Source organism: the organism of the source record quoted next, unplaced genomic scaffold (genome assembly GCF_019419815.1).
Source record: "Pyrus x bretschneideri cultivar Hongxiangsu unplaced genomic scaffold, Pyrus_bretschneideri_v1 Contig33, whole genome shotgun sequence".
Taxonomy (NCBI): domain Eukaryota; kingdom Viridiplantae; phylum Streptophyta; class Magnoliopsida; order Rosales; family Rosaceae; genus Pyrus; species Pyrus x bretschneideri.
Window position 1 is genome coordinate 1,279,068 of NW_025999646.1, and position 121,896 is coordinate 1,400,963.

Below are 121,896 nucleotides of genomic sequence, written 5' to 3' on the forward strand. Positions count from 1 at the left end.
ATAATCACTTAAAATTCTGATTGAATACCCTTAGATTCATTAAAAGAATTAAAATCTCTCAAAATCTCAATTGAATACACCCTCTTTAATGTGGATGATGTCACCTTGACGTCACACGCCTTCTGACGCTAGGTTGGGCGATTATGGCATGAGTGAACAGGCCGGGGCGGAGCTCCTTTTGTTGGTTTTGGTGGATTGAATCATCCAATCCCCCTTGCAATTGGGAGGGGGTGAAATTGTTCTAGAACATATAAGAATGTTATAAATTGAACAAGTAATGTTGAATAAAAAGCTTAAAACATATAACATCGTACTATTATCCTGAGCTACAACAGTGGTATTCGAAATGTGTGTAAATGAGTCATTGTCGTAGTTTAATTTTCCAATACAAAAATCAAGAGCTCTTGTATATGGCCCCCTCCACTCCATAGCTCACATGTTACCCACTTTAATGGACGGGGCTTGTTGCGGATGGGACATAATTAACTGGCAATTATCAAGCATTTTCAACAGTTTTAACTATAGCTTGCATTATTTTCTCATCAAATCTAAAGGTCGGTTCCAACGAGACGTTCTAATTCTAAAGGACAATCCACGATAAATTTATACAATCAAATCAATCTTGAAAAAATCTTTTTCGAATAGATTAGGTTGAATAATTTGTTATGGTGTCACGATCTTATCTTTACACTTTTTGATTTACTTCCAACAGTATCTCTAAAGTCATCTTAACTAAGATAAGAGAGAAAGAACTCTCACCTCTCTCATGACATCTACCTAATTTTATAATAAAAAATTAACTCAATTTATAGTGATTTCGAATCATAAACTTATTTACGTTTGTTTTAAAAAGTTAATATAAAAGTACAAACCATTTGCTTTCCACATCAAGCATATGTGAGATTAGACCAGAAATCAATTTTATCAATCAAAAGTTCGTGATCAATTGGTACACATTAAGAATGTAGAAACGGAGTTATAAACAATTAGTATCTAGTATGAACAATACGAATAATTATGAACTGTTGATTAATGTGAATTCACATACGGTCGACCTACGATGTCAAGATGATGCAAGCAAAATCCTTTTGCAAAATAGGCAAATACATCCACATTGAGTCAAATCACTTTGCAATCCTAAAACCACAAAGAGATAAAGTTTAAAAGAAGTGATGTATCACACCTCACTTTCCAATGAAAACCACAACCCACATAATGTTGCTTGGGATATTGAAACTTTGAGAGATCACAAATCCCCTCTCTCAAAAGAAGATTTTCCCTATGCCCCATTTTCCACGCGATCAAATCTTCTGCATTCAAAATGAGTATGGTTTCTATGTGACCTCAATGACACATACTAAATTTTCAACAACACAATTAAAAAGATTAAATTTTTAAAGACGTGTCAATCAATAATTTGAGTAACAAAGATGCCACACGCATTTTAAATGCAAAAGATTTGATCCCATTTCCCACCCCTTCTATTCCCAATTCACTCCCGAGTCCCAACAAAGCCGATCGATTTCACTCCCTCTCAATCAACCCACACCTACATACAAGTAACCTCCACACACTAAATTAGAAAATAGCAAAGTAGTTAATCAATCTTATTATGACACGTGTCGGTCCTCAACTGAAACATTTGAGCAAGGGCACCCCTTTGCTGGCAGTCCCAATCGTGCACAAACATGTGCCCCCCGCCATAAGGACCCCCAATCCTTTAAAACCAACCCCAAATTATTGAACTTGGTGAAGGAGAAGGAAAGAAAGAGAGGGATGGGTTGGGGTGGGCCCTAAATGGTGATCCCAAAAGGGCAAAGTACAGAGGGAGGTGCAATTATTCATGCCATGGATTTCATCCTAAGCAAGTCATAAGCAGAAAATTTCCTCATCATCTGGCTATCTCATCCCACAATCAAAAGGTTTAAAAAAAAAAATGAAAGTATTTTACACATAGATTTAACACATTTTATAATAGAAATATGTAAATTTCACTTCATTATATTAAAAATGTTAGAACAAATGTATTAATTTTGTGTGACTAATTATATTAAATAAATCGTCTAAAAGAAAACACTGATAGTATATAATAGAGATATGCATTTTCTACTTATATTAAAAATTGTGAGAATAAATATATTAATTTTGTATGTCAAAATAAATCGTCAAAAAAATTGGTATTATATTATAAAACCATCATTTGTTACAATCATAAAAAATAGAAAAGGGTTTTTAATTAAAGAAACTTCTGTATTCTCTCTTTCATATTCTCTTTCATTCACTGCTTCCCTCACTTCCTCTCTCTGTCCTCTCTCAATCTATGAGAGAGACCATTGGAGGGAGAGAAAAAACATAGCTAGAAAGCAGGAGCAGCAGGAGGCAGCAGCTAGCCATGAAAAACACCATCAGGTGCTGCATCTCTTGCATTCTTCCATGTGGAGCTTTGGACGTGATTCGAGTCGTACACTCTAACGGCAGAGTCGAGGAAATCAGCGGCACAATCCGGGCCAGCGAGATCATGAAGGCGTACCCTAAGCACGTCCTCAAGAAGCCCTCCTCGTCGGCGTCCGATCACGATGGGGTCGTTCCCAAGATCGTGATCGTTCCGCCTGACGCGGAACTCCAACGAGGAAAGATTTACTTCCTCATGCCGATGCCTGCCTCTTCGAAGACGTCCGAAAAGACGGGGAGGACAAGATCGTCGTCGGCGAAGAAGAAGCGAATCAAAGACGCCGAAAACAACAACGTCACCAACAACAACAACGTTGTTTTGAACAGCATCGCCATGACCAACCTGTTGATAAATGATCGGTACTTGAGCGAAATACTGTCGGAAAAGCATTCGTCGCAGCGGGATCGGCGGCGAGGACGTGTTGGGGTTTGGAGGCCGCACTTAGAGAGCATTTGTGAGTCACCAAGTGATGTGTAATATTGGCGGATTTTCATTCTTTTGATCTTCTTCTTCTTAGTTTTATCATTTGTCTTGAAGGTTCATATATTTTAGTAGGGTTTGCAAAAAAAAAGAGGAAAAAGTACTACTGCCAATTCTTTCTTTTTTCTACCTCTTTCAATTTCCTTAATTTTCTGCCATTTTCTTAGTTTTTTGTTTCTTGTTTTGTATATATAGAAAAAAATAGGGAAAGAAGAAATAATAGGCAAACAAGTTCTATGAGAGGGTCTCAATCATTGGCTCATGGTAATTAATCCGTATGTCTGTCTGTGGTTTTTGTTTAATTATTTCATGCAATGGATATTATGAAATCTATTTAATCTTGTAATTTTTGGAGAGGGGTGAAGATCAAGAAACTAAATTGTTCTGGTTTTGCTTAACTCTGTTTTCTTTCGTGTGGAAGGAGTAGTTTTTTCTTCTTCTTTTTTTCTTTATCAATGTGGAAGGAGAAGTTTATCTGAGGAGAGAGACTACTGTGCTGCATATCATACATATGGAAATGAATTAAAGTCGCAAGGTGTGATTGCGATATGATTATAGAAGTGGCCTTGGAATATTTGATTTACTTTAAATCTTTATCTAAAATTATCTCTAAAGTTGGCATAACTTCTCACTTTGATCTTTGATATTGTCCAACGTCAACTATTTTGGTCATTCTATGAGAAATCTCCGTTAAATTGAGGTTATATTTGTTAAATCAATCTCTCTCCTTAAACTGATGGTTTTTTTAATTTAACAGATATTTTTCATAGAATGAACCAAAATGATTGACGGTGGATAATCTCAATGATAATTTCTATCCATTTAAGACTATTTTGACTAAAAAAATCAAACGGAAATGATCATACAGCACACAAGGTTGTCATCTGTGTCGGTAATCCTTTTATGTTGGATATTGATGTAATGATTACTACATATGTACATCAGTAGCTAGCTAGTTCTCATATTTTGTGCGAACACAACCACAAATATATTGTAATCGATCCATGCATTATCATATGCGTGGACAACAAATTTATATTGTAGGTGTCGTATCTACGTCGTTATAATGAACATGAGTACGTTTTATTGTACTACATCATGTTTGGTGTTCCAATTACACTAATAATTCCCATACGTATGTCAAATATAAAGATATGGATCGAAATTTAGTATGATAGTAAATGAGATAAATAAAAATTTTTGCATCGTTTTTTTTTTTTATGAATTATATTACCGATTACACCTCCGTATTAATAGTAAAGTTGGATTATAGCATCAATTGTTATTATGATGATGATGATGATGATGATGATCAAGGTCATCCTGAGGATGGAAATGATAGTCCCCACATATTCACCACACTTAGGATAATGCAAATGTAAGCTTTGCACTAGCTTTCAAGTTTCAAGTGGGTATATGGCATGTCTTTAAGCATGTTGTTCTCTTTGAGAATGATTAATTAGATATAGAGATGGTGCGAATGGAATCCTGTAAAGGTAATCACAGTAGGGTTTGACCTTTTTTCTTGACATTGGCCTGTGGCAGAGGCAGATGGTTGAGCCTTTGATGAGCAACCCCATGTTCCGATCCCCATATCTGAATTTTTTTTCCTGCACCTGGCAGTCCCACCATCTGGGGCCAACCAAAAAAGGCATCGCAGAGTTCAGATATATGATTGAAATTGTATTATCTCATTCACTTGATCCTTTTGGCACATGTCAGACAGCTATGGGTTAATCTTCTTGCACCTATATGCAATAGGGGATGCAGAATTTAAACTTTGAAGGTTCCAGTGGTAAATACAAATTTTTTTAGCCAGGAATTGAGCGCGAAGCGTGCAAAAAAAATCAATTTATTCACTTGAAACAATTTGATGAATGATATAGAGAGAATTTATTGAGTGCTGTCAACGCAACTTGTCGATATATCCTAGGATGCATTACATCAAACATTTAATAGGCACAAAAGAAACTTGTTCCAAACATTCGTAGAGTCCTCGAAAAACCTTCGCACATATATTTTATGGACTCGGGTGGTCCTGGGACCTTGGTTCCTACTTCCATTGGCCCTTGCCTATATATACACGACATATAAATCATGCTTACAATGCATGATATATAGGGTTAGGGTTAGGATAGTGCGACACTCATTTGTTTGACACAATTTGGCAGAGTCTACATTATAATGTATGTCAATGAACGAACTATTTAAATTTAACTTTATCATTTATAGAATCATAGATCATTGTTGCATATAGTTTAGACAAATCCAAAACCATTAAAATATTCATGTAGTATAGAAGATGAACAAATACGGTTTGGCAAAGAAACACTAAAATGATAATAATTCAATACAAATGTCATATGGTTTTGGATTTGGACGATTTTTGATAGACATGATATTTGAAATAAGAACTAAAAGATAAATGGTTGGATCGTTGTAATACATGATGACGTAGAATTCTACAAAATATGTGTCAAAATGTGTATCGATACCCCGTTCCTAACCCATACATATGTATTTTTGATAATTTAGAGCAGAATTATTGAAGGAAAGGTACGTGACTTAAATGTGAAGATATGTATAACTAAAAAAAATCTTATGATACTGTGGTTGAAACAGTAGAATAATAGATTAGACAAGTATCAGCTCCCACTGAAAGCAATATTCAACCCATCATTTGTAGTTGAACATAACAAATTTATTAACAATTCACAAAAGTAAATAAATAATGAAAATGCCTTGCTACCAACTTTCTAAAACTACTCTTCAATTAAAGTGGACCATGCAGCAATTGACCCATACCCATAATCAGAAGATCATAAAGATTAAAAAGGGCAACCTCAAAATAATAAGGTTCTTTGCTTTGTGATGATTACGAAGAAACGTTTATCGTACGCAGTTTTATTATTATTTTGTAAATAAACTATTTTTACGACTCGAACTTGTAACTTTTCAGTCATAAAAACTATTTCAAAAAAATTGAAAATAAGCAAGATCACATGAGAGTAGAGAGGATGATATATTTAGGGCCAACTATATATAAATCTCCTAAACTATTGTATTGCCCATGTTTCAATAGTTGTAATACTTTTACAAACTTATATAAAAATGACAAACTCTACATAAACCATTGACACCGTCCACGTAAATTTGTCCTCGTCAACACAAAACATGCACTTGTTAGGCTGAAAATTAACATTTGTACGCACAGACGGATTGATGAAATTGTGACATCCCACATCGTTCAGGGAAGTGATCCTTATATGTATATTCGCATCCCTACCTAGCACGAGGCCTTTTGAGAGCTCACTGGCTTCGAGTTCCATCGGAACTCCGAAGCTAAGCGAGTAGCGCGCGATAACATTCCAGGATGGGTGATCTATTGGGAAGTTCTCGTGTGAGTTCCCAGAAACAAAACCGTGAGGGTGTGCTGGGGGCCCAAAGCGAACAATATCGTACTACGGTGGAGTCGGACCCGAGAGGTGATCCTGCTCGGGCCGGGATGTGACAGAAATAGTTTAATTGTTCGTTTGAAAGTGCTTCTAAAAATGCTTGAAAGTGTTTTTGGTGTAATTAATTTTGAGTTCTAAAAGCATTTAAATGTTTTTTAAAAGAAACACCATATATGTGTTTTTTGCATAAAGCGCTTAAATGCTTTTCCAAAATACGTACACTTGAATTTTTAATAAAGATGGGTTTAAAAAAATTTCACCAAATATATTTTCAATTATTTTAAAATCACTTCTAAACGAGTTATAAATTTAGGGTTTACGGTGGATGAGTTTGTAAACCGTATTACTATAGGCAATAATTTAGGGGTTGTATATGTTATTTGATCCCATATTTCACTTTTGCATAAATAAACAAAAACAAATGGGAAAAGAACAAATTGCAGCTCTTCCTGTTTCTCTTTCATATTCGAAACGGCGCCTCACAATTTTCATCGATTACAAGAACCACAGAAGGGCTGGTCGCTTTCTCCACCTTTGGCTTTCATTTCTTTGTGACATATAATTTTAGTTTCTTTGCATTTTAATTGTTGTTTATTTATTTTGTCTGCTAACTGTGCCCACTATTAGACATGAGAAACTGGTCATTGTGTTTGTATTATTTTCATGTTATATTGGTTATTTTAACGGATCTTATTGTGTTAAATTTTTTATCCTAATGATTTTTTACAGGTAATATGATAACAATCCAACTCGTTCACGGGTCATGTCATGTTAATAAATCTTACAATAAATTTTCATGCCTAATGTTTAGACTTTAAAAATCGTTTACATATCATAACTATTATCTTAACGGATTATTAACATGTGACCCGATAACGATCCGAATCGTTAATCGGTAATGCGAAGGATCAGAATCGTTAACAATTAACCCAAAACTAATAATTTTCGTATTATTTAATATCAGTTCACAGATCGTATAAAAAATTGTCTGACTTACCCACTATATACAAAGAAAGTAGTAAGACCCACCCCATACTTTTCTATGAAAGTGTGTTTTATTTTTGTTTCTAGTAATTTTATTTCATTATTGCCATGCGGACGCACACAGTTCTTTCACTTTCATTGTCTGCAAAACTCGGACTTTACACGTGGCAGATTCTACCAATTCTCGGCTCTCTGCCAAGGGACACTAATATGGCGTCCTTCAATGGAGCTCTGATAAATGCATGAGTTTATTTATTACGTTGAAAAATTACGTTGTCATTTTTTAATACGACTGATATTCCTATTCTAAATTAAATTAAAGAAAAAATAATAAAAAGGGTTTACATGATTAACTTTTTAGTGTAAAAGTGTAATTTTTTGTTAAAGTAAACTGTACTACGAGATTTTCATTAAAACTCTCTTAAATTAAATGAAAACGATGTTTAAATTCGAAAAGTAGTGTAAGTTTTCATTTAGGGTGAATAACATTTCTCCCACAAGTATGATAATTTGCTAATTAAAAACAATTTTATGTGTGTTTGGCATATTATAACAGACTCTTATAACGTGAGATAAATTTCTTTGTTCTTGTGTCAATGCCCTTCTCTTTCAATCTCCCTTGTTGTCATTGTGTATTTGAAGTATGTTTCTACTTTGTACATGATTTGTGTACGCATATGCTAGAAAAATTTTCGAAGAAAGACAAATTGATCGACATAAAATAACGTGATGAATATCTCCCACACTAGTCCAAGATATACGCGATATGCATGGCTTTTTTTTGGTAAAGCTTATTTCAACAACTAGAAAGTTGGTAGAAAGTTGGCATAACTTGTCCCGTACGAACAAAGACTTGTAAGTTGTAGCAAATTTTCCTACTACAATCGTGCAGCAATTAGCTAGTGTTTGAACTTGTTAGCTGAAGTTCGGCACGCAATCAGCCAAGTTTGATAGTTTAAGACACGAAGTTTGTTCCTTGAAAAGTTAAATAGAGATTTCAAAAGAGAAGGCCTTACGGGGAAGAGATTCTCTCCTTTTTCCTTTTTTATTTTTTTTAAAACAAGAAACAGTTAGGGGTTCCCGCCACATTGAACTTCAACGATTTGAATCATCTGTTTTTCAAGTTGCACCTCTTAGATCATCTTTGCATTAGCCAAATCGGATATATTTGATGAACAATTTGTTCTATAAGAAATAATAAAATTTTATTGTGATAATTAAATAGGCAAATGGTTTCAGGTTGAATTAGATTTTTGCAATAATGTCCATGAATCGAGACTTCTAAAATAGACGATTCAAATCGTTGAAGTTCGATTAGAATGGATCACACAACTAATCCTTATTTTTTCGATTAGAATGGATCACACAACAAATTAAGTGGACTAATTGATCATATTTCAAATTTTCTTGCCGATTCATAACTTCCTTTTCTGCAAATAAACAAGTATATGTCATGAAAAATATAAAAAGAAGAAAAATGAAACAAAATTAAAAAAAAAAAGAGAAAATTATAGTTTGAGGCAAAAAGAGTAAGAGAGAGATGGGGTTAAGTGGGTGGGACGGTAAAAAAAATAATCCGATAAGGCGGACAGTAATGCGACGGGGAACGGACCGAGCCGAGCCGGTAAATCCATCGAAGCCACTAAAGCCTTAATGACATCGACAACAAACCCTCACGCGCTCATCCCGGCGACCTCCCTCCTACACTCGCGCCTCATGCGGCCGGCGCTCTGCTCCCACCGACGTGACCCCTTTACTCACTAACAACACCCATCCTCTCTCTATTCCCACCCGCTCCCCAATTTTCCCACGCCCAAAATCCACCCTTCCCGATGGGCGACCTAACCGACCTCCAAATAACGCCGTTCAATGCCGGCACCACCGCCTCCACCCCGCCCTCCTCCAAACCTCGCCCCATGCCCGTCCGCGAAGACTGCTGGAGCGAGGACGCCACGTCCACTCTCGTCGACGCCTGGGGCCGCCGCTACATCGAGCTTAACCGCGGGAACCTCCGTCAGAAGGACTGGCAGGAGGTCGCTGACGCCGTCAACGCCCTCCACGGCCACACCAAGAAGACCCACCGGACGGACGTCCAGTGCAAGAACCGAATCGATACTATCAAGAAGAAGTACAAGGTAGAGAAGGTTAGGGTTTCGTCCTCCAACGGAACCCTAACCTCGTCGTGGCCTTTCTTCGAGAGGCTCGACGCTCTCATCGGATCTAATGTCAAGAAGGCGTCTCCTTCGCCTCACTCGCCTTCGCTGCCGGTCGCCGTTCCGTTGCCTTTGGGGTACCGGAAGACGCCGTCCTCGGCTCCGGTGGTGACGGCTGTGGCGCTTCCGCAGAAGCGGTCGGCATCGACTGCGGCGCTCGACGAGGGTTTCTTCAGGATGAATTACTCGGCTGTGGCTGCGGCTGCAGCCGCAGCCGCAGGGGCTGACGATGAGGACGATGAGGACGAGGATGAGGACGATGACGATAACGATGAGGCCGATGAGGAGGTTGAGATGGCGAGGGAGAGCGGAGGAGAGGTTGGAAGCGGTGGAGGAGGAGGAGAAGGGTTGAAGAGATTGGCGAGAGCGATTGAGAGGTTCGGGGAGGTGTATCAGAGAGTAGAGGCCGAGAAGTTGAGGCAGATGGTGGAGTTGGAGAAGCAGAGGATCCAATTCGCCAATGAATTGGAGGTAGAGAGGATGAGGATGATCATGGACACGCAGGTCCAGCTCGAACGGATTAAGCACGGCAAGCGGTCCGGCTCTAATGGTGAGGCAAATCTCTCATATTTCTTGTGTGTAAATTGTAGGATTGTTTTTCGCTTGTGTTTTTATTGTTAAATTGATTGGATTGTTTGATGTTTTATGTCTTTGTGTCAACATGGTCGAGCTTAATTTTATATAACTTGTGAGATTTCATGGTAGTGGCCTGAAAGGGCCTTCCTTGAGTTTGAAGCATCTGTCAATTTTGAAGATCCAAACTTTACCCTGATTGGGAATTTTAGTTAGGGTTCTTGCTCGGAAGTTTGAACTGCACCTTGGCAATGTAGTAAAACAATGATCGATTGTTGCGTTGCATATGTAATTGGAAACTGTTTGCTTGTGTGCTGCCCCCAAAGTCTCAGTTCCTCCTCTGTATATTAACACGAATGTTGTTGCGGTTGTTTGATTCCTAGACTTTTATGCACTATCTGGCTAGTATTCTTAATGTGATTAGGAGGGGATACATTTTGTTGTGTATGAGAGCGATGTTTCAGAGATATGGAGAAGTTTGAATTATATGGAGGAATTTCAATACTCTGTCGTAGGCTTAACTTAACTTGAACTAAGTTGTGTTGATATTGCTTTTAATTTTAGGAGCAATGGGAGTTAGATGGCGACGATAAGTATTCTGTGGATGCAAAATTCGTCTGTCTAGGGGTGGGAGTAGGTTGAGCATCTGCCTGTTGGTTACCCCTAATTTTTGACCCACTGGTATGATAACCGTGTCTCCCTGGGATTCTCATGCATTAAGCGCTCTGGTCGTCATCATTCTCTGCATGAAATTTCATTAGTTCTAGGAACTTGTTGGTTAATGTTGTATCAAATATCTTGATAATAATATGAAATGTGCGAAATGTCTAGTAATTTACAGGATTTGTTTCATAAGGGAAAAATCTTCTAAATTATTCAAGTGAAGAAACATGCGTGGTTACCTTAATGCCCACCTTACATTGCATTCTTCTCTTACATCCTCTTATTTTTACATTATAATTCCACTAAGTTGATTTCACGAACACAACTTATCTTGGCCTTGATGTTGTCTATAATGTTTCCTCGTGGATGTAAAAGTTTGTAAAGTTGAGCTCTGAGATTTTATTTATTTATATTCATTTATTTATTTATTTTATTTTTTAGATTTCTATCAATCTGTATTATAAAAGAACATAAAACATGTAACTGGAGTCTTTTAATTCATTAATGTCTCAGCCCGCTCGCTCGCTCCTCCATCAGTGTGCCGTCTAAGATTTATATCTCATTTCTGTGTTAGTAACTTAATGACTGCTCTCAATGTTTAGATTTAGAGAATGTTAACAGCATCAGTTTCCGATTGCATAGAATGACCTTTCCAGGAGGGCAACATACGGAATGTTTTTAACATGCCATTTATCCATAGCCTCATTAAGGTTCTGAATCACATGGTGTCTGATCTTTCTTGCATAACTTGATTGGCTAACGTTGATGTAGCTAGTGCATGTTTCTGCCCCATACTTCCCTACGACATACAAGAATACGTTGCCTTGTTTGAAAATATGTGCTTTTATATTTCTTATAACATCTGAGTGATTTCGATGGAAAACTTGATAAAGTGATACAGAAAAGTAGATCTCCCTGAACCCCCAGATCATACGGCATTTTTTCTACTTGTTCTGGTCAACACAAGTTTGACGTTTAAACTATTTTACCGCACAGTTTTATCGTGTGATGTTTAGAGGGTCGTTGATATTCAAGTTGAAATACATGATCTCTCAGTTAGGCGCTTCTGCACATGGTACTCTTGAATTATGATATAATCATGTGTAATCTGGGTTAGCTCTTGTGCTCTTGATTTTGTTTTTTGTTGCAAATTTGATTTCTAACAACGGTTTTACGGTTCTCTCTTTTACAGATGTTTACAGCTAGCTAGCCTAGTGCCGGAGAAGCTTTAACGGTAAACTTACGCAGGGGAAGCGTTATGTAGCATCTTCTTGATTATCCTAGGAAGTACATATTGTTGCAGCTGATGATACTGGACCTGAGAGAAACTACTGGCACCAACAGTCCCGGGTTTTATTTTCGGCTCCTTTCATCTCCTTTTTTTTTTTTTTTGCCAAAATTTACTATTATTCTCAACTGTTCGGGAACTATATAATTGTCTTGTTTGTTGTACTCGTCCTTAGATCTGGTCCAGTGAATTTGCTTAATATTAGTTAGCATTTTTTTTTGGTTTGAACTCCACAAATCTAGTTGCCTTGCAATATAAAAAATTAGTAGTTAACTTGTCTTTGAATGTGTTTTCTTTTGCTTCTCTGGCTTACTGTCCCTTCATCCCTTTGTTTGTTTACTCTGTTTTGGTTCTTGGGCTTCTTTATACAATCCGTTCTGGACCCCAAGATTCACTGACAAATACTACCAATGTAAATAAAATCAAACAATCAAATTTTATATATTCGAGTTTTTAGTGTATGGGATGATGATGATATTCAATCTCGAAAGAAGGCTGTTACTGGCAATCCAAAAAGGTCGTCAAGCACTCATATACAGTGAGAAAAAGAAAAAAAAAAAAAACCGAGAAATGAGACTTGAGTGGGTCCCATCCAACGGATCAACTTAATTGTCTCAATTCAAATGACAATACTTGCATTCAGCCAGAGAGCGCACTTTTATCTTACATAAACCAACTTTTTTGTACATAATCAATAGAAGATAGTGTTTAGTTTCTTAAACATCACTTAAAGATCATATTTGTAAAAAAGTCAACCAAATTAGAGACTATTTAGTCATCTTTAACTATCAAACAAATTGACGTTTTTGTTAAATATTAAGATCATCAGGATGAATCGTGCATTTATTTTATACATATTTGTGTGGGTCATTGTAATCTTTTTCCTTCCGTAATTTTGGGTCCAAGTCAGAAAATCAGTGCAGGCAGGTAAAAGGGCAGGTCACCATCTAGCAGACTAGCACTGTAATAAAATGGCCAATATATTCCTCTGCTAAGCCTTTCTTTTAACTTTGGCCAAAGCATTTTCCCGCCAACTTCATGAAGACCAAACCATGCTGAAAAGGCACGAAAACTGGATAGCTCGAGTAAACGTGTTCACAAGGATGCAGAAGAGGAGGAGAAGGAGAAGCGACGCATGATATATTCAAAGATGACGTCGAATTCATTCGGGATTTTACATTAACAAACGCTTGCACCAGAACTACACACTAAGCATAAATGAATTTGCAGACCTGACCAATGAGGAATTTCGAGAACATTCGTGTATTACTGGTTACAAGAAACAATCCTCCAAAGTGTTTGTGTCCATAGGTGCTGCAGCTGGTTTTAAACATGGAAGTGTGACTGAAATGCCACCTTCTGTGGATTGGGGAGAAGAAGGCATCGTGACACCTATCAAGGACCAAGAAAATGTGGTGAAAATAACATGGTATTGATGACTTATGTTGTTTCAATTGTACATGAATTCAGCAGCGGCAGAAGGGGCTAATCAGCACAAACCGGAAACTTAATCTGTGGATTGTGACACAACAGGTGAAGACCATGGCTGTGAAGGTGGTCTAATTGGACATTGTTTTCCAATTCATCCAACAAAATGGGGAGTAGATATGTAGATGGAAAAATAGATGCAACACTTAGAAGCCTGCATCCCCAAGAGACTCCGTAAACATATACTACAACTGACCGAGTATGTGCCTAAACAAACGAAATGCTTTGTTGCAGGCTGTCGCCAGTTTTTGTTGCCATTGATGCAAGTCGATCTGCTTTCCACCTTTATTCGAGCCGTGTGCTCACTGGCACTGGAACATGTAACTTGGACTATGTTTTTACCGCGGTTGGATACGAAACCAGTGGTGATGGGACTAAGTGTTGGGTTGTAAAGTGTTCTCAGAAAATGGGGAGAGTGGATTCTATGGCAGCCATGCCAAAGGACGGACTCAGCGTCATTGGTATATATAATGGCATGATTAAAAATGGAAAATCATGAAGTCGCAAGGGTTAGCCCCGTGGTGAGGGTGGGTAAAGTGATAGGTAGGAGTGTGCTACTTACTGAAATCTGAAACCCTCTAATGTAACAACAAAATGAAGAAAAGAAAATGATAATGTTGTCATATAGTATGTGATAAATAATTGATTTGTATCATCTATATATATGTTCTCGGCAATTTTCAGCAATTGATTTGTACCAAATATCAATATGTAGAAGAATTTGGTTTGTCCTCTTCTTCTTCAAATTTCAGATTCATAGACAACAACTTTTTTTTTAACAAATGATACTATTTACACTAAGGGGGTGAGGGGGTGAGGGAGTGAGATAAACTTTGTAATGGGTTTGCCACGATAATGTGGTTTAACTTCGTTTTTGTGAGAATCAAACCGAAGACCTTACTCTTCAAATTTCAGATTCAGAGACAATAACTTTCTCCAACTTTCTTTTTTTTTTAAACAAACGATACTATTTATACTAAGAGGGCGAGAGAGTGGGATAAGCTTTGTAATGAGTTTACCATAATAATGTGATTTAACTTCGCTTTTGGTGAGAACCAAAGATCTTATTTACAAGTGAAGAAGGATATCATTAGACCATAATACTAAGTGGCCATAGATAGCCACTTTAGTACCTCACCAACCATATTCATGACACCAACTCTAGGACCCACTCTATTCCCATATCAAACGATATTGCACCGAAAGACCACAATTTTCTTAAAACTGCAATTAGGCTCCCTCCGTCGGGACCCTCATAGGGTGGCCGCCTGGCCGGTTTTGGGGTGGGTGTGTGTGGGTGTGGTGGTGTCACTTGTATAGAGAAAACAAGTCCTCTCCACATCTTTGCATGTAATGAGGTTTTAACACCTCACTAACAAATTCAACATCGTAACCTTAAACCTTTTGCATGCATCGTTATTCACGCAGTTGTGAATAACAAACTTTTACTGTCACAAATTTTATAATTGAAATGTTTATTATTTTAATTATTTAAAGATCATATCAATAATATGTTTATAATCAACAAGTAAAAATTACAGTTCATGATGAAAATCTATTTATTTGATATATATAGATGACTAAAATAATCTCTAATGATCTTTTGTTGAGATGATCTTTAAAATAAATAATAAATGATCCCAATTATGAAAGTGCAAGATAAAAATTTGTTAATCACAATTGAATAAACAATGCATTACACCTTTGAGATAGACCAAGTATTATGGATAGATGGTGTGGCTCATTGTCATCTTTCTCCTTCCGCAAATCTGGGTTTAAGTCGGAAAATCACTGTAGGCACGTAGAAAGGCAGGTCTTCATCAAGCACTATCATGAAAAGGACAAGCTTAAAACAAGCTTTTTGTCTATAAAATCCCAGATGCACATTGAAGTTTTGCACCCAAATATCAAAAGATAAACATACCTTTAATTATTCGTGCTTAATGATATTCCATGGCTCTCACAAACCTACAAGGGCCAACACCTCTTCTCAGCCTTTCTTTAACTTCGCCATGCCATGCCATTTGCTCCACCCAAGCATTTTCCCCCCAACTTGAAGACCAAACATTTGCACCCAAATATCAAAAGATAAACATACCTTTAATTATTCGTGCTTAATGATATTCCAAGGCTCTCACAAACCTACAAAGGCCAACACCTCTTCTCAGCCTTTCTTTAACTTCGCCATGCCATGCCATGCCATTTGCTCCACCCAAGCATTTTCCCCCCAACTTGAAGACCAAAAATTTGCACCCAAATATCAAAAGATAAACATACCTTTAATTATTCGTGCTTAATGATATTCCATGGCTCTCACAAACCTACAAAGGCCAACACCTCTTCTCAGCCTCTCTTTAACTTCGCCATGCCATGCCATGCCATTTGCTCCACCCAAGTATTTTCCCCCCAACTTGAAGACCAAACCATGCTGAAGAGGCACCAGAACGGGACGGCCCGATTCCAGCAGGTACGTATATTAGGATGCAGAAAAGAAGGAGAGGCGATACATGATATTCAAAGATAAAGTGGACTTCAATGAGGTGAAAATCATGGCCGTCAAGGTGGTCTAATTGGACAGTGCTTTCCAATTGATCCAACGCAATGGATCAACACTCAGAAGTCTGCATTCCAAACAGTTTCCTAAACGGGTACGTATGTGCCATTGCGGACCAGCCAGTTTCTGTAGTCAATGCTAGTAGTGTGTTCATCATTATTGCCTTAGACCATGGTGTTACCTCAGCTGGATACAAGATTAGTAGTGATGGACTAAGTATTGGCTTGTGAAGAATTCTTGGCCCTTGGGGCACAAAATGGAGAGAGTGGATTATGGGGCATTCATGCCAAAGGAAGGACTCTATGGCTTGCTATATACAGAGGCTTCTTATCTAATGGAGGAGAGATTTTTTAGTGTGACCTGTACACGAGATGGTATATCACGTGTCACTATACAAATGGTGGGATATGTATGCTAAAAAGTTAATAACTTAAAAAATAAAATTTCCCATCATTCCTATTAAAATACGTAATATACCACTTGTGTTCCCGTCACAACTAAAAATTTCTACTAATGGAGTGATGAAAGATGGAAATGATAAAGCCACGTGGATTAGCCCCAGTGCCAAGGGTGGGTAAAGTGATGGGTAGGAGTATGCTCGGTACAAAAATCCTCTAATGTAACAAAAAAAGGGAAGAAAAAAAAATGATAATGTATAGAGTGGGTAAATTAAGACTAGATAGTTAACTTAAGGCTAATTAATAAAGCAATCGATAATGTGATATTTGCCAACCAGAAGATAAGCAACGTTGCTCTTGTACCTGTTTAATTTATGGGAGCTGTAACAGATCAGAACCAGCCATGCATACTTGATATATGAAAAAGTCTAAGGATATATATATGGAACTAGAACTTAGAAAATACGGTGTTGGTTGCTACAACTTCAAATACAAACCGTATAGCTAGCTTTCTGTACGTACGTACACAGTAAACATTATTTAGAACAAACTAGCTAGCTAGAGCTATATTTTTCAGAGAGGGAGAATAAATACATTATATATGATGAAGAGATGTGTCTTTTCCATTGATAATGCTCCATTTCTACATCCATCGCCCACATATGCATCCCGTTGAGCTCTTGTAGTGGTCCTGCAATGAACATGCATAGAAAACTAATGAAACAACGTCGTTAAATTTCATAACGAATTAGTTACTAGTTAAACATGATCAATGCCTTCAAATTTAGTTACAGAATTTCACTACATCATAACTTAAAATAATTCACGATATCATATATTAGATATGTAGTCTTTCTCTCTATCACTCTTCTTAAATTATTTTTGTAGAATTTCTTCTTTGTCACGGTGAGCATCTCCGGCCCCCCTCTATCTCTTTTCTTGCATGACTAACACTGTGATAGGAAAGGTATTTGACTGTTTTTGGTCTACTGCATTTTTTCTTGTTGACAAGAAATTGCGTTTAACATGTTCAACAAGAAAGTGTAATAAACCTCTTCAACTTGCAGCCCTAATATACCGCGTGGCTTGAGCCAAAGTTGTTTGTGTAACTTATATTGGGTGATGTGAAAGCACGTATTATGTGATTTTGTTGAGCCTAATATGTGGAATGCTTGCTCTACTACTACGAATTACAACATCCAACCGAAAACCAATACCAATTGGTGGAGAATTAGGCTTAACATTATATAATACTGTGCAAGACTTTAAAGGTCCTGATATGATACTCTCTCAACATCAACTGGATCTAAGAAAAGAGTTCATGGCTAGCTAACAGAAGGAACTTTCTTATTAGTGAACACCAAGTGATCAATGTTTAACTTTTCAAAGGTAGAAACTTATAAATTTCGATGTGTAAAGATCAATGTATTAAAAGTGTGAGGTGTGGGCGAGGCGTCCGAGGGACATCCCAGCCTAGGCGTGAGATGTGAGGCTTGAGGCAAAGTCTCACGGGACCTAAATTTTTTAATATATACACTAAGCGTACACATATATTATATTAAAAAAAGAAAGATTATTAATCAATAATCACATTGAGCACACACATATATTATAAATACATATACACACATATATATACATATATTATATTATACATATAAAATAGAGGATGAAAAGCACAATGAGCACACATATAACAATGCACACAGGCAACACACACATTCATTATATAAAAAAATAAAAATCAGAAAAAAAAAAAAAAGGCAGAGAGATGATAGTGCAAGGAAGAGGTATGAGGCAGTTAAAACCCTACCCAAAATTTGGGTTTGGGAGTAGAAAAAATCAAAATAATCCTCTGAGGCGAGCCTTTTAAAACATTGGTAAAGATAAAGACCATGGTTTTGGTCTCTCAATGGATCCTTGGGATTTCATGCAGAAAAGAGTTGGTATTTGTGGGGCAAATACAATTGCCTCACGAGAAATTTTTAATTGTGACGGGAATATAAGTGGTACACCACGTGTTTTAATAGAAGTGGTGAGAAATTTTATTTTTTAAGTTATTAACTTTTTAGCACACATATCCCACTATTTGCATGATAACACATGATGTACTATCCCGTGTACCGATCACTCTGAAAAATCTCTCATTGCCTCAAGGGAAATAAGTTATCATCTAACCTTGAGAATATATATTAATTAACTGACTACCTAGCATATTGGCCTAATAACGATTACTTCCCCATGTCTCCTCCAAATAAAAAAGTTAACAATTTGGATGTAAACAATACCAATCTTAACTTTGAATCTCAGTGCATTGTTACTAATGACTCGTACATAAACTTATTGGGCATGTTTGAGACTGTTTATCAAAGAGTTAAAAGTCTTTTTCAACAACAAAAATACTTCTGAACACGTTTGGAAGAAAGGGTAAAAGCGTTTTTGAGATGCAGTAGTACTTTGTGAATTAAAGCACATGTTTTTCCATGAAGCATAAAAAAATCTAGAAGTACTTTATATAGAAGTAGTCTCAAACAAGCCCTTAGTCTCGTAATTGAACACTTTTTGCCACTTAATGAATGTGTAATTTTAGCTACTAGCAAGCTATAGCCTAATCTTGCTGATTGATGTCAATTAGCTTTTCATATCAACTTCAATGGCCATACAACAAGCTTGGAAAATTGAATCCGGTCATTTTTTGTGGACTCCAAATTCCAATATTTTCCAGTGCACATTGTCTCAAGATGGACACACACACACACACACACACATATATATATTAAAACAAATTAGGAAGTACTGAAGCCATGTATAGAGTCAATCATAGGAAGAAAAAAGAATTGCTTGGAACATTCTTAAGATATGATGCATAAGCAACAAAGCTAATTAATCATTTGAGTTTATAATTAATGGAACATATAATCCTAATTGTGTGGAATACAATAAGATTAAGATAACTAACAAAATACGCGAAGATCTCATATATGCATACGATTGAATCATTGATGCATACCTCAACCAAGATTTTAGGACGCAGTAGTGATTATATTTAAGCAATGTAGCTAAGAAAGGCAACGAATTCTTTAATAATTTACAACTAAACAAATCATATGTCAACTAACACACACACACACACACACACATATATGGTTTTTGATTCATCACAAGAATGATATATTGTTGCATGCATCCATACAATACATATAAATACAAAAAAGGGATTTGATTGGGGAGAATCATACTATTTTGTATAATGAGAATACACACACATCAGTTTCAGCAATATACGTACGGTAGTACTTACGTCCAGAGTATGAGACTCATGCAAGGATGTACGTTTGTATGATATAATCACAATGTATGGTGCACCCATGGGGAGCACTAAATCGCACAGAATCACAAAAGACCCCAAAACTAATTAAAAAAAAAAAAAAAAGAAAGAGAGTATATATAAACACAAACACACAAGCAAGATAGACATTTAATATTAAGGACAAAAGAGAAACAGAGTTTTGTCTGATTGATTGTGAGGAAGAGAGAGAAAGTAGTCTTGCCATCAAATATAGAGAGTGGTCATAGATGTAATCAAGTAAAAGGTACCCACCTCTACCAAATTAAATAAGTTCTTCATCGATATCACCCAGTGCACTATTAAGCTATAGGCTGTAGCCTGCAGTAACTAAAGTTCGATCTTGCAAATTAGGGTTGTTTGGGATTAGGGTTTTATGATGAAATTGAGATCTCAGTCTCAGATTTTAGTCAGAATTTTGAATCATATAAATTTCAAATTAATTAACCTACCTCCTCCATCTATCCTTTCAGTTTGAATTCCCTTTTTCAAGAATTGTTTAAAACTTATTTAACATGAAGCTGATCATGAATTACTATGACCAGGTATATATCTACAGCAGCAGATTGAGAGTAGCTACCATATGTATATAGTACTTGACGATCGGGTAACAAATTAAAAAGAAAAAGAAAATTTACCATTTAATAATCTTCAGAAGGCCAAAGTAACTATTTAAGAAGTGATCTGCTTCAGAGTACCCTCATCGTTAATTGCCTTAAGCTGACCGTTCCTCTTCTTCTTCTTCTTCTTCTTGTACGGAATCCCTCTTGCTTTAGCCTGACACTCCTTCACTTCACGTAAGTAAACCCGAATAGCTCCATTCCCAAAAGGGTTTGTCTCCGGAGACCCTCCATGCTCCTCGTAGGCAGCACGGAGGCGTCCGATCAGCGCGTCCAGACTGCCCCATGCCTGCCTGAGGGGGCAGGTGCACGGGGCAGGCGGGTCAGGCTGCCCAAAGAAGACGCAACCGTGTAAGTGAACCTTAGTCTTTCCGAACTGATCCAAGTAGCGGAGGAAATCGAGGACGTGGTTGCAGTTGCAATGAGAGAGTGAGACTGGAGGTGATTGGTTCTTCAAGTACTGGCCGAAAGTGTTCCAGTCGCGGCGTTTCTGAGACTCGTATCGGCTGAGGGGTTGAGGTGCTTTCTGCTGCTGCGAAGTGGATCGTGATGAGGAGGAGGAGGAGCCCTCGATGGGAGTGGAATCTTTTCTTCGATGACTGTGATCATGATGGGGTGCAGACATGATATTATTGTGGTGGTGGTTGTGGAGGAATTCCTGTGTATTTTTGGCAAGAAATAGAGAAATGACAAGGGGTAAAAAAAGGAAGCAAATGGAGAAAAAGAAGGAAGCAAATGGAAGAAAGAATGAATGGCGTATGGGTTATAGTGCAATGAAAGAAAGATGAAAATCACATCTTGATGAAGTCTATTGAGAGGACTTGACATGGGCCCTATGAAGGTGCTTTATGTTCCTCTTTTTCTCCCCCCTTCTCCACGACTCTCTCTCTCTCTCTCTCTGAGGTTGATTTTGACACTATTAGCACTAACTATATTTTATTTATGCTAATGTAGTATACAGTGATATAAAGTACTACTCATCCAAAATAAAACAAAATATTAGCTACAGATCACTATATAGTAATGCTAATATGATATGCCATCATCCATGCAATGATTACCATTTTCATATTGAATTCACATTGTAATCACTAATCACATATCATATTTATGGACCCAGGTTAATTACACACAAATATATCTACATACATATGTGAACAAAAATGAGAATTTACTCTTTTTATTTTATTTTATATAATCTAGCACAAGGAAAAATAAATAAAAATTAATTACCGTTCCTCGGATGCCTTACTATATATCAACTGTAGTTAGTACTAATTAGAATTGACTAATATTCGACACAAACACGACATAACATGATTCAGACACGATATGACATGACTAGATTTACCATCTTTAATGAGCAGTAAATGCACTTAGCAAACACAAATAAAAGGTTATAGAATTATTAAAGAGCTAGAGATAGTTTAGTATTGTGAAAAATTATTACCAGCATGATTCATGATTTATATATTCACCCCACTAATAAAGTTATATCCTGTAGTGACCAATAATGTACATACGTATCCTTATTTTATTTTGGATACTGTTTTTTTTACCCAGAAATTTGTGTTTTCACATTCGTTTTTATTTTGGATACTGTTTTTTTTTTTTTTACCCAGAAATTTATGTTTTCACATTCGTTGCTTGGCAATGTTAGCTTCAGTTTCTTTATCTTGCTTCTTTTTCCAAGATTTTACTCGAATGGGCATAAAATGGCCATGGGAAGATTAGAGATATGCTCAAATCCTGCGTTGCAAAATTAGAGATATGCTCTAATGTCAGCTGGTGTTTGCGTAATGACAAATTTTCCTGATGATCATGCAGGTACGCTCGGAAAGTAAATTAAGGTAACTTTTTTTTTTAACTGGTTCTATTTGAAAAATGACTGTCTGAAAGACTGAATCCTCTCATCAAGACTCGAGGTAAATTCAAGAGAACATTACGACTTTCTGCTTTTGCTGCAGCAGTTAAGAACATTACGACTTTCCAAAGTTTTACTCACAAACTCCTAAACCTAGTACTAAATAGGGGTACTTTTTATATTACAAATCATGAGTCTTGTACCCATAATTTTGAAATTAACCCAGAAAGAATAGGGTGTATAAAGAGTGAGTTATCAGTGAACTGTTTAGCTGAGTACTTGCTCCTTGATAATTGGGCATTCGAAAAGTCGTGCGTTAGCTTCAGTGACTAACTACTAAATAAGTAAGTCTTCGAAAAATCGTGTGTTGGTTACAGTGAATAACTACTAAATAAGTAACCCTTCGAAAAATCATGCATTGGCTCTTGTAACAAATTATTGAATATCGATCAAGCTCTCAAAAAGTCGTCCGTTAGTTTTCGATGCAGAAATTGGTTTTCCTTGTGATCCTATGTGGGGCCACTTGTGGGGGGTGTGTTGGAGATGGAATCTCACATGTATCATATGACAAACAATCAATACTTAGGAGTTTTCACTTCTAAATCACTGCTGAGATATTTTGAGATAAAATCAAACATCTAGTAATAAGTGGTTAACTTAGAACAATATTGGTGATGTTGGTAGTGGATCATGTTAGGCCTGAAAGGTTTAAGTTAAAATATGATTGCCTGGAACTTGCCCTGTGCTATGGGCCACAGGAGCTTATACATAGCTCAACTCTTGCGTCTAATTATCTAAAAGTGAATTATGTATGTTATCTATATATCAGAGTTGAGATAAGTGTTTTTTACTATGGAGAAGATGATTAATAAGAGAAGATGATTAATAAATCACAGTTCTGGATTACATCATATGAAGAATACACAAATTGGGTGTGGACTTAGTATTCTTATATCTAGGGTTTGAAACTCTAGATTTTGGAGACATCTTTGAGAGATGAGTAAGGGTCTATGACCAACATACTTTTATAGATCTTTGAGAGATGAGTGAGGTAACAGATTCGAACAAATTAGAGGATGACGATTCAACCTTCTATTAAACTACTCTAATTTACAGAGGGCAAATAAGTTCAAGAGTTAAGAACAAACACAGTGTTTTGACTAACTAATCTAAACTCAAGAACCGGCATGAATCAAAGACAGAAAATTAAAAAAAAAAAAGGTATACTTAAGTCTAAATTAATTCTTTCAGGAAAATTATGGGAAAGAAAAAAGAAATCTTTTGCGATGATTATATGCATATAAAGAGTAAAGATTACGAGACACTAAAAAAGATGGGATGACGCAAATTTTGGAGACATCTTTGAGAGATGGGTCCAACCCTAAGTTTATGTTCCAAATGCATAATGCTGCTTGGAGTGCGGACACAGGCTTTATGGGAACAACTTGTATGGCATTCTAGATTTTTTACAGGGGAGCTGCTATCGACATTTTAAAAATACTATTTTGATTTTGCAGCCCTAAATAACTGAAAAAAAATGAGAAAAAAAATGTAAAATGATTTTTTGTTGTGGAGTTTTAATAACAATTCTTTACATATATATGATGGCTCTTAATTTTGCTTATTCATATTATACTTACTATGAACATAACTTTGCATGATTTAGGTAGTAATTGAGGTGTGTGTATATACACACATATATATATACATATATATATATATATATATATATATTGAACAATATGAACTTCCTAGAGACAGAGAAACACACTCTCAAAGGTCTCATCATCGTCACGATCGATGATCAAATTTGTTAAATACTTCCGACACATTACGTTCTGGAATTAATATTACAATTATGTGAGGTTGATTGTATATGGATGGGTCTTATTATGTTTACCAACGTTGGATATAGTGTACACCTGTATAAAAGTACACAGATCAGCGACCCTAAACACAGGGTGGACCGAGTCATCTAGCTAGGCTAGGAGATGGTTTGGTGAAATAAGCTAGGGTTAAGTTGTTTCTTAGACGACTAGAGAACATACTTGACCCGAACACTCAAAAGCTATTTTGTTAAAACAAATCCAATTGAGTTATCTCCAAATTTTGAGTTGTATTATTAAACCCTAAATCTTAAAGGACAATCCTTAAAATTTCATCATATCAGCTACCCAGGGCACTTTTTGGTCTTCACATTCTGATGGAGGTTTCAAATTATGGCTCATTTGGGATTTAAATTTAGAGAGTTTTAACGAAAAGTTATCAGTACTGTTCACTTTAACGACAAATCATATTTTTACATTAAAAAGTTAATCATGGTACTATTTGTTTTATCAATTATTTTATCGTTATCGTTAAAATTTAAAATTTACAATTCATTTTCATTAATTTTTTTTTTTAAATTAATGAACTTTTCTTTTTGGCTCTGACATATATTAATCAAAACCTTTATGCTGCTTTCAGCTTTTTTTGGCCAAAGATGGTGGTTACTAAAGGCAAACAAAACTTTCTCAGCAACCAAAATTTTACATGGACATGCAAATACTGTTTACCCTTTGGATTATATCTTTAGGGATTTTGGTGTGCCTTTTGCAGGTCCCTTTGACAATTGACAGCTTACATACTCTACCTATATTTTTCAAACAAAACTATCGTGTGACTACTTCACCAGTGCGCTTTACAGAGATCCACTGAGACCATCATTCTACATACTGTCAAATAAAAGACTGATATATATATATATATAAAAGTTTTTAAGGAAAGAGATCTTCATTTTAAAAAAAAAATAGGAATATCTTTTTTATTATTAGATTTAACTTTAATGAAATTCAATAGTTAAGATTTTGTGGCCTGTGATTTAATCTCAACCATAGAATTTCATTAAATCCAAATTTAATAGTCAAAAGGGTGTCTCCATTTTTTTTTTTTAAATGGGGATCTCTTTCCTTAAAGGGTATATATATATATATGAATCCTTGATCCTCATTTTTCAAAAAAAATGAAGACACCCCATTGACCGTTAGATTTGATTTTAATGAAATTATGTGGCCTATGATTTAATCACAATCACAAAATTTCAATAAAGCCAATCCAACGGTCAAGAGTGTGCTCTTATTTTATTTTTTAAATAAAGATCCCTCTTGCTAAAGGGCATACATACTATATATATATATATATATATATATATTAAGAAGTCGCTGGTTGGTGCAGTTGGTAAAGTTTTTCTTTTAATCTGAGGAAGAAACTGGACGATCTACCATGTTCTTTGAGTGTCCAAAAGAACTTGATTTTAGATTATTTGCTGTAAAAACATAAAATTTTATTCTTTCATGCAAATAGATCTTCAGTCTCTTTCAACCTTCCTTTTTGTAATGAATAATTGGTTCACACTGTTGTCTTGTCTGGTCAAAGTAATAAGTTTTCTGAAGATGAAGATATTATTACATCTCTCTTGAGATTGTACCAAACGTAACAGGTTTTGTCATATATATCCTCACCAAATGACCAAACAGAATCACATGTACTCAAGGGCGGAGTTAGGAAAGTTTATAGGCGTGGATTAATTTTCTTTTTCGGTTCGACGTAGGCTAATTTTATCAAAAAAGGTTGTGCTAATTTCAAATTAGACAACTTTAGCTTATGAATTGACATGTTTTTTTGTACTTCCAAAATTTACCCTAGGCTATAGCCCACCCTCATCATACTCTGCATCTGCCCTTGCATGCAATTTCATCGGTAATACAAATAACAGACATTTAGATTACGTATATTAAGTGACGTGAAACACGTGTAATAGTTGGACTTCACACACATGAGTGAAGCTGCTCTATTACTATAAGTTCCGCTGTTATCTAAAGTTTTAATTTGTAAAAACCAATTAACATTTAATGTAGTGAGTAATCCAACTTCTTGTAAAATTAATTATTGAATTTTTTTAATTGGGACGATCCACATCCTCACTTGAACTATCATTTCAAAAGTAGCACATGAAAAATAAAAACACTTGATTAATATTAGTTGATTAGTGTATATGTGAACACACACTATATATATTGGAAATTTTAATATTTAATATTTATATTTCCGAATTGATGGAAATAAAAAGTTGTAACCCTTATTAATAAAGCAATTTGATTCTATTTTCCAACAAGATATTCCAAACATGTTATAATGATATTTTAAATTTGGGATGGATGTTCATGAAGAGTTATTAATTGATTTTTTGCTCCTTCGAAATAATTGAAGGGTTATTATCCAAAATGGTCCCTGAGATTTGCATGATCAATAGAAATAGATCATGAGATTAAAAATCGATAGAAATGGTCACTGAGATTGTCAACCATCCATGATTTTGGTCTTTCCGTTAAAAACTCTTTGGGCAATTTTCAAAGTTTCGTAACTCAATCGATTGTTAACCAAATTCGACCCATAATATATCAAAATGAAGATAAGAAAGTTTAGAACAAGATTATACATATTTGGAAGCCCAACAATTGCCGAAGATGGCCGGAAAATAGCTTGAAAGGTGACTAGACCGCAGGAAAACTGGAAAATTCACCTGAAACTGGGTAAACTTTAACGTTCATAACTTCTTCAATACTAAACGAAATCGAGTGATTCAAAAACGAAAATCATACTTCTCGATGAGACGAAGAGAATGGTATCTTTTTTTACTACTAACTCACCGTGGTTTAGCCGGAAAACTGCTCGAAAGTGGCTAACTCGAAAATAGTTAGCCATTTTTGAGCCGTTGTCCGACCAAACCACGGACAAGTTAGCCTTCAAAAAATGTACCATTCTCTTTGTCTCATCAAGAAGTATTATGTTCATTTTTGAATCACTCAATTTGGTTGAGTATTGAAGAAGTTATGAACGTTTAAAATTTACCCAGTTTCCGGCGAGTTTTCCAGTTTTCCCGCGAACCAGACACCTTTCAGGCTATTTTCCGGCCATCTCGGGCAACCATTGGGCCTTCATTTTCATATATTATGGGTCGAATTTGGTCAATAAACGATTGAGTTACAAAGCTTTGAAAATTGCCCAAAATCGTTTTTAACGGAAGGACCAAAATCATGGATGGTGGACAATCTTAGGGACCATTTCTATTGATTTTCAATCTCAGTGACCATTCTATTAATCATGCAAATCTCAATGACCATTTTAGATAATAACCCATAATTGAATGAAAAACATTACACAAACTATCTAGTCATGATTGGGAAAAAAAAAAAAAAAATGATATCTCAGATAATGAGACGATCTTGTGTGGGACAACTTAGTATATATCTTTGTGGTGTATTATTCTGTCATCCAACGTGGACACGGGGCCAAGTGTTTGCTTATGAATCAAGTAAATCACCACCACTGTAAATTTCAATAGTCACCACAAAAGAATTAATCTTCGGTAACTGTTTTGTTTTTAGTATTCAGTCTTTCAGCTAAGAATAGGAGAAAACTATATAGAGAAAAGAATAAAAGAGGAAAGGTAATGAAATAAAAAGAAATTGTAATGAAATGTTATATAAAATGAAAACTAAAAACTAAAAGCAACTTGAAATGATTTTGCTTTGAGTTTTTGTTTCATGCATTCTCCTTCATTTGTTTATCCTCCATTCTCTCTTCCTTAGTTGATTACAAAATTAACCCTAAGTTAACTTATGTTTGGTACAATACTTCTCCCTCTAATATGAAGGATTGGTTACAATAATTAAGGCCATGCTTCTGACCATTACAGTAAGTCTCTATCAGTTGAGAGTGAATCTTATGTCGAATAACTAAAGCCTTGCCTAATAGTTTAAATGAATTTGGACCTCTTCATCCACTGTCAATTAATTTTGAGTTGAATGCTCGTATTTAAACACACAGTCGAATCTCGATTTACCTCATACAAAGGAAATTTGACAAGCTTAATGAATAAGTTGAGGTTTCATCAGAAAACCAAATGACAATATGAGAGTAGCCCAATTATTTATAAGCATATGCAAAGTTCCTTTTTTCGATGTGGGGTTAATACTCTCAACACTTAATACTAAGTTTGGATAAAGAACTTCAAAGTACGAAGAAACTTTAAATTCAGTTGCTAAACATGCAGTACATGAACATTACCAATGAAGTACTCTAGCATTACAAAGCTACTACAATTGGTAGAATCAAACCTTTGTATGTTTGTTCTTTCCTTCTTAAAAATTAGTGGTAGCTAGAATCAAACTTGTGTGATGCATAGTGAATTGCAGGGTCACTTTAAAGGGGAATTATGCAGTGTTTAGTCATTCAAAATGGAAAGGAAGGCAAGTGGGTTATGCTTATGCGGATTGCATTTGCACTGAATCTCAGTTGCTTTATAATATCAGCTTAGAACTTGGGAGTAGAGTAGATGCTTGCAGCTTGCTTATATTACTGCTCATCAACAGTGGTTTTTGGTTCCAACCAAACCAAACGAATTATTACATTCTTTGCTTTTAATTTCCGTACAGCATGGACACGTGATTGGCCCCATTTTCTTGTCCAACTCCAATTCCTTGGTGATTGGAAAGATATTTCAGTGTTTTAGAATATGGCTAAAGACATGGTGTATTCGACCGTGTTTCCAGTACCTGAAAAATTTCTCATAAGATTGCATCTCCTGGTCAAAACCCTAAAAATTGGAGTTTGACTTTAACCTGCCAATTTATTTGCCCCATTGCTTGCCACTCGACCCAAGAGACTTTGGGCCAACCGTAAGATCGAGTGCAGGCTCGGTATTAGAAGCCCGATAATAACCTTATTTTTAAGTCATGCGTGCCATTGTTGGTCTCCCAAACCCAATGCATCATGAACCACAAACCTATGGCGGAACAAATGAGATGGCCTAGACAAGCAAAATTGGCAATTGGCAAAAAGAAGACTGATAATAGGTTTTGGGACCGAAAATATTATTGGGTAGGGTCGTCCGTGTCACGTTATCTATCTGCTCAAGGCACACACAAAAAGGCTCTCTGCATTAGAGCAACTCCACCGGGACCAATAGCCCGATGGACCAGCAATTTTTTTTACCCAATCGCCCCAGCTCCTTACTCCAGCTTATGCGGGCGATAGGGTTGAGGGGGGCCCGAGTGAGAGGCTCGGCTAGAATCGGTGGCTCGAGAGCCTGAGACTAAATGATGCATGGCTGATGTTAGCCAAGTTATAAAAAAATTTGCGTCAGGCGCATGTCGCACACGGGCGCGTGGGGGCCTGTCATTAACAACTTTTCAATCGGTGGGGCCCGCGGTGCAGATAGCTGAAATGTTACTGTTGGTGGGCCATATGGCACGTTCTCATCTGTTGGATTTCAATAGTTACTTTTTTTGAACCATTGGATTTTCAACGGTCAAAAAAATTTCAAACGTTCCGCAATATCAGCCGTTGGATTTGAGATCAATGGTCCACGTTATTCGCCTTTAAAAATTTTAAAAAAAATTCAGATATGTTACGTTGGGGCATGTGGCACAATCTGGAGGGTTGGATTTCAAATTTTTTTCAATCCAACGGTAGAAATTAATTAAGTTAATAAAAAATGTTAAAAATTAATAAAAAATCCAATTTTTTTTTAAAATTAATAAAAAAATCCAAATTTTTTTTAATTAATAAAAAAATAATTGATTTTACTTTTCTATAAATACCTTCTCATTATCTTCTACCTTACACCACAATTTCATATTTTCTCAAATACTTTCAACCACATTCCAATCTTTTTGTCAAAGTTTCAATCAAATTGGTTTCCAACAAAATGACTAATGATGCCGGTACGAATTGGACGCTTATCGAAGATGTTACGTTGTGTTCTTACTGGGTTGAAGTTACTCATGATCCGATTACGGGTATGAGATGCAGTTGCAAGAAATGTGGAGTTTTATTCATAACCTTTTGCTTGAGAAAATTGGTGGGAAAAGAACGAAAGAATCGATGTCCTAGTCGTTGGAGAGTACTCAGCCAATCGTTTAGTCTTTGGAGAGATGCCTTGGCACAAGCTAGTAGTAATCTTCGAAGTGGGGAAAATTTAGCGGATCAGGTAACAATATATTATTTACTATTTTGTACTATACCCAAATTTACATTAGCTACTTTGATTATAATTATTTATTCTCCCGCATTGTGTAGACACTTCAAGCACAAGCTTGGTATAATGCCAAAACCAAAACAAAAAACAATCATTCATCCGGTGGCAATGTTGGAATATTGTCAAAGATTGTCCTAAATTCAGAGTTGTGCCTATCGGTCCAGAAGTTGTCATGAACAGCACCCCTTTACACTTTACGCCCGATCATGCCTCGCATGTTCATGAAACCAACACAAAAGAAATGCTGGAAACGCCCCCTGAACAAGGGTCGGGGTCGACCCGTTATCCAATTAGCCCTCAAGGTAAAAAGGCTTTAAAGAGAAAAGGGAGTGCTTTTCCAATAATGATTATGCAAAATATATGGAAGAACTTGCTCGCCAAGGTGAATTGACTTTGGTGTGGGAAATGGCTAAATTTGAGGCTGATAAGGCTAGAGATGAGGCAAAAGTTGCAGCTGTTAAGAGATTATTTCAAGCTAATGAGAGAGAAAGAGAGCTACCTAGGCAAGAAAGGGAAGAGTTTAAAGAAGAAAGAAGGGCTCAACAAGATCGTGACATTATGAAGGAGCCTGTAGAAGCGATGTCTCCGAATTGTAAATACTTTTGGAATTCGGAGAAAGTGGACGTGGTGTGTATGAGGCGTGTAAGAGAAGTGAGAGTAAGAGGAGATGGTCCTAGCACCACAAGAGGAGATGATCATAGCACCACAAATTGGTTAGGCGATGATTTTCCATTCACAATGGATTAGGGAATTTGTTTTTAATCGGAGCCCATAATTTTCCAATCACTTTGGGTAGTAATTTCTTATTTATTGAATAGAGTACTTTATGTTGTTTCCAATTTATTGAATTTAGTACTTTATTTAAACTAAGAGTATATTTATTTAATTTGATAATTTATTTAAACTAAGAGAATCTTTATTCAAGGGATATAAACACACCAAATAAAATTACATAAACATACCATATAAAATTACAAACACACCAAATAAAAAAAAATTCACTAAATGAACTTAAAAAACACACCAAATAAAAACAAACACACTAAATGAACTTAAGTTTCTTGAGCTTGTTTCAATTCCCACTGGTGCTCTATCAAGTCAATTTGTTGGGAATTGTGCATATATGGGTCCTGAAGTGAAGTATATCGTTGAATGAGCTTTTCATTGTAACATCCATTCCTTTGGAATGACTCATGTTGCACAGGTTCTTCGGTGGTGTCATGCGCACAATATATTTATGTTCTGGAATTGTTCATCGTGTCTGGCTTGTATTCATCAACAACATCATAATCGTACTCATTTTCTACAATCATGTTGTGAAGAATGATGCACGTCATCATGATGGATCAAAGCGACTCTAAATCAAACATTCTGGCAGCACCCCTGACAATCACCCAAAGAGCTTGGAGGATACCAAAACAATGCTCCACATCATTTCTACACCCCTCTTGACAGCTTGTAAAGTGTTTTTCCTTTGCACTTCGCGGACGTGACACTGTTTTGACAAACGATGACCACCTTGGGTAAATGTCGTCTGCTAGGTAGTATGGCCTGTGGTACTTATGTTTGTTAACCCAGTATGTGACTCTTAGTACTTTTCCTTGCAAGACATCGTTGAACACTAAAGATTGGGTAAGGACAATGAGGTCATTTTGAGCTTCCAGAACACCCAAAAAAGCATGACAAATCCATGTATCAAATGATGCCACCGCCTCCAAAATGATAATTTTTGCTCATTTTTTATCTTCATAAGCTCATTGTCATGCACTTGGACATTTTTTCCAGGTCCAGTGCATATAGTTGATGCTTCCAATCATCTCAAGAAAACCTCGCATCTTGCCCTTCTTCAGAAGCCTTTGTAAGTCTATCTCAGTAGGTCTTCGGAGATATTTTATGGTGTAGATAGATTCGATTGCGGACCAAAACCTTATCAGGAACTCAAGAATGGTTGATTTCCCCATCCTCGCTGTTTCATCCACTTGGTTTGCAGATGCTCCATATGCAAACATCCGCAAGGCAGCAGTAATTTTTTGTTCAGGAAGGAGACCTATAACACCAAAAGCATTATTCTTTTGCACAAAGTAAGAATCATGGTTGCAAACAGCAATCATAATTTTGTTGAACAAATGTCGTTCTATTCTAAAACGATGTCTAAAGTACGTATCAGGGAATGCACTATTACGAACAAAATAATCGCCAAGAGATCCGTACCTCGTCATTGCCTACTTGCATCAATGTTTGTGGAATGGCTGGGCCTAGAGATCTGCGCCACAACTTGGATGACTCGACGGGAATGTAAGGCTCTTTGGCTTCTTGCATCGTCATTTCTCCTTCCACGCTCCTCATCCTCTTCTTATTCCATCTCATTTTCACCCATCTGGAGATTGAACATTTCTTCCCATTGCTTAAACAATTCTTTCTCTTGCTCATCGATTTCCCACAACATCCTTGAAGAAGACATTGTAAGAAGGAAGCATAAACTATGAATAATGATAGAGATTTTGATTTTGGTGTGTGATTTTTTAGGATGGATGGTGGGTTATAAGGAGGAAAAAGAAAGGATTATGTTGTAGATAATGCCACATGACATGCCGTCGTTCGTTAAAATTCTAATCGAAATCTATCCTCAACGATTTTGAAGAGGTGACGACATGTGGCACGACGACATTGGATACAAATCTTATCGAAATCTACCACCAAAAATTGTCTTTTCGGATAATGACACGTGGCACAACAAGAACGATTAAAAATCTTATCCGAAATTACAAATAAAATTATTTTGTATTATTTTATGAAATAAAAAATACTAATATTTTATTGCCTATTCCATGGCTATTCAGTTTAGAGGTGGAAATGCAAAATGCAGTTACTGTTCACTAGAGGGGATTGAATAAGAAGTTGCCTTAGGGGGCCTTTGTCACATTGGAGTTGCTCTTAGGATCTCACGCGAGCCCATTTTTGTGGACTTGAATTTAGGGGGTCTTCGTTTGACTTATACTATGTTTGGATAAGGAAAATAAACTTGAAATTTGGATAAAAGTTAGAATTTATAAATTGACATGCACCAATTCCCTTGTTTGGATTCATAAACATAGAAATTTAGAATTTCCTCGTGAAAAAAAAAACTTGGAATTTGGGACCTTCAATTCCCAAGTTTAAATTCCATATAAATAGACGTTATTTCCCAATTTCTATGATTGAGAGTTTAAAAATAACAAATTCCGTATTCAATTCCATTATTCTTTTAGGTTAACCAAACAAGAAAATTCACAAATTCTAAAAAGTAAAATCTCTTCGTTTCAATTTTCGTCATTTTAAAATTTCTTAGTAATGTTAAATTTATTTATCCAAACATAATGTTATGTATGTCTTGAGTAGATAGATAATGCGACATAGACTCGAATTTAATTATGTCGGTAATGATTTTGTCAAACCGGAAATTGGTTCTATTAAGACGGTTTGGTTTTGTTCAGTTTGAAAGACTTAAGTCTTCTCAATGAAGGAGGAACTGTATCCCCAATAAATGCAGGGGAACCAAACTTTCCTAAATTGGTCATAAGACAAGGAAGGAGAGCAATTGCTGGCCCAATCCTGCCATGTATAGCTAGCCAGCGTTGTGTACCCACATATATGTTCCAAAGTTAATTCTATTTGTATCCTATACATTTTTTCACACCCAGAATGGTCCAAAAAATTATAAGTTAAATCTTGCATATAGAAATTTAGAGCTTGTTTGAATGTACTTTTAAAATGACTGAAAACGCTTTTTATGAAAATATTTTTTGAACCAATCATTAGTAAAGATGCAAGCAGATTCTGGAAAAGCACTTAAACTACTTCTTGAAAGAAGCACATAACTGATACTTTTTGCAGAAAACACTTTAAGTGATTTTGAAACCCAAAATATGTTCTTTAAAAGCGCTTTCAGTCATTTTAAAAGCACATCCAAAGGAGCCCTAAATATTCTTTGCAACGCTTCTTTTTTTAAACAAAATTTATTATTATTAAGGCGAGAGAAAAGAGTTCAAAATTATTACAATAATTTAATAAATTAAGAGTTTTGAACTCGAGATATATGAGTAAAAACCTAACGTCTTATTTATTAAAATATTAGACCATATGCATTTTTTTTATAACGGCTAACTTGGTACGTAGCATTATAACCAAACTCAGTAAAAGTGAACAATTTGGGAACTTGAGTTTAGATGGAAAACCTTGTTCATTGGTGATCATGATTCATGCATGTGAGCATCTTCAGACTGGTGGTAAACGTGGACAGAGGAGGCCTAAAACTTTAATTGCAAATATTTAGCCCACCAACTCCGCAAATCTGCAGTACATGCATATCTGAATGCTGACAATTTCAATTCATTGAAATAAAGATGGGATTGGCAGCAGGCTGTCCCACGACAGACCTTTGCTCGCTAGCTTTATATATTACTAACGTCTTCGAGAGAAGTTTTAAATTTTTGTTAAACTAACTCAATGTATTATTGCCTATTTGGCATTGTTGATATATTTTTTGGAGATGCTATTGACACTATGCATAGAAACTTCAAACTTATCTAGGCTTCACGTATCCACAACTAGAAACCCTAATGAGCTTATGACTAGACTATTAAATCCCATGAAATTGTCGTTTTCCATGCAAAAACCCCTTAACGACTAGGAATTAATTCGAGTTTCACTCTTCCTTATGACACAAAGAATAGGAAGCTAATTAAAACTCTAACCCTAATTTATTCAAGATATAACTATGTAAACCAATTTGACTTGAACTTTATTATTTGACTTCAACGCTACTATTATCGCACTCTGATATAGTCGTTATGCACTCGAGTTAATACAAGTTTACTCTAGTAATTTAAAAAACGAGTACTAAATAATTTTTACAAAGCGTCAATAACAACATCATGTTCATGTTAGTAATCATATAAAAACAATTGGAAGCTAATTAATGCATGCATCGATTTATGGTGTGTTGGCTAATTTTGAACTATGGACCATACTTCATATGGGCCATCAAATATAAAATTTAATCTCTCCTTGGGCATGCAGCAGAAGATGCAGAACTAGAGAATTAAATAGCGTCACCTCCTACTTGTAGTGCCATACTGTCATTCAATGACAAAAAATAGTCCACTTCTGTTTGCCATGGCATACCTAGAATCTTAAGTCGAGAATTACTGTCATCGAAGATCAAACTTGAATTAGAAGTTAATCACAAGCACGCATGTATTAACTGAACCAACCCTCGTTAGCATTTTAACAACTTTAATCATGCATTGTATTGCGGCATTCTTTTGTTCCTAATTAATAATTATATGCAAATATTTGCCTAAAGTATTACATTGTAGCTGCATGTTTTGGAATCAATGATATAAAGTATTACTCGGTCTGCCACGCTGCTCATACTATAAGCATTGCACTGCAACAGTGACCGTCGACCGATATTGATGGTTGAATATTTCGGGCGGTAGCGTGGAAGACCCGCCACGAAGCCGCTACTATCTTTGGTGGCAGTGTAGTAATACGTATTTATTCCACCTCAAATATAATACAAGACTCGTGATCTCATTTATATTTTAGGTAGAATTGCAATGTACTAGGACTCGGTCTCATAACTTTCATACTAAAATACTCTCAAAAGAGTAATGCTATTTATACCATATTAGGTGGGATCTGATATGGACAACCATATTATTTGGAAAATTTGCAAAATCCAAGGAAATGAAGGAGAAAGACTTATCGTATATCACAATCATCATTTAATTAACTAGTTTTTCTTAATTACTAGTTTATTAAATAGGGAGTTTTAACGAAAAGCTTGCAGTACTATTCACTTTAACGAAAAATCACATTTTTACACTAAAAAGTCAAACTTGGTACTATTCATTTTACTTTTTATTTTGTTCTTATTGTTAAAACTCAAAGTTTTCAAGTTATTTTCATTAATTTTTCTTATTAAATAATGAACTAAATTTAAAAATCTGATTAAATCAAATGATGTGGCTGTCCACATCAAATGCCACTTGAAATAGTATGAAAATGTAGTACAAAAACATAATATGAATAACATTACTCCTCTAAAAAATGTAATATAAAATGGTTTTTGAATAATAAAATGTGCAGTTTGTTATATTTTTTTGGGGGGTTGGAGTGGAAGCTAACTAAGATTCTGGGATGCTGGTTGAAGGTCAATCCCGCACCAAATTTGAGATGGAGATGAGGTGAGTCAACCCCATTGACTGACAGAAGATGGGACCTTAATGTTTGTTAGGTCATCTCGGCTAAAGTCGCATTTAGCCCTAAATTGACAAAATCAATCCCCAACCAAAAGGTTGAAGGAAAGCGAATAAAAGAACATGCTAAATTTTGACCTACTGCATACTAAGTAAATAATGAGAAAAAGAAAAATCTAGTTGTGTAGCGTATTTGGACTTACTTAAGTTAACGAGATCAGTGTATTTTTTTCTTTGTATAGAAGTTCAAATACTACTTAATGTAATTTAGATTAGATTAAAATACCATCAAATAAAAAAACTACCTTGTGTTTTTCTAGCCATGTCTAAAGCTACAAAGAAAGTGCGTTTAGCAACAGATTGGCTCCCATCATGGTTAAAACTGCCTTAGTGCAATTGATGACCGTTGGTGCTAACAAAGTCAAAGACCCTTGAGAAAATTATAGAATACATCAATGCGCGACATACATTACCGAAATTAAAAACTAAATTTTCAATAATTATTTTAAGAATTTAATAAATGAAATTTTGTGGACAGTACAACTTTAAATTCATTTTTTTAAAAATAATAATCATATAATCATTTAATCCACATTTATAAATGTCACTTTCCTTTCCATCACGCAATTTTCTGTAGCCAGAATTGAAAAAGATACAAAACCAGAAGAACCTAACGAAATTCCACTTTTACCCTTCATATTTTTGAAATGCATCAGAGTTCTCAAAGTACACTTCACCATGTAATTATATCAACACGTAAGGGTATTTATGGTATTTCAACAATGATTTCTCTATTGCACCCAAAGAATGGCTTGCAGAGTTGGCAATGTCGCCTCTCCCTTTCTCATTCCAAACGACACAGAAACACTCGCACTCACAAATCAGTCTCTCTCTGTCTCTGTCTCTCTCTCTGTCTCTGTCTCTCTCCCTCTCTCTCGCCCTCGGCAGTTAACCTGCTTCAATTCAATCCCACCACCTACTCTCTCTCTCCTCTCTCTCTCTCTCTCTCTCTCTCCAATTCCATTCCTTCATTCATTGCAATTTGCGTGTTATTTGAAAAGCTTGAAGCCTGCTTGGTTGCTATGAAAACATATTCTCGGATTTTCTGAGAGCAAGAGAACATCAGCTGGAAGAGTAATTAAGCGAGAGATGCCGCTGGTGAGGTTTCAGGTGCGGAACGAGTACAGCTTGGGGCAGCCTCAGCTGTACAAGGAGGTGAACAGAGAAGATCCCAAAGCTGTGCTCGACGGCGTCGCCGTCTCCGGCCTCGTCGGGATCTTGCGCCAGTTGGGTGATCTTGCCGAGTAAGTTTGCCCCTTCCTTTGCTCCAATTTTACTCAGGCAGTTCATTTCTCACCACCCTTTTGCATTTTCTTCCATTTTCTGTGTATTTTTGTATCTGGGTTCAGCTCATTCAATCTAAAGTTTACTTCTTTTGGCGTTGAAGTTCTGTTGAAGTAATGCAATTTGGTAACTTTTATAATTTAGCAAATTGGGTTTTGCGTAATGGTTATTATTTTTTGAAAATAGCTGACAAATCATTGGTAATTACATGTTCTTTTGGATTAGTTGTGGGATTATATATTACAAGTCGTAAAGTTGGTTTTTTTTCTTCTTTCTGCGTTATATGGGGATTGGCATGAATTATCACCTTCGCAAGGCCATTAAGTGTTTTGAAAATGCTCTGGATCCTGAATCTTTACAGGTTTCTTTGATTTTGGTGTTTTTATCACTGCAAAATATGGTAGCCTTGTGTTACAGCTATTTTCAGCGTAATGTCAATTTGGGGTGCTACCTATGAAGCACGGATGCTTTAGTTTGGTCGCGTTTCCGTATACTTCATCGGATACGATACTCGTCCAATACTCCCGGATACTCGCCGCTTATGAGTTTTCGGCTTTTAAGATACCGTTACACTTTCAAATGAGAAATTAAGAGGAGAACATTAATAGGAAACAAAGATTTAGTTGAAAGTTGATGAATACAATGAGCTTGCCTCTAATGGAAACAAGGAATATAACTCTCACACTTGAATGAACTTGAATTTGGATGTTTTCAGGTTAAAAATATGTTCTAAATTATATATTTTTACTGTCGTCTCTATGACGTATCATATCCTAGTTTTAGAGATTTTACGTAACGCTGTCGTATCATAGGGTGCTAGTAGATTTCTCGCTAGCTCTTGTTAGTAAAATGGAATGATTTATCATGGTAATGGAAACTTAGTTACCTGTTACAATTGAACTTTACTTTGGCCTGTTTGGGTACATTTGGATGCTGTGAGATTGAGTTCCATATCATTTAGGGTAGTGGACCGGTATTTCGGTTCTTTTCAAGCGAAAATGGCACTAACTGCAATAAGATCCTTTCCTTCTTATGTTTTATTAACATTGGCAACAAGAGACTAAATAAGTTTAAACTTAATTTGCCCCCGGATATGAAATTGCTTGAAAGTTATTTGTTGGGTGGAGATTCCTATCTCCTGTGCTTAGTGGAAGTTCCTCAGGTTGGTGAAAGGCCAAAATGTGAATTTTGGATCTTCGGTATAGGCTATCAAGTCTGAAATGTATAACGCAATAGGTTGAAGCTAGTGATTATTCTATTATAATTTATAACAACTGTTTGTATACATATAATAGTAAATGGTACTAACTTAGAAAGTAACTTAAAACATGTAGGTTTGCAGCAGAGGTCTTTCATGGCTTGCAAGAGCAAGTGATGACTACAGCTTCTAGAAGCCATAAACTGATGGTTCGTGTGCAACACATTGAAGCTGCAGTTCCTCCCCTCGAGAAGGCTGTACTTGCTCAAACAAGCCACATACATTTTGCTTACACCAGTGGTATGGCTTTTGTTTCTCACCTTTATGTCTGTATATCATATGCCAGCTATTAACAACTATCAACAGGTGTCGTTCACTCTTGTGCAAACTGCTCGGAACTTTTGTTAAATAAGCTGCAGGTTCTCATAAAATTCAATACTGGTGATGTAATAACTTATTTTATGATGTAAAAAGGGAATTATCTATGGTTAGTTTTAGCTACCACTATCATTCATTACATATTTTTGTATAGGTTTGTTTTTGCTAACCATTTAAGAACTAGATATTGAAGCCGAAATCCTTAAAGGAAAGTCTAGGAAGATAGAATTATATTGTTTTGTAATGAATGATAGTGGTAGTATTCTTTTATTGTTTTGTAAACAAGAGAACTGCAATTTTCTTAGAAGTGGGTTATTTTTTCCATATACAATCTTACGTTTAAAATATCTTGGAAACCTTGGATAACACTACTTACTGACCATAGCGGCAAATCTACACATATTCTGGGACAGCATTATATATACTCTGAATTTTGAGGGGATTACTTCACTACAAACCTTTCATAATTGACCTTGTTTCATCTGTTCTTTATTGTGGGTATTATTTTGTTATATACTCTATAGTCCTTATCCCATGAGTGTGACATCATTATCCTGATAATTGAATCATTAATAGAAAGCAATTGCTTTGCAGGTATACAGTGGCATCCTCGTATTCGAAATGAGAAAAATCATTTCATCTACAATGACTTGCCTCGTTTTATTATGGATTCATATGAAGGATGTCGGGATCGTCCACGTTTGGATTTACTGGACAAGTATGATTGAAATCTTTACCTTAATTGGCTTACATTTTGTGGTTAAATTTTTTTATTCACCTTAATTGGTGTACAGGTAGTGTGGTTAAATTTTTTTTATTCACCTTAATTGGTGTACAAGTGGTTTAAAATTTTATAGTAACTGGTACATGATGGAATTATTTCCTTTACTGTTCAGATTTGATACTGGTGGCCCAGGATCTTGTTTGAAGAGATATTCAGATCCAACCTTTTTCAAAAAAGCATCTGCTATCCCTGATGAAGAAAATGTTGAAAAAGTCCGAAGGTCTAGGAAGGCTCAAAGAAGCAAGGTATGCACCAACCTTTTTCAACGGCTTCATGTGCATCCAAGTTATCACTGTCAGAAGTGGCTATTTAATAGGGTATCAAAGAATGCCCAAAGCATAAGTTGCAACCTATTGCCAACCCATCTTAACCGGTTTCTATTAGGTTTGGTTTTGGGTTTTGAAAAGTCACAACCTGGTAATCTCCGGTCGGTTCTGACTGGAGCCCAACCTAAACCATCCCAAATCTTGCCCACTCTTAGACATTAGTGCTTCATCCCAAGCAGAGAATCTGTATTTCTTATTTGAACGAACTTTGCTTATGCTTTCATATGCAATATTGTGGATGAGTATGGCTCCAAAGTTTTCTTAAGACAGATAGATGCAAGCATATTTTATCATTGTTAAGATAGTGAAGTGCAATGGCCTCTCACATCAATTTCTTCTTGATCAGAGTTTGATTTTCTGCTATCTGTAATCTGTATGTAATGTTTTGTTGGATTATTCTATCTTCTAAGTACCTCAATGGTTCTGTCACTTGGGATTTTTCTAATTAAAATGTTGAAATGGACAGAAGAAAAGAGGATCACAACGTAAAGGAGATGTATTGCGTGGTGCATCAGCATCTAATCGCAGTAGCAGGTATCCTATATGTTTACACACACATATGCATACATAGAGGAAGTCTCTAATTAATGCATAAATCTATAAGTAACAAGTGGCTCCCATCTTTGACTAAATGGAACTAAATACTTATGATGTCTGACCATGCAGAATGCAATATATTTCTCCTATTGTAAATGGGCAAAGCTCGTCTTCTCAAACTGCCTCCACAGCCGACGTGGCATTGAAATCTGACCTGGGGGACAATTCCACTTCTTTTGATTCAAGAACTGAGTCGGGATATATTGAGTATGCTGCCCATCCAAGTTCCTCCATGCAAGGCGAAGAACATGAATCCAAGGAATCACCTACTTCTAAATTGGTGCAACATGTTGATACTATTGATTCTGTCTCACCTGCGGATCCAACTGGATTTGTAGATGATAACTCTCCTGGAAGTTCATTACAGGACCAAGTTACCTCTGGTTCATCTTGTGTTAACTGGGATGAGAAAACAGAGATAGTGGATCGGAAATGTCAACAGAATGGTATAGATGAAACTACAGAGACGCATCCAACAACAGATAACTTGGATGCACATGAAGCAGGAGCTGGTAACTTTAGAATTATTGAGCGAATGGATGCCCTCTTTGATGATGAAAACATTGTGGAATCAATCTCGAGCGGGAACCAGACTGATGAAATTGAAAGTGAACCAGACAATTTCATGGATGCGCTTAACATCATTGAATCAGAATCTGAAACCGATCTTGATTGTCAAACAAAACGAGAAGTGGAACATATTGCCTCTGTTGTCAACAATGAAGGACCATACGGTGTGCATGAGACTACACGCGATTGTTCGGACGATCAAACTCCAATTTTTGAATCTCATACTTCAACGTCTTACATTTCCTCCGAAGTAGAAGTGCCGACAGATCTGCCAAACTCAGCCTTGTTAGAGAGTCCCATACATAAGCAGGTGCCTCAGATAGACATGGAACCTTCTAATCCAAACCACGCTGTAGGCACCAATAGAGCTGACATTTTTTATGGTTCAAGGTTAGAATCTGTTAGTGGTGATTCAGTATCCTCTGGCTCGGGAACTACTAACTTGCAGGATAAGACCATAAGCAGTATATATATTCCTCAAGAATCTCCTGCTGACGTTTCCAGGAGCAGTTCAACATCTCCTTCCTCTGGAACCGCTAACGATCAGGACAAGACCATAAGCAGTTTATGTGAGGCTCAAGAATCTCCTGCTGACGATTCCAGGAATAACTCAACACCCTCTGTCTCTGGCTCTGGAACTACTAGTGTGAAGGATAAGATCACAAGCAGTTTATGTGAGTCTCAAGAATCCCCTGCCGACATTTACAGGAATAATTCAATAAATTTCTGGACAAATGGTGGCCTATTAGGACTTCAGCCATCAAAACCTCCTGATTTCAGCATGTCAAGTCCTATAAGTCAAGATTCTGCTAACAGAAATCACACTGAGACAGTTGATCTCTCAAATCATGCTTACAAGCATATAGTCGATGAGCTTGAAAGCAAAGATAGTCCGTTGGTTGAGAATGCTGGCAGTAATGATAAGGATTTGAGTTCTAAATGCTCCATATCATGCTCTGAGAATCAAGATGATGGCATCTCTTTCAAGAAAATACCTAACGGATTTTCACCCACTGAGTTATATCCAAAACTTCGTAATATTGGTGATTCTCATACGATAGAACCTGGGACTGTGTTGCCAGTTGCTCCGTCCACTTCCAATGAAGCGAATCAGGAGAAAGAGGAAAACTCTTCTTGGGTTTTTGGGCTTGGCCGTAGGTTACTTGTGAATGATTTTGGTCGAAAAATTGCACTTGTCCATGATGACGGATCTGAGCCTACTCGTTATTCAGATGCTGGTGTACTGGACCAGAGAAATGAGCAGCAGAGAGTAGAGTACCAAGCATTTCCTGAGACATCCGTCAGAGAGCCATTTGAGGATGGAATTGGTGTTGATTCATCTCCTTCTTCACCACCACTTGAATATATGAAAATATCTTTTCATCCCGTAGATGGCATTGAAACTTCCATACTCAAACTGAAATTATCTGATGGAAATCAAAGCCATGAAAGTGCAAGAGACATGTTTCAGTCATTTCAGTTGATCCCAGAACCTGCTGTTCCTCTGCATGAATTTGTTTCTGATTCTGACGATGATACATTCTGTAGATCATCTGCATATATATCAGATGATTGTCATAGCCATCTCTCTGAATCGAATTCTGAACAATGGGAATCTGGTGAAACTCTAGAAAGAAATAACCATGAACTATATGATGGTTTATGTGGAATCTCATCAGAGGAGCTATACGATGGTTTTTGTGAAATCTCATCAGAGGAACATATATCCACCTCCCCAGTACTAGACGGAATATCCCATAATGCCACTTATGGTGATGGTGGAAGTAAAAGTGTGCACACTGAGAATGGTCTGGAACATTCTCTCTCTGATCCTCTACTTGATCTTCCAAGTTTCAATGCTTTAGAACCTGTACTTCAGCAAGAAGCAAAAGATGATTCAGGTCCAAAGGATCTCCCTGGTTTGAGATGTTCAGAGGATTATACACCAGGATCACCACCTCTCCCTCCAGTGGAATGGCGTGCTTCAAAACCATCCTTGAATGTTGCAGAAGAAAAATATGTATTCAAAGGTTTTAGACATGCATTAAATGCAGAACTTTTGGGGTCTGTCACCCTCCAGCAACCTAAGCCAGCACCAATACAGCAACAACAAATGAATGAGGATTCCATTAAACCGCAAGACAAGGTATCATGTATTTTAGTTCAATCCTATTATTTTAAGGCATGACAGGTATTCAAATAGGAATAGTGGCGACTGGCGAGTTGAAACTGAGTAAGGACATATTATCAAATTCTTCTTGCTGCAGCAGGACCACCACATGAATGGACAGAAAGATGCTGATCAGGATCTAAATGGCAAAGGGATAGACGAAAAAGAAGATTTCCTGCAACAAATTAGAATAAAGGTGAGTCACCATTTTTTCTTGTCATTTGCCTGCTTTCCAAGTAAAAGTTACTTTGTGTTTGTACTGGAGCGTTTCATGTTCGTATGTGAAATGTGCATCAACATGCCAAATCAAGATTTTTCTCATCTCTTCTGCTGCCGCAGATCCATAGCTCTATTTACTTAGAACATGCCTGGTTGTACTAAATCTTGATAGATTGACTTCATCTTGTAGTAAAGCTTTGCTTTCATCTGTTGCGACCTTGCAAACTAGACTAGAGTAGATTAAGTAACAAAGAAACTATTGCTAACTTCGTGCTCGTTTCTTGTTATGTCCTTCCAGTCATTCAACCTGAGACGCACAGTGCCAGCAAAGGCAGCCGCCACCCCAGCACCTGCCGCCAATGTCAAAGTCACCGCAATTTTGGAGAAAGCAAACGCCATTCGCCAGGTTCCCCATTGCCCTGTACCTCTTTTCTTTCCTTTGCCTTTTGTCCATTCTCATTATTTGCATCACAGCAACCAAGTTGACATTTTATCAAAACTTATCAGGCTGTTGGGAGCGATGACGATACCTGGAGTGACACTTGATTCAGCCGCGGTTTGTGCCATCCCAGGAGAAGCAATCCACAAACTTGGCCGAGGCTGTGTTAAATATGTGTGAATAATTTCAGTTTCTTTGTGTAATTAGGTGTAGGGGCCAACGCCAATCTTGTATCCATCCAGTGAAGTATTTTGATTGATTCCTTCAGGTGGAAAGATGAGATAAGTTGTTGTCCGGTTGAGAGTACATGATCATCTTTACATATTTGAGGCAATCGTTTATACAAAATGCCATAAATGCCTGATTACATACATCGATCTATTCTTCTTGTACTGATTTTATTTTGAGAAGGCTTTTTATCCAAAGCGGTTCGTAAGGTGGTATAATTTTTCACTCTGTCCTGAAATTAAAATCGATAGGAGTGGTTATTGAGTTTGTCCGTCGTCAAACTTTTTGGTTATTATGTAAAAAAATCTTGGTAACTTAGGATAAAATGACAAAATATTCTCAATTTTTGTCAAATCATTTTGGCTCGTTGTATATTAATTTATTAAATTAAGGGTATTTTTGTTATTTTGTTTTTTATTTGATAGAAATTTTTCGTTGCTGAATCAAAATGATTGATGGTAGACAAACTCATGGACCACTTTATTGATTTTAAATCTTATGAACTAAAATAAGGAGTTATGCTAATCTGAATTGACAGAATTTTCACAGAAACACCAGAATGATTTATTGTAGAAGAACTCATGATCATTTTTATCAATTTTTATTGTCAAGAATCAAAGTAACAAGTTATATTAATCTTACAAATCATTTTGGCTAAAAAGTTTATGTTATTGCCATTGGAACTTACATGGTTTGTGGACAATAAATACATTTTTTAAAGAAAAATCCTAATTTTCTAGCTGGCATTGCAGCCAACCGGCACACTGAATTCAATATTTAATATATAAATGAACAACGAACAGAAGACATTTTTTTTTATCATTGATTAAAGCAACTTGCTTACGGATTAAAAACGTGCTTACGAATTAAAAAACCCTAACAACAAAGCAACGAGCTATGCTTAATGCTAATCTTTCCAACTCACACTAGATTAGCTATATTTTAAAAGATATAACAAGAAGGGATATGTGATTAGACATTAGAGGACATCTCTCTTCCCTTAAAGAGTGACAGATGTGCGATGACGAATTAACTAAATTAAACGTTACTCAATGGGACATGTAAGAGAGGAACTCGAGTAGTGTTGTCTGACTAAGACATGATTTGACACAAAACACATAGAATATCTTGTATTTCTGTGAGAAGTGTTTTATGTATGACGTGGTTGGACAACCCTATTCAAAAAGGTAAAGAAGGTAAATTGGAACTAATTAATGGAAGGGTTCCTAATGCCAAACGTGGGGAGTAATTTTTGGCTTCCAAAGTAATTGCTTGTACGTGGAAATAAAAAATTACTCCCCATGTAATCAAGCCACAAAACGCCTAAACATGAGAAAGTGGGGTACTATAACCAAGCAACCTAATACCCACTACACAGAACATGGAGAAATAGGAGAGTGGGACTTGGAGTTTCAGACTTCAATGCTTATATAAAGGTCAATTATCTCACTACAAGGAGATGAAAAATGTATAAAGTTATTATGAAATTCTCCTGCAAATATCGACGCTCAATAACTTGAGCGTCGTAGTGTTTTCTTACAAGTACTCACTCGTTTCCTTGCTCTCTCGTTGATGGCAAGCGAAGATGGTGTCATGTTATTTCGCAACAGAATTACAAGGTTACTTGCTGGAGAATTTAAAGGATGAATTTTTCTGCTCCAACACTGTCAAATACAAATTACGTTGGACTAATTAATGGAAGGGATTTTATCATGAATGGTCTCTGAAATTGTATAACTCCTCATTTTAGTCATGAAGTTAAAAATCAATCAATTTAGTCCTTGAAATTAGTTGCCACAAATCAATTTGGTCCTTATGTTCAATTTCCGTCCATTTTAGCATTAAAAGTGGTCACGTGGACTGAAAATAATGAATTATGCCAATTTTAAAGACTATTTATAATAAAAACACTAAATGAAATAATACGAACATGCAACTTCTAAAATCGCTATAAGAAAAGAAAAGAAAAGAAATTCTAATATTACTCCGCTGATGCTTTTTTTATCTTTACATGCACACAAGAAAGGCAGTTTTACCCCTAAAAAAGAGGTACCCCAACCATAAAAATGATGCACCCAAATCACTTTGTTCTTTACATATCCCTTATTCTTTTGATTAAAAGGGACTTTGGAAAGCATCATAAAGAAAAATTTGCATGCATTTCATTCCAAGTAAAAAGTGTTGGAATTGTGCTACTTTGTCTGCATCATACAAGTTAGAAAAAGTGTTGGAAATGAGGTTCTTTTTTTTGCATAAACTAATTAAAGATTCCTTTATTAAAGAAATCCCATTTTCGCATTGCTTTTTATGATAATTCTCCGAGAAATGTTAATGAGACTTTCAAAAGTAAGACTTTGCATGTAGATCTGCCACCCTATCCTTTTGGCACAATATTTTATAATGTTACTACGAAAATTGACATTAAATTATAAAATGTCAGAGAGTCCCACTCTTGAAAGAATCCCCTTAACATAAAGCTGCCCTGGACCACAAAGCGTACAATGTCAAGTGTGATGAAAAGGAAGCAACAAAGTTAATCATCAAATCCATTGAAACCCGAAAAGATGGCTTTGAAACAAAGTGTTCAGCAATAACATTAGATTATTAGCACAAGTATCCCACTTTAATGACAATAACATGCCTTAAACATCGCCTAATTGATATAAAATTTCACAAGTGATCTCCATGGTTTGTTAAAGTAATATATATGTAAGACACTCACCCCTCCTAGGAGGCATATGTGCTAGCTCACTGCTGGCAGAATTTGGCAGGACAACAAAAATTATTCAAGGCATGTATATGTGCATAGTTTTTCTCTTTTCTTCCAAAGGCATGTGTGTATATAGTTCTATTCATTATTATTATCAGTAGTAGCACTTATTAGTATAGAGGGTAAAATAGAACTATCTTCCAACATTGAAAAAAGAAATATCATCACAAGTGAGAATAATCTCACCCAACAGACCAATAATTAGTTCATACGCAAAAAAATTGCATTTGCCTTGTAACATAAAACTATCATCAATTACTTAAAGTCTTTACCCTTTTTTTTTTTTTAAAGATTGAATGATCTTGCCTTGCTCAACTACAAGCAAATTTCGGTAACGTCGCCTGATTAGTAGCTTTCACACTGCATAAGATCACTGTTAGATAAAACATTAAAATAAGACTAAAAAATACAGATGATTTCATGCTTTTGTGAGAAATATATTACGTACGAATAACATGATTGGATAACCATGACAAGTTTTTTGCTCGTTTATTGGACCTTTACTATCGATTCAATATCCAACAGATAATCATTATAGATCTTAAAAGTGATTACTGATATACATATCCGGGTGAAATATACTGTAATTGGCACCTTTGATGTCATGTTAGCACCATACCGCAAGTGCCACTGAGAGCAAAAGGGCACAAATTACAAAAGCGGGGGAGCATGCATGCATGTTCAAGACCCCTTGTTCTCCACCCATGTTTGCAAGCTATAGCTTTTAGGACCACCTAACTAAAATCTCTCCTTTTCCTCTTTTCTTCGAAAGTTTGATTTATATTAGTTTTCCACTTATAGAGCTTCACCAGCACTGCTTACAGTTGCGAGCTAATTAGATGTCGCATTGATATTATTTATATGTTTTTAATCAGCCAAAAGCAAAAACCCTAATGCATGAAGATTTCTCAAAAGCAAAAACACGAAGCACTTTTACTTTATCGATTTTTTTCTCCATAAACTTTTTTAGGGTAGAATATGTACACAGCTACAACTTTCATTAGCGAGACATGCTTTAATCGATCTCTTTACGCTTCCCAACAACTTCTAACACTTTGTACGCGACCTAACTGGACGGAACCCACTTCTAGACTTCATGATGATGACGTGGAGTAATGATGTGGACAAAAAGCTCACCCTCAACTTTTGTCAAAACCACCTGCCCAAGCTCTTGGCGGCTGTCAAATGGATTTTTACATACAAATCCGGCTTTTAATTTAAGCACTTTTATCCACTCTCCTCGATCTATAAATACATAACCACTTGCAGTAGCACACCACCTTTCGTTAAACCATACAAAGTGTATGTCGCTCAAATCATAAATCATCTCTCTCTCTCTCTCTCTCTAGCTTTTGTATTGTTCTCTCTGTCAAAAAATTCCATGGCTCAGGTTCAAACCGGCCAAGATGTTCATGGAATTAAGCTTTTCGGGAGAACGATTACACTGCAGAACAGATCATCACAAGTAAAAGAAGAACCCAAAAAGGATGAACAAACGGTGGAGAAGCGGCCTGATAGGATCATACCATGCCCAAGATGCAAAAGCATGGAGACAAAATTTTGTTACTTTAATAACTACAATGTTAACCAGCCTAGGCACTTCTGTAAGGGCTGCCAGAGGTACTGGACTGCCGGCGGGGCCCTACGGAACGTCCCCGTGGGGGCTGGTCGACGAAAAACTAAGCCGCCTTGTCGGGGGCTGGCCGGGTTACCGGAGGGTTGTATATATGAGGGTTCAGATGTGGTGCACCAGTTTGAGTTAGATGGGGTGGTGGAAGAGTGGCATGTGGCGGCGGCACAAGGCAGTTTTCACCAAGTTTTCCCGGTGGTGAAGAGGCGGAGGAGCGGCTCAGGTGGTCAACCATGCAGCTGAATCATCATATTGTCCTAATAGAAATTTCAAGAAATCGAAAGAAAAAAAAAAGTGTATTGTGAATTAGCCTAATGGTATTTACTGACGTGTATATGTACAAATTGCGATCTATCAATCTCTATATACTAACAACAACAAAAATCTATTAATCCCTATATAATTAATATGTGCATGGAATTAAATATCGATCGGAAAAGAAAAAAAAATCACAAAAATATTGTGGAATCGAACATTCGAACAAAACCATGCGAATCTGCAACCATAAATAATATTTTATGTGGCATGGAACGGTTGACCATGTACCAAGTGGATGGATAAGGTTGGTTAAGTGAGCTCAAAACTTAAAACATGGACGAGGTATGAATTACAAGCTACCGACTTCTTGTTTGTCCTTGCTACTTGCTAAACTAAAGGAAAATCAGTCAGTTATTTGACCTAGGAAAAATGGAAGAAAACTCGGTCAGTATATAGACCATGAACCGTCCGATCCCGGCTCCTTACAAAGGTATGAGACTTCTTAAATTTTAGCCTCATTTGTTTCCTCCTAGTCTCACTTAATGTGAAAGCTAATCTAATTAGAAAACTTTACCGAAAATTCTCTCAAATGACAAGTGTGGAGTAGGGTGAGAAAAGTGATTGAGAGTAAAAAACTCGAGGAATATAAGCTTTTGATCAAAGTGATTTTTTTTTTTTTTTTAACAAATAATATATCTAAATTAAGGGGAAGGGGTGAGTTTAGCCTCACAATGGGCTAGTAATAATGTGATTCAAATTCGTCTTTGGTGAGAATCAAACTTATGACCTCTCACTTACAAATGAGGAGGAATATCATTAGACCGTAGTACTAGATTGCAGCTTTTGATCAAAGTGATTGAGCGTGTTGGAAATAGTAGTAATAGGGGAAAACATTATTTTTATTTCAAGGATTTCTCTGAATAAAAGATGGTCGCCAGATGTGAGTAGCTCCATCACTGAGGAACTTCTTTGTATGCAGGTACATTGTGGTTGATGGAAAAAAAAAAATATGTATATTCCTTTTTCTTTGGTAGGATTAGGTCAGATGTACATCTTACATCCATTTGGTTCAAGATTAAAATGATGGTGCTTATACGAGGTGCGCACAGAAAATAAAAGTTGGTAAAACATTCTGTAAGTCAATTAATTAAGAACATTTATCTATGCGTCCGAAGTTCTCAGTTTGAAAACCCTACCCCACCATCTCTTGTTTATAAAGCAACTTCTTATTCTTCTGTGGATGTGTCAGCACGTCTACGCCTGCAATAACTCAATAATAAAACACAATGGATTTGAATATGTACATACAAATGCCTCTTCCAAAATTTCTCAAACTTTGCGGGTCCTCTCTGACCCCCTCTCAAAAAACAAAATAAAATCGGTTCAAAACCAAAATTTACACCGTGCAGTGTAGGAATTTGCTTGCGCCACAAATGTGTGCACCGCGTATATCTTTTGTTATACTTTCGACGTTGCCATACATGGGGCAAACTCATCTGCAATCTGCACCAACTGCTTCACTGATGGACTTGTAACCATCCCTTTCTAAGCACTCGGACAATTCAGCCTAAGAGAGACAGAGAGGAAGAAAAGAAGATGACAAGAGTATTAGATGCACGTCTTTGACAATAGGCCAAAAATTAGGGTTTCCGCAGAATGAGAGCACCAGAAAATACCTTTATCTGGGGGATGAGAGCAGGTCCCCCGTAAGCAAATGCTGTATAAAGCTGAACAAGACTTGCACCGGCTCGTACTTTCTTGTAAGCATCCTCGCCACTAAATCAATGGCATGAACAAGTTCTGGTTTCAAAAAAATGAAGAATAATAGATGTCAACGAAAACAAGAGCGAAGGGCTATTCTGATCTTACCTGCTGATGCCCCCACACCCGATTAAGGGAATCTTTCCCTGAACAATATTAATATTAATGGTCACGCTCTGATACATAACATATAAATGCAACCAAAAGGGAAGAACATAGACTGTAAACAAATAGCACACATAAGATCCGAAAGAGGACTAAATGTTTCACGCCAAAGATTTCCTTCCATAGAAAGTAAATAAAAGAAAATCAGTTTGGTACCAGTTGAACTACAGTACATACAATTAGGATATGATCCAAAAAAACTGACAAGCTACTCTACATGAAATTAGGATACGATCCATCTTTAAGTCTTCTACTTTTATAATTCATTACTTTGTAATGTATGGGCATAGAAGAATTATGAATAGTCCAACTTTTCTTGTACTTAAGCTACATTAGGATGATGGATCCATACAACAATGGCATACCCGACCAAAAATTCTCCATGCATGTTCAAACATGTCAGTAATCAAACATTAAAATGTGAGCAATCTTTAAAGAACATGGTCTATATACTCTACCAGTGTAAATAATGTGAATACCAGGTTATATGAGTTACAGAGAGACAGCGTACCCTTGTCAAAATGTACATCTCCTTTATGACATTGGTAGACATATCGAAAAGTGGCTTCCCACTCAAGCCACCAGCTTCAGAAGCTAACGGGTGTTTACTAACAGATTCTGGTCTTGAAACAGTTGTATTTGATATAATCTAGAAGAAAAAGTAAATAAACATCGTAAAGAATAGAAGAAATTGCACTGAATTTAAGTATAGATCAATATACTGAGAGAGAGATATATGTTATGTGAGATCATAACCTCATCAACATATCAACATGCAGAACACCCAGCATGAATTGACTTAAGTTAATTTTCTATATTTTCTTTAGAAACGAAAGGGACTAATTAGATATTCTTATTAAGTATATAATATACTAATCTAGTATAATAGGTAAGTTTGTGACCGGAAGAAAACATACCAATCCATCCAAGCGAAGGGCAAGGGCAACCTATATCCATAAACAAAGAACCATGAGAAAACCATCTTAATGGGGGGAATAAGAAAATCAATTACGAGCATGGATGCATACTGCAGCAATATCTTCAAGGTCTTCTTTAGACAAATCTGGAGCAATTTTCACAAGCAATGGAGGAGGCCCCTCCTCACCCCATTGCATTTCATCACGAGCACCTTGAACCTTGATAGGAAGAAAGTGTTACAAGGGCTAACTTGTTCAGACGTTTTGGTTAATATATAGATAGAAAATTCATGCCTTGAGCAGTTGAGCTCCATACCTGCTTCACAAGGTCCTTTAACTGCTTTCTTCCCTGAAGCATACGTAACCCAGGGGTGTTGGGTGATGAAACATTGATCACCTGCAGACAGATAAAGCATAAGTATGGTCGAATTAATGCAACAGGAATTGAACTCAACACATATACACATAAACTAAAACTTCATTGCTTCTAGTTTGGGAATTATTACCGACAACTTAACTTCTGAGGAATAATATAAAGAGTCATGGAAGATTATGTATCATCACATGTAATTGGATGTTCAGCAATCACAAATTTCAACTGACTGTGATTTCAGCTTTACAGCTGAAGTTGAACAGCTTTTACTTTTTTGTAAAATTTAATCTGAGCCATTTCCAGATACAAGTTTGATTGTTTATATCCTATTCAAGGAAATAAAATTGGACTTCCTAAATATTGCTCCCCACCTGACCTTTAAAGCTATTATTTTTCAAAATCTCTAGTAAACAAAAAACATTGACTCGAAAATTCCTAAAAAATTTTAGGTCATTGTTGCCAGACAAGGAATACCTATAGCATAATTTGTGAGATCTGATAGAATAGCCTAAAGATGGTATGAAATTATGCAACTTTCAAATGAATCGATCAACTAAAAGACCGCAAGCAGGAAGCCTATTCAAATGCATCTCTCATTGCTTTTCTGCATGGAGAACCAACACAATAGCAACATATCTTATTAGATCTTGGCCACGAAAACAGCACACTAATATAGGCACCATGATGAAGTTGATGCATTGGTGAGTAGCAAACACAAAAGTGAATTCTTTTTAAAAGAACGAACAATTTAGATCTGGAAGACTTTTTTTCTTCTTTCATGAATAAAATTCCAATACTTAGCATAAAAACAGAACAATTACTAAACTAAAAAAAATCAGTAGAGAGAAACCTACCAAGTAATCAGCATACTGGGACAATGTATGAACCCCTTGTCTATAATCTGCAGAAGCATCTTCACTTGTCTTATTCTTCCCAAGATTCACGCCTAGTATGCCAGGGCCAGCTTTGCCTCCAGGTTTGACTTCTTCACCTGAAGAAGATGAGCTTGTAGTTTCATCCAACTTTCTCTTACCGTGCTGAGCACCCAATCGCTTTGCAACAGCTACAATTCCCTCGCTATTAAAGCCACATCGATTGATGATAGCTCTGAACACAAAATCAGGTATTTTGATAACACATAAGTTAGAAAATTAAATGTAACCAGCCCAACTTATCAGAAAGAAAACTTTCAGAAGTTAAAGAACCTACACCACCTTTAAAAGTGACTCAACACAACAAATTCGAGGAAATTCGGTCCTTATTAACATAATAAGATGAATATAAATTTATAAAATATACTCTTACACTTCCTCGCGCAATCTGAAGATTCGAGGCTTTGGATTGCCCTCTTGTGGAACAGGGGTTACAGAGCCAATCTCTACAAATCCAAAGCCTAAACCAAGCAAACCATCAACAGCTTCAGCATTCTTATCAAAGCCAGCAGCAAGACCTATAGGGTTGGAGAACTTCCTTCCCCAAACTTCTAGCCCTAAATTTGATGGATCTTGTCTCTTCTCTCTAGGTACCCAACCACGTGCTGCAGCTGAGACAGCCAATCTGTGAGCTGTCTCAGCATCCAGAAGAGCGAAGAATGGATTCACAATTTTTGTAGCAGAGAATAGCCAGCCACTTCAAAAAGTTGATATCCAAAAATTAGCATTATATGTAACTAAAATTCAAGCTCAATATTTCCCAAAAACTTAAGCCATTCAACAATGAGAAAAAATGGCAATTCAATTTCTCTCATATGGTTTCTGCTTCATGCACTGAAATAAGTACACACTAGAATAATGATAAAAAACCTTATGGCCATGCCAAGAATGATGCAGAACATAACAAAAGGGCAATTCATAATTTATATCCGATGGGTACCATCAAATTAGCAATGAGTTAAGAAATTCCAATTTCAGTCTTTTGTGCATCCACCAAGACCCATACATTATGACGAGGAGGAATACCATCTTGGCAAAAGAAAATACGAAGATAACTGAACTGAGAATTAAGTGCTGATCCTTTACGTGCCTAGTTAGACCCGTAAAGAAATAGATACAAGTATCTTGTACAGAAGCTTAAAGGCTTCACCCTTACACTCTGACCAATAAGTAATGTGCATTGCAGGATACAAAGGGTTTATTCTTTAATGCTTCAAGACGCCTATAAACTTAGCAAGAGAAACCTTGAGAGAATTCTAAATCTGTTATGACTATAATCTACTCATTCATAGAATGCTAGGTTAAGATAGTAGTCATTGTAAATAAACATAGATGCCGGAACACCATCCACTCGTAAACCAGAAGAAAGTTTAAATGCAACCAGAGCATAACTTCTACTTGAAAATTTAAATTCGATACCAGAAAGTTGCTTCATCCACAGTGCTCACATAAGCTCCGCCACCGATAACTAAGCCTAAGGTGGCTGCCGTCAACAACCTCCCCTACAGTTTAAAATAAGTACACACACCACTTCAGAAATCAAACAAAAATCGACCAATGACTAAACCGTGAGCAAGCAAAAGCGAAAAAACACCAATTTGGCGAGATGGGTTTGCAAATTTACTGGAAAAAAATAACACTTTACGTTTCTCTGCAACTATTTGCAACAAAAAGGAGAGAGAGAGAGAGCGTACTTTCTTCGAAAAATGTGGAATCTTTGGAGCAGTTTGAGCAGCAGAAGAACAATGTCTGGCACTTGCAGCAGGAGCTGCGCATGCCCTTTTGAACAAAAAGTCTCTCAGCAATTTTCTGGAAGCCCTTGCCGCCATTGCCTTCCATTGATACAATTAAAATTTTAAAAAATTGAAACTTTTTCAATAGTTTAATTTTTCGACGAACAAGAAAAATAAAGGAAAATTGAATGGTAGAAGAGGAACGTACTAGTTCGTAGTGAGTGAGCAGCCGAAGGGAAAGAGAGCTGCACGGACGGCGGGGTTGCGGCGGCAAATTGAAGGAGCGGGGCAATTGGGTAGTAAAATGGCACAGGTGGGTTTGCCTTCTTCTCTCGTATGCGGGTTATGTGATTTGGGCGGTGGGCACCCGGTTTTTTATATTAATCGGGTTAGTTTTCGGTTTATGGGTCATTCAGTGGACTACGGTCACGTCAGTATTAATTCGATATTAATTTCTCGAGAATTGTTAAGCAGATTTTTTCAAAAGTGTGATTTTTTATAAATTTTATGTTATCTGACAGTCATTTTACGATTTAAGGTTAATTTTTATATTAATATTATAAAATATTAAGCAAAAACATATGAAGTGACAGGGCCTAGTCTCACTTTTAAAAAAACTTAAATTTATAAAATATCAATTATATTGTTGAATAACTTGAATATACTCAAAAAACTGTAATGTATATTATTATTTCACTCAGATTATACCAGATGCGTTTCTTTTTAATGCTTTATTAATATATTGTAAAAGTAAGAAATATCAACATTATGGTTCATTTATATTATAACACGTGCAATAGTAACATCATATAGTTGTATTTTGAGAACACTAAAACATTTCTTTATATTATTCATTCATATTATAATACATGGATCGAGATGTTATGGTTTACACTTGACTTCTCAATTTTTTTTAGGATTTGTGACGTAATGATGAAAAGAATAATTATAGAAATGATTGTTTAGTTACTATATATTACCTTTATATTTTAGATGTATTATTCAGTTGAGTTTGAGGGAGAAATTAGAAGGGTGGTGTCATCCACACTTCTTATTTTATTTTCCACACAATCGTTTTAATTTTTAATCATTAAATAAAAAAATAAAAAAAAAATCCATGCGCAAAAATTTACCTTAGAAAAGTCTCTGGCAAATACTTATTTACTGATAACCATATTACCTTTATGTTTGATTAGCATGAGGATTGATTCTCTTTATGCATATCTGTTTTCCTATTCTTCATTTGTAATTTTAACTGACAAATTTTTTTGTTCAAATATAATAGATAACGAGTTCGAAACCAATTTATTATTCCATTTTAAGCTCGAATTTTATGACAAAATTGATGTAACTTGGGTAATATATAGATTATATGTGTAAAAAAAAGAGAGTAGTAGCTGATCACATGAGATTTGAAGAATATCGCAGGAAACCTTGAGAAAAATATTACCCTAAATTAAGTGCTACTACTGCAGATCGATAGATCGATGTATAATTTAAATTTCTCATACATATCACGTCTGGATTAGTAGGGGAAATTAATAAAAAACCCATTTATTGATTACACATGATCGAAAAATGAAGGCTGGGATATCAATTCCCTTCGGTTTTCTGCAGTACGTAAAATTATTGATGGCTTATTCAGCAGCGCCATCAGGAGCGGCATCAGGTGCGCCGTCAACAAGGTCGCCATCGGGGGTGAGTCCGAGCTCCTTGAGGACCTCAGCGCACCTAGGATCAACCTCCTTCTTCATGAAACCGAGAGGGTTCGCCATGCGATGAGGCCCGGTGATGCCATTGTGGTTCGTGAGGCTGATCCTCGCGCTGAGCTTCGCATGAAGCTCGTTGCTGATCTCGCTGCAGTCCTCCTTGGGACTCTTCACCAAGATCACCTCGCAAACCTCCTCTTCATGGTCTCCTTCCACCGGAATGGAGTAAGTTCCTAATTCCTCGGTGTCTGCCTCTTTGGTTAGAGTTACTTTTCCCCCTTCACTCTCTCTGCATTCCAGTCTCACCTTTGCACCTGCACGTACGTACCATTCCATGCATGCAATGCAATGTCAGGGAAGAGAAATAAAATTCTCATTTCGAGTATCAATCTAGTTTGTTTTATATTTAGTAACTTGTAATTATATATAGATACTGTGTCAGGTACTATAGGTTGAACATACGTACCTGTGAGGGGCTCACTGATTCTGGTAAAGAACTGCGTGCGGCAATTATCGCAATAAACAATGCCGTGCACATTGAGGGTCTCGGCGCAGTAGGCGACGCCGATGAGCGACAAGAAGCAAAGGGCAGAGACAAGAACAATACTATTAGAATTGGCCATCGTATTCGTGCTTGTTTTTTTTTCTTTCTTGCTTGGATATCAGAGGAGGACTTTATATGTGCAGATGAGAGGGGGATCGCTTTTTTATACGGAGAAGAGAAGGAATGTTTTGGGGGGATTTATTTGGTTTTCCAGTTGGCAGGTTATTTTTCTGGGGTTGTCATTTCTTACCCTGTTTACTTGTGGTTAAGGTAATTATTTTGACTCGCTCTTTGCTCCTTGAAATTCTCTCCGTCTTCAATTCTATTTTATTTTCAAAAAATATTGAAAGACCTAAGGGCATCTCAAATAGAAGATGCAAATCCCTTAAAATGAGTATTTTACATTTTTAGTGGCCGGAAAATTCTCTAATGGCGAGATGTAAAATATACATCTTGACTGAAAAATGTAACATAAAAGCCTAAATATGCATATTTTTGCTCATCACCGTATTTATTATCGTTAGATGAGTTTAAATTTCGAGACATGGGTAGTGTATATACATAAATCTCAAAAATTAAACTTATACAATGGTGACAAATATGATGGTGAGTATTACCACCACTTAAGGATGGTAAGCAAAAATGCACCCATATTTTTTACATCTTTTGGTGGTGAGTACCACGATCAAAGAGAGAAAATTAAATGGATTTCAAACTTATGTATCTACCATTGGAGTAGAACTCCCATCTATATCTCCCAAAAGTGTGAAACGAGACATAAATATAGTTTTGCATATCTCCATAGGAGATGCTCTAAATAACGGTGTTGGTGAATGCAATTAGTTACTAACCAGAGTGGAATCCGGTAGGCATTAACATTTTAAAAACATTTTACACAAATTTTCAGAAGCTTATGGTATGTCAAAAGTTTCACGAAAATAGATTTTACGATGATTTAACATATAGAATGTTTCTTAATTTTAGAAGCTATAACGCGGCAAAAATGTCACAAAAATAAGTTTTGATATATATATATATATATATATATTTTTTTTTTTTTTCTTTTTGTAGGATTTCGCACAACCGACGAAATCCGGTGAGTAATATCTCACAGTTGTGAAAAAATGTGTAGGTCATCTTTCCGAAAGAACGTTAAACCTAATTTTATGATTTATCGAGTCACATAAAACCCCCCACCAGTTAAAGGACGCAGACAGTCGAAGAAAACAAATTAAACATTCAGCAGACAAATCCCATTCTCAACAAACAGAGGATTGAAATTTGGATGTGTAGAAGAAAGCTTTTACATTAAGTCACAGTGATGAACTCGGCGTTTCGGAGTTGCAAATGCTACTAGCAGAACAACAACATTTAACTAGAATCTCACTGGCGAAAAATTAAAAACAAACACCATAAGAAAGAAGCGAGACCTTGCATCGACTTTCTCCATCCGTAAAATTACACAAGCCCTGGCCAGCCCTAGGCCGCTTCCATTCACTGCACAAAGAAAAAGGAAACTAAGGACGTTGAAGACCCAGAAACCAAATAACTATAACACAATGCTTGATAGATATGGCCGAAAAATGAAGGTACAAAATGATGGTAATTGGATGACCGAAATAAGCTATACCTCTGCATCTTCACCTCCAGGTTTAGCAGAGCCATCCCCCTTCTGTATATCGTCGCCTGTAGCAAGTATCAGATTAATATCCAATATCTCTCAGTATAATCGACCAAATTTCTAGGACACGTGAATACTATAAACCCAAGTACTCTGTATTGTTCAGAGCTAAATGTAATTCAAACAGAAAGGCGATTGAACATCTTACTAGACTCAAGCTGGTACACAAAAAGGGAAACATATTCACAATTCACATCCATGACACATAATAACACACAACGTTCACAAGACAAAACGTATGTTTTTAGATGTAACGTCTAATTGAATCATAAGAATATGAGAATCGCCTTCATAATTTATTGGAAACCAACCTGTCGAATTCACATTTTACTTGATCTTCAGTTTCCAGTGAAGAAATTGTTCAACTATTAATTTTTCTCATTGTGTTGATGATTGTAATATACTAAAAGTGGGACAAGCATCTCACAATCACAATTTCATATACTCATTTCTCAAACCATAATCCAAAAGTTAGTAATCAAGAACAAGCATCGCATGACTTGATGAAACTACACATAACAAGTCAGGAAAAATTCCACCACATAACATAACATTCTCCATAAGGCTATCTCATTACCTCCATCCTCCGGAATGTCAGAGGTCCACAATGTAAGGTTGTCCCTCAAGAGCTGCATGATCAAGGTGCTGTCTTTGTATGATTCCTCACTCAAAGTGTCCAATTCTGAGATAGCTTCATCAAAAGCTTGCTTTGCAAGGTGACATGCCCTGGAGCAAGTTACCAATACGCAACCAATAAGAATTCTTTTCTTCTAATTTTACTTTTGGCCAAAATGAAGAAAAAGAATGTGATATTGTGAATCTTGGTCACCATAAGCACGCATACCTTTCCGGAGAGTTCAAGATTTCATAATAAAAGACAGAAAAGTTCAAGGCCAAACCCAGTCTGATGGGATGTGTGGGGGGTAAATCAGTTTCTGCTTTACTAGAAGCTGCCTGCAAAATAGATAGACATAACAGACAGATGCAAAATCCAAATTATAACAGTCAGAAGTGAGATAAAGGGAGAAAAGGGACCTAGCCGCCTCATTTCAATAACAGGCTGCTTCAGAAAAAAGGGAGCAACTTCAAAGTGTGACCAAGGGCGATAAGTGTACATCTCAAATCAATGGTAATCTAACGAAAAAAATTAAGCTAATACTTAGATATAGCCAGCCACACCACTAAATCACGTAGTTCAATGCAAGAGCCAGCATCGCTACCATGTCTTGACACTAAATTTCAGCATAATGCAATGGAATGATTCCATTGGAATCATAGTGTTACTAGTCATTTTCAACACGAGATGATACCAGTTTAGTTAGCACTAACATTAACATCAGATATCAGTTTTATTTTTTGCTCGTTTGAGCAACAAATAGTTAATAAAGCTGATTTCTTTTCTCTTCGAGTCCCTCATACTTCTTAGCAAACAAACAGCGCATACGCCAAAAACTTTAATTGACTGATTAGAGTTGATAAATTAAAGACTATCTCGTATGATACCTGATAAGCTTTCATTGACTGATCAGCAACCTCTTTCCTGTCATCACCAGTCTTAAACTCCGCCAAGTAGCGATAATAATCTCCTTTCCTGCAATTACACAAAATAAACCATTCAAAAGACAAATACTTTAACCACTCCAAACACTCAATCGAAAGCATAAAAACCGCTCACATTTTGTAGAAAAACACAGTGGATTCAAAAGCAGTGCACGACGGAATGAGATGTTCATCAATAACCCTCATGATGTCGCTGCAAATGCTAGAGAGCTCGGACTCGACCTTTTTCCTGTACTCCTTGATACGGCTCACATTCTGATCGTTCCCTTTCCCCTCCTCCTTCTGCTCAATCGACGACAGAATTCTCCACGAAGCTCTGCGAGCTCCGATCACGTTCTTGTACCCGACCGAAAGCAGATTCCGCTCCTCCACAGTGAGCTCCACGTCAAGTTTCGCTACTTTCGTCATCGCCTCCACCATTTCTGCAAATAAAAGGTGCAGAAGGTAAAGTAAATGCAAGTCAAAACCCTTATTCCATGAAAAATTATGAAATTAACGCTCAGATCTCCTTTTTTTCTGGTTTCTTTGATTTTCTGAGTAGACAAACAGAGTATAAGTCTTTGGTTTCATGAATTTTGAAGCGAAAAAAATTATTAAAAAATAAAATAAGTGAGAGAGTGAAGGGATGAGATGCTACCATCGTAACGCTCAGCTTGCTCGGCGAGCTTCGCAGTGTAGACGTAGTTCTCTCTCTCTTTGGGGGAAGCCATGGCCGATCTCACTCTCTCACTACTTCCTCTCTTCCTCTCTCTAGTCTCCGTGCGCTCTGAAGGTTCCTCTCTCTCTCCTCCTTCTTTCTCTCTCTAGAATGACTGTTCTATGTAAAAGGCGTGGGACATCGTTTGGTGTGGTTGGGTGGGTGAGGACCGGTTTGGAGGGCCCCGGATTGGCCCCGCTCTCCCACTACGTATAGAAATTTTTAGACGGAACGTGGGGTACATAATTTATTTTTATAGAAATAACAGAAAATTTTATTTTTAAGTTATTAATTTTTAATTTACGTATTCTTATATAGTAAAATAAAGATATTATTTATGTACCGATCATATTAAAAAAAAAATTTATTACGTCTACGCCCGAACCGGTCCGGCTCAAAACCCCACATACAATACCCACGCGTGACTCGAAACTTTGGCTTCGTGAGAATATCAGTTGCGGCTTAGGCGGGGCGCGTGGAATAGACCTGTTCTTGATGGCGGCGGAAAACAGTTGAACGTGGAATTTAAGCTGAACGATGCACCTTTTTCCAATTTTCCATTTTTCTTTTGACGTCCTTTAAATTTGTAATTTTTCATTTTCTCTGTCTTAAATTTTTTTTTCTTTCGGAAGTAGTAATTTCTACCTAACCGTCAATCATAATTTAACACTCGTGCAGACAATTTTATTTTTTATTTAATAATTTATATTCGCATGTGTGATTTGCATACTCGTTGATTCAAAAGAATCGATGGTGTTGGTTATTTAGAAAGGCAAAATAAATAAATAAATAAATAATAATAATAATAATAATATCCAATCATGTAAATTGCAACTTGCAACTGAAGTTTCTGCGTTTAGTATGTTGCTAGTTTTCCCAACAAGTCTTTTTATATAGAGAATTTTAACGAAAAGTTTTCGGTACTGTTCAATTTAACGAAAAATCAAATTTTTACACTAAAAAATCAATCCTGATACAATTTACTTTACCTTTTATTTTATCTTTATCGTTAAAACTCAAAGTGACTTTTTTCATTAGTTTTCTTTTTATTATAAACCTCTCTTTCGCAAGATCGAAGCTAGCGAACTACATTTATCGATCACATTGCCTGCTACATGTACAAATGTGAAATGGTGAGGTTAACTTATTCTACATGTTTTCAGCTACACTGCACTTATATTACATACAGATTTGAAGCTATAAGCTGGCAGTGATGAATGAGGAGGAGGATTCCTGTTGCTTCAGGCTGTCGGCAACGTGAGCAACCACCCCGACGCCAGCATTGTGAAGCCATTCACTTTTCACCTGGATTCACAGACGGTAATCGATTTAGAAAACCAGGCAACAGAGAGAATGAAAACCTCCTCAAGAGAAAGATGAATTGATGCGGTACATGAATGTTGTTGTGGGCAAAGAAGGGCCAGAACGCCGAATGAAAGCTGACATCAACTTTTCTCCATCCTACTTGCTGCAAACCCCGTATCATTTCATCTGTTCACCGGTAAAGGTTAAGCTTCATCAGTAACCAATCCATCCTGGACTTCTGTTACCATTTATAGAGTTTTGGTACCTTCTACAATTTCGTGATATTCCAATGTCTTTTGTATGTTGGGTTCGCTTTGGGCGGCTTCCTTTGCTTTAGCTGCTTCAGGAGGAAAATGGGGACCTTCAGATGAAACTGGAGGACAGTACTCCACGTCTACAACATGCTTGTACCCGTCTAAAGACCGGCGAGGGGGCTGCCAATGAAATTCAGAAATATTCAGATTGACACATAAAACACAACGGTAAAAAAACTCATCATTTTAATAACTCCATTTACTGATCATAATTTCCTTGGCCCTGTCAACTAATCACTAATTGTCACCGTAGAAGTACCAAACAAATGCTCTGTTTTAGCTAGCAAGGAATAAAAACATTCATTTAACAAGAGTGGCTTCGCCGCGGGCCATTAAATAACTGGGTCATTTCAAGGAGAGAGTGATCTGTCACCTTAAAAATTCCGGTCTCCCTCCTAATGGACGATGTGCGCCAACCAACCATATCTGTTTGTTTTAAAGAAATTCATATACTGAAGAGAGGACTAAGGAGTTAAAAGCTAATAAATTCGTCAAGTACGGTAAGAAAAAATGGATTATATGCAGTAGGATACGATCATAAGATACATTTGCATAGATAATCCGAGATTTGAATGCCCCCATAGCAGATCTGCATAATGAAACGTATTATAAATTTAGAACCATTACACAAGTTTGGCGAAAAAGTGGGCTTGCCCAAAGTAATATAGAAGCTCTACTTACAAAAATTTCCCATCTTTGCAATCGGATGCCATTCTCAGAAGAAGTGGTGGTCTTTCAGGCTTACCATCGGTGAGAAACAATTGACTACCGGTTCGACCAACAACAATAGGAGCGATTGGTGCAGCCAGCTTTTCTAAGAAAGGTACTCCTAATAAAAATGGAAGCTGCAGAAAACGAAAATCAAAATAATTCGAATATATTTCAAGGTAAGGTTGAAGTATATCCATATACTGTATATCAGTCTGTTACAGCGATCTTAATTCATCATGCAACAGCAGAGTTGAAGACACGGTCAACAATTTACTTCGGTAATTGGTACAATTTACCATGCTCGCATTCAAAGTCTCAGTATTAGTACTATATTTACAGTAAACCTTGACCTTCTCAAGAAGTATGGCACATCGGTAGAGTCCAAACTGGTATCAATTAGTAGATATAATGAAATCAAGATGATATACAGACCTGCTTTTTCCCTCGCACCCCAAGATGTGGAGTTGCCAATGTTACAAAATTAATAGGCTCTAACCCAGCAATCTTTCCCCGTCTCAATGAGTATGCCGTTTGTGAATTTGCAGTAGTTGAACTGGCACTGTCGTTGAGTGTGTAAAGGACAGAAATTGCATATCTTGCAAATAAACCCCCTAGAGAATGGGCTAAAAATGAGATCTTCTTTAGGCTCTCTGTCTTTTGTACAAGTTGCATAACCTGTTTATCATGAATGCCAAGGTTATGCAACTATATTTCGCTATTTCCGACCAAACTTAAAGCACAAAACTTTTAAACAGTGGCTCATAAACTTCAAAACTCACTTCATCTGCTAATCGTTTCCCAGCTCCATCAATACCAGAAAAAGTTTTGGTGTACGTGTTACACGAACTTGCTGCAAATACATGAACCACGATGTTAACACTCACAGACTAACAGCCTACATCGAATTCATGCACTTCAGAAACAGGGAAATCAACTGCATTCTGATTTGTGAAGTATACTATCGTCATCAGTCACATCTTAGTGACCCCCAACCCTCATCGGTCTTCCTAGTCTGACAACTGTCAACAAACACCAAGCAACTATCTTTTGAGTGGTACTATACTACTCTGTTACTTATTGTTCTTGGAAATTCTAAAATTCACATATTTGAATTAAAGTAAATAAGATAAATTTACCATAGATTAAGAAGTTTCTTCCTAGACGCCTTTTTAACTCCGCTTCCACGTATGTCCAGTCACTCGGGCTGCATTACTAAGAATCAGTTAACTCGATATCAATTTGGTGAAATAAGTAGCCAAAGGAATGCATCAAGGAGACAAAATTTCAAAAGCAATGAACCGCTGAAAGAGCTATAGGAAGCGTCTAACATGTGGAATCCGAAAATTGTAGTAAGTAGCACGAAAATGAACTCAAAGATAACCAATGTATCTAATACAAAATTAAGCACATTACGTAACCCTCTACCTAACTTTCCTTTGTCATTGCCATTTGCTTGAAGAAAAGTAAAAAAAACTTAACTTTTCCGTAAAGGCGTAAACTTTATGGAAACAAGAAGCAATTACAATGACAAACAGAGATCAGGAGCAAGATATACCTCGCCAAGATGCCGTGAACAAGGACGAGAAGATGATCGGGTTTATTCTCCGCATTTGCAACACCCCTGGAGGATCCAAATTTCCCCTGACTAGTCATAGCTTGAGCCCTAAGGCCTTGGTTTCTCCAACTACCACATATGCCTGCAATATAATATCTACAAGAATTTGACGGACGTGGGTTAGGCCAGTTGGTCAACACGGTTCAAATTCTCTATGTTATAAACTAGATTAGTATAGAACATCGTCCTAAAAATCGAATAGGACGATTCTAATCACACTACAAATTAATTCTAATATTATCGAATGCCGTTAATTCGAGGATAATTAAGCAAATATTACACCTTTGAACGAAAAATCTCAAAATTTCCCAGGAAAATTGGTTGAGAGAGAGAGAGAGAGAGAGAGAGAATTGATTACCGGAACCGAAGCCGAACGACGAACAGGAGGAGGAGGTCCCTAAAGGTCCTTGGGTGTCGTTTCGCCGATTGCAGCTGAAACTCGGTAAGTGCCCAAAGCGCGGGTGAATCAGAGAAACGGACGCCATGTGTGTGTGTGTATATATATACAGAGAGAGAGGAGAGAGAGGGGAGGAGAGAGAGTGGGGGTCCTAATTTGTCGGTTGAATCAAAAGGGAGGGAAGTCAGCATCGACGCCATAACGTGGTTATCATTGCTGTGACAAGAGATACGGGTACGCAAACGCCCATGTCTCTTTCTTCCTCTCTGTCTCGTACGGCTCTTGATATGTTGTAGTTTTGTTTCTTGCATTTTCCTCATTGGAGTTTAATTCTATGAGTTTAATCCGTTAATTGACACAATAATATTTCTCTCACGAGAAGATATGTGTGCAAAAATAAACGAGACAATCAACTCATTAATTTATTATCATTGATTTTTTTCAATTCATTCGATTCAATGATCGAAAATTAAGAAGAATGTGTTTTGAGTAAAAGTAGGTGTGTGAATCATGCTAATCTTTCTCTAATCTTTTACGTGCAGGCGTTGGACCTCCTTGTTTACGATCATTGAAAACATCTTTATTTACACAATTCATGTGTAGTTGTTCATGTCATGAGCCTAAAGTATTTCTGAAGCTTCATTTGTCACTGTGTTTACAGGAGATTGGTGCATTTAGATTTTATCATTCAATTTGACACTTCTCTTAATCATAACTCACAAATAGAGTGCGTGAGGCTAAAAAGAAAGGTGCTAGAACCAATAGCCTTTTGATATTATAACATGTAAATCACACAAGGAAACCAGGAACCAAATATTACACAACTCTAATATGATATCCATGATTCTATCCTATTCACAAGGGCAGTGAAGAAAACTTTCAAACTAAAGTTATGATACAAACATCGTTGCCCACGACAACATGAACTGTAAATTGAGATGGGTCTCGTCATCAAATACGAGACCTGTGCAGTGATAACTCTGCATAGTATACACGCGCATAAGCTACGTACTGACATAAGCATATATATTCTTCAAACTGAAGGTGCCGCAAAAAAAAAAGGGTCGCGGAACAACCAGAATATAAGGGACACCACGGAATTAATTCACATTATGGAACAAGCATGAGGGTTTTCATCACTGAACACAGCAGTGGCCTGCTCATTAAACATGGTGGAATAAGGGGGAGGTTGATAGTAGCCGTGTTCCTGATTAGTGGAGCCATGCTTGTAGTAGTTGTATGAATAGGAGGAGGATTTAGGTACTGATTTGTAGGTAGTGATGGGAAGTTGGTAGGCAGTAATCCGACGGTCATGATGATGCTTATGACGATGATGATTGTGATGATGATCAAGCGGCTGATGTTGCTGGTAGTAGTCAAGACCAATGCTGTGGTATTGAGGGTTGTAAGGGTAAGGCCAAAGCTCAGCTCTCTTTCCAGTCTTCCTCACTGCCCTTAAAACCTTCTCTTGATCTGCCCATCCCATTACAGTCACCTTCTGCATGTTGAAGTCCACGTCAACAGCATCTACTCCTGCAGGCACATATATATAATTATATCAGAATCACAATAATAATTAATAATAATAATAATTAGTTTGAATACTAATCATGTTGTTAATTAATTATACATAATTAACCAACCTGCTACTGGGAGTGGTTATCTGGGACCTTAGTTGTAAGGAAAAAGTCTTGGTCTTGTTCTTTTGTTAATCTCTTTAATTAGTTTTAATTAATTTTATAACAGTACTACGGTTCATAACTGAGCCACAATTAGATATTTAAACTTTCGACGTGAGGCATTTCTTCACATCCTCACAATCTAGATATTTATGAGAAAAGGTTTCAACCAGACCTGATATTTAGAAAGCGAAAAAAGAAAAAAGGAATAACTTGCACAAAACTATACCTTTTATTTTTTTTAGAGCACTCCTAATCTTGTTCTCGCAGCCAGCACAGTCCATGGTCACAATCATCTCTACGATCTGCACAAAACTAATAAACTTTAAAATTACAGTTCATGCAAGGAAACAAGATCAGAGTGAAACACAGCACACATATATATTGATTTTTCTAATTAAAACGTGCGATCAATCGGTGGAGAAGAATATGTTGAGGCATTCACTTGAAGAAAATACATGTCGTGCATATTGGCAACCCAGATAATTAATATATGTGGATCCTGTTAACTGTAACCCGCTAGTCATGCATGCAGCCGTATGTGAAACTTGTAGAATTTTTTAGGTTGATGGGCCGAGGGCCCACTCCAACAACACTAATACTGTCCTATTTTACTACATGTCTAATCCATTAGATATGGGGTTATCACAAAAAGTCTTGGTATTAGTTAGAGTGTGATAATCCTATATAAATTGCTTTTTCTCATTCCCTCTGGCCAATGTGGGACAAAGGAATTCCAACAAGCCCCCGCATGTGAGACCCCATTTTGTGGGTCATACGTGGAGATCCACATATCGGCAACCACGTGGAGCCAAGTCGGGGCTCACTCATCACGCGGGGCCAACGAGGACCCACCCAATCATGTGGCATCTTTGGCCTACTTGGAGCCATGTCGGGACTCACCCATCACTCGGGGCCAAAGGGGGACCCAATCACGTGGTAGTATGAGCTTGTCCCCTGACTCTGATACCATGTAGAATTGTTCAGGTCGATGGGCCGAGGGTCCACCCCAACAACACCGATATTTTCCCCACTTTACCATATGCCCAATCCGTCAGGTATGAGGTTTTATCACAAAAAGTATCGGTATTAGTTAAAGTAGAGTAATCCTCTATAAATTGCTTTTTCTCATTCCCTCTGGCCAATGTGGGACAAAAGAATTCCAACAAAACTTTAAAAATAAGCACATGTACAACTATATATGTAGGCCAATGGTAGGACCCTTCACCTTTAGGTTTGACGGTAGACGTTTTACGTCCTACATCCTACTTTGAAGCAAGGTTCGAAAAAATGCTAATCGCTAGTCAGGCGATAGATTGGGGCCTAGTGTTTAGGCAGCTAAGCGGAGGCCTAAGCATACTAGGTGGATTTAAATAAACTTATTATATATCGTATAAATAAGTGCATGTTTATATTTAAAAATTAAATACATAATTGTATTGAGATACATAAATTGAAAAATAGAATGACACATAGATTAGAAAATATCATAACATATTATAAACAAGGGGAACCATAATATAATGAGTGTTCATCCAAGTATTCAACAAGTCTCTTACAATTTATTTTTAAAAAATGCAAAATGAAATTTTTATTTTCTGTCTAAGTGACAGTCATAAAATAAGCGGGTGCCTAGGCGGCTCTAGACATTATTTTTTAATTTTCAAACACCTAGTGATTAATCTGAACTGTGACCAGCCACCTAATGCCTAGGTGAAACCTAGCCAGTGCTAGACGGGAACTTTTAAAACAATGCTCAAAAGAGCTAAGATGGCATGGTCTTCTATTTCATTAAAAAAAAAAAGGTATAGCAGCATATGTCGCCATGCATGATGATAACTTAGACATGAAAACAGAATTGAAAGAGTGAGAAAAGGGTTAAGCCATGTGGTTTCCTCACCGTCATGTTGGAATATTGAGATATATAGATCTTTGATTTTCTTTGAGCCTCCCTTTCTCTGTCGAACTCTTTCGGAATGAGAAACTTAAATGCAATTGCACTCAATATATATAGCAAAGATTGCAGGGAAGACAGATATTATATTTATGAGTTCTTCAAGGTTGCTGCCAGGGCAAGATATATAAGTATCTTAAGAAAGCGAGTAGTCCCCACAACCTTTTTTTATTTTATTGAATGTTTCGTTTTCTTAATCTTGTTGGTTTGAGTGAAGTTGCAAAGCAAATGCTTAGAAGTTGAACTGCAGGCTGCCTTCGTCTGCTGATCTAATTAATTTATAAATTAATTAATCTCTTAATTATCTATTATTTATCAAGGACTAAACCGTGTTAGTCAAGTGTGTAAATGAAGTAACACGATTTTATTAATTTTTCGTTGCAATTATTAAGCCCTTTGGTCATCTGAATATAGTTGTCAAAGCCGGTTGCGATCGTCATCATCATGAAATCTTCTGGAATTGTCCGTTCGTCATCATCTATATATCTATATCTAGTGGTTAAATATATACATGCACATGACATATCAGCTTTGTGTAACGTTACATGTGCAAGTTGGTGAGTTGGTGTACTAATTAAGGTTCATCCAATTGCATTCGAGGGTAAATGATAGTGGATACTCAATTAGTATTGGATGCGGATATTCTCATGACCTCGATGTATGAAAAACATCAATAATTTACATCACTCAAGCATACATAAAAGAAACGATCATTTTTTTTTTCTTTGTAAATTAGGATGAGTAGATGAATAGAGATATTTTTCCTTGTAAATAAATCAGAATTTAACGTGTTTGTTTTTATTTACTTTTGTGATTTTGGTTAAACGCTATGAATCAATACTGTTATTTACAATTTAAAGATATAATTTTCTTATGAACGGAACACATAAAAGTATAACGTCACTTGCTTATTGCCGAAGAATAGAACTGACATCATATTAAATCATATCACGATGGGCATATTGATAGAACTGACATCATGAAAAAATGGGATTGGAATTGACTTGGTCTCCGGATTCATACATCAAGGTTTTTTCCCAGAAAAAGAGGCAGCGGGCGGAATTAATTAAACAAAAACTAATAAAAAAAAAAGTTAGAAAATTTTGAGTTTTAACAATAAAAATAAAATAAAGGGTAAGTGAATACTACATGATTAACTTTTTGGTGTAAAAATATGATTTTTCGTTAAAATGAACAATACTGGGAGCTTTTCGTTAAAGTTCATATTAATTAATTGTATTACTAAGTAATGTCATCTAAACCAATTTTTTACTGCAAACTATGTGATATGTCATCAATAGAAACTGAGCATGTTAATCAACACTAAGGAATAATTCAATTATTAATAATCACGTCATATAGTTTACAAAATTTGATCTAAATAGTTCCTTAGCATTACCTTTATGTTAGTAGGCCTAGTTGCTTCATAGGACCATGGAGGGTTGGTTGAGATAGGTTGTAACCAATTACAATGGACTTGAATCTAGTATTTTATTTGTTGTGTCAAAATATGAGGGACATAACAGGATATGATAGGTTATGAATCCACAATGGAATTGATTATCTAATATGTCCTTATACATGGATTACAAATCATGTCTCTGTCAATTCCATCCTAAAGACCAATCTCATCCAATTAACCAAACATACATTATTTATTACAAATTCGTGTGCACCTTGATGAACTATATATGATTCGGGGACTTTCAAGTGGACGACTTTTGTTACATTACAATTTAATTGGTGAAGCGACAATACGGCCTACGTGCGAAAGTTACACAATGATATTATCCTACGAAATTTTCAAAAATAAAATAAAATAAAAAAGATAGCAAGATTGATTTGAGCAAGGAAGGGAGATTTAAGGTGTTGTTTGGTGTTTAGTATTGGTTTGATTGAATGATGAAACGGATACTAACTCGTATATTGTCTAAGTAGAGCGTAGAAGATGAATTGATCTAAATAAAACTTATCATTTCCAATCCGATCATTATTTGTTAACCAATAATAAAAAATAAAAAAAACTAATGAGAAAGATTTGAAAACTTTGAATTTTAATCAGAAAGACAAAAATGTATTGTAAGTGAATAGTATTAAAAATGTTTCGTTAAGATTCTCTAAAAAAAAAAAAACTAGTATTTGTGAAAATAAGGAAGGAAAAATTTTATTCATGACTAATTCATCTTCTCGACATGCATTTCTTCATAAATATTCATTAAATTTAGTGAGTCGTGGATGCCAAATCAAGCATACACGTCAAACGAATCCCATGTCTCTAAAAGTTATGCCGATGTATTGGAAGCATGTGAATTTTTAGTGGGTAAACCGAAAATTAACTCTCTTACTAGTTGTGCGCGATTCTTTTCAAATCATATTAGCTCTGCGTTGGAATTCATTTCAAATATTATGCTTTAGTTGGTCACTGGAGAATGTTTACCCATATTTGGTCGCCGTGTTTGTTCTTTGTTACGATTTCTCTTACAATTGGGTTGAAGAACCTTTTGCTTTTCAAGTTGTATTGCTTGAGCATAATAATTCTGATCGTTTCAATAATTTTAGGGTAGTGCTATCCGCATACCATATTTTATCTTTTACATATTTTTCTCACTAATTTTAGGATGATGCTATTCTACTATATTTTTGTACTACATTTTCATATCATCTTAGGTGGTATTTGATGTGGTAACCACATTATTTGAATTAATCAGATTTTTAATTTTAGTTCATTATTTAATAAACTAATAATTAAGAAAAACTAGTTAATTAAATAATGATTGTGGTATACGAAAAGTCTTTCTCCTTCATTTCCTTAGGTTTTGCAAATTTTCAAATGATGTGATTGTACACATCAGATGCCACCTAAGATGATATAGAAATATGGTATAAAAACACGGTATGAATAACATTACTTTTGAAAAATACCAAAGGACAAAATTAAACAAAAATGTGAAAATCAGATAACACCGCTTTAATTTTATGTAACTTTAAAAATAAAAAAAAATATAAAAAAAAACTCAAAATTTTAACTATCATCAACTGAATTTTTATTTCTCTAGTAGGAGACCACAATCAGAAGCCACATCAAAATACAGCCACTGATTTAGACAAAAACGATGGGGAATGAAGAGTAGAAAACGGGCTTTCCCCAGACCGAAAAATGAAGTTGTGAACTGATGAAATGGAGGCACCTACTGAACGTTACTAGTCGACACACATTACTGCCCGGCTGCGAATGCCTCGACCGGGAAAGTCTTGGTGATACCGGCAAGGCTCTTGAAGTTGATTTTTCCGGCGGGCTGATCAACATTTATTTCACTGACCGGAGGCCATAGCATGAGCTCCTTAGCCTTCACACCCTTGAGCTTCTTAATCCTCTGCTTCTCAATATAGCCTTTGATTTCAGTGTCGTAACTCACAAGCTTACCGATCAACTTGAAGCTGTGCTCGACCTTCTTCTTCTGGACGATCCACATGTAGCCGGTGGCCCTCACAAAGCCAACTTCGATCACCTCAGCAAGTGGCAAAAGCCCTAGCGGAAGTTCAAACTCCTTGAGCAAGGCGGTCGCCAATGCCAGTCCCTCCTCGTGGCCCTTCTTCACGATTCCTCCTTCCTTCTCCGCCATGATCAAAAAATTATTTTCTTGAAGTATTGAATGAAGCAGTGAAGTTGTAAGTACTTTGGGTTAAAGAAGGTTGGTTTATACAAGCATGAAGGCCATTAGACTCCTAGTTTTAATCGACACAAATTTGAGATTACAAATATCGTAATCGTGTTTAAGTACAAAGCTTTAAGCATAAACAGGTGGAATTTTACTTTCCAAGCTGCACATAATACCCATTGACAGGTTGCAGTTGTCTTCAACGAACAAGAAAACTAGGAGACAACAAGAGCAGAAAATTTGGGAGATGACCACAACACACATAGTAGCTTCGGCAGTTCGCACCATGGATCGTGGAATGATGATAAATTTTATGCCGGACTAGAGAGATTTTGGTGACTACTACAAAGAAATCGCCTTGGTTTCTCCATTATGTTTGTCCTATGCATGTAGTAACTTGATATAAATAACCCATTTACCACAAAGTGCCTACAACTTCACACTACTTCTTGGAAACTTTAATAAAGATAGACAATAGTTTACCCATGGCCGAGAAGGAAGGAGGAATCGTGAAGAAGGGCCACGAGGTGGGACTGGCATTGGCGACCTCCTTGCTCCAAGAGTTTGAACTTCCGCTAGGGCTTTTGCCTCTTGCTGATGTGGTCGAAGTTGGCTTTGTGAGGACCACCGGCTACATGTGGATCCTCCAGAAGAAGAAGGTCGAACACAGCTTCAAGTTGATCAGTAAGCTTGTAAGCTATGACACTGAAGTCAAAGGCTATATTGAGAAGCAGAAGATTAGGAAGCTCAAGGGAGTGAAGGCTAAGGAGCTCATGCTATGGCCTCCAGTCAGTGAAATAAATGTGGATCAGTCCGCCGGAAAAATCAACTTCAAGAGCCTTGCCGGTATCACCAAGACTTTCCCCGTTGAGGCATTTGCTGCTGGCCAGTAAGCTCATGTTGACCACCAAGCAGGACAAGATCCCGTAGGTGCCTAGATTTCATCAGCTTACAACGTAGGTCCTATTTGCGGAAGCCGATCTTTCTCCTTTTTCTATCCATTGCTTTGTTTTGATAACCTTTCGGATTGTTGTATCTTGCTACAAGAATAAAAACTTAGATGATGATAGTTAACATTATATGAAGTGGGAAAAATTTCATGCTTTCTTCGAAATATTAAATTTCGAAACAGACAATTTCTTTTTCCTGTTCTATCTGGGAAGCAAGGACATGTAAGCAGTAAAATGGGCATCAATCATCAAACGAACCATAACAAACAGATTAAATCACCAGCGAAGAAGCAACAAATGAGGTTCCCGGAAGAAATACAAATTATACTGTATTTATCCAAGAGTTAAGACATTGAATTACTTAAACGATCAGCCTTACTTATACAGCGGAACCTGCATTCCACTGATTCCATGGTTTCGTTCGACCATCTTCAATTTTCTCAGCTATTTAGCCTACTGATACCAGAAAACAGAAACTATATGCATCAAGACTTCATTGCAGCAGAAAACAAAATATGCAGAAGCAAGCAAAGTTAAATTGTCAAGAAAAAGTAAACAGCTTTGTATCTATCACTCCAGAAAGTTCGGGCAAATCATATTTATGAATAGTAGAGGTGCTGGCATGGCAGCTAAAATTTTCTAAACCATGATTCTGAGAAAATAAATTGCAGCAAAGAATACCCACTACTGTCATACTTCTCTGAAGAATAGCCTATATGGTATCGATTCGATCCTTATGACCAAAAAATGCTCGTTTATGAGCCTTTGAGACAATTTCCTTTCTTCATAAATAACAATTGAGTACAAAGAATGAGGCCAAATTAAAGAACTAGTGTGTATATAAATATAGCCAACCTTCTGTTCAAAAAGAGGAAACAAAATTTTCACAACTTGTATGATTGTATCAGTTGTAAGATAAACAAAACTTAAGACAAAAATGTCGCTTCGATCATGGGGTTGCAAAGGCGAGCAGGCACATTCCAACCCGTTTCAGTTCCAACATGCAGAAGCTCTTGCGCAACCCCGGAGTTAAATAATAGAGCTCCAGTAATACATTGTACCACCCCTTCTCAATTTCCTCCTCTTTTACTCTGTGTAGGAGGAGGGTTTCAACAATTAAATCTTCCCAATCAATCCCACGTCCTCTCTTTCTTTTCTTCCTGGTATGTACCTCTTCAGAAGCGCAAATATCGCGGCTGTTACCTGAACGAGCATTTGATGGACGCATAATCCTATCATTTTGCTGCTTGGCAGCATTTATCTTTTCTCTCCTCTTAACTGCCGCACAACCATTGCCAAAAGACGGAGGCATAGCATCGGTCCAATCCTAAATCTTTCTACAACATCTCCTTCAGTAGAAGCCTCTTGCTCAATTCCGACAGTCCATTCCACCACTCAGTACAAGCAAGGAGCGCAAAACCTCGGCTCCATTTTGTTCCACGAACCTCTTCAAACCCCTTAGAGGACTTGACATTGTCAGCCTCATCCGAAAACTTTGAGTAAATCATTGGTAAGCATTCGTGTGAAAGCTTCAACGCATCCATATCCTCAACATCCAGTCCGCACCCACCATCTTCCTACCTCAAAGTACCGAGACTCGTGTGAAAGCTTTAACTTATCCGTTTCTGACTCAAAATCATCTTCAAAACAAACCATATCACTTCCATATCCACTATCATTCCTCATTCTCTAACATCTCCCAAATCCAACCAAATTCTTCTTCCCACTCCGCCATATTGGTTGATCGTCACGGATGAAGGTTTTTCAGGTCGGGGATTTGAGGCAGTGGTGGTGAAGGGTTCAGTAGTGGAGAGGATTGTTGCCCCTATACAACGACGTAAGTTCGAATCTCGTCAGCTTCCTAATCTACCATCTAAATCATTAGCCAATTATACAAAGATGTTTGAATTTAGAGACTGAATTTTCGTTGAGGTTATAATTTCAACAGGGCCCATTGCACAAAACGTACAAGTGGTTGAAATTTTCTTTTTCAAGCATCCAATCACTTACATTATAAATTTAGTATCCCGGACCCTAATCCTGTCATACTGAAAAATCTCTCAATTTTGAGATGGCAGACGCAATTAAAAAGTGTAAAACCCTAATACAGTGTTCGATAACCAAAGCCAGATGATGAAAGAGAAGAGAAACTCTTTAAGATTTAATTAAAATTTAATGTCATCTTTGTCTTATCACATAATTGCTTGCAGTAGTTCAAAATGTTACAAATAGATAATGACCTACAACATATAATGAAGATTACAATTCCAAGTTACTCCCACATAAACATTTGGGATTCCGGCAACATCTATCCCGATCCAAGCTTTCACGAGGATGCGTAAGCCAACTCCGAACTCATTTGTAAGCAGCCGAGAAACGCGTAAGCCTGCGTCATGGTATAGACAACACAAGAGCCAACAGAAACCACAAGGCAAGGCATAAAATGTATAATACATCAAAATGGTTTCTTCAAACATCAACCAGTCTCAAAGCACACAGAGGGAAAACAAACGTTTGCGTATGCAGGACACTGCAACATTACGACCTGGGGAGAATTTAACAACCCCCTCGTTTCCAATTGATGGCGGGTAATGAACACCCCAAAAAATGGAAGGAATACCATGTCAAGAATATTTCCTTTATGCTTCCTTTGAAATGAGGGTAAAGAGAAAGCACTCGACAAGATTTTTTTAAAGGAAGATAGAATGATACGTTCCCGTTAAAGCAGATGGTATCAACTCTTTTACACATAAACAAGTATGAAAAGACCACAACTTGCTCCGTCATGTATGATATACAATAAAGGGTGACCATAACCTAAAAAAGAAAGATGCTCATAACTAAATGCTGCCACCGGCTTCTTTAAGAACAGAGACCTTGAAATGATGTGGCAGGTTGTTTAAAAGTTCGCTTTTAAAGCATGAACTAACTGAAATAAACAGTAGCAGACATAACATATAAAATGTATCCCCTTTTTGTTATATTGAGAAGATACATTTCTTATCTGAGATTGTAGGTTCGACTCCCTTTTTACAATGACAAAAGTGTCCATGAACGTGATGAAATCAGTTTCAGGATTTTCACCTATAGGTTTAAAACAGATACGAAAAAAAAGACAGTAAACTCCAAAGTTTGTAAGATACAATATATTCTGTTCCAATTGGCCTGCTCAGAACTCAATTAATACAAACCATAAAGTCAATGACGTAAAGTTTACTTCATCAACCATTTTACTCTCTCAAACACTAAGTCGAAACAAAGAAATAAATCAAAGTATGGACTCAATAGAAAACAAAGGTTTCTAATTTATATAGCTCGGCACTTAAAAAGTGGCCGGAGTGAAAACAAGCTACAACTTACTGATTTCCCTCAAAAAAATAAACATTTGATACTCCAAAACAAGCGAGAGGACAACAATTATTTATATCATGACCGCAAGTAGAAGGTTTCATGAACCACATACAAAGGTAAAGCCACATATGATCACATAAAGAAAAAAACTATCAGCATTATAGCATAAACAAATGACAAATTTACAAACAAAGGGCAAGTTTTGTCATCAACTCAACAAAGAAGGAAATCCCTATTTCAGCACACAATATATAGGAAAAGGTTATATCCTTTTAAGTAAGTTCTACATGTAGATCAACATCGATCAGAAAACAAAGCACAGCTCATAGAAGCAGATGAAGTGAAGCAGCAACAGAATCACAGCAGTCCATATAATCTATCGAAAGATTTCATTGTCTGCATTCATGGAATCACGATAACCATTTAAAGCAATTGCGCCCAAGAAGCTTCTCAAGGACCTGAACCAAATACCCATTTAACACTAAAACAAATCAAATCTAAACCAATCGAAAAGCTTCTGCAATAAAAAGTAACTACGCACATAGCACACATGATGATATTGACTCAGGCAGCAACGAACAACATACAGCTAAAACAAAAGGAGAAAAAATAAAAACAAGACCTTGTCCATTTTCCACTCAAGTTTGGCACTTCACAAACATACATCATCGTGACGCTTCTGCTATAGCAACTCAACTCCTAAGTCTGTATATTAGTATGTATAGACATGTGTGTATACCAAAAACAGAAACATGAATACAAAGACTACCTCAGTAGTAAGGCGGCATGCCCTGGTACAGTCCACCAGGCGGAATTCGAGGCACAGGAGTCTGTTGATGCTGAGAAGGATGCGCCATGGATGATCCTAAACCATAATGTGGATCATCTGAGTATCCTCCAGGACCCATTCCAATAGAACTTGGCGGCAATCGAGCTCCAAATTCTCCTGGCGGTGGCACACCATATCCACCTCCCAAATTCGGATTATACCTGGCACCACCAAAATTATTACCAGAAGGCACCGGCAGCGGCTGATGCCCACCTGGAAAACCCGAATAAGGACCTGTCTGAGGCGGCAGGCCCTGATACATTCCCGGAGGCATGGAAGATTGCGGTGGCCGAACACCAGAATTATCAGGAGTACCTTGTGCCCCACCGGGTTTGCTCTTCTTGTTATCTACCGCCAATTTGCAAGCCACCTGATGACCGTCGATGTTCTTCAACGGTTCAACAAGCGCAGCCCTGGCGCCCTGCTCCGCCTTGTACACGAAGAAAGCAAACCCCTTTGATTTTCCGGTGACCTTATCAAACCCTAGCGGCCCTTCCTCAATCTCTCCATACGCCGAGAAAGCCGACAAGAGTCTGTCCGAAGAGATATCAAACGGGACGCTCCCCACGTAAATCTTCCTGGCCGAGACGTCAGCGGCGTTGGGGTTGCTGCTGTTAAACGACGTCGCTAATCCGGAGGAGGCGAACTGCGTGACGGTAACTCTGCCGTCGATTTTCTTGCTCGGTTCTTTAAGGGACAGGAGGGCCGAGTCGGCGTGCTTGAACGTGACGAAGCCGTAGCCTTTTGATTTTCCAGTGGCCTTGTCGTGGATGACGATGGCCTCGTCGAGCTCGCCGAAGGCGGAGAAGAGGGAGCGGAGGGAGTCGGAGGTGGTGTCGGCGCCGAGGCCTCGGATGAAGAGCTTCCGGAGGGTGGAGTCCTTGTCGGCGACGGAGCGGACGGATTCGAGGACGTCGGGGTGGCGAACGACGGCGTTTTTGAGGATGTCGATGAGTTGGTCCTGAGTAAGGGGCTGGAGGAGCCTCCGGGCGTCTTCGGGAGTTAGACAGGCGGATTGGGAAGATGGAGAAGTCGAAACGGTGCCGTTTGGCTCGGTTTTGCGCTTCTTTGAGAAGTCCATGGTGGTCGTTTGGGATTTTGGGGGATGCAGTCTGCTGCGCCTGGACTGTATAAACCCTAATCACAGCGAGAGATTCGTATTCCTTCCAGGGCGAATTGTACGACTTTGTAGTTGATGTCGTTCAATTCTGCCCCTGTACGTTTGGCGGCCTATTATGATGGGCCTCACTCGTGGATGCGATCCGGTTGGCCCAATAACTTGTATCAACCCGTTACCTTTTTTTTTTTTTTTTTTTTTTTTATAAAAAGAATGGGGCTTATAGCCCAAACAAATTAAGCAAAAAAGTCTCAAGTCTGGACATCACAAACCGATCTTTATGAACAAAAATTATTCGAACAAGGAGGAGGATTATCAAAATAGTGATTTCCTAGGTCTAGGAAAGGCTATTTTCTTAGAGCAATCTTTAAAATCATGAGCCACGGATTCAAAACCACAAGTACACCTTTGACACTCTACATTATCAGTCAAACCCGTCTTGAACCTTTGATTATTAGTGAGAAGTCTATCAAGAGAGAGTGCAGAAAACTCTGAACTTTTGGAGGAATGTGGAGTTTCCATATGAGGTTTCATCGCCAAGAAGGAGCCTCAATCAAATTAAGAGAACTTTAATGAAAGCTCTCGAAACCGTTCACTTTAACGAAAAACTACAGTTTTTACACTAAAAAGTCAATCATGGTACTATTCATTTTACCTTTTATTTTGCTCTTATCGTTAAAACTCAAAATTTTCAAGCCATTTTCATTAGTTTTCCTTAAAATTAATGGCCAAGGTGTAAGCAGATTTAACATAAGAGAATTATATGATTTTCTTTTCACACAAAGAATGGCACACCTTAGCACATTGAAACAAAGGAATAAAAGAAAAACTAGTCACTACATTCCTTTGTGTCCCATTCAAGGGTTCATCTTTACTCATCTAGATAAGATTTGTTCACATCTACAATTGTCAAAAGCTATGTGCACAACAGATGCAGATTCTTTTAGTTTTTGTTTTTGTTTCAAGGATTTCATTTATTCCCCCTTGAGAAAATGTCCTAGTTGTTCATGAGCAGTGAGCAACTAAGAGGTTCTCTCGACGAAATACGAGATTCTGCTTCTGGCGGCTATGCGTTTGAAACTCGAGGAGGAAGTACGTTAAGAATGCTGTGTGTATCCCCATTTAGTAAGGCAAGCTTTTAGAGCTTGTGCTGATGATCAAAGCCTTGAGGTTGGATGAGTCCCCATGAGCACTAGCCCTCCTTGTGATCATTTCCATATTCTTGTACAAACTTTGTTTCACCAAATTGTTCATCACTTTCTTCCCTTGTTGTGCCTCCCTTTGATTTAAAGGTGAACCAATTGCAACCCTAGCTGTCTGGGGCCCTGAGTGAGGCCCCATCTTTGCTTGCCTCTCATCCTTGAACCATTGCAAAAGTTTTAGTGCTCTCTTTTGAGCAAGAGAGCTTCCCAACAATGCCACCTCAAGAAGTATGGGCACAATTCCTGACTTGGCCATTTTCTCCCTTTGATCTGAGCTTTGGTGAGCTAAAATCATTAGGATGTAGCAAGATAGCTCCTGGCATTTGGGCTTCTCATCCCATGTCAAAATCTCTATCAAGCTCCCCGGCACCGCCGCGCTATTCTCCATGGCCTTTTTCCCCATTAGGGTCACTACCAAGTTCCCCAGCGTCGCAAGTGCTTTTTCAGAAAGCGCTTCGGTTGTGGATAGCTTCAGGAGCGCCTCGACCACCCCGTTAGAGACCAAATTGGCTGCACTGTCCAGCATTGTGGAGAGGTTGAACAAAGCTCCCAAGCATGGCTCTTTGGTTTCAATGGTTGAAGTGCTTGACTCAATAATGCCAACAAGAAATGGGACAATTTCTGATGAGGACAGAGGGAACTGGGTATTTGCAAGTGAGGACAACAACAAGAGCAACTCTGCAAATTGGTGCCTTGTTGGCTCGTCAAGAATGTTGATGTCGTTTTGTAGCTTTGAGAAGATTCCTGCCTCCACCATGAGAGCCTTGTTCCTGAAAGAAATTATGAACATGCAGAAAATTAGATCACATAAGCTCAAAATATCTCAAACTTATTCTGTCTAGCTTAATGATGACAAGAAGAATAACTAAATAGTTCGAGTCAAATAATGGTGTTGAAATTTGACCAGTTGATAAATTAAAAATATACATTTTATACAATTTATAAGCACATCAAACAAAATAGAAATTATGTTGCCGATACAGAGAAAATTAACATTGCATATGCACAAGAGCATATTCTAATGTTTGGTTTTGTGCTTGAGAGAAAAGCCCCATGAGACCGGCTTTACAGAAGAACTTATCCTATGCAAAGATGACGCATATAAAGGGCGATCCCAAGCCAACAAGACTCTCTGTTTTGACATAGATGGCGTACATAATTAAAGTTAAAAAAATAAAGAGTGATCTCAAGTCCATGAGATTCTAAAGTATTTAAATCTTTGTTTTGGTGTGAAGGTCAACAAAATGGGGGTTTTTATTGTCCAAAAGTCAAATAGGATCTGAACAACTAACCCTAAAAATTCCTACGAACCCTAAAAAAAATCATCACGTTTGAAAAACAGGTTCATGTTAGCTTCCATTATATTGTTCCTCCCTCCAACTCTTCCAACCACTATGTATTTTAAGTTGGTCGACAGCCACCGCAGCCTGCGGCCGGCCTCCTCTGATTCAATGGCAGATTGTCTAATTATGTTTGATATATTTCAAATAATGCAGCAATCCCATGAAATAAAATAATAGTTAAACCTCATTAACCCCTTTTTTAAAACTAATTAATTAAGTTGCATTATGCAAAAATGTGCCAAGTTATTGGGAAAGTTCATTAAACAATAACTGCAACCACTGAGATGACATATCTATACAGGGTGGAGCTCGAACTTATATGATACGGTACATTGTGGTGTTTAGTATTAATAATACAACATTTCTGTAAAATTTAAATATATCTGTGTCTCCAAGATGAAACACTACGATAGCACTATATTATATTTGTACCGTATAAGTTCTTCTCTATCAATTTAAGTTGATTGAGCAATAGCAACCATTCAAATATACTACTTTTTGTTGTTCTATATTCTTGCATCTGCCCACTAAACGACTAAACCCTACCCAACCACTAAAATGACATTGCCTTTTAGCAAGATAGCTGTTTTATGTCACAATCATCACTTGAGTTGGGCAAAGATTCAAACGAAAATTTAACACACTTAATTCTACTTTTGGAAAATGGAGTCATCTTTCCTTCGATAATTTACATTCTTAATTGTCCTAAAAAGAGACAAATTTTTTAGTATGCTGGAAATATGGTTCAATACACTAAATGTTATAATACAAGCGGTTGAACATTTGAAAAAAAAAAAAATTAAACTACTTGTATTATGACATTTAGTGCACCGGACCATTTTCTCGTCATACTGAAAAATCTCACCTAAAAGACAATCACTTAACTGTATATTAAAGTCAAATGTGGCCACTCGAACTTAATAAACAATAATTTAATTATAAGAGACATGTAATTCAAAAAATTAATATAGTTCACTCTATGCCTAAAGTCTTGTATTCGATTTTCTACTCTTTTAATATTATACATTTATATATAAGCAAAACAACCTGACGTTATAATCCGTGTTCAATGAAATATAAATTACACACACATATATTAATATTTTCCTAGCATGCCATGCGAGACGCAAAATCACAAAACATTCAAGTAAAAAAAAAGGCATTATTTATCATAAATTAGCTCGATTATTAAAAATAAACTCTTATCCAAGAATGAAAATTTAAATGCTCTTAAGCAAAATATAAGAGATAAAATGGAAGCTTACGTGTAAGTTCCATTAGCAAGCTCAATCAAGGCAAAAACTGCCACTCGCCGGCGAGCAACCACCTCGGACGCCGCCATGGATACCAAAACCGGTATAATACCTAGCCCGCCCACCAGCTTCCTCACCTTGACATCTTCTTTAGCCAACATACCAATCTCCATAGCCGCCAACTCCTTCTCTTCCCAACTAATTCCAAAGTGAAGCTTCTTCACTGCCCTTTGCAATCCCATCACAGAATCATCATGGTCACCACCACTCACCTTCTCCATAACGACTTGCTGTACCATTACTTCGTTACTATTGCTTACAACTTTGGGGGGTCTTGATGACGTGTCGAAGTGATCCGACGGCGTAGGGCGTTTGCGGGCGTTTTTGGAGCGTAGGAACCGTCGGATGCGGTTGAAAAACCTAAGCTTTAGGTAAGAATATACCCATAGAGAAGAAGAAGAAGAAGAAGAAGAAGAAGAAGCAGGTGTAGAATTTAAATCAGACATGTTTGGTTGAAAACTTGAGAGAGAGAGAGAGAGAGAGAGAGAGAGAGGGTTGAGAAACTGTGTAGGGTTTTTGTATCTTTATACAAATTTTTATGGGAGTCTGACTTTAAGAGAGAAAGGTGTTGGTGGTTTTATGGAATCAGAGGAACAAAGAAGAAGGACGACTTTAGAAAGAGAAATAAACTGAAGGGGGCACAAAGCACATGCAGAGGAACAGAATGCTGAGTATTGGGACTCACAAACCGTGACAGATATTTAAATGAAATATTTGTGTATAATATATGATCTTCAACATTGGTATTATATTTCAGATCGTATTCCTATAATGCCCATGTCGAAATTTTTGAATTACAAGAACGTTATTCTGGTCCGAACGTTATTCTTGAATTACAAGAACGTTTAATATTCCTCGTCTTGAAAATATTAGTTCTTTTTACAAATAAATTATAATTTGACATGCATCTATAAAAAAAAAAAATTCTAATGAATTATTTATACATGTGTTGGACCAACCTGTGTTCAAGATTAGGTTTATTATGCGGGGTTGTGTTACATGTGTGTGGGAGGGGGGCACACATCACCCACTCCACTGTGGGGAAGTTGCTTGGATGTGATCAGAATCAGACGGCCTAGACTATTGTTGACCGTCCCACGACTTCAATATATTTTGTTGCCATGGTTTTTGAGAGTGCCACTATATGCTGCCGTAAAGTTTGTTTTATTATCAATTGCTTTGGATTTTTGTTTTGAAAAAGTGATGGTGTAAGTTCCTGTAATTTTCTGAGACAGAGATTTAAAATCGAATATAAAATTTGCAGGTATGCTATCATGATTAATTGACTCAATTCGTGTCGGCATTTTAAAACTTTATTAATTTTAATCATATTTTGAAAATATCATGGTATAAGTTACGAGGTAGATTGTCTACCCTCCTTCTATGGTGCCTTCCCCATACCTTTCTATATGCGCGGTTATGCATGGACGGATCCATATAGGGACCCGGGAGGTCTCAGGATCCTCCGGAAGTCCGAAGAAACACTTGTGATCGACCTTCGGGACCCTCCAATAATTTGGGCAGGTGCAGCGGAGAGGCTTTTTGCCTCCATGGATGTGCATGCAGCAGTGCTTACAAAGAAGAAGAAGAGGTTTCTAATTTTTGTTTTAATCCTCCAAATCATCGTAACCTCCCAATTTTAAACTCAAGTTATCCCATCCCCCAGCACCATTTGCAGTTCCACCACCTCTAGCTGCCTAATTTTATTTCTTCCAAATTCATTTAAGTTTTTTAATCCTAGACTCTAGTCTCAACTTCCAATTGTAATATATATGTTACATTAACAAATTTCATCTTTGTAAAGTCATTAATTGATGTGTTATGTTGCTGAGGAGAATTTGTTGGTTTTATTACCTTTGAGATTAATCTTGATTATTATTATTATTATTATTATTTTTTAAAGTGGGACAACTAGTGGTAAGCCACGGTTATCCATCCCTTCTAGGGGCCTAGAAGACTCACAGAGGCATTTCAGCTTTCTCATGGCTACAGTCAAGCAGACTCACTAGCTTGGAACCTCAAACCCAGGACCTCCCTGTTTTTTGTATTTTAAGAGCTGAAATCTGTGCCTTACCACTTGGCCACTTGATGTGGTTGATTAATTTTGATTATTCAATAAAAAATAGTGTTATGGAACCAAACTAGTCTAATATATTTTTTTTTGAACTTTTATCTTGGAACCCCCCGATTTTGAAATCTTGGATCCGTCACTGCGGTCATGGTCAAGTTACGTCAACATTTTATATTCTTATTGATTTTTATCTTATCACCTCTATAAGAAAATCAAAATAAAATGTTAACGTGCGTTAACTGTAACCGTACAAAATAGAAGGGTATGAAGAAGGCATCATATTAGGAGGGCAGACAATCTGCCGCCATAAGTTACTGTAATTTTTTGAAACGAAGATTTAAAACCGAATATAAAATTTGCAGGTATGCTGTAATGTATGTTTTATTATCAATTGCTTTGGATTTTTGTTTTGAAAAAGTGATTGTATAAGTTCCTGTAATTTTCTGAGACGGAGATTTAAAATCGAATATAAAATTTACAGGTTTGCTATCATGATTAATTGACTCAATTCGTGTCGGCATTTTAAAACTTTATTAATTGTAATCATATGTTGAAAAAATCATGGCATAGGTTACTGTAATTTTCTGAAACGAAGATTTAAAATCGAATATAAAATTTGCAGGTATGCTATAATTATGATTAATTGATTCGACTTGCGTCGGGCACTTTAAAACTTTATTAATGTTAATCATATTTAATCGTTGTTCTGGGATGTGAGCTAGAGCTACACTTAGAGGCATGTGGGAATCAGGGACACAGAGCACCTGCACTGATTTTTCTGCAAGGTTATTAAGTTTTGATCTCATACAGGCGGCATCCATGCAGAAAATTAATGGGTTTGCTGCACTATTAATCCTCAGATCTAGCATTTGTTTTCTCACATGCGTGGTTTCGTTTTGGTGGATTTGTTGCAGGACGGATCTGATCTGTATGTTGCAGCAAGAAAAACATATCTTCATATCTAATGTTGATAACATGTTGCATAAATTAATGGTGTTTGATCTTTTGCTAGCTAAGTTATAGCTTGTTACGTTAAACACAGTCGTGAACTATTACGTTTAACGATATATTTTCACTAAAATAGTCAGGCATATATACAATATTTCAATCATAATAATTTGATGTCGAACTAAAAAATATAACACTTATTTTAATAAGAAATTAAATTATGTGATGCTAATGTGTAATTTTACTCAAATTGTGTCTTTTTTTTCAGTTGGATTCCATGCTTGAATATTAGGAATTAGGTCGAGATTTGGTTGGTCTAGTCCCATTTATTTTGGTCATCTTGCACTTTTCTACATTTTCCTGCAGAGTGCAAAGGATCTAAATTCTATATTAGTTAGGTTGTATCCCATGCCATGAATTGGGAGAAACACCAATCAGGCGTCCAAATAGGGGGACAAAGGCGATGAACTCTTTGTTTAAAATATTTGCACGTCTAAAAATGAGAATCTTCGTCAATTGATTCATATAGCTAAAAGAGAGATACTTTATGTGATGATAGATAACTATGTATTGTTGTGTGAAAAAAACTAAAAATACATGACAGTGAATAATTAATTTAAAATATCGTCATAGTAACATCAGTTTTAAAAGTACAACGATAGTATATTTGTGATGAGTTAGTACACTTGTTAATGTGCATTCGATATAAAATTATTTTTTTATATATGTATTTCTCCTTATATTATTATTAGTAGTTCCAAGTTGGGAATCATCTTGAATTTCTTCTCTTACTTTTCTTTCGATGTGCGGACTTTTTACAGCCACCAAAACTTTGCCAACAATCTTTTCGTTCTTCTTTTCTTTGAAACCCTAACCTTGGTCAAGAACTACTCGGAACAATCTGCTATATATCTAAGAGTTTAGTGCACCACTTGGACACACGCACTGATCACCAATATTGACCCAAACAACCATTTCATTTGTAGACGAAGTTTTATAAACTAAATGATATGGAAGTTGATGATTGAATTTTAAGCATTGCTTAAAGTGCTCATTTATATTGATGACAAAATATTTAGTTCGTAAATTTTGTATATAAATTTTGTCTCCCTATCATTACCTTTTTTGATGGAATCGCATTTCGACCCTAATAGCACGCAGATATGATACATGATGGGCGTGGCAGTTCCACCATAAATTCATTGAGTTTTTTGAGCCCTGAAAGGCCAAAACATTATCAAACTTTCCAACGTGTGAAACAGTAGCCACATCAAGCGCAATAAGGGTTTTTATTTAGATGATTATATCACGAGGTGTTTGTGTTTGTGTTGAGCCAAAAAATGACAAGAAACTAGTGCTTTCTGATGTGTTCCACCCTCCACCATCGACAGTTCTTCCTTTTTGAAGTCTATACCTGCTGCTACAGCTTCTAAGACAGTGACGCATTGGCCATTTGAAGTATATACAAAGGATCTACTTTCTGTCACTCGCATGCAAAACTCACAATACATTAACGGTTAAATTCTGACAATTGATAATAGCAAAATTCGTATTATGATATATAAAAGCATGAGTTTTTTCAAAATATCATGTTAACATGACATTAGATCGGACCCTTTATGGATGTATTAACTCCAATTTAGCTATCCATGTTTTTTGAGATGGCTTGTTGCACATTTAAAATTTGAGTACTCGCCAACCATCCGTAGTTGGTTGCTCTAACTTGTCAAGATTGTACTGTTTTTCCCCGAAAGCATAGGAAATGTGCTAGTTTTGAATAAGTTCAGTATGATTTTCACAATACAAGCTTATATATATCGGAGTTTATTATAGTGGTATTTCAAACCAAGTACATTTCATACATAAATTTTTTTCATATGACAATCCGTAATTAGCAATGCATACTATTTAGAGTTCATGTTTCATGTAAGCATATCTCATGATGCGCATATCTCATAATGCAAGGAAGTATTTCTCCTTCTGCCACGCGGAATGCCAGCAACCAAAACGTGATCCACACACGTGGGATGACTAAATCTAAAACTCAAATGGCTAGTCCACTAACGTATGAGCTAGGTGGAAGATTAATCACACAATACTCAATCTGCAGAACCAACCACAGCTGCACTAACTATAAGGAATCATATATGTTATAGAGACACTTACCTACATCGAGAATACAGGAACATCACTATAACAACATCTCAAGTCAGTTAGGTGCTGCTCAGCTGTGTTTAATTTTTCACATAACAGTGCATGATTTGGTTGACGGTTATACTTCTATAACGGTATCTTAAATCAATTAGGTAATGCTATATATTCAACTTTTTCACATAACAGCGCGTGGTTGGTCTGAGACACTACGCACTTTATATTATGATGGTTCAGGAGACAGAGGGAGACAAAGTGCAAAATCCACCGAGTCTCAGTTCAATTTTATCTTATGCTAGTCTTGATAGACTTTTAAAGTGGCAGACTTTGATTTTGAAACTTCTCCTCATCCTCTACTCTTCTGGCAGAAAAAAAAAAGAAAAAAAAAAAGAAAAAGAAAGAAGCAGTTTTCTGCTTTTGAAGCTTCCTTTGAAGTTCTGGCTTCAAAGGCCGTCTGCATTTTAAGGTTTGTGATTCAAGGCGGCAGTGGCGGCACAACGTGCTTCAAGGACACGGAAGGGCAGGTTCTCAGGTTCATAGTCGTCGCCCCGTTCAAACTTTCAGAAGTCATTGCAACGACCAGCCAAGCCAAATCTTAGGCTGCCAAAACTTATGCTACATGCTCGGATACGCAACACGTTGTGGTCTGTGACCATAATTTTCAGGTCACGCTTCGTACTTTAGTCGACGATTTCAATACGCAATATTTACTGTACTCGTTTCTAGCTTTCTGCCCCTCTCAGCCACACTTGAACATTTGATGCTGTTCTTTTTTTATACCAGGAACAATGTGTTTACAGGGAAACAAAATCTCTCATTCCGTAGCTTAAGAATCGACACAAACAACCGCAACTTGGGTTAAACTTCGAATATATTCTTTCATAGAGAAGTACAGCATACAATTCAGAATGGTGCGAGAACGAACAAATTGAAAAATACATAATTGAATGTTACTTTCCGGAGCATATGTACAATTGAGAATGAATTACAGCTTTGAACCCAGACACCCCAAAGAAAAGGAAAATCAAACCTCAACCAAATCATCATCGTCTTCATCTGTCCCGTCGTCCCAGTCCAACTCGAATTTACTAGCTGATTTCATCAACTCTGTCAGTCCAGTTAGGTCCTCCAGATATGTAGGATGGTTGATTGCTTGCAAAATAAATTCCATTCCCCTTTTCCGATATTCGGACACCACCTGAAATAATTCATTTGCCGTGAATAAGGAACACAGAATCCGGCAAAATATCATGAACGCTACAGTAAGTCTCCAAGCAAGGCAAAACTTACAGTGCTGCAACAAGCTGTGCAACTGTCCGAGGAGTGGCCCACAAGTGTCATCTGCGAAAACTGCGCTAGGGAACCGCGAATTTGATGGGGTAAAATACCAAGAGGCTGCTCACTGCTTCCGCTATTACTGGAGTTTACCCCCTCACCTTCCGCAAATATCCTGAACACAAGCAGTTTAATATCAAAATTCCAGTTCAACCGTTTAAAAAACCAAAGGTGGACTTTCTATTGAGCTCATGAAAAGTGAAAATATTTGAAAAACGCAGAAAGCTAATACATATTTAGTAATTTTCAAAAAATTCCAAGATTTTACCCATGAGGGTGATGTAGGATCCCCACTAAGAGCTCAACTGCAAGAGCTGAGGCAATAGGAGCAAGGCCTGGGCGTGTAACAGTGCATTGCTGGTCCAATGTGCGGTTTGAAGTTGACTGCACATAGAACAAAAGGCTTATACTTATGACTGTATTCAAAGTACATGGAAGAACACTTAAAATATATGTATTACATTCTAGAAACTTACATCAATAGGCGCAACAACATCATTGCAGAAGTAACAGCCCAATCTGTTCCCCCCGTCTCTATCAGTAAGGCCAAGATTGCCCATATAAGCAGATAAAGCATTTTCAGCTTCAGTTTTTGAGTAATGGCTAGAGCTACAAGGGCCTGCTCCATGGCGCATAACCAAGAAGCTATCAAACCCTAAAGCCGCAGTTATAGTAATCTGCAAACAAGTAAATAGTAATGATTTATTATTCGATAATATGTCTATCAATTTGTTACGATAGCTAATTCAAATATTCAATATTTTTAAATCATGCAACTAGATCTTTGTAATGTAGACGTGAGTAAAAGTTATATATGAGAATATAGGGCCACATTGTACCGCAGTGCAAGTCTGCCAGATCCTAAAAGCTTAAGTCAACCAACCTTGTTAGTGTTTGCACAAAGGAGAGATGGTAGCCACCGACTTTCTCTTGTATCAGTCAGCAGGAAAACTACATCATGAGAATCAATTAAATCATGTAGTCGTCTACAATCATCGAGCACACTCTGCTCTTCTTGACTCAGAACAGGATGTCCAGGCATCGGTATAGCCATGATGACACCCTCTGCTTCCTGGTAAAAGAATAAAGAGATGGACAGGCAATATAAGAAAATCAACAAATTTTCGTTTCAATCCATGTATTTTAGAGGACAAAGAGATGAAATTAATTACCACAGCTGGAAATATTTTCTTGAGACTATTAACCGCAGCTGTCGCTTTATATTCACCACCATTTAGGCAGTCATCTAATGTATACAGTGATTGCCTCAGCGGATTAGACATAGCCACCCTGCCATTGTCAACCAACGTAATGTTCCGGACACCCCAAGCCTGTAAAACATGTACCCTTTAGTCACCCAATAGATACATAATACAACTACAAATTAATTTGTATTTTTGGAACACTCACCATAAGCGTCCGAGCGACCTGGCATCCAAGTGTACCAGCTCCAAGGAGGAGACACTTGAGAGAAGACAAGCTATTTAAGTTCAAAGAAGGCAAAGCACGCCATCTCATTAGTTTCAAATTCAAATCTGCAGCAGATATGGCCAACCTGTAAAAGTTATAAAAAGACACTAAGATAACAATGGACTAGTAACGTCATTGAAAATAGGGTGCCAATAGAGACAACATACCTAGTTGGATCCATAGATTTAGCAAGGCTAATAATCCTGGGTACTTTTCTCCCTTTGTTAAGTTCCCACCCGACTACATTTGGTACATGACCATGATCTCTCCATCCTAAAAACACATAAAAACTTAAGTTAGAGTAACTACAGATACAAGCATATTCAAACTGTAGAAGGGAGAAACGTAATCATAACCGGGCAGTTACCCAATTTCTGCAGCACTACCTGGCGGAACTGTAATCAGAGCTTCACCAACAAGGGACAGTCCCAGATCTGCGAAACCCCGACTCTCTCTATAGCATAAAAAGTGAACAGACTTTAGATCCCATCTTGAGCAAATAAGAGCAAGGAGGTTGCGAAGAGGCCAACCGGGATGGTTTGGAAGATGGCATGGATCGTAAAAACCAAAGAGTAACTGCAATGGCACAAAAAGTAACTTTAAGAAAGTTGAACCCAGAAATATCTAAAAAATTATTCCAGTTTCCCGGACACCTAAATGATTAGCTATAGTTCGAATCAAAATTAAGCAAACAGACCTTGTGACCATCATCAGCACTTTGGAAGGTTTCCCAATCCTTTAGATGCTTAATAGTAGAGTGTGAATTTGAATCAATATGAACCAAGAAGAATGGCACGTCTGAATCAGACAAATTAGGTTAGAAGAAACATTCAAAATTTACATCCGAGCATATGTGAATATAAGGAGAAGTTTCTGCAGACAATTGACAGAATAGAAAATGAGACATATGTATACCTGCTGTTAGGCTTGAGTTACGCCACTCGTTAAATGCTGCTGAAACAGATTCTGCCTAAAGATATAACAGTAGTATTAGAGTTTATATACGTAACATCTAAATACCTTTCTACAGTGCCTATAAAAAACACATCTGACATACCTCCTCCAAGCTAAAACACTGTGAAGCTGGCCTCAAATTTACCAAAGTTGCTGGAGGATCAAGCACCAGAGCGGGAAAAGCAAACCAGTAATTAAAGCTCCATTTTTTCAGGTCTGCAAAAGAGATGACAAGGAACCTCGAGAGTACTGAACTATCCTCCAATGCTCTTCCACTCTCGATGTCCTCCCAAATCTGATTACGAACAAGAAGCAGACATGTTAAGCAACATTAAATTCATTGTTAGTCAACCCTACCAATCCGCCTACATGATATTTCAACCGAATACTATATTTTACTGTCACTCACAGATGTAATACATTCTCAACACATTCAATACCTTTTGCGCTTCTGCCTTAAGCAAGCCCTGTTTATCAAGCGCATGAAAGCCCTCTACCGTATTCGTGTTGTAAATGATTCCTGGAACGGAGCATCTGTTCCTATTGCCCCGACTTACTCCTGGTACCGATGATTCCTCACTCGAATCCGAAGGCAAAGACTCGGCTAAAAGAGTTAAATGATTTGACACTTGAGAATGCGAGCACGGTGCGTAGAAACCTGCAACAGTGTCAGTCCACATCTCAGATTACAGGAAGCCGTTGCACTTAAGTCACACATAAATTCGCATTCAAATCATATAAGTAAACAACATTGTAAAGCACTATCATTCATCACAAAAATCATATCTTTGTTATCCCAATTAATCGAAATCCGAAACCCAATTTACAAATCTTGCTGCTTTTTCCTCCTCCAAATTTTCGCACCAAAATAGCTAAAACAACAATTCCACATCCAAAAAGGCTATTTTTTTATCTCATAATCTACAACTAAAATAATAATTCAACAAAAGTACAAGAATTTCCAAAACCCACCATCCAAACTGCGGAAATCTTCTATCTTTTTTATTTCCCAGAACTGCACCATCTATTAACAGAAATTAAACAAACAAAAAAACGAACCGGTGATGGGAACAGGCGAGTCGTCGATGCCGAACTTGTTGAGCTTCAAGGAAGAGAGTCTGTGCCAGAAACCCTCGTCGACGGAGCTCTGAAACGGTGCGAATTGGAGTATGGATTTCCCGCTGCCTCCCTCCATGATTTTTCTGCTGCGATTAGCTGCGAGCTTGCCCTCTTCTTTTTTGGGGGGTAAGATTTCGTAAAATTGAAGAGTACAAAGGGTAAAAGTATATAAATTGTTTGTCAGAAAGAGTGAAGAGATCAAGTTCGAATATAACAAGAAGAAGAAGAAGAAGACACCTCGTTGTGTTTGGTTTGGAGTTCCTTCTCTCCACGGTTTAGATTCCCTCCCTTTCCCGCATATACTGCTTCTAAGGGAAGTAGCCAATGACATCCCGCCAACACAGCACCTGGTGGACCCACCGACTGACAAGGCCTAAGTATTATTTTGTTCTGGTTAGTTAATCCAAGTTTGATTGCTTCTTCCGAATTTAATACTTGAACTTTGAATTTTGTTTCAATTTAGTACACAAACTTTTGGTTGTACCAATTTAGTATCTCAATTAATTTTGTGTCTAAATTTTCGTTAAAATGTTTCAGAGAAATTTGTAGGAATGATCCCTTAACTTTAACTCAATTTGGGCAATGGTCTCTCAACTAAAAATCTATGATTATTGGTCTCTTAACTCATCAAAAAATACAGCTGTGGTCATTTTCATTGACTCTGTTAAAACTTCTGTCAAAATGAGTCGCGTGTCATGCATGTGAGGCTGAATCAAGGGGAAAATATGGGAAACTAAATGAGAAAATTGTAAAAATGGTCCCTCAACCATAACCTAATTGGACCAAGGGTTCCAACTTTAACCCAATTGTTGCAAAGATTCTTCCAACGTGGCTCGTTTTGACAGAAAGTTCAAATGACCATAACTGCAAGTTTTGAAAAGTTAAGGGACCAATGATCATGAGTTTTAGTCAAGAGACCATTGCTAAATTTTTTCAATGTTTAACAAAAGTTAAGGCAATTTTGTCACTTAAAATAGTAATCTAATTTTGTGTATGAAATCACACATCCATAAAAATTATATTTCAATCCAAGGAGCTTTGTCTTTCCTCCTTGTTCCTTATAGATTAATTGAGGTTTTATATTACAATGTGTACATGTAGATATCTCAAATAATTGATATATCCACGCATCCATGTCCGAAAATACAAATACAAACTCCATATTTGAAATTACAATCTTGATCACCAAGACATACAAATCTTGCTCTCACGAGGATGAGCTCGAGGTATCGATTTTATCGAAGTAAGAGAGCCTTCGCCTTTTGCTCAGCAGCGTTGTTCTTGGCGAGTATTCTGGTGAGGCTGATGCTTTATCAAGGACGGAACTCAGGACCTGGTGAACCGAACTTGCAAGAAGTTCGTATGCTTCAGCATCAGAATCATTGCTTCCCGGTTTGGAGCTGGTGAGAACGAATACATTTTTCACTCGGTTTCCCAAAGTCGCTATTTCTGCTTTCACCATTTTTAAGTGGAGGGAGTCGAGGGCTTCTCTTAGGTCAGAGAGAAGCTCAGACCGGTATTCACAGCAGACGGATGCCTTCACAGATATGTTTCCATCCCCTGCCGCAACATAGGGTTCAATTTTCACTTCATCAGCATCAACTGGGATGAGAAACCCCTTACTGGATTCTAGGGCATCCATCTTCAGTTCTTTCACTTGGCTGATAACTGCTGCAAGTAATGTGGCTTTGTCCATCTGTAGCAAACGATTAGATCGAGGTTAAGACTTTAATCTGTTGCCATCAACAGTCAACACATAGTTTGTTTCACGTTTTTAAACATAGTTTGTTTCACGTTTTTAAACATAGTTTGTTTCACGTTTTTAAACACCTAAATTTATTGTTACTTTTCTTACAAGCAACTACGGCTATGTCGCAGTGCTGGTCAACAGCATAAACTACATGGGCGCATACATACACAAGAAATTAGATACGTAGATGTATACATGCATGTACAAAACAAAACCACTGGCAGCCATTTGTTCGCAAGTAAGATGTCTTCTTTGTCAACTGCAGAAACCCAATTAACTTAATCTTGACTAAGACATGAACAGACACCTAGCTAGAGAGACGAATACAAGTTTTATATAATTAATTACTAATTATAGTAGCATCAGCAGAACTTGTTGATAAGTTATCATCACATAGACTTAGTCCACAAAATGCAGAGCTAGTATTCCAACTTGTTACAACCTACAAGGCGTGGTTGACGACAAACTAAGCTAACAAATTTGCAATTAAAAATCTTTGTTTTATTAATACAGATACTCTTCAGCTTCAAATTAAAAAATTTACTGGTTATTCTTTCCCCACACATCTGTTTCTTGCTTACCGCCCCTAATCTGATATAACCATAATTAATTAATTAGCATAACGAAACAGTTGAGCAAGATACATCTAAGCCATAAAATATATCCAGATGCAGACCTTGTGATGGCATCTACCACACAGCCGGCACTCTACCCCATCATCCAATCATAATCATCAGTATTTCTCGAAAGTTCGAAACACATAATTGTCCGCTATCTACTGTAACAGTTGACAGCAAAGCATCCATACATATACTCAGAAAATTATTCAGCAAGATGAGGTTAGCATGAAACAACGCTCAGCCTACTAAACTATAATTTTATTATAGACGCCTTTGACTTCGTAGAATATACAACAAAGTCAGAGGTCCTCTCTCTGCCAACAACAGCCAATTTCAAATTTTTCTTACATCACAGATTCATAAGGCATATTGTGATGTACGCAACAGGTGAAAAATTCATCCCTTCTTTACCTTCCTCTTTGTTTTTTATATTTCGATTCATTGCATATGAAAATAGTAACCATGGCTGTCGTCATGCTTAGATTCTTAATTTAATTGAAAATGCAAAAATGAAACCTAGATATCTACTGCAGATCCAATTTACAGATAGTATTTGAAGTTCTTAGTATGGAAGATTTTATGCACATAATCATAGATTGTGATATCAATTCTACTTTTCAAATTTATAACGTATCTTTGAGTTGACTTTTGAAACTTCTGCATAAAGAAATGACTCTCCAATAGCGCAAATGATGTAACAAAAAAATTTGTCAATTTGAATGACGTGCCCTAAAGAACTCTTTACATGATTTCATAACGTGATAATAACATATGACATTTTTTAGAGCCAACAGTTCGATGCCAAAGCACGGAGTACAGAATATCCGAAGCAGACTCCTGACAGATAACTTCATTCGAGTTCAGAATCTATGAATTTGATAACTCTTCAACAGAAACTCTTGCAACATTACAAAATTTTGCTTAAAGATGTTTGCTTTTTGGCATAATAGATTAGACTGTAAAAAGCTAAAAACTATCAGCTAGCCTGCTCCATTTAATTTGCTACATATTCTGATAAACCTCTTTTTGCTGTACTATGACAGGAAACAACAACAACAAAGCCTGATCCCACACTACGTAACAAAAACTTATCATATCAATTCAAACCGAAAGTTTCCATCTTTTCGATTTTGTGCAAACACAAAATCTTTGCTCAAGTAGGCCAAATAGGTTTTAGAAGTTAATCTGAAATGAAGATGTAAAATTCATTTTTTGTTTACGGTCCAAGCACGATCCTAAAAATTCAACGAACCTAAATTTCAGATCATAAGTTATTAGTTTCCATTTTCCAATCAGTGAGAAACTGTTGTCTAACTATTCGATACAGAATCGAAAATTTAAGTTAGATGACTAATATCTACTAACTACTAACCAGTAAAAGATTTAACAAGCTATAAACACAATCCAACAAATCCAAGTATTTACTAATTAAATTACTAACTAAAACTGATTAGGACTAACCAAATATAATTTTATAGAAAACTCAATGAAATTACTTTACCTTCTCAGTGCAGGGCACCAGACCGCGAAGTGTAGAGAGATGTGCATTGATTCGCTCTCTCCTCCTCCTTTCAGCCTCGCTGTGATTCTTCAAAGCCAACAAAGCCTTGGCCTCAGGCACCTCTTTTTTCCCCACTCTCGCCGGAGCCTTAACAAGCTCGCCTTTCTCACTGTCCAAGACAAGAGAGTGAGGCAGATTCGCCGCAGCGCCGCCGCGCGAAGCCCCGCCGAACCCACTTACGTCATGCTTAAAAGGGTCGAACAAGCTCGAGAAATCCGACCCAAATGAAGATTTTGAGCTAAAATTGTAATAATCCATGTGAATCTTGTTTGTTTGTTTGTTTGTTATGTTTAATATTTCCAAGTCTTTTGGGATTTGCAGAAACTATGAACCGAAGCTGGAGAAGAGCAGACCGGGAGGGCGAGTTGTTGGGGCGAACCAGAAGGAAAGCTTGGAGAGACGGAAGCTTTGTGAACAGGCTTTGTTGCTCAGCAAGGCGTTGATGATGGTGGCTGTGACGGTGGCAGTTCTTGAGGGTTTTTTCATACCTTCCATCACGGAAAAGACAAGCTTTGGGGGGGGGTTGGAGGAGGCGGTTCAATTAGAAAACATCCACATTTTCCTCCGCATGGTCATGAAAGTCGAGGATTTCGAAAACACAGAGTGAAGTTAGAGAGTTTTGGGAAGTGGGATTTATATAGAAACGTAAAAGGTGAAAGCTTTTTTGTTGGGTTTTCGATGGAGGTGGAGAAGGACAAGGGCAGACAGGGAGTCAAAGGGTTACTATTCACGGAGAGCTTTGGAAGGTGTTTTTTGGGGGAGATGAAAGGATGGGAACAAATGATTTGTGGAGCTTAAAGATGGAAAGGTCGCAGAAGTTTCGTCCCTATATATAAAATGAGGACTCACATTGATGGCAATATTTCATACTATCTGCTAAATGCCAAATTTGGTTTATACATAAAATTTTGTTGTCTTTTTATATTAAAATATAAAGCTTAAATGTCAAAATAGTTCATTTGTTATAGCTAATTAAAGATATTTTATTTAATCTCTATCGAAAAATTTATAAAAATATTACAACCTATTTTTATTTAATCTCTGCCGAATTTTTTTTTAATTGGAATGAAAAAAAAAGAATTGAACATACCTGCCCTCATCCACCTTGTCCTTGACCCAAACCTCTACCCCAACCATGCACGCTTGCAAGTTGCAACTTGACGAACGTGTCTCTAGATCTACCTCGATCCTACCTATCATCCTAGTCCTAAGAAAATTATCTCCGATCACCTTGCCTCTGACTGTGTAATTAAGTAACAGACCGCGTTAGCAAGGAGGTTGGCGAGTTCACAGAAGATAAAATTTTCTTTTATTTTAATAATTTATGAATTTTTAACAGAGATTAGATTAAATGTCCTTAATTAGTCGCGAAGATAAACATGAAGACCGAATTATCTCCGATCACCTTGCCTCTGACTGTGTAATTAAGTAACATACCACGTTAGTAAGGAGGTTGGGGAGTTCACAGAAGATAAAATTTTCTTTTATTTTAATAATTTATGAATTTTTAACAGAGATTAGATTAAATGTCCTTAATTAGTCGCGAAGATAAACATGAAGATCGAATTGGCCAAATTATAAACAGGTGGACTAAATTGGCCAAATAGCAATAACACACCATTTTGACATTTAAGCCAAAAATATAATTCTGTTGCAAGATATATGTATATGAAATATATACTGCAAGTCATGTTGTAAATTAAGGTAATTCTCTAATAAATATATTTGTATAACAATTCTCTAATAAATATATTTGTATTACACGTAAGAATGAAGTGTCTAACATATGTATCATTTGTTAGTAGTTTACATGTGAGCAAAACTACCAGTATATATTGTTTTTTTTTTTGTCGACATGGGAAGGAGGATTTTGAATTTGGAGCATCCATTCTAAGAAAGTATCGATGGATTAAGAGTTAGCTATTCAAACTACCAATAGTTTATGTTTTAAGCTTATTTTGAGCTACAACAAATCTCACTTTTATCTTACACTGTTTTATTTTACTTTTACCGTATGTACTTATTCTTTATATCTCACTTTATCATATTCCGTTAACTCTGTTACATATACCATTAACGAGAGTTGGGTCCTCGGGGTTGTGAAGGGTGTGAGGGTTGAGGTTGAGGGGGAGATGGGGTGATGGAGGGGTAATAACTAAACTCATTGATCATCAAACGCTTCCCAATAAGTGGGTGAACTCAAGGGAGGACACAGCTCGTAGTTGCTCAGGGCTCTAGCACACCCCAAGTTTTAGAAGACGAAAGTTTTTTGTATTAGAATAAACATGTTACGGAAAATTAAGTCTAATATTGCACAAAATGAAATTTTAACCTACCCCAACACCTAAATTTCACTTTATGCTACAAGAAAAATAAGTTAATTCGCCCTTATATAAGGACTCGTCTGTAAGTACTTTTAAAATGGCTAAAATTATTTTTGGTGAAAATGTTTTTTTATATCAATCCTTAACAAAAATGCAAGTGAATCTTAGAAAAGTAATTGATATATTGGTGTTTCTTGCAGTAAGCACTTCAAGTATTTTTTGGAACCCAAAATATAAATTTTTTTAAAAGCATTTTTCAGTCATAGAGAAAATTAGAATCCCCTACCGTTTTTCTATATCATTTAGATTAAACATCTATGCCTTTTTAAAATTTGATTAAAGTGCTTTGATCAATAGCCACCTTAAGCTAAATTACATGTCATTATTATATTTTTTAAAATTAAAATAATTTTTGAATTTATCATTTTATCTGCACGATGCACTTTTCCTTATTTAGTGGAGATATTAGTAATTAAACTCTATTTTCTCTTATATGTTTTTTCGATCACAGTGTTTTTTTTTTTTTTTTTGTTATGCAAACATTTAATAGTATTTCTTTTTCCAAATGGTTTTTTTCTTTCAAATAGTTGGTGATCACCATAAAAGTTCCATGTAATTTTTTCAATTTTTTTGTGAAATTATATTTTTTTGCTGTTTTTTTAAGTATAGTTGTTGATGAGTTATTATTAGGTACAATACAATACGTATATATTATATGCGGGTACGTTTGAATTTACAAAAATCATTAATTGGTACGTTTATTTGCAATTTTTGTACGTTTGATTTGATATATATTGTTAATATTGGTACATTATTTTTATTTTGGTACGTTTTATTTTGTACACATTGTGTATTAGTACGTTTATATTATTCTCAATCCTATTTTCTCTTAACGTACTAAAAGAAAAACATATTTCGGTACGTTTGATTTTGTGGGGTTTAAAAATATTTTAAACTATTTTGGAAATAAAATATCTTAAATCGTAGATAATTATTGCTAAATTGTAGCATTATTGTGAAAATAAATTGAATTAAACCAACTTTTTTTTTTTTTTTACAATTATCTCTAATGGAGAAGAGTAATCAAAATGCTAGATTATAGGAAATTTGTTATGATATAACGTGCATATAGCACCAAAATTATGACAAAAAAAAGTTTAATCAAATCACTAAAAAGTATAGATGTTTGATCTAAAAAATTCAAAATTGAGGCATCTATATCAAAAGATCATTTTTAAAAATACTTACAAACGAACCCTAATTTCTATCTCCGATTAATACAATGTTGAAGCTCAAAACGTTTAAAGTCCAAATAGGTGGACCCCAGAAAGACAATAATGTATAGAACTTAGGGTCAATGATTTGCCTTCAACAACTTTCCATTTGACATACTTGAGATTCCCACGAGAAAATAAAACAACAGAAAAGCAGAAACAAAACCTTGCTTGAGAAAACGTCAATAATTTTTTGGAAAGACTTGAGCATATCCAAGTCTTGCATTGTCACACTTTGCCAACCAAAATGGTCCTCACTTTCCACGTCGCAATTTTGTCACACGAAACAAAAGTCGTAATCAAATTTTAATAATTAATTACATAATCTGTGGGATAAAAAAATTATTATTTCGTATGTTGTTTGGTTCTTCGCCCAGATTCAACTTATCCAATATACTACTTGATTAAATAAAAATTAAGATTGAAATATTTAAACTAATTTTGAAATAAAAATGATAAGTTCTGCCGTATATCACTTATAATTATTTTTCTGTTTGTTTGTTTTAGGGTTGGCAAATAAGTGATGAACTATATTATTTTCTATTAGTTTGGGGTGTCATGGGTTTGGCAATGATTTGACCTTTCTGTGATTGCGTGTGTGTTTTTTTGGCAAAAAAAACCAACTAATGACTTCAGTCACAATGAGCAACTTTTGGGACATTGAGTAAACTCATTGAGACATTTAAGCGTCTCTCTAATTATTATTATATGATTCATACACGCTAAGAATTAAACTTAGAATATACTATATGGAATATAGACCTGAAATTCGTCTTCAATTACTGGAACAATTTATGGTGGTTGTCCTGGTGTTTTCTTTAATTTTTGTCATCAAAGATGTGCAACATGCTAGGAAAGACAATTTATTTATTGTTTATTTGTTTTCTTTAATAAACCAATCATTATTTAAAATACTAGGGAGATGCTTTGCACTTATTTTTGTCAAAAAATTATTTATTTATTTCTACTAATTAATGAAATCTTTTTTTGTTAATCAAAAGAGAGTGAAAAGACAACTTAGTCTCATATCATATAAAAAAATGATGGGCAATAATGTAATCTCACAGGTCCAAATTTTATTGTTTTTTTATTGAAACCTCACCTATAGGTGATGTTAAAATATCTCCAATATTTATATAAAAAAAAACCAAAAACCAAAAAAAAAAACCTTCACTCCCCCCACATTCTCTCTCTCTCTCTCTCTCTCTCTCTCTCTCCTTCTCATTTTCTAAAAAAAATATGCTCATACACACAAAGTGTGTAGGCAAATGCTAGTTTCTAAATGAATAGAACACATCGATAAAAAAAAAAAAATTCAAATTTACCCATTTAATTTAAGTGGAGTTTTTGACCAGTCCAAAAATAACATCCCGTTTATATATTAGGTCACAATTTTTAACTGGCATACTGCATTAATTTTTAACTAGTATAACTATAATCATGTTAAAAGCAAAAAAAAAAAGTTGTTAAAATTAAAAGAAGTGTCTTATGCTAAATAAAAAAAAAAAAATTAAAAGAAGTATCACATTTTAATAATTGATGTATTTTTCTTTTGTTTGGGTCGGACATATTGACACTAAATCCTACACATGACAAAATCACATTACACTCGATAACACGATATGAATATAAAACGAATTTTTGTAGTATAATTTTCTAATGAAGATTAAGAAATTAAACAATTTCAATTATACCACGTTCGAAAATTATCCTAACTTGGCCCATTGTATGCACACCCAACTAAACTCAACTAGGCCCAAAAAAAAAAAAAAAAAAAAAAAACAAGAGTTTTGGAGACGTATTCACGTTAGGAAAGGAAACCTTTTTCAGAAACAAGTACGAAACCCAGTCAGTTTATGCTTCCACCAACTTCATATGTTTTGTTTTATTATCTTTTAACTCTCTTTTTTTAACTCTTTAAGCAGGCAGTGGACCTCCTTGTCGCACTTTACTGAGCCTAATTTCCACTGGGTATGCACTGAATATTCGGTTTCTCGTGGTTTAGCTTCTGGGTTCGTCCATTCTTGGAGCTTGTAAGTTGTAAGTGATCAAATTCATGGGGTTTTTACTTTTTATCTGCCTCCTCCGTTTTTTACTATGCTTGTTTTTTTATCAAAGGTTCGAACTTCTGAGGCGTTTTGCTTGTTGATCAATGAAAGTAGGTTACTTTTCATGTAGCTTTTGGTAAATTACAGAGTTTTTTGAAGTGTTGGTTATCTCAGTTTTTCTTGCCTGCGATTCTTGGGGTTTCATGCTGTTCTTCTTATCGTGTCTTTGGTTGCTGAGAATTCGAAGAAGAAAAAAATTTCATAATTTTAAAATATATATATGTGTGTGTGTGTATATTATGTATGTTTTGAACTTTAGTTTTAATGATTTGGAGATGGCAATTTTCAATTTAAGGTGCCTAATAATTTGAAAGCCTAGCATTAAGATTTTTCTGTAGAAATTTCTAGGTTCCCATACAGCATGCAGCGTAATAATTTATTTTTAGTCAAATTTTCCCTGTCTGTTCCCTCCGTTTAGCAATTTAGGTTATACAATTTGGCATTAATATATCTGAAACCATTGTCAAATTAGCATCAACAAGTGATGATTTTACGCTGCGTTTCTCGCAGTTTGAGTAAATTCGGACGCAACCCAGTTGCCTTTGGTATGAACCTTATGATTCTTATATAGGGTTTGGTCTGAAATTGATATAACGTCTGAGGGTACTTTAGTGTTACTTGTTCAAAGTTATCGGTGTCATTTACTTTGGGTAGTATGCGTTGCCCTAGCGTTCCCTTGATCAAGAAAACATGATTTTGTACTCATCCATACATGTCTATATGACTGCAGGCTACATTGAGTTGTTCTTGGACTAAGGAGGTTGAGAAGTTATACCTTCAATTGCATCTAAAATTTATACATTATTGTGGTCTTAATGGATACGAGTTGTAAAGGCATATCATGGTTTGGGAACTTATACCAGAAGTTTGAAGATTTGTGCCGGGAGGCGGAGGAAATAATGCAGCAGGTATTGTTTTTTGTTTATGTCCAAGCATCTAGTTCTAGTTTTGCCTTATGCAACAAGTTTCTGCTCAGCATCTACATTTTCCGAATTGTTTTTTGTCAATGTGGATATGCCTTTTTTTATTTTGTTGCTTGCATTCTCACGCTCAGCTTTATCATCTCTACTCTCACGCCTGCTCGCCTTACTTTTATGGAAAATTCCTTTGTTTGACAGGAAGTAATTGAACCTGCTATAAGCCAGTTGGAGACATTTAATGAGAATTTTGAAAACCTTCTCTCCCTGTCAGAACCTATAGGAGATGCACTCGGTCAATCTTCAGTGGATATAGAGGAAGGGGCAGCTTCCGATTCATCTCTTCCACAAAACGCTAATGATGCGGCCTGTGTAAAATCACCGGCAGGCACTGATGAAGACTGCGATAAAAGGTCATTAGATGACGCGTACAGAGTCCACTTAAGCTCTGTGGAATTTGTAAAGAACGTTTCCTGTGGTTTATCGTTGGAAGAAACTGATGCCCTAGAAATATCAAGCCAAGAAATTGAATTGGATGGTGGAGGCAATATATTAATCCCAGCCTCGGATGATGCAGGAGGGTGTAACTCTCTTGTGGAAACAGAGGATAGAAGTGGTAACCATGCTGACACGCCCTCTAATATTTCAGATGACATACAATTTTCCAATGCTGTTAACTCTGTAGAAGCTGGTAAAAGAAGCCCTGCGGGCATTGGATCTTGTCCTGCCACCGATGCCCTAGAAATATCCAGTTGTAAGTATAGCTGCATCTAGTATCCAAATATTTGTATGCTTCTTCCTTATGCGTTCTTTTTCTACTAATTTTTGTGTTTCCTCGGACAATTGTGCAGCCTGCTTGACCACGGATGTGACAGTTTCTCCTCCTGGTGGGATTGAACTGCACAAAAGTTTTGATGAATCAAAATCTGCCGTGCCTTTGCCAGTGTGTGACAGTTTTGATGAATCAGGGTCTACCATGCCTTTTCGAGAAAGTGGTAATTAATAATTTCATCGATTTTCTTTCCTATGTTGCAGTTCTATCACCTTGAGTTCTAACATGTTATAGTACTTGTCTAAATGTTTTCGTTTTTGCGTGTGTGCATATCATTACCTGGCCCTTTAATAGAGGACCCGTTTTCTTTTGATGCATATGGGTTGTTTATTTGATTTTAAGTCAATAAAATGTTTTAGCAGTGGTAAGAAAGTATATGTTATCAACTATTACTTCATAAGGACCTCATGGCTCCCTTTCAGAAGAGCTGGATAATGACGTTACCAAGTCAGTCTTACAGATTTCACAATCATTGAATACGCTAAAGCTTGATAAAAGTTGCATTTTAGTAGATGGTAGCGGAATTCAATCCATTTCTTGTCAAGACGCAAAATGCAGGTCTTACAAGGTACAACAAACTCCTTTTGATAAAACTTGGAACTGATGAAACATATTACACACAACAGACATTTTGATTTCTTTCTTTTTGGTTCTCAGAAGAAACTGAAGGACGCATTTGCTTCGAGAATGAGATTATTGAAGACGCGCAACCATAAGCAGCCTGCAGATTGGTCCGGAGATCTTGACGCAGGATTTGATCAACAGAAAGGGAAAAGCTTCACAACAATCGCAGTCGTTGAGAAATCTAGTTCACCGGATTACGAATTTTCTGAGTCTGAGTGGGAGATTGTTTAGATTAGAGTACCATTCTTGATATGCAAGTTTAAGAGAACCACCATTCTGCTTCCTATTTGTTGTGGAGTTGAAAATACTGAGGTTCCTAAAAGGCTGTGAAAAATATGCTTCCATTTTTGTGACGCTGAAATTTATTTTTGCTGCGGATTGAGTTCAATATTCTCTTTTGTTGCTAAAGTTCTTTATTTAAGCATGAAAAGCCACACAAATGTATAACTTCACAACTTTTTGCTTGATACAAATTAACCAAAATTTTTCGCGGAAACAACCTCTTTTCGAAGTAAGAATAAAACTGCGTACGATAGACGTTCTTCCTTCGATTCTTACAAAGCAGAGAGTCTTGTTAGTTTGGGATCGTCATTTTATAGGCTTACCCAACATCTTTAACTTGCTACATTCTTATTTTATTTTTAAAGTTAGCGTACTTTGAGATTTGAGCATTGCGTCGGATCAAAATTGGACGGCTAAACATATGTTAGGCTAGGGTGTGGTTTGATTGCCTTATAGAAATGAATCTTGTACTTGTCACATAAGTAATCAACAGAGATCCGTACAATCAGACACAAAAGTGACTTGAATCGTAATATTTTAATACTCTACATAGTAAAGGAACAAAAATTTGAAAATTGTTGAGGTGACCCTAAAGATCAAAATCCTCAATTGTTTTTTATTTGAATTTAAAAAATATATATTTGTTATTTAGTTTTGGGACTTAAAAAAGAAGAAGATTGTTTGGGAGATTGCTTTCCTAAAAGGAAAAAATAAAAGGTACGGTAGGAAAGACGCGGGAATATGGCGGACAATTGGTTGGGTCCCTCTCCCTCTCCGGTTCTTGTCAGTGTTGTCACTCCCACTCTCCCCCAATTCCCTCTCAGATCTCATTCCACCATGTCTACCCTCCGCTCCCAAAACCCTAACCACCTCCGCTGCTCCTCCTCCCCCGCCATCCCCAGCCCTAGCCCTCCCCCGCCCTCCCTGCTTGTCTTCTCAGGCGGGACTGCCTTCAACGGCGTCGTTGAGGAGCTCAAGAGTTTCACCACTCGCGTCGCCCACGTCCTTCCTGTTTCCGACGACGGCGGAAGCACGGCCGAGATTGTTCGCGTCCTCGGTAATTCCGGCCTTCATTTTCGATTAGTGTTTTTGTATTTGGGGATCGCTTTCTTATTTGTTGTGGTTGTGTGTTAGGCGGTCCCGCTGTCGGAGATATACGTTCGAGATGCTTGAGATTGGCTGATAAGAGCACTTCCGAGGCGGTGGCCGTTCGCAGATTGCTTGGCCACCGGTTGCCGCTCGATTCGCGGCAGGCCAAATCGGAATGGTAATGTTTTGCTACCGTTCTAGTTAATTTACGGATTTTTTATGGTCATTCGTAGAAATGATGTCAGCCATTGCAAATTTTCGATCTTTGGATTTAATCAACGACGAAAAACGATAAAAAAAAAAAAAATCATCTCTTTGACAAATGGGGGTTTGTAGTTTGTACTTTCGTGTTTGTTGGTCATTTCTAGGTGATATGTTGTTCTTTTATCCTAAATTATGCTTATTTACTTGGTAGGTGTTACTGTGGTGGGGTATTGACTATTGAGTAACAGTCTGCTGAGTTGAGAATTTGACAGGTATGATATTGTGGAAGGAGAACATTCTCTATGGACGGGAGTATCAAAACCATACAGGGAAACCATTCGAGCTTTTCTGGCTTATTTTCAGAATCAAGTGAGTCATTGGGCGAGAGTGCCTAAAATATGTTGTTTATATGTATTTTGATTTCAAACTTGTACTGAACTCATCTGAACTTCTTCAATTGCCTTTTCTAATTCAGATTCTCCGGCGATCAGATGAATCATTTTGCTTCAGTAATGGCAGGTGTGAAGTCTTTTCAATAGCTATGACTTGGCGTATTTCTGTTTTGTTGCTTTCTGGTGCTTAATTGGAATTCAGTAATCCCTTCCGTTTAACTAAGAAATGTTTCTAAAGGTGTACTACAATCAAATACCTGTTGTAATTGGATTTCCTTGTGTGATTACTTAACTGATTTCTTAATTTTTGTTTTGCAGTATTGGGAATTTCTTCTTTGCAGGAGCACGTACATTTTTTCAGTCCTTAGATGCTGCAATTTTTTTGTTTTCTCGTGTGTCAGATATCCCTTCAGAAAGTCTTGTCCTCCCCGTGATTTCTACCAACGACAGGCTTACATTAGGATGTGAATTATGGGTATGATTGTTGACTTACAGTTCATGTGCCTTGACATATTGACATATGTATGCATATGATTTTTAATATGGTATTGGCTTACTGTGGAACCGTGGTTGTATAATTTGCAAGATTCTGCGGATACTTAATCGTGCTGAATTCCTTTTTGCGCTGTTTATGCCTAGGATGGAACTATAATACGAGGCCAGAACGAAATTTCTCATCCAACCAAGGGACATACGGAACCTGTCAATAAGGTATGCTGATATGGTATTCATGATCTGGAAAGTTTCAGCCTGTTGGTGTTCTGATAGTTCAACCTTTTCCTGAGAACACATGACATGGAATCTTTTAGAATGTTCCATTCCTTGTAAGAAAAGCATGTGGTGGTGTTGAGATTTGCATTTTCCTTTAGTGGCAGAATTATATTACATAACTTCTCATTTATTAAAAATGATGGCTTACTGTGGACAGGGAAGCTCTTCATTTCCAGCACTTCCTTCGAGAATAAAGCAGGTATTCTACATGTCAAGTGAGGGCCAAAACTTGCTGCATGAGGTGAATGATACGTTTCAATCGTTTCCTTTTTTTCTTTCCTTCATCTTTTTTTTGTTTCATGTAATGAGATGCCCTAATATTTTCCTTTTGGTTTTTATTGTTATACTTCAATGAGGACCCAATACTGGAGTCTTTTGTTAAATCATTATTCTATCTAATATTGCATTTAGTTAACATTCGTAAAAAATATTTCGGCACTACCCTAAAACACTGTAATTTTCTCATGTCATGAATAAGTTTTCTCATGTTATGAAAAAGAATACTGGTCCCTCTCTAAAGATTAAAATGCTTGCATATGCCATGAAATGCATATGTCCGTTGTGTATATGCTTCTGCAGTTCCTAAAACCAGAACAACGGTTTTCTCATTGACTAGGTCTTCCCTGCTGCAAACCCAGCTGTCCTGGATCAGTTGCGTAATGTGGACTGCGTAGTTTATGCCATGGGATCCCTGTTTACTTCTATTTGCCCATCACTGGTAACATTACTACCATCTTAAATATGCGGCGTTTATTTATTTGTTTATGGTTTTCCAGATGTGAGAAACCTGTATATTCATAATTTTCATTTATTCTGCCTCATTCTTTAGGTGTTGATTGGCATTGGGGAGATTATATCGTCAAAGTCCTGCCCCAAGGTACGTATTCATCACACTTTTGAGTTACATGTTACATGATACAAGTGCCAATTGAACAAGTTGTCATGTTGGTTTTTCCTTATTGTTGCAAAGTTTTGTGATATACTCCAGATTAGCCTTATAGATAGACATTAACGAACAGATTATTTATTCTCCATGTCAAGTTACATGTTGAGTTGATTCAGTTTGTTCCAATAAAAGGTGCTTTTGTTAAATGGTACCCGTGATCGAGAGACAAGTGGTTTTTCAGCTTCTTGCTTTGTAACCGCTATTACAGATGCACTAAATCGAACATATGGAAATCCTCATAAGAGTCTTGAAAACCTTGTAAGTTAGTGCATGACTATGAGATCGTCATTTATTTATACAGGGAACATGTAATTTATTACAAGTTTATATTTCCATGCAGCCTAATCAATACATCAATACTCTATTAGTTCCCAAAGGTGGTGAGGTTCCTGTAGATGTTCAACGCTTGGCTGCCCAAGGAATCTTTAATGTGGTATATATCCAAATTCTTTTTCTGTTAGTTTCATGAATGTAAAATTTTACGTTTTTAGACTGCTTGTTGGCCGTATATATGTTTGTTTCATTACCTGAATATCAAAGTTCAGACTAGAGTGACCTTTTGCAGATTGTTGTCGATTCCATACGTGATCCAAAAGCTGGTGTAGTCTTCGACCCAAAGTCGTTAATACAAGCCCTTGCTGGTGTGATAGGCAGATACGCGAGTAAAAATCTTACAGTAGTCCAATGACTGCGCTCAATGGAGCAAGCATAGTAATTTTCACGTGGCTATTGATTTCTGGTCACTAGTTTCATTTTTCATGAGGTACATCTTCAATAGCAAATCAATCTTTTGACAGCATATCTCCGTATCAAGTAGTACTTCATGTTTCCCAATATCTTGCTGCAATTACGTTACTCGTTAAAAATTTGACCTTGTTGATTTCAGGAACACTTTCGCACCTACTGCGACTGTCAGGCGATCCTCGTTGCAAGGATATATGAGGGAAGTTGGTAGTGTTATAAGAAGGGAGAGAGAATCAGATACAATGACCCCTCTCACAAGATGTTTTCTGACGTACATAATTGACTTAGATTATTCATGAACTGAAAATTTTCGGTACACTTGATTATGTATTGAATGATTTGTGTATATACGGTTCTTGTACGCAAATGTCGCTGTAGTTTAATGCGAAATTAGTCATCTCGAATTGTTGTCTATTCTTACCTACAACCAGGGATATAGAGTTTCCGTAATATCCTAACCACATGAAGAGTGGTGTAGACTCGTGAGGATACATCCCCAATGGGTTCGCCTGTGCCTTTGTATCAAAAGAAGCAAAAAGACAAGGTTTCCAGGCAAATACGAAATTTGAACCATACAACTCTTCGAACAAATAATGCATAATAACCAGTTTCTGTAGCTTTTTAATGGACACAATGTTTAATAACCATTATCTTTTTCATTTTCGGATATCGGGATCGGGGCATGTCAAATATAATTAGTGAGTGTATTTAATTGGAAATTTGAGGGATTTTAATTCTTTTAATGAATCTAGGGATATTTAATCAAGATTTTAAGTGATTATTTGAAATTCAAGGTGTATTCAATTATAATTTTAGATAGTTTATTAAAATCCTTAGAAATCCGAGTATATTCAATTCAGATTTTAAAGAAGTTTATAACATTTCAGGTGTATTCAATTAGAAATTGATTTTAAAGAATTTGAGAAAGTTAAGGAATTAGAGGGAATTGGAGAGATTTCGTAGTGTATTTTAAGCATCCAAAAATCTCATATCTCCCATAAGATTTCGAGGGAATTGAATTAAAATTTTATATGGAATTTCTTTGAATCAATTAAACTCCATAAAACTCCATAGATTTATAAATCCATTAAAGTCTCTCAAATTTTCAATTGAATACACCCCCTTAGTGTGGATCTAATTTTCTTTTCATTTAGGTGTGCGGAGTTTTATCTCAAAATACCTCGATTCTCTAGACTTAAAATTTTAGATAGTTCTTGCACTTGATGAAGTTGAAACTTGATATACATTAGAGCAAGTTTTATCAATTAGCCAAGCATAAAATTAATTCAGAAGATCTGCAACCTCAAGAGAATTAGTTTTGAAAAGGACACTTAATTACGTGAAGAACACTTTGAATGCCAGTCGAGCAATTCTCAGTTGGAGGGCCACTGCATTGACTTACCATTGTTAGTACTTGAATTTCGAAAAATCATCATCAAATACTGGAGTTTTACGTTCAAATTTCATGAACCTCACCCCAATTCCGTATGAACAAAGTATGAGGTCACTGCTGCAGATTGGTAAATTTGGCGTCATCAGCACCATTAATGGAAACTAAAGGCCAAAGGGCAAAGACTTCAGCAAATAGACCAAGGACTTGTAGTCATCAGACCCTTGATTCATCAATGGATCGTTCGAACTTCTTTGTGCACAAACTCCTCGGCGAAAACAAAACAATCGTAGCGTTCGGGCTAGATTGATTGATGAAGTTTACCGTGACTTGAGTCATCAAGCCGTGGAATGTGCCACGAAATTTGGCTCCCTTCTAAATTCCCATCCTAACAATTTCAACAAAGTGCACATGCAGGACATCCCGAACGTCTTCTATATAAACCGGTAATATCATGCTTGCTTCTTCACATCCAGCTTGCCAATCACTACTTGAAACAAAGCCATTGTCGACACAGAGCGCCCTCTCATCACCGCAATGGCTTTTGAAAGAAACCTTTTGATTGTTACCATACTCGTCACCTTGGGGACCTTGGCATCTGAAGCCACGTCCCGCACATTGTACCAAGCTTCCATTGCTGCAAAACATGAGCAGTGGATGAAAAAGCATGGACGCGTTTACCAGGACAGCGCAGAGAAGGAAAGGCGTTTCCAAATTTTCAAAAACAATGTGGAGTTTGTCGAGAAATTCAACAGTGAAGCGAACATGACTTACAGCCTACACATCAACCGATTTTCGGATATGACCTATGACGAATTCCTCAGGGATTATACTGGATACAAGCAGCCCACTGAATCAACCTCATCCACAGCTGCATCTTTTACATACGAAAACCTGAGCCTGGCTGATGTTCCCCAAAGCATTGACTGGAGGGAGAATGGAGCAGTTAGTCCAGTAAAATTTCAAGGGAGCTGTGGTAAGAGCACCAACCACCATATTAACATAGGGCTAAGCTTCCTTGTACATATGTATGTATTGCATTAATTACTTTCTTCGTGCATTCATTCCTACGGAAATTAATTCATATCCGTTTGTTCGAATAAATGCAGGTTGTTGCTGGGCATTTTCTGCAGTGGCTGCAGTCGAAGGGATTACCCAAATCAAAACTGGCAAATTGATCTCACTGTCTGAACAACAACTTGTGGACTGTGATACAGATAACAATGGCTGCCAAGGTGGTTGGATGGGTAATGCCTTTGCATACATTCAACGAAACGGAGGAATTGCCAGTGAAGAAAATTACCCATACCAGAGTTCAGATGGCAGTGCCGGAACATGTGACATGAACAAGGCAAATGAGGCTGCCGCCCAGATTACTAGTTATGCAGAGGTACATCCTAACAGTGAAACCGATCTACTCAAGGCTGTGTCCATGCAACCAGTCTCCGTTGCCATCAATACGTCACCAGCCTTTCAGTATTATAAAGGCGGGGTGTTCACGGGCGATGATTGTGGGACAGAATTGAACCACGCTGTTACCATCATTGGGTATGGGACAGCTGAAGATGGCACCCCCTATTGGTTAATCAAGAATTCATGGTCCGATACGTGGGGTGAGAATGGCTACATGAAGATTCTTAGAAACGCTGATGCCCCAGGTGGTGTTTGTGGCCTCGCTATAAAACCTTGCTATCCGACTATGTAATGTATTAATGAAAGGGTGGAGTGAGCTTCTCCACTTTGCCTTTAGGTTATAAGTACTGCAGACAAAACCCATGGGCTGTGAAAATGCCTGTATTTTGTACTTGCAAAAAGTAGGTTCTATGAAATTACACTATTTTACCTTTATATTCGTCAATGAATTTTCCTACCCTGTTTATGCTAAATTAATAACCACAGCTGCAACGGCAGTTTGCTGGATTATGCCTTTGAATCCATATAGGAAAACAGAGCAAGTGACAAAACGAGCATGCTTCCCAGATGATTGGTTATGGAACGTGCCTTCCACAGTGAAAACCAAAAGGTCTCTTTTGAAAGCTTGAGATGTCCCTAACAAATCTTCAAAAGGAATCTTCCTCAAAATATGCCATCTTGACTTCCAAAATGCCTAAAACGTCCAAAAACGTAGCGCTGCATACTGGGCCTTCTTTTCCTCGCCACGCCACGGTCAAAAGGCTTGGTAGAAAAATCTGGAATTTTGATACAATTATCTTGAAAGGCTCACGAACATCCTTCAACTGAAATCACTTCAAAATTCATCCGTTTAATAATTTTTTGCTCCAAAGGAAGTCGAATGTGTTATATTAGAAATATAATTTAAAGTATCAAAATCTCATCAAAATAATCAATAAATAATATATGGTATAATATGGACTCATCAGTTGTCATCACAAAGCCCTCAGTTCCATCGGTACTTTGTGAACATTGACTTTTGAGAAAAACCTTGCGATTATTTCAATATTCATCATCTTGGGGACTTTGGCATCTCAAGCCTCATCGCGAACATTGTACGAAGTTTCAATTGCTGCAAAATATGATCTGTGGATGGCAAAGTACGGACGCGTTTATAAGGACAGTGAAGAAAATGAAAGGCGTTTCGCCATATTCAAGAGCAACGTCGAGTACGTGGAGAAATTCAACCGTGATGAAAATAACACATACAAGTTAGGACTCAAGGAATTTGCCGATTTTAGCCACGAAGATTTCGTCCAACAATATACTGGATACATAAAGCCCAATGAACAGACATCATCCGCAGATGTATCTTTTAGGTACGAGAGCTTAGGCGGTCCTGATGTTCCCCTTAGCATCGACTGGAGGATGCATGGAGTCGTCACCACGTAAAGAATCAAGGACCCTGTGGTAAGAGTCTAAGAGATCAACTTTAAATGCTTTATTTTATATTACTATCTTAAATGTTTTTATTCTTTCTTAGTCCATATCTTACCGATATTTGAACATATCGGCAATGTATCAAGTACACTAGAACACATCACTATTCCTCGGTTTTGTAGTATGTATTGACATTCATATTTTGTGTTATATATTGCAGGCTGTTGCTGGGCATCCTCTGCAGTGGCTGCTTTGGAAGGGATTATCCAGATCAGAACAGGTTAGTTGAGATCACTATCCGAGCAACAACTTGCGGACTGTTCCGGAGATTACGAAAACAAGGGCTGCCATGGTGATAATATGGTGACTACCTTTGAATACATACTGCAAAATCGAGGAATCGCAAGCGAAGCAAATTACCCATACGAGGCTACTGAGGGAATATGCCACGCTAACAACTCAAATTGGCACGCTTCCAGTGCATGTATAGCCGGTTACGAATTAGCTCCTCGCAACCGCGAAAGCGATCTAATCAAGGCCGTGTCCATGCAACCGGTTTCAATTGGCATTCTTGTCACCTGGCTGGACTTTAGATTTGACAAAAGCGGGGACTTCACCGCTGTACAAGGTTGCGGGACAGTCCCAAACCACTGTGTCACCATCGTTGGCTATGGGCGAAGCTAAGATGCCCCTCCCCTAGCCGGAAGTGAAGCTCACGAGCGATGGTTTGCCCCTCTGCTCCCGTCTAGGGATGGCAATGGGACGGATTAGGTTCAGATGTGCCATTCCCAAACCTGAACCCGTAGAATCCCCAAACGGGTTTTCTCCATAACTGAACCCGTCGGGTGACGGATTTTTGATCGGAGAACGGTTTTCCTCATTATGAGATTTATATATTTATTTATATTATTAACTAAATGAAGAATATTTAAAAAAAGAGATATTAAATAAATTGCTATTATTAATACAATTGATACAATGCATCTAATAAGTAATATTAAAAAATTGTGTGACTAAGAAAAGATTTACACTCTTAAAAATTATAAGCAAATAATTCCTATTATTAATGATATAAAAGTAAATAATTAACTTCATATTTAATAATGCATGATTATTAACAACCCATTAATTTCATATAATAAATATTTATATTTTATTTATTTATAGATGAAATGGTTTTGTTTCGGGTATGGGTTTGGGGCGGATACCCAAATAACCATAACCGAACCTGAAACTGAAAAATTTACATGAAGGTTACCCATACCCGTAAAATACTTGAAATTTTATACCCAAAACCGAACCATTCGGATCGGTTACTTGCAGGGATTGGATTTGACGGGTTAAATTGTCATCCCTACTCCCGTCGGAAAACCTGCAAGTTGTGAAGCCCCTTCCTAATCGGAAAGCACATTAGGCGAGACTAGGAGGGAGGGATTAAGCAGAGTTATTCAAGTCTGGGCGAGGTTGGGCAGGGCGGGGTGCGGCTAGGTGGGCGTCTATGAAAAAGCTGGAATCTGAAAGTTTTTTTGCACAGTCAATCGCCCCCGAGGAAGAAGATGAGGTCTCAACAACCATTTTAATTCGAGTAATGTTATTCATACATGTTTTTGTACCACATTTTTATACCACCTTAGGTGATATTTGATGTGGACAGTCACATCATTTGGATTAATCAGATTTTTAAATTTAGTTCATTATTTAATAAACTAATAATTAAGAAAAACTAGTTAATTAAATGTTGATTATGGTATACGAAGAGTCTTTGTCTTTCATTTCCTTGGGTTTTGCAATTTTTTCAAATGATGTGGCTGTCCACATCAGATGCCACTTAAGATAGTATAAAAATGTGGTATAAAAATATAGCATGAATAACATTATTCTTTTAATTCCACGGTTTATTTAAGATGGTCCCACCATCTTTTTAATCGCCGCACATTTCTTTTAGGCCCCATCTTCTATTTATTACTTTTTATATCCCTTTATTTTTCTCCTTCTTAACCTAAATATCAAATTTTCCCCTCTCTTAACCCAATATCACTTTTTATTTCTTTTAAAATAACACATTATATTTTGTACCTAAAACTCTCCCCTTTTAAAAAAATAACGTTTTATTTAATGTTTAAATATAATTTTGTTAAAAAAAGTGTTTAAATTTAATTAATTTATATAATAGATTATAAATTTATTTATATCCGCCTAATTTGCCTAGACCCTGCCTACGCGATATCCCAACCCGTCGCCCGATTAATGCTAGCTTATTTTAGAACCTTGTTTTACAAACCCCTTTTCTAATTCTTTGCCTTCTGTGTGCCCTGATCGGCTGCAGTTTGCAGCATTCAATCAACCAACAACAGCCTTGCAGCTGCTTTCCGTTCCATTCCAAGTGAAAGCCAACATAGTCAATTTGATACTTTCAAGTGGTTGGAGTAAAATATAGCAAGAGATTCTGCATTTTGCCGTTATTGCTATATTTTCAAATGAAAACAGGAGATGTTGGCAGTGATGTCTTCACTGAAAAGGGTTTTTAATGTAACTTGTTTGTATTGATAAACTATGGACGATATTACTAAATGGATTTGGTTGTTTCCCTTTTTTTGAACTTTGCACTTTTAAATTCGCCCCTCCCCCTTCTAATTCCTGACTTCGCCACATACTACAGATGGCACCAAGTACAGTATATTCAAGAATGAATGGGGTGAGAGTTGGGGCCAAAATGGCTACATGTGAATTCTCAGAGATGCTGGCCTCCTAAAGGTCTTTGTGGCCTTGCTACAACGGCTTCCTACCCAATTATAGATTGATCGTCTCTGCGTCAAAGACTACAGTTAAGTTGTGTAAATCTAATTTTCTTCCCAATATTTCGAAAGCTCCGTCGATAAAAAGGGTTTGTATTTTGTATCTGATTAGCATAACTGAAGACGGCGTCAAGTTGTCTTGAAAAGAATATAATTAAGTGTGTGAATCTAATTTTCTTTTCATTTAGGTGTGCGGAGTTTTATCTCAAAATACCTCGATTCTCTAGACCTAAAATTTTAGATAGTTCTTCCACTTGATGAAGTTGAAACTTGATATAAATTAGAGCAATTTTTATCAATTAGCTGAGCATAAAATTAATTCAGAAGATCTGCTACCGCAAGAGAATTAGTTTTGAAAAGGATACTTAATTACGTGAAGAGCACTTTGAATGCCAGTCGAGCAACTCTGAGTTGGAGGGCCACTGCATTGACTTACCATTGCTAGTACTTGAATTTCAAAAATCATCATCAAATACTGGAGTTTTACGTTCAAATTTCATGAACCTCACCCCAATTCTGTATGATGAGGTTCACTGCTGCAGATTGGTAGATTTGTGGTCATCAGCACCATTAACGGAAACTAAAGGCCAAGGGGCAAAGACTTCAGCAATAGACCAAGGACTTGTAGTCATCAGACCCTTGATTCATCAATGGATCGTTCGAACTTCTTTGTACACAAACTCCTCGGCGAAAACAAAACAAGCGTAGCGTTCGGGCTAGATTGATTGATGAAGTTTACCGTGACTTGAGTCATCAACCCGTGGAATGTGCCAGGAAATTTGGCTCCCTTCTAAATTCCCATCCTAACAATTTCAACAAAGTGCACATGCAGGACATCCCGAACGCCTTCTATATAAACCGGTAATATCATGCTTGCTTCTTCACATCCAGCTTGCCAATCACTACTTGAAACAAAGCCATTGTCGACACAGAGCGCCCTCTCATCACCGCAATGGCTTTTGAAAGAAACCTTTTGATTGTTACCATACTCGTCACCTTGGGGACCTTGGCATCTGAAGCCACGTCCCGCACATTGTACCAAGCTTCCATTGCTGCAAAACATGAGCAGTGGATGAAAAAGCATGGACGCGTTTACCAGGACAGCGCAGAGAAGGAAAGGCGTTTCCAAATTTTCAAAAACAATGTGGAGTTTGTCGAGAAATTCAACAGTGAAGGGAACATGACTTACAGCCTACACATCAACCGATTTTCGGATATGACCTATGACGAATTCCTCAGGGATTATACTGGATACAAGCAGCCCACTGAATCAACCTCATCCACAGCTGCATCTTTTACATACGAAAACCTGAGCCTGGCTGATGTTCCCCAAAACATTGACTGGAGGGAGAATGGAGCAGTTAGTCCAGTAAAATTTCAAGGGAGCTGTGGTAAGAGCACCAACCACCATATTAACATAGGGCTAAGCTTCCTTGTACATATGTATGTATTGCATTAATTACTTTCTTCGTGCATTCATTCCTACGGAAATTAATTCATATCCGTTTGTTCGAATAAATGCAGGTTGTTGCTGGGCATTTTCTGCAGTGGCTGCAGTCGAAGGGATTACCCAAATCAAAACTGGCAAATTGATCTCACTGTCTGAGCAACAACTTGTGGACTGTGATACAGATAACAATGGCTGCCAAGGTGGTTGGATGGGTAATGCCTTTGCATACATTCAACGAAACGGAGGAATTGTCAGTGAAGAAAATTACCCATACCAGAGTTCAGATGGCAGTGCCGGAACAAGTGACATGAACAAGGCAAATGAGGCTGCCGCCCAGATTATTAGTTATGCAGAGGTGCATCCCAACAGTGAAACCGATCTACTCAAGGCTGTATCCATGCAACCAGTCTCCGTTGCCATCAATACTGTTGGTATTCACAAGAGTTTACTAACTCAATACCAAAATATGTGGGTGATAAGTTTACAAACTCTATCACACCTCTCACTTTCACTCTCAATAAAATTGGACAAAGAAATAGAGAAAGGAGGGAAGCAACAAGCTTTGATAAAACACTTGGACTTTGATATATGAAAGAAGTAGCAAGCTTGGTGATAACAAACACTTTGAAATATTAGAAGAGTTTACAACTCTTAAAGCTTACAAGCTGAAAATGAGAATGGAAATGGGATTTGGATGGGATGCTATAAAGCTTAGCAAGATGGCCTATTTATACAAAACAGAAATTGATAAACAATGCAACAACACATGCAATGAATGGGGTGTTTAACATCTTTACACCCTTTAAAACACATGCAAGAACTTTGGACAGTCTAGCACACATATGCAGCTATCTTTCCAGCTTGCAATCAACACTATTTCGGCTAATACACAGCAGCACACTGCTGTCTTCCTGCTAGCACATCACATGGCAGCACACTTGCTGTCTTTCATCACCATTTCAGCTAGCACATGGAGGAAACTTTAGACTTTGTAGTTGCAGCATGTGTGGATACAACCTGTAAAGAAACTAACAACTAGCAGCAACCTTTTACAACCTGTTTTTATTTGAATTTCCAACACGCCCCCTCAAATCAAAACGCCTTCATGCCTAGCATTTCACGCAATAACCGGAATGATTCAACTGGTAGTGGCTTAGTGAAGATGTCAGCCGCTTGTTCCTTTGTGTGACAATAGACAAGCTCAATTGTCTTTTGCTTCACATGGTCCCTTAGAAAATGGAACCTGGTATCAATGTGCTTACTCCTTCCATGTTGGACTGGATTCCTAGCAAGCTTGATAGCTGAGATGTTATCCACATGAATCACAGTCGATTCCACTTGTGGATGACACACTGACTTCAACAGATTTCTTAACCAAATTGCCTCACACACGGTTGAGGCTACAACAACGTACTCGGCTTCACACGATGACAAAGCAACAATTGATTGCTTCTTTGAAGTCCATGAGAAAGCTGTTGATCCTAGAAAAAACACATAGCCAGTTGTGCTTTTCCTTTCATCTTGGTCACCTCCCCAATCACTATCTGAATAACCAATAATTTTGCATCTTCACCAAAATTATAAAATAGACCATAGTTTAGAGTACCTCTTATGTACCTCAAAATTCTCTTGGCGGCCAGCCAATGAGACTCCCTTGGGTTTCCATGTATCGACTCACGAGTCCAACACCATAAACTATATCAGGTCTTGTGATTGTAAGGTACCTTAGGCTTCCAACCAAGCTTTTGTACACGGTTGAGTTTACAAACTCACCTTCTCCTTCCTTGGACAGCTTCAATCCAGTTGCAACTGGAGTGTTGACAATATTGCACTTGTCCATATTGAATTTCTCCAATATATCTCTCATGTACTTTTGTTGAGAGATGTAGATACCGTCACTTCCTTGCTTCACTTCTATGCCAAGAAAGTATGACATTAATCCATTGTCAGTCATCTCGAATTCACTGAACATGGATTGCTTGAACTCACAGAACATTGCTTCATTGTTTCCTGTAAACAACAAGTCATCTACATAGAGACAAATAATTAAGAACTCCCCTTTTGCACCATTCTTCATGTAAACTGAATGCTCGTATGGACATTTCTGAAATCCATTTTGATGAAGGTAGTTGTCAATCCATTTTCATGTAAACTGTACGCAAATATCGCTGTAGTCTAATGAGAAATTAGTCATCTCGATTAGTGTAGGAGCAAGTCATCTTTTATTATTTCTATTCTTACCTACAACCGGGGATATAGAGTTTCCGTTATATCCTAACCACATGAAGAGTGTTGTAGACTTGTGAGGATATATCCCCAACGGGTTCGCCTGTGCCCTTGTATCAAAAGAAGCAAAAAGACAAGGTTTCCAAGCAAATACGAAATTTGAACCATGCAACTCTTCGAACAAATAATGCACAATAACCAGTTTCTTTAGCTTTTTAATGGACACAATGTTTAATAAGCTTTCATTTTCATTCCCACGTAACGGTACAGTACGGAGGAGGGACACTGAGTCGATCAACGAACATAGAGGATGACTAATTTCAGCAACCAAAACAAAACAGGCTTTTAAACATCATCCGTAACTTGGTTCGTACATCTTTTTACGCAGAGATTCATTTCTCAATTACAGAAAATTGGCGAGCTTCGATTTCACATTTAACTCTGAACATGTCAATTTGTGGATGTCATGGCCTTGTCAAGACGGCTATAGATTCACACTCCAGACTACATATAACATCCTGTGCAGCAAAATGTGGAACTGGTAAGGAACGTAACTTTTTACACTTCTTCTAGCACGTTTTCTTTTATTAACAGATTAAACACATTAAAAACGTCATAAAACCATCCAAATTCATGTATTCACAGAGAACAGAGAGAAATTGGTAAAATTTTACTTACAGAAGGATATTGTCGGTCTATGTCAAAGCTGTTGATTGCACAAGGTTCTGCCAGCAGCTCGATGGGTTCCTCACCTAAACAGATTCGGGCAATTTGAAACTATTAAGTCCCATTTCAAGTTTCAAGAATATATGGTTTTACAAATGGTCAGTTCGTTCGAAAATAAAGAAGCTATCAGCCATGATGGGTTGCCATCCCACAAAATAGCACAAAGGACCATACCTTGTTCAACAACAGCGAGGATACCATCTTCTGAACATATCATAGTAGGTAAGATACGTGAAGAAACATTTCCCACATTCGAAGACTTTGCATAGTGGTCATACTGAACCTCCCAAACCTCACTTTCGCATGGTGAATGGGTTGCTTCACCTGCCCCAACCCCAGAAAGAAGGATTGGCTGCTGTGGCCACCTAAGATCTCACACAAATACAGTCCCTAAAGAACCTCCAGCCTGTAAGTACGAGAAAATCGTAAAGACAACATGAGGTTATTCTTTTCGGTCTGTAACAACATAAGACATAAGCAAAATAGAAGCCAGCAATGGATATATACACAGCACATCATTGTGTAAGCAACATTTAACATATTAGATGCACTCTCAATGCACACAATAT

At 36.9% G+C, this 121,896-nt stretch overlaps 20 protein-coding genes, 2 long non-coding RNA genes and 1 pseudogene across 32 annotated transcripts; 10 read left to right on the forward strand and 13 right to left on the reverse strand.

The window, feature by feature from the left end:
- Positions 1-2,219: 2,219 nt before the first annotated feature.
- On the forward strand, positions 2,220-3,183 carry LOC103944091. Its single transcript, XM_009354492.3, has one exon. It carries the CDS (start codon positions 2,393-2,395, stop codon positions 2,927-2,929), a length of 537 nt encoding a protein of 178 aa, XP_009352767.1. The 5' UTR covers positions 2,220-2,392; the 3' UTR covers positions 2,930-3,183.
- A 5,594-nt stretch (positions 3,184-8,777) lies between these two features.
- On the forward strand, positions 8,778-12,387 carry LOC103944092 (trihelix transcription factor ASIL2-like). 2 transcript variants are annotated; one of them, XM_048591280.1, is made up of 2 exons: positions 8,778-10,134; positions 10,722-10,991. In XM_048591280.1, exons 1-2 carry the CDS (start codon positions 9,204-9,206, stop codon positions 10,748-10,750), a joined length of 960 nt encoding a protein of 319 aa, XP_048447237.1. In that variant the 5' UTR covers positions 8,778-9,203; the 3' UTR covers positions 10,751-10,991. The 2 variants fall into 2 exon arrangements, with proteins under 2 accessions (XP_048447237.1, XP_018502217.2); XM_018646701.2 differs by lacking the exon at positions 10,722-10,991 and adding an exon at positions 12,013-12,387 and having other exon boundaries at positions 8,807-10,134.
- Positions 12,388-15,229: 2,842 nt separating this feature from the next.
- Positions 15,230-16,470, reverse strand: LOC125480303. The gene is made up of 2 exons (XR_007260665.1): positions 15,521-16,470; positions 15,230-15,423 (listed from the first exon to the last, which is right to left on the reverse strand). It is a non-coding gene; the product is annotated as an uncharacterized LOC125480303 (long non-coding RNA).
- A 495-nt stretch (positions 16,471-16,965) lies between these two features.
- Positions 16,966-21,141, reverse strand: LOC103944093 (protein LIGHT-DEPENDENT SHORT HYPOCOTYLS 10). Its single transcript, XM_009354495.3, has 2 exons — positions 20,533-21,141; positions 16,966-17,239 (listed from the first exon to the last, which is right to left on the reverse strand). Exon 1 carries the CDS (start codon positions 21,137-21,139, stop codon positions 20,567-20,569), a length of 573 nt encoding a protein of 190 aa, XP_009352770.1. The 5' UTR covers positions 21,140-21,141; the 3' UTR covers positions 16,966-17,239; positions 20,533-20,566.
- A 16,394-nt stretch (positions 21,142-37,535) lies between these two features.
- Positions 37,536-45,098, forward strand: LOC103944094 (protein SCAR3). Of its 2 annotated transcripts, none has more exons than XM_009354497.3 (9): positions 37,536-38,004; positions 39,379-39,542; positions 40,215-40,338; positions 40,517-40,649; positions 41,197-41,264; positions 41,397-44,043; positions 44,165-44,263; positions 44,585-44,692; positions 44,794-45,098. In XM_009354497.3, exons 1-9 carry the CDS (start codon positions 37,850-37,852, stop codon positions 44,830-44,832), a joined length of 3,537 nt encoding a protein of 1,178 aa, XP_009352772.2. In that variant the 5' UTR covers positions 37,536-37,849; the 3' UTR covers positions 44,833-45,098. The 2 variants fall into 2 exon arrangements, with proteins under 2 accessions (XP_009352772.2, XP_009352773.2); XM_009354498.3 differs by having other exon boundaries at positions 44,168-44,263.
- A 3,919-nt stretch (positions 45,099-49,017) lies between these two features.
- LOC103944095 (dof zinc finger protein DOF1.5-like) lies at positions 49,018-49,902 on the forward strand. The gene has a single exon (XM_009354499.3). It carries the CDS (start codon positions 49,105-49,107, stop codon positions 49,594-49,596), a length of 492 nt encoding a protein of 163 aa, XP_009352774.1. The 5' UTR covers positions 49,018-49,104; the 3' UTR covers positions 49,597-49,902.
- Positions 49,903-50,854: 952 nt separating this feature from the next.
- Positions 50,855-55,859, reverse strand: LOC103944096 (dihydroorotate dehydrogenase (quinone), mitochondrial). Its single transcript, XM_048590947.1, has 12 exons — positions 55,701-55,859; positions 55,454-55,591; positions 55,179-55,261; positions 54,133-54,456; positions 53,682-53,934; positions 52,771-52,851; positions 52,566-52,673; positions 52,455-52,484; positions 52,049-52,186; positions 51,481-51,518; positions 51,288-51,387; positions 50,855-51,178 (listed from the first exon to the last, which is right to left on the reverse strand). The coding sequence occupies exons 2-12, from the start codon at positions 55,586-55,588 to the stop codon at positions 51,104-51,106; spliced, it is 1,365 nt and encodes a 454-aa protein (XP_048446904.1). The 5' UTR covers positions 55,589-55,591; positions 55,701-55,859; the 3' UTR covers positions 50,855-51,103.
- Positions 55,860-56,944: 1,085 nt separating this feature from the next.
- Positions 56,945-58,851, reverse strand: LOC103944098 (olee1-like protein). Its single transcript, XM_009354501.3, has 2 exons — positions 57,668-58,851; positions 56,945-57,515 (listed from the first exon to the last, which is right to left on the reverse strand). Exons 1-2 carry the CDS (start codon positions 57,822-57,824, stop codon positions 57,130-57,132), a joined length of 543 nt encoding a protein of 180 aa, XP_009352776.1. The 5' UTR covers positions 57,825-58,851; the 3' UTR covers positions 56,945-57,129.
- Positions 58,852-59,001: 150 nt separating this feature from the next.
- Positions 59,002-61,793, reverse strand: LOC103944099 (14-3-3-like protein D). Of its 2 annotated transcripts, XM_009354503.2 has the most exons (7): positions 61,624-61,792; positions 61,102-61,408; positions 60,930-61,017; positions 60,271-60,380; positions 60,004-60,152; positions 59,376-59,431; positions 59,002-59,242 (listed from the first exon to the last, which is right to left on the reverse strand). In XM_009354503.2, exons 1-7 carry the CDS (start codon positions 61,694-61,696, stop codon positions 59,240-59,242), a joined length of 786 nt encoding a protein of 261 aa, XP_009352778.2. In that variant the 5' UTR covers positions 61,697-61,792; the 3' UTR covers positions 59,002-59,239. The 2 variants fall into 2 exon arrangements, with proteins under 2 accessions (XP_009352778.2, XP_009352777.2); XM_009354502.2 differs by lacking the exon at positions 59,002-59,242 and having other exon boundaries at positions 59,370-59,431; positions 61,624-61,793.
- Positions 61,794-62,762: 969 nt separating this feature from the next.
- On the reverse strand, positions 62,763-66,298 carry LOC103944240. Of its 2 annotated transcripts, XM_048591164.1 has the most exons (11): positions 65,987-66,298; positions 65,569-65,724; positions 65,150-65,217; positions 64,793-64,863; positions 64,446-64,688; positions 63,984-64,147; positions 63,836-63,891; positions 63,676-63,728; positions 63,254-63,422; positions 63,077-63,174; positions 62,763-62,988 (listed from the first exon to the last, which is right to left on the reverse strand). In XM_048591164.1, exons 1-11 carry the CDS (start codon positions 66,223-66,225, stop codon positions 62,881-62,883), a joined length of 1,425 nt encoding a protein of 474 aa, XP_048447121.1. In that variant the 5' UTR covers positions 66,226-66,298; the 3' UTR covers positions 62,763-62,880. The 2 variants fall into 2 exon arrangements, with proteins under 2 accessions (XP_048447121.1, XP_048447122.1); XM_048591165.1 differs by lacking the exon at positions 65,150-65,217 and having other exon boundaries at positions 65,987-66,125.
- A 465-nt stretch (positions 66,299-66,763) lies between these two features.
- Positions 66,764-69,740, reverse strand: LOC103944100 (heavy metal-associated isoprenylated plant protein 29-like). The gene is made up of 3 exons (XM_009354504.2): positions 69,605-69,740; positions 67,934-68,009; positions 66,764-67,558 (listed from the first exon to the last, which is right to left on the reverse strand). The coding sequence occupies exons 1-3, from the start codon at positions 69,608-69,610 to the stop codon at positions 67,131-67,133; spliced, it is 510 nt and encodes a 169-aa protein (XP_009352779.1). The 5' UTR covers positions 69,611-69,740; the 3' UTR covers positions 66,764-67,130.
- A 2,767-nt stretch (positions 69,741-72,507) lies between these two features.
- Positions 72,508-73,282, reverse strand: LOC103944241. Its single transcript, XM_018646674.2, has one exon. The coding sequence runs from the start codon at positions 73,279-73,281 to the stop codon at positions 72,874-72,876; it is 408 nt and encodes a 135-aa protein (XP_018502190.1). The 5' UTR covers position 73,282; the 3' UTR covers positions 72,508-72,873.
- Positions 73,283-73,802: 520 nt separating this feature from the next.
- Positions 73,803-74,210, forward strand: LOC103944242. The gene has a single exon (XM_009354671.2). It carries the CDS (start codon positions 73,803-73,805, stop codon positions 74,208-74,210), a length of 408 nt encoding a protein of 135 aa, XP_009352946.2.
- A 2,191-nt stretch (positions 74,211-76,401) lies between these two features.
- LOC103944102 (UBP1-associated protein 2C) lies at positions 76,402-79,613 on the reverse strand. 2 transcript variants are annotated; one of them, XM_009354507.3, is made up of 2 exons: positions 78,388-79,613; positions 76,402-76,653 (listed from the first exon to the last, which is right to left on the reverse strand). In XM_009354507.3, exon 1 carries the CDS (start codon positions 79,526-79,528, stop codon positions 78,389-78,391), a length of 1,140 nt encoding a protein of 379 aa, XP_009352782.2. In that variant the 5' UTR covers positions 79,529-79,613; the 3' UTR covers positions 76,402-76,653; position 78,388. The 2 variants fall into 2 exon arrangements, with proteins under 2 accessions (XP_009352782.2, XP_009352781.2); XM_009354506.3 differs by having other exon boundaries at positions 76,402-78,076.
- Positions 79,614-80,409: 796 nt separating this feature from the next.
- LOC103944243 (U-box domain-containing protein 7) lies at positions 80,410-84,346 on the reverse strand. The gene is made up of 2 exons (XM_009354672.2): positions 83,375-84,346; positions 80,410-81,536 (listed from the first exon to the last, which is right to left on the reverse strand). Exons 1-2 carry the CDS (start codon positions 83,866-83,868, stop codon positions 80,687-80,689), a joined length of 1,344 nt encoding a protein of 447 aa, XP_009352947.2. The 5' UTR covers positions 83,869-84,346; the 3' UTR covers positions 80,410-80,686.
- Positions 84,347-89,445: 5,099 nt separating this feature from the next.
- LOC103944103 (ubiquitin-like modifier-activating enzyme atg7) lies at positions 89,446-93,722 on the reverse strand. Its single transcript, XM_009354508.3, has 14 exons — positions 93,411-93,722; positions 92,792-93,009; positions 92,455-92,646; positions 92,313-92,367; positions 92,095-92,195; positions 91,784-91,973; positions 91,565-91,670; positions 91,338-91,482; positions 91,100-91,258; positions 90,811-90,999; positions 90,404-90,604; positions 90,196-90,311; positions 89,883-90,042; positions 89,446-89,790 (listed from the first exon to the last, which is right to left on the reverse strand). Exons 1-14 carry the CDS (start codon positions 93,544-93,546, stop codon positions 89,617-89,619), a joined length of 2,142 nt encoding a protein of 713 aa, XP_009352783.2. The 5' UTR covers positions 93,547-93,722; the 3' UTR covers positions 89,446-89,616.
- A 698-nt stretch (positions 93,723-94,420) lies between these two features.
- On the reverse strand, positions 94,421-97,967 carry LOC103944104 (transcription factor bHLH30). Its single transcript, XM_009354509.3, has 2 exons — positions 97,342-97,967; positions 94,421-95,166 (listed from the first exon to the last, which is right to left on the reverse strand). Exons 1-2 carry the CDS (start codon positions 97,657-97,659, stop codon positions 94,678-94,680), a joined length of 807 nt encoding a protein of 268 aa, XP_009352784.2. The 5' UTR covers positions 97,660-97,967; the 3' UTR covers positions 94,421-94,677.
- Positions 97,968-102,816: 4,849 nt separating this feature from the next.
- Positions 102,817-105,870, forward strand: LOC103944105. 6 transcript variants are annotated; one of them, XM_009354511.3, is made up of 7 exons: positions 102,817-102,835; positions 102,925-103,039; positions 103,838-104,015; positions 104,226-104,778; positions 104,876-105,019; positions 105,279-105,424; positions 105,514-105,870. In XM_009354511.3, the coding sequence occupies exons 3-7, from the start codon at positions 103,923-103,925 to the stop codon at positions 105,709-105,711; spliced, it is 1,134 nt and encodes a 377-aa protein (XP_009352786.2). In that variant the 5' UTR covers positions 102,817-102,835; positions 102,925-103,039; positions 103,838-103,922; the 3' UTR covers positions 105,712-105,870. The 6 variants fall into 6 exon arrangements, with proteins under 6 accessions (XP_009352786.2, XP_048446990.1, XP_048446987.1 ...); XM_048591030.1 differs by lacking the exon at positions 102,817-102,835 and adding an exon at positions 103,118-103,157 and having other exon boundaries at positions 102,860-103,039; XM_048591032.1 differs by lacking the exon at positions 102,817-102,835 and adding an exon at positions 103,118-103,157 and having other exon boundaries at positions 102,860-103,032.
- A 575-nt stretch (positions 105,871-106,445) lies between these two features.
- LOC103944114 (uncharacterized protein YNL011C) lies at positions 106,446-110,305 on the forward strand. Its single transcript, XM_009354522.3, has 13 exons — positions 106,446-106,819; positions 106,897-107,029; positions 107,328-107,424; positions 107,531-107,574; positions 107,766-107,922; positions 108,087-108,158; positions 108,376-108,459; positions 108,835-108,936; positions 109,048-109,095; positions 109,297-109,422; positions 109,505-109,597; positions 109,730-109,927; positions 110,051-110,305. Exons 1-12 carry the CDS (start codon positions 106,504-106,506, stop codon positions 109,850-109,852), a joined length of 1,395 nt encoding a protein of 464 aa, XP_009352797.2. The 5' UTR covers positions 106,446-106,503; the 3' UTR covers positions 109,853-109,927; positions 110,051-110,305.
- Positions 110,306-111,731: 1,426 nt separating this feature from the next.
- On the forward strand, positions 111,732-113,146 carry LOC103944112 (zingipain-2-like). The gene is made up of 2 exons (XM_009354520.3): positions 111,732-112,274; positions 112,408-113,146. Exons 1-2 carry the CDS (start codon positions 111,836-111,838, stop codon positions 113,001-113,003), a joined length of 1,035 nt encoding a protein of 344 aa, XP_009352795.2. The 5' UTR covers positions 111,732-111,835; the 3' UTR covers positions 113,004-113,146.
- Positions 113,147-113,728: 582 nt separating this feature from the next.
- Positions 113,729-116,931, forward strand: LOC125480432 (annotated as a pseudogene).
- Positions 116,932-117,777: 846 nt separating this feature from the next.
- Positions 117,778-119,370, forward strand: LOC125480426 (senescence-specific cysteine protease SAG12-like). Its single transcript, XM_048591304.1, has 2 exons — positions 117,778-118,316; positions 118,450-119,370. Exons 1-2 carry the CDS (start codon positions 117,878-117,880, stop codon positions 118,965-118,967), a joined length of 957 nt encoding a protein of 318 aa, XP_048447261.1. The 5' UTR covers positions 117,778-117,877; the 3' UTR covers positions 118,968-119,370.
- Positions 119,371-120,786: 1,416 nt separating this feature from the next.
- On the reverse strand, positions 120,787-121,694 carry LOC125480310. Its single transcript, XR_007260667.1, has 3 exons — positions 121,502-121,694; positions 121,280-121,353; positions 120,787-121,119 (listed from the first exon to the last, which is right to left on the reverse strand). It is a non-coding gene; the product is annotated as an uncharacterized LOC125480310 (long non-coding RNA).
- Positions 121,695-121,896: the final 202 nt, after the last annotated feature.

Coding starts and splice junctions, on each gene's coding strand:
- LOC103944114 (XM_009354522.3), top strand. CDS start 106,504: ATGGCGGACAATTGGTTGGGTCCCTCTCCCTCTCCGGTTCTTGTCAGT. Junction 106,820..106,896: donor CGAGATTGTTCGCGTCCTCG/GTAATTCCGGCC, acceptor GTTGTGTGTTAG/GCGGTCCCGCTGTCGGAGAT. Junction 108,937..109,047: donor CTTCTATTTGCCCATCACTG/GTAACATTACTA, acceptor CTCATTCTTTAG/GTGTTGATTGGCATTGGGGA.
- LOC103944105 (XM_009354511.3), top strand. CDS start 103,923: ATGGATACGAGTTGTAAAGGCATATCATGGTTTGGGAACTTATACCAG. Junction 104,016..104,225: donor CGGAGGAAATAATGCAGCAG/GTATTGTTTTTT, acceptor TTTGTTTGACAG/GAAGTAATTGAACCTGCTAT. Junction 104,779..104,875: donor TGCCCTAGAAATATCCAGTT/GTAAGTATAGCT, acceptor ACAATTGTGCAG/CCTGCTTGACCACGGATGTG.
- LOC103944240 (XM_048591164.1), bottom strand. CDS start 66,225: ATGGCGTCGATGCTGACTTCCCTCCCTTTTGATTCAACCGACAAATTA. Junction 63,175..63,253: donor ATATCACGAAATTGTAGAAG/GTACCAAAACTC, acceptor ACCGGTGAACAG/ATGAAATGATACGGGGTTTG. Junction 62,989..63,076: donor TTGCCCACAACAACATTCAT/GTACCGCATCAA, acceptor CTGTGAATCCAG/GTGAAAAGTGAATGGCTTCA.
- LOC103944094 (XM_009354497.3), top strand. CDS start 37,850: ATGCCGCTGGTGAGGTTTCAGGTGCGGAACGAGTACAGCTTGGGGCAG. Junction 44,044..44,164: donor CCATTAAACCGCAAGACAAG/GTATCATGTATT, acceptor TTCTTGCTGCAG/CAGGACCACCACATGAATGG. Junction 44,693..44,793: donor AAGCAAACGCCATTCGCCAG/GTTCCCCATTGC, acceptor AAAACTTATCAG/GCTGTTGGGAGCGATGACGA.
- LOC103944093 (XM_009354495.3), bottom strand. CDS start 21,139: ATGTCTGCACCCCATCATGATCACAGTCATCGAAGAAAAGATTCCACT.
- LOC103944091 (XM_009354492.3), top strand. CDS start 2,393: ATGAAAAACACCATCAGGTGCTGCATCTCTTGCATTCTTCCATGTGGA.
- LOC103944100 (XM_009354504.2), bottom strand. Junction 67,559..67,933: donor TGCTCTAAAAAAAATAAAAG/GTATAGTTTTGT, acceptor ATGTGCCTGCAG/GAGTAGATGCTGTTGACGTG.
- LOC103944095 (XM_009354499.3), top strand. CDS start 49,105: ATGGCTCAGGTTCAAACCGGCCAAGATGTTCATGGAATTAAGCTTTTC.
- LOC103944104 (XM_009354509.3), bottom strand. CDS start 97,659: ATGGATTATTACAATTTTAGCTCAAAATCTTCATTTGGGTCGGATTTC. Junction 95,167..97,341: donor TGGTGCCCTGCACTGAGAAG/GTAAAGTAATTT, acceptor CGTTTGCTACAG/ATGGACAAAGCCACATTACT.
- LOC103944096 (XM_048590947.1), bottom strand. CDS start 55,588: ATGGCGGCAAGGGCTTCCAGAAAATTGCTGAGAGACTTTTTGTTCAAA. Junction 52,852..53,681: donor CCCAGTATGCTGATTACTTG/GTAGGTTTCTCT, acceptor ATCTGTCTGCAG/GTGATCAATGTTTCATCACC. Junction 52,187..52,454: donor CCCTTCGCTTGGATGGATTG/GTATGTTTTCTT, acceptor TTTTTCTTCTAG/ATTATATCAAATACAACTGT.
- LOC103944092 (XM_048591280.1), top strand. CDS start 9,204: ATGGGCGACCTAACCGACCTCCAAATAACGCCGTTCAATGCCGGCACC. Junction 10,135..10,721: donor CAAGCGGTCCGGCTCTAATG/GTGAGGCAAATC, acceptor TTTTAATTTTAG/GAGCAATGGGAGTTAGATGG.
- LOC103944242 (XM_009354671.2), top strand. CDS start 73,803: ATGGCCGAGAAGGAAGGAGGAATCGTGAAGAAGGGCCACGAGGTGGGA.
- LOC125480426 (XM_048591304.1), top strand. CDS start 117,878: ATGGCTTTTGAAAGAAACCTTTTGATTGTTACCATACTCGTCACCTTG. Junction 118,317..118,449: donor AAAATTTCAAGGGAGCTGTG/GTAAGAGCACCA, acceptor GAATAAATGCAG/GTTGTTGCTGGGCATTTTCT.
- LOC103944103 (XM_009354508.3), bottom strand. CDS start 93,546: ATGGAGGGAGGCAGCGGGAAATCCATACTCCAATTCGCACCGTTTCAG. Junction 93,010..93,410: donor CTCGCCTGTTCCCATCACCG/GTTCGTTTTTTT, acceptor ACACTGTTGCAG/GTTTCTACGCACCGTGCTCG. Junction 92,647..92,791: donor TTAAGGCAGAAGCGCAAAAG/GTATTGAATGTG, acceptor GTTCGTAATCAG/ATTTGGGAGGACATCGAGAG.
- LOC103944102 (XM_009354507.3), bottom strand. CDS start 79,528: ATGGACTTCTCAAAGAAGCGCAAAACCGAGCCAAACGGCACCGTTTCG.
- LOC103944243 (XM_009354672.2), bottom strand. CDS start 83,868: ATGTCTGATTTAAATTCTACACCTGCTTCTTCTTCTTCTTCTTCTTCT. Junction 81,537..83,374: donor CTTGCTAATGGAACTTACAC/GTAAGCTTCCAT, acceptor AATTTCTTTCAG/GAACAAGGCTCTCATGGTGG.
- LOC103944112 (XM_009354520.3), top strand. CDS start 111,836: ATGGCTTTTGAAAGAAACCTTTTGATTGTTACCATACTCGTCACCTTG. Junction 112,275..112,407: donor AAAATTTCAAGGGAGCTGTG/GTAAGAGCACCA, acceptor GAATAAATGCAG/GTTGTTGCTGGGCATTTTCT.
- LOC103944099 (XM_009354502.2), bottom strand. CDS start 61,696: ATGGCTTCCCCCAAAGAGAGAGAGAACTACGTCTACACTGCGAAGCTC. Junction 61,409..61,623: donor GCAAGCTGAGCGTTACGATG/GTAGCATCTCAT, acceptor TTTTATTTGCAG/AAATGGTGGAGGCGATGACG. Junction 61,018..61,101: donor ACTGTGTTTTTCTACAAAAT/GTGAGCGGTTTT, acceptor GTGTAATTGCAG/GAAAGGAGATTATTATCGCT.
- LOC103944241 (XM_018646674.2), bottom strand. CDS start 73,281: ATGGCGGAGAAGGAAGGAGGAATCGTGAAGAAGGGCCACGAGGAGGGA.
- LOC103944098 (XM_009354501.3), bottom strand. CDS start 57,824: ATGGCCAATTCTAATAGTATTGTTCTTGTCTCTGCCCTTTGCTTCTTG. Junction 57,516..57,667: donor AATCAGTGAGCCCCTCACAG/GTACGTATGTTC, acceptor ACGTACGTGCAG/GTGCAAAGGTGAGACTGGAA.